This window comes from Quercus suber, unplaced genomic scaffold (assembly GCF_002906115.3).
Source record: "Quercus suber isolate HL8 unplaced genomic scaffold, Cork oak 2.0 scaffold_336, whole genome shotgun sequence".
Lineage (NCBI taxonomy): Eukaryota > Viridiplantae > Streptophyta > Magnoliopsida > Fagales > Fagaceae > Quercus > Quercus suber.
Window position 1 is genome coordinate 188,630 of NW_027069788.1, and position 136,570 is coordinate 325,199.

A 136,570-nucleotide genomic window follows, 5' to 3' on the forward strand; every position below is an offset into this window, starting at 1 on the left:
AAAAATATCCTAAGTGTTAGACAGAACCAAGGCCTTGCATGGTCCTCGGACTCAAGCCTGTGGGGAAACTAACTACTTCAAAAATATCCTAAGTGTTAGACAGAACCAAGGCCTTGCATGGTCCTCGGACTCAAGCCTGTGGGGAAATTAAGTACTTCAAAAATATCCTAAGTGTTAGACAAGAACCAAGACCTTGCATGGTCCTCGGACTCAAGCTTGTGGGGAAACTAACTATTTCAAAAATATCCTAAGTGTTAGACAGAACCAAGGCCTTGCATGGTCCTCGGACTCAAGCCTGTGGGGAAACTAACTACTTCAAAAATATCCTAAGTGTTAGACGGAACCAAGGCCTTGCATGGTCCTCGGACTCAAGCCTGTGGGGAAACTAACTACTTCAAAAATATCCCAAGTGTTAGACAAGAACCAAGGCCTTGCATGTTCCTCGGACTCAGGCCTATGGGGAAACTAACCACTGCAAAAAAAGGAAGGGGGTCCTAAGTGTCAGATATAACTGAGGCCTTGCATGGGGCTCGGACTAAAGCCCACGGAAGAACAACTACCCTGCGGGGGACCTATGTTAGGAAGGACCAAAACCCTACCTAGCCTTTGAGACATAAAGGGACTGCCCAAGCATACATTCCCTCCCATTATCATTGTAACTGATGTGATTGGCCAAGATACAATTCAGGTTAAAATTATGCAAGTAAAAAGAAAAGAGAGGAAATGGGTAGCATGCAAGTAAATAAACAGCCAGAATAGATAAAAAGGGAAATTAAACTCGCATTACAATAATAAGTCCATAGAAATTGCATGGTAAGGGCCACATTACATAAAAAAAAAAAAGGAGAGGAAAAGATAAAACAAATGGTAGAGGCAAATTGGACCGAAATGCCAAGGGATCTATTCCTTCTGCTCAGTCTCACCCCCGGTAGATGGCTGGATAGAGGCAACCTCAGGGTCCTCTAAGCTCTGGCTTAAGGGGATAGCCTGCAGAGGTACGGCAAGTATGGCTGCTTCCTCGGTGGCGGGGATCTGGGCATTAGAAGGGACATTCGCTACCTCTTGGGGCGCCTCCTCGCTCGGGTCTTCCCTTGGTTCAGCAGCTGAAGCCCTCTCACCCGGAGTAGCCCCTACCTCCTCAACAACCTCCCTAACCTTGGCGCCATCAGGGGCGGCCTCGCAGATAGCAGGGGGGTAGTATACGCTCTCTGCCTTCCACAGGTCAGACGAGGCCTCCACCCTGGCTTGTTTGAGGGCCTCAGCCTAGATCTGGGAGCAATAGCGCCTACATACGCCAGGAACTTGAGTTTTGTAAGCTACTTCTATCTCGGCCACCCCCTCAGCATAAGCTGCAGCCTCGGCTTCCTCTTTGGCAGCCAGGGCCTCCTCCCTGCCAAAATCCACCTCGGCCTTAGCTCGTAGGGCCTCATCTTTGGCCCACTCCACCTCTCTCTAGGCCCCCTCGGCAGCAGCCACCTTAGCTTTTAGATCTGCGATCAGCTCCTTCGCGATCCTCAGCTGCTCTTCCGCTTGGCTCAGATGCCTTGTTTGCTCCCTAGCCTGGTTCTGGGCACCAGCGAGACCCGACTCTGCGCTGTCCCGAGCCCTGGTCATCGCCTTCAACTCCTCCCTGGCCGTGGTGAGGTCAGCCTCGGAGGTCTTGAGGGTCTGGGTGGCCTGAAAGCGCCTCTCACGCTTTAGGTCGAGGGCCTTCCCCTAGTCGTTGGCTGCCGCTTCCAACCTATAGGTAGCTTGGATAGCCTGCCAGAGTAACTAATGCATTATAAGCCCAAACTTCCCCAAAAAAAAGGGGAAAAAGGGGAAGAGTTGAAATCAAGAAAATCACAAGTATTGGGATTCTTACCATCCCCAGATAGCGCTTGAGGTTGAGAAAGACCTGTTTGCTCCTCAAAGAATCCAGCTCGGCCATATCCGCCAGGAGCAACAGGCATCTCTCCAGTGCGTCGGCCACGTGCGCACCTTCGCCCTCATTAAAGTCTCTGAAGGAGGTGTTGTCCCTCAAAGGCTCCCCATGGAGCATTAAGGCAGGGAGCCAGGCTTGAGCCTTGGACGGGGTGGTGACGACCTGTCTATCCTGACTTTTGCCGCCTATCCTTATCTGCTTGGAAGGCCGCAGAGTGTTGTCCTCATCCTGCGAGGACACTGGCTTATCCTCCATAAGCCTCTTACCCTTGTCCTTCTTCTTCTTGGGGTCGGCGGGCACGGACCCATAAGGCAGGCTCATCTGAGGAGAAGGAGGAGGAGGAGGGGGAAGCTTCTGCTGGGCAGAAGTCGACCTAGTCTGAACAGACTGAGTCTTGGGAGGAGGAGGGGGAAGCTTTTGTTAGGACTTTTCTGGTTGGCCTTCGATCAGATCCAACAAGCTGGTGTAGGGTTTCCTCTTGTAACCCATCGTTGGCGGGGGAGAGGTTTCTGAAGCTAGAAAGTTTGCTTCGGTCAGACAAGGGTCGCCCAAGTCTCCGGGAGGATCCTTGGACTAATCGACCTGATCGAAGATGTCAAACTCTTCCTCGACGGGGCCAAAATCGGCTTCTTCCTCTTCCCGCTTTGGATCCTCCTCTGTAGCCTCAGCGAATCTGTGGGAGGAAGAGGGGACGGCCAAGGTGACAACTTCTGGATCAGAGGGCTCCTCGGGGAACAGAAACCCGTCCTTAGTCATAGTAATTTTCTGTAGCTGAGGGTCGTTCGCTCGGATCACGTGCTTCAGAACTGGGAATGATTTCTGAACAGGAGTGTACCCCAAGATTTTGTGGGCGGCTCTAACTTGATGGTCGTCCTCGTTTACAAAAATTGACGCCCTCAGTACTTTCTGCAAATCCTCCCTGTTGACCAGGTGGAAGTGGCGCTCAAAGGCGTGCGGGTCTGCAGGAAGAAAACACATTCACGTTAGTAATCAAACGTAGCAAAAAAAAAAAAAAAGAAAAAAAAAAAAGAAAAGAGAACTTGAACCCCCTCCTATTCCCACTGCCCCACTTGGTATTCCCTCCGTCGTTGGGCAGTGAAGGCCATCGTGCCATTCTCCGGACACAATGAGGAAATCCTCGTTCAGCCCCTTGCTAGACTCAGGGAGGCACTGGATGAGCCGTACTCTGTCATCCCTTGTCTTCAGGTAATACGACTTTCCCTTAAGGAGCTGAAGGTTGTAACACCAGTTCCCGTCGTGGTGGGTCAACCTCAGCCCCATCTTCTCATTCAGGACGTCCACACAGCGCAAAATCCTGAAAACATTTATTGCGCACTGGTAGCCCCTTATCACGGGCCCTATGGGGATCCTCATACCCCCTTCAAGGAAAGCGATAATGGGAATCACCACTTCGCCCTCCTCTCTTTGAAAGAGCCACTACCCATCCTCACAATACCTCAGGCCTACATTGCTAGGTATCCCATAGTCGGCGATGAATTTCTCCATCGCCTCCTCAGTGTAGACGTATTTCTTAAATCTACCCATCCCAAGTGATGCCTAAAGGAACTAAGAAAGAACAAATGAAAGAGAAGAATGGGTAAAGAGGAAGAGAGCTCAGAGAGGGATAGAGCGACTTTCTGGAAAGAGGAGGAGCTCCTCGGACAGGCTTTTTGTGTTAGAGATGTAAGTGAGAGTTTGGTTGAACTCAGGATAGATGCGCGAGAATTCTTGATTGCAAATAAGAAACAGGAAAAAGCAGTTCGAATGGGTATTTATACCCCAAATCAAAGAACCATGCGGGTTTTCCCGCCCATAAATGCGAAGCGAATCTCCACCGTTAGATTGGTAACGCCTCGTTGAACGTGGAGAGCACAGAGCCGCCTGAATTTAATGAAGGGCACGTTACGCACTCCGAAACGTCATCAACGCGCCTTGGGCAGATGAATAGACCCCAGTACTGACGGGGGATAAGGCTCGACTGGGCACGGAGCAGGCCCAAGGATGTCAAAATCCTTCTCCCCACCCGAGGATGCGTGCAACAAGATTTTGAGGGGCTATTGTGGGGCCAAAAAATCAAGCAGCCTCAACCCACCAAAACCAAACCTAGAGGCCCATGCCGAGGATGCATGTGGGGTCTGAGGATAAAAGTACGGCGCCCGGCCCCCAAGGAACATATTCGGGGACGACCCCGTCCTCGGACATCCGAGACCTTAGAAGTACACGAGCACCATTCCACCAAAGAGGGGTCTTCTTGAATATCCGAGGAGGAAAGGATAAGCGCCACGAGTCGGGGACAGGAGCACAGTGAAGGAGCAAGTCTAAGGCAAGTTGTCATCTCCACATTAAATGCCCTCAACTAACGTCATGGCCGCATTAATGAGGATAGGACTCCTGAACAGTGCTGTCTTGGTTGCTGCAACCCACAGGAGGAATGAGAATGCGGCTGATGGGATAGGCTCTCAAGTGGTGGCCTGGCTGATCAACGAATGTAGGGTTAGGATCAGTTGAGAGAGGTGTATATAATGTAAGGAGTCTCTCTTGAAAGAGGGACGAAAAATCTGAATGAAGAAGTACTGTAGCAACTTGTATTCTTTCAATCCTGGTAATCAATCTTCAAAGAAATAATAAGAACTCCAAGCTCTGGAAGGCAAGTCTGAGGAGCATTATTGTGCAGCCCAATTCCTGTCTAGGTTGTTAAACCCACATGCAACCATGCATGGCAGTTGCATTCCTTACTAGGGCCTAGTTCTTGAGCCCACTCTCTATAAATTCATTGAAGGGCAAGCTGGGCTTGGGTCCACTCTCTCAACCCGTAGAAGTGCTCAAACCCCGGTCCCTACAGTAAGGATCGAGGTTCAAGTTTTCAGAAGGGGGTTTTCACACACATATATACTTAGATTGGGTTAAAGTAGAATTTCTATCTTTATATATATATATATATATAAAGAAAAAAAAGAAAAAAAAGAAAAAAGAAAGGGCATTTCATTTGATATTCATAGTATTGTAGAGAAATACAAATGTTTTTATTATTATTGAAAAACAAAGGAAGAGCCTATGAACACTCCTTAAATTCAAAAGACTATACGTTTGCAAATTGTTCAAAAACGTTTAGCTTTTTTCTATTTGTCATATTATTATTATTATTATTATTATTATTATTGGCAAATAATCTAACTTTTTTTTTTAATATAAAAAACTAGCCTTTAATTTTTTTTTTAACACATTTAAAATAAAAATTTACCAAAAGTTATATCTCTTAATAAATGTTATGCAAATAAGTTACTGGAAATAAGTTATTTCAAAATGAACGGCACTCACTTACAATACATAAGGTAAGGGTTTTATAATGGGCATGAGCTGTATCATTTTTACCCCCCTTTTTTTTTAAGCTTCAATATTTATAAGTCAATGATGGAAAACCCCAACTCATGACTTTACCCTTGAACAATACCCATTTTATTTTTAGCGGATTAGACTACAGTACTGGGCCTAATTCTCTTTTAATGAGCTACCCACGAGCCTTTTTAATAGGCTTTTGATGACCTTATAAATTAAATAAAAAATATTTATAAAAATAATTTTATCATTTTATCATTTGTCTATCATTTACAATTCTCAATCCATCTGTAATTGCCACTGGGCCTTGTGGCCTAGTGGCACCCAGTTTCAGTGTTTATCTTTAGCTTCGGGGTTCTATTCCCTGCATTTACCCAACAAAAAAGAAAAAAAAAATCCATGTGTACTTTAGTATCAAATAATTTAATCATAAAACAATAAAATAACTTGTTACATAAATTTCGCAACTAATATTAATTGTTATCTTCAAAGTGGTGGACTGTTCGGTATCCTTTGTATTTGATACTTATATTTGTATAAATACAATTAACTAAAAATATAAAATTATTATTCTATAAATATTACTATAAGAAAGAGAAAAAAATAATGAGAGATAATATAAGTTTAGAGAGCTTGGGAATTGAGTTTGAATTTGAGAGATTTTTGGTGAGAGAAATGAAAGAAATATGGTGGTATTAATAGATTTTAGGATACTTAAAAAATAAAAAATAAAGGGCATGATTACTATTGGAACTCCAATCATAATGGCCAATTTGGATGGAGAGGGATGGAGAGAGAGTAAAATACAGTTCACCGGAATTTGAATTTTTTTTACCACTAGAGCTACCCCTAGCCAACGGTAATCATGCCCTTTCCTTTCTCTTTTCTTTTTGTTTTTAAAGGAAAGAATTTCTTAGAAAGAATCACATCATTTTTTTAACTTAATGGTCAAAGAGTTCAAAACCTATTTAAATTTTTACATTCAAAACTTATTTAATTTTTTATTAAGGTTTTGAATGGTTTTTTTTTTCTCTTCTATCTTAATAAAAAAAAGTTACTAGACTACTAGCAAAATATATATTTAGCATGCATGATTTAGTACAATCACTTAAGTATTCTAGTGGTTAGATGCATGTGTGGTATAAAGATTTACTCTCTCATGTCTCACATTCAACTCCTAACCTGCAACTAGGGGGCTACTAGGCTGCCATGGGGTATTTGGTGACCCATTACCTAAAAGTTTGGAGTCATTTTGATTTTTCCCTCCGAAGTTTCAAAATTTTGATTCACTCCCTTCATGTTAGGGGGTCATTATAAGTTTTTAACTAGCAACCCTACTACCCCCTCAAAAAAAAAAAAAAAAAAAAAAACTAGCAACCCCACTATCTATTTTCTGTTGATTTGTCTATTAAATGATAAAAAAAAAAAAAAAAAAAAAACTAGCAACCCCACTATCTATTTTCTGTTGATTTGTCTATTAAATGACACCTCAACTTGCCATGTATGATATATGCTGATTGATTCAATGAAATCATGACATGTGTTGTTCACGATTCCACCTCAAATAAATAGCATAAAGCACTTTAAAGAAATAAAATAAATTCTTTAAAATTCAAAATCGCATAAATCATAAACAAATTAAAATAAAGAAAACTATTTTTTTTATCTTCAACATTTACTGGGTATCCAAACAAAGAAGATTTTCTCAACATCAAATCCAGTCCAGCAACAATCAAAATTATCCTCACCTTCATATCCAAGTTAAGAACTACAGACTAGAGTTGTTCTTAGGACAGAATAAGAGAAACCCATAAACAACAAATTCTTCCAACTGTAACTAGACCCATGAAACATAAGTTTCTTAACAAAAATTTGTGTTTACGTAATTTTCATAATAAACTTAACAAAACGTATGAACAAACTTGAGCTTATTTAGGAAACTTAATGAAAGTATATTAACAGTTTTCAAGAGCTCTTTCTGGGGTTTTTGGACTCTCTTCATTTGGGTGGTCACTTAACTCAATAGCTAGTGCTAATTGAAATGCTTGACCATTTGGATTGGGATCACCAGATTCTCTAGTAGGCATTCCGGATTCTTCTGAAAAAGAAAAGTGGGAGTTCGTGTGGACTAAAAATCTTGATGAATTTTGTGGGCAGTTAGTGTTTGTTGAGGCTTCAGTTGTTCCAATAACGTGATCACTGTCTATGCCATTTTGAGGTGCGCTCTTCCTAAAAGCATGCGAGCTGAGGTCTCTTCTGTCAAAGATTCTTAAGGTATGATAAATTCTTCTCCATATTGAGCTTTCTGAATTAAAGCTAATCAAGATTTGTTGTCTCTTCTTGTAAAGGAACATAGAAACAGAGATGATGAGAGCAGCCAAGGAAGCGATCCCCGCAATGAGGAACAGGCCCGAAAAGCTCGCAAAACTGAGGCTACCAGAAGAATCTTGGGTGTTAGAATCTGGACAATTGGTTTGTTCCCCTAGCCAAGCTTTTTCAATCTCTTTCATCTTCTCTCCTTCAGTTACATTTAAGATTGCTCTTGAAACATCAGATACTAGAGGGGAACCTATTGGAAAGACCTATGACACATTAAAATAAAAGAAAACTACATGAGCAACTACACACCTAAACAAACACACACACACATATGAGAGAGAGAGAGAGAGCTCTTACAAAGCCAAACCCATCAGTTTTATATATTGATCCAACCATAGTATATTTGGAGCAATATTTTCGTTGAAAAAGCTTCATGCAAGGGGTGTTATCAAAAGCAGCAGCTATACCACCATTTGCACTTCCTTTTGATAAAAGTTCATCACATTCTTCTATAGATTTATATGCCTTCAGCTTATTTTCCTCAAAATTCATTTCTTTTAGGATTCCCGAAACAAAAGAAGCTTCATGGTAGCCGACATACGCCCCACTCTTAATAAATTGGTTGACATCAGTAACAGTTGGTTGAAGTTGTTGAACTGTTAAGAGTGACGCCAAACTTGCTGTGTAACTTTGAGTGAGAATAAGCACCACAAAAACCCATATGATCATCACAAACCTAGCAAAGTTGCTTACCAATGCCTCCCCTACAAATTATATTCAAATGGGTTTTGGAAAAGAACATAATTGCATCATATATATGAAAAGTTAATATGAGATTGAGATATTATCCAAGTATACCATTACTCTATGGGAAATGTAAACACTATTACCACTTTATTATAAAAATCTTACAAACTAATATGACATTAAATGTGATTATTGCCTCTTCAATAACATAATAAATAATTATTTGAATCGCTTTTATGATTAATAATTTATCAATTTGTAATATTTATATAGTAACATTTATACTATCACTAACATTCCTATTAGTATGACTTGTTTTTATGCATGATAAAAGAGAATTTAAGGAATCTTAGGAAATAATATTAGTTTCAAACAATTTTTTGGCATTGTAGGCGTGCAGGATGGACAAATAGTTTACTACTTGATTGTTTCTGAAGTATGGATATTCCTTACTTTCTGGTTTCTATGAAAGAAGTTTCTAAAGCTGTAATTAGCCTACAAGAGGTGAATATATGTAGTTGATGCATTTTGCATGGTCCTTCTCCCAAGTATTTCAACTATTCATTAGTATTATAATAAATTTGAAAATGGTGAAGGGAACTCACTCTGCGCAAAAACCATGGTTGAGAAGGAGTACCACAAGCTTGTTCCAATCTCATGCAATGGAGGCCCGCGGAATTCATCATTTACACGATGTTCAAGAACCCAAACTACAAAGCCAATGAAGACAAAGAAACACCCACTTGACATCCAAAGGTCCCAAGTTAAAGGCTTCAAGAACACCCATGCATTTTTCCTATTGTTGTCATTGATTGGCACTACCATTGTTAACCCAGATTCCGTGTATGGCAATGTGAAGTCGACATAGTTAGACCTGTTTGCAATAATAGTTGTATCTCCTACCACAGCATCAAAATTCTGTCAAAGTAAAATATCTATATCCGTCAATCTCAGTACTAATTAAGCACCATTGTTTAGATATAGTAAAGATTAAACATGATTTCTAGATATATTGGACATATCTTTCTAGAAATGTACTTAGTATTATTCATGTATGAAATTAATTATATTCATGTATAGCATTGGGAGTTATACATGTAAAAAATAATTGTTTATACCTATGCAATCTTCTCACTTGTTGTAAGAAAAAAATATATTGAGTTCTTAAGTGTTTCTAAAACATTTGGAGTAGTCTAGTGTTTCTCATATCCCCTTTACGTACTTGTGTGTGCCTTCTGATGTTACACAGAAAATCAGTAGGCTAAATGTTTTGAGCTTCGATGGGCTTGAGGTTACTTGGAAGGCCTGAAAAGAAAGAAACACAAGATCAAAGGTAACCGGGGTGAACCAGCTAAGAACCCTCCAATGCTTAAGTTAATTTTCTCTCTCTCGAACTCAGGAATTCCAACTCTATAAGTGGTGAAAACTTACCTTAATTTGATATGGTTGAGTCCTTTTATAGTGAGTTTTGGAGTGGTTACTTTTTTAGTAACTTCCTCAACATAGGTGGAAGTTAAAATTTCAGACTTAAATTCTACAATTGCTATTGGAAGTTAAGAACTTAGTGGGAAGTTAGAGCGATGAATAAAGATTTCGTTCCCACTTCAGAATAGTAGAACGTGGTTCGAATTATAAGTTTTTGGATAAAGATTTACTCTAAAAATTTCTAAGTATTGAGCGGTCGTCCAAGTGACTCCATGCTGGATGACTTTCTTGCACTAGGAGTACCTTTTTCGGAGGCACTCATAGGTTAGATCTCTATTGCAATTTTGAATATTTAACATATCAGGTGGATGACCTTTCTGGTCTTTGACAACACTATGGACAAATTGGAGACAGTCCAATAATTTTTGGTTCACTATCACCTTGAAATTCCAATAAATTGGTATCAGAGCACCATATTTCTGGAAAATATAGCAATGAATGGGATGCACTTTTGGCAATTTAATACTCGGATCACAAGATGTTTGGTAGATAGTTGAGAAAGGATATATGGAGCCTGGAAATTAATGAAGCCACTTTGAATCCAACTCAGAAGGATTAACAAGCCGTTACTCATTTATCCATTACTAGATGATGCCATATATGAGAAATTGGCAAATGCAATAAGTGTGGGAGATTCTCCAAACCTCTCACAAAGGCATCAATAAAGTGAAAAAGACTCACCTTCTAACACAAATAAGAGAGTTTGAAGCTCTTCACATGAAAGAGCCTGAGTCAGTTTCGAACTACTTCACAAGTCTTGGTACGTAGTTACAAATCAAATGAGGAGAAATAATGAAGATGTCTGAGATGTTTGTATCATTGAGAGGATTCTTACTCTTTGAAGCTAAAATTTGAACATGGTGTCGTGGCCATTGAAAAGTGAAAGAACTTGGACAATTTCGTTTGATGAACTCATGAGGTTATTGCAATCCCGTGAAGAACGGTTAACTAGAAGTACGATCGAGAGGAGCTATTGAGAAAGTTTTGTTAGTTTTCTCTAACTGACAAAAGGACATGCTCAACATCAAAGTCCAATAGTTCAAAGGGATCGTGATCTTGGTCGTGGTTTGTTGGGAAATTTCTGAATAACAATGGAAAGATGAATCAAGTAAATAAAGAACAAGACTTGGCACAAATAGTCGTTTTCCTTACTCAATATGTGTCCCCACACGACTGTTGCTAACGAGTTACTACAAATTCGTTCTCAAGATACAACCAAGCCTAGCACTTTTGAAAAAGACCCACACTAGTTCTATTGTTTCTAAGATAAATATGTGAAGTTTTTGTGTAAAATAAAAAATAAATATTATTAAAAAATTAGAAACAATTTCCTGTCATTAGAAACATTTACATATCAATTAGTACAACTTTTGGCTAAAAAACTGCGAAAAACCGCAATTTTTTCTGCATAATTTTGCCTCACACACTTCGCTCCTTCCAAGTGTCAAGCAAACTATGAAAATTTCAAGACAGAGGGCACATAGAGTTTGCCTTTTGATTTTGCCTCTCTCATGTGAGGCGAATTTTCACCTCTCTCTTCTATGGTACAAAAAATTTCATATCTCTCGGCAAATTTTCTACTTGTTTCACTCTACCTCACCTATAGAGGTAGTAACGCTTTTCCACTTACACAAAACAAGATTAGAAAGCAAAATCTAAATGAATATATATATATATATAATAAAGGTTCTCCTTGAATGTTTGGGCAATCAGTCTATTAGTGACAAATGCACCCACAAAATAAAATAAAATGAATTTCTATCATCATCAGTCCTTTTTTTTTATTTCTTGGCTAATTTCTTCAGCATGAGTATTTTCATTGTAGGAAATGGTTTAGCTCCAAACATATTTGAAGCCTTGAGCTCCAACTTCCAATAAGTTACTTGTGTTCTTTCACGTGCAATGCGCATAACATCACTTGATTGAATGGGTTAAGTGAGTCATGTGTATTATACATGATAAGGATTTAATGTCCTCTTCCTATTAGTGGTTGAAGCACAAGGCTCTAAATATGTTTGGAGCCAAACTTTTTCTTTTGTGGTATGTATGTACTCATGTTAGATATATTTCAAAATGTAGTAAGATGTAGTTTGTTACTAACCCCAAGATATACTTGATAGACCATATCATTATATGTACCAGCGCTGTCCCCATTAGGCTTTGCAAAGGGAATGAACTCGTAGCTAACAGCATATGGCAGTGTTTCCATTACAGCTTTGAAGATGTCTATGCTATAACCTGTGACATGTGTTGTGTTAGTGCTAGGATCATATGTCACCTTAACAAATTCAGTGCAAACATCCTTCACAGGAACTCCTATTCTCAACTTCTTCCCGTTTGGTGGAATTTCCCAACCTTTTGGGACACACCTTGAATCACCCGGCCATATAATGGGTCCTACATTTTTCTTGGAAGTAGAATACATGCTTTCGTTGGTAGAATTCAATTTCCTTATGAGTCCCTTTTTTGGAGTCCAAAATGCAATCACTCTTTCTCCATTACCATTCACATTAATTATCTGAAAATTTGATGATTGTAGTTGCCCGTTATGGAGACTAAACTCTCCAGCAAGGCCATTAAATCTTGTGCTCAATAATGCTTTGCTAAGTTTGGGACCATTTAGAGAGATTGCAAGATCAGTTGAGTTACTTGAAGTAGTTGTTTTTTCAAAGCCAAAATTTGTAGTCCAAGCCTTCTCAATTGCCCTTGCTAATGCTGAAGCAGCATCATATGCCCATAGACCTATAACATCTAATTCAACATTCAAAATGGTTGGGTTGTCTTGATGGAATTTCCTTTTCCATCGAATTGTAAAATTTTTAAGCTCAGATGTTTCTAAAATATCAGTCTTTACACCCAATACCCCTTGCATTGAGTCACGGAGTACTAAAGATTTTATCAGGTGAATGGAATTGGTGATAGCACTGGTCATGATCCAAACATAGCCTTCACTCATCATTCCTATCTCTTTTGCATTGGTGAAAAGCTGAGAACCAAGATTGGGAGGCATGTGCACTATGAAGACTCTAGTTTGCATTGTTGTCAACTTACTAAGTTCTTGTTCAATTTGTTCATCTGTGGCCATTGGAGGAATGACACTTCGATAGGAGATACGAGCATCAACATCTTGCAAGGCATCAATCAAGAAAGGTATCATACTTTGCCCATAGTCATTATCTATATAGATTGGCACAACTTCTCTCCAGCCAAAGGCTCGGATAATTGCACTTATAGCTTTTAGTTGAGATAAGTCATTTTGAGCAACTCTGAAAAAATATGGACTGCGAAGGGAAGTAAGAGAAGGACTTGTTGCTGAGAATGATATAATGGGCACTTGGGCTTTCTTCCCAAGATCAATAATGAAGTTGGCTTCCATAAAAATTTTGTGGCCCAATAATGGCTTGCACTTCCACAGTTTTAATCAGGTCTAGAGCTGTAACTCAAAAACAAAGAGAAATCCAATCAAAATCTAAGTGATTAGGAACTTAAGTTCAAAGATAAAATTTGGTAACTGTCCATTATACTTAACTAACTTATAACACCGTGCATATGCATGGTGCATTTTAAAATATGCAATTAGATGTATTTTATAATTCTTACATAAGCTAAACATAGTGATTATTATATATTGCTAACTCCTAATTCCTAAAAAAAGCCTTGTAAGAATATTCTTAGTAGAAAGTACAAATTGTTCATGCTTATGTATTTTAATTTAGAAAAACTATATTATTTTACTTCTTAACTTAATTTTTGTTATTGTGATGCAATAAATTTATTTCACGCGTTCATTTTTTAAATAAAAAATGAAAAATTAACTTCTAAAACATAATATAATTTTTAATTGAAATTTATATTTGAACTAGTAATAAGTTTTTGTAAGAAAATTTAGGTTTTAAATAAATTGGACGCAATTTCAAATGGAATCTAAATAGAATGAGTTAGAAATAGTTTTAGATTAAGTAATTTTAGATGGACTTGAAATAGTTTCATAGGTTAGAAGTATCATACATTCAAAATTGTATAAATGAGATGAAATGACCGTTAGCACAAATTGAAACCCATTTCAAAAATAGGGACATTTTGCCTCAAATTACTTGTCTATAGTACCATCGATATATCAGATTTGATATCACGTAACTTTGGCTTTAGCTATATGGTAGTAGTTTATTTGTATTAGTAAGTCTAATGAACCAAGCCATGCTTGCAAAGCAATTTTGGAGAATAAGCCATAACCCTCAGTCCCTTCTTGCCAAAACTTTCAAAGCCAAATATTTTCCTAGGTGCTCTATACATAATTGTCACCTAAACCTCACCACTCCGAGTTTGGAGGATATCATCAAACAGGACAACCCAAAACTTAGGGAAGGCAGATGGTGGATTGGAAAAGGTTCGGATATTCATCTTAACCACCCTGATTGGTTTCCATGTCATTCACAGAACCTGCAAAACCCAAGCCTAATCACAGGCACTGCAGCTGATCTAATTGATCATAGTTCTGGTGCTTGGAAATCTGACTTGGTTAGAGCTATTTATCCTTTCCCTCAATGCTCTAAAATTATGAGAATTCCCGTCTCTAAGACAGGTGCAGTTGCGGATAGACTTCTGTGGAAACATTCTAGCTCAGGGGATATTAAAGTCAAGAATGCCTACAATTTGCTGCTTAAGGAGTCTGCTCAACCTTCCCCCCAATTTAACACAGGCCAAACCAATTTCCTTCTGAGGTGTGGAATCTCATATGGAAGGTGAAAGTCCCCCAAAAAATTGGCAATTTTGTGTGGAAACTTATGCATGACAGCCTCCCTACCTTCCTTACATTAAGTAATAGAGGAATCCCAACTAACAGTACTTGTCCTCTGTGTAATGCAGAGGATGAATCTGCTTCCCATTTGTTCCTCTATTGCACCTTTGCTAGAGCCTGCTGGCATGGTTCTCCTTTAGCTGTCCACACATCTGAGTTAAGCAGTACATCGATTCAAGTCTGGATTGGTAACATCTTGATCAGATATAAGCAGTTGAATAAAGATATGATGGACTATCTTCAATCCATCTTCACCTACCTTTGGACTATGTGGAATCACAGAAACCTTGTGATTCATGAAGGTAAGACACCCAATCGTATGGAAGTAATACTAACTGCTCAAACTTGTGACAAGAATCAACATTAGGCAGCTTGTGAATCACTGTTCAGCAAATCAAAGAATTGGAGGGCCTCGGGATTTATTCGTCAAAATTTCTGAAGCTAGGAGAAAAAAAGCAAAAAGGAGTGCCTATGCTTTTGAAGCCACTAACCTTCAAGGAATGACCATGTTCACGGGGTGTACTAGTAGTGCAGCAGCAACAGGTTTTGATGCAGCTCAGGAAGCTCTTGTGGAGGCCGCCATTCGAGCTAGGAGCCTTGGGTTTAACAAGATTTTGGTTTTGAGTAGCAGTAGAAGAATAGTCCAAGTCTACAATATGTAATGTGTACCTAGTTGGCAAGAAAAGTCTATGGTTGCCGATGTCCTAGCTCTACAGCAGCATGGTCTTGTTTTTAAAGTTCTTTTTGTTTCCAGGACTACTCTTAGCAATGTTTACTCTTTAGCTGACTTGGCAACTAGAGTGCCTATCCACCACAGCTGGGTGCACCCAACAATTTTGCAAACTCTATGTTCCAATGCTTCCTTTGATTGGTATCCAAAAAAAAAAAAAAAAAAAAAAAGGTATTTCGTTTTATTTTGTCTTTTTTTTTTTTTTTTTTTTTTTTTTTTGTTTTGAAAATTGTGTGTGTGTGTGTGTGTGTGTGTTTTTTTTTTTTTTTGGTTTGTTTGTTTCTGGACTATTATAGTTTGGCTTTTGTTGTTGTATTATTTGGTTTTCTTTTATTATGTCTATGACTTTGATCTGTGTTATGTTTTAGAGTGAGTTTTCTAAACTATGGTTTTGATCATTATATTTTAATTCTTGATGGAGACGTTGGAAAAATAAAAAATAAGAGTTCTATTTTTCCTTTTAGATTATATTCTTGATTATATTCTTAATTTAAGTTTAAATTTTCCCTATATTATCAATTATGTTAATTATAATTATGATTTATGTTTTTTAATTATAGTTTTAGAAAGATTTCATTCTTGAATTATCTAACTCAATTCAAATTCAAAATAATGCTCTTTCTATCAAATCATAAGGGCCTTTTTTTAATTTAAAAAAATAAAATAAAATAAAGATTTGTCTAGTTGTCTAAATAAAAAGTTTAAAATTAAAATTTCTGTGGGGGTAGAAATTTGATGAAGTGGTGTTGCCATGTGTCATACCTAAAGCCGAGAAGGTCAATGCCATTCCGAGGAGATCACACCCTCGAATGGTAAGGCCACATCAGTGACACGTTGCTAGAGGAGGTCCTACCATTGAGAAAGAGCTACGAAAAGGGGGTTAGCCCTGACATGAGTGAGAGGATGGTAGCTGCCTCCACATTTAATGCATCCTACCAAATCTCCTAACTACATTTATGTGGAGAAGACCCCTGAACAGTACTGCCTTGGCTGCCGTAATTCACAAGGGGTTTGGGAAGGTGTTTAAGGGGACAAGCACTCAAGTAGTGGACTGGACGATCAACAAATAGAAGGCCAAGATCATTTAAAGGGAGCTATATAACGTAAGAGATCCTCAAGGAAGTGAGGACCGAAACATCTGTAAAGAAAAATTGTAGCAACAAGAACTAAAATTGTACTCAAGTTTAAGATTGATATATATAAGGACCACTCTCCTCGGATTTAGTTGAGGAAGGTTTTCTTAGTACAAAACTTGTTTTCCTTTACTTTCTTACTATCTTTGATTTACTGTGCATGTTGTTTGATCCATTAAAGTCTAGCTTTTAAACTCATTTTCTACAAATCCATTATATTGGGCTTTTTGGGCCTTAACCCATTCATCTTTTGGGCTTAGGAACCAAAGCCAGACCCTACAATTGGTGCCGTCTATGGGGAAGGCTTAAGCTTTAGTGAGTTCAACGTCCAACCATGGTAGGATCAAGGCAAGAATGGGAGGAGTCTATCGATTTCCAACGTCAAGATCAGTTCCTCAACCTTGAGCGGAAGAGGGACCGTGAGGTTAGTGTGCACACTACACATACTAGCAGGAGCCAGTCTTGAGGCAGGAGTCACATCTCTCATTAGAAGAATGCTAGAAGCTTGCAATTAGAGACTGACCGTCTTCGCAGGAGGCTATGCTACAAGCAACGAAAAAGGACTCCTTCAGATTTTGACCCTTCTTCTGATGACAAGGGAGATGGTAGCTATAGGCCTAGGTCTAAGACTCCTCCCAGTGAGTCTTTTTCGTATGATGAAGACCATAATTACAAACGGAGGAGTTAAAGTTCACCTCATAAAGGTCTGGGTAATGATGCTATGAGCAAGGCTTTTAACCAAATCTCTAAATCACCGTTTACGTGTAGGGTTGAAGGGGGAAAGCTTCCCCAGCATTTTACTCAGCCAACACTCACCATGTACAATGGAAGAACGGATTTCGTTGGGCATGTGAGTCATTTCAACCAAAGAATGGCTGTACATTCCAAGAGCGAGGCCATAATGTGCAAGGTGTTCCCATCCAGTTTAGGGCCTATGGCGATAAGGTAGTTTGTCGGCCTGAAAGAAGGCTCTATCAACTCCTTTATGGAGGTTACTCGGGCGTTTGGGGCCCATTTTGTGACTTGCAGCAGGGTTCCTCAGCCTTTGGACTCTTTGTTATCCATGGCAATGTGGGAGAAGAGACCCTAAAAACGTACTCAGACAAGTACTGGGAGATGTTCAACGAGATAGATAGGAATTTTGATGACGTAGCTATAAGGACTTTTAAGGTTGGCTTGCCCGCCAAGCACGACCTGAGAAAATCTTTGACTAGGAAACCAATCAGGAGTGTGTGTCGGCTCATGAACCGCATTGACGAGTATAAGTGGGTCAAGAAGGACCAATAACAGGGAAAGGGGAAAGCTAAGGTGGTCCTTCAAGATAGAAGGGATTTCAGGTCGGATTGGTACAATAACAACTGACCTTGGAGAGATTTTGCAGGGCATTCAGGATCTACGACTACTCAGGTAGTCGGTATTGTGTTCCAAGAGCTAGTACACCAAATCTTGGAGAAAATTAAGCATGAGCCATACTTTCAGTGGCCAAATAAGATGGGAGAAGATCCCACGAAACGCAACCAAGTCTCCATTGCCAATACCACCAGGAGCAGGGGCACACTACTGAAGATTGCAAGATGTTGTGGAGTCACTTGGAGCAGTTGGTAAAAATTAGAAAGTTGAAGCAATTCTTGTATTAGCCCAACGAGCAAGGTGGTCAAGCGGGGTCGGGAGCTCAGAGAGACGCTTCTATAAGACCACATTTGGGTATAATTAATGTCATTCTTACTGCTCCAGGAAGGATTGGTTCTCGGCCATCTAGGGTGCTATTTATAGCTCAGCTATCTATTAAAGACTCGCCCCCTCATTCGAAGAGGAGTAGAGTGGGGGTCCAACCAACTTTGAGCTTTTTTAATGAGGACAAAGTTAGGACCTGGCAGCCACATGATGATGCCCTGGTGGTCACCTTTAGGGTAGGTGGGTACGATGTGAAGAAAGTGTTAGTGGATTAGGGCAACGGCGTAGAGATCATGTACCCTAACCTATTTAAGGGGCTGAAGCTAAGGTTCGAGGACCTAACCTGCTATGATTCCCCTCTAATAGGGTTTGACGGGAAGGTTGTCTTTCCAAAAGGCCAGATCTGACTACTTGTTCAAACAGGGATAGTGGTCGTGGAGGTGAACTTCATCGTGGTAGATGTCTACTACCCTTACACGACTATTATGGCAAGGCCTTGGCTTCATGCCATGGGGTCCATGCCTTCCACCCTACACCTGAAAGTGAAGTATTTGTCTGTGAATCAAGTTGAGAAGCTGGTGGGGAGCCAATCTATGGCCAGACAATGCATGGTGGCCGCAATTAGACATTAGACCAGGGGTGAGTCCTTAGCTTCTACAGGGACAGACTTATAGAAATCAACGGTGTCAGTGCTGTCTATGGAGGTGGAGGAAAAGAGGGAGAAATGCGAGCAATTAGAAAGAGTTGTCATTGGCGACGTCGAGGAGAAATTCTTTCAAGTCGGAGTTCAGTTGCCTCCTCAAGAGAAGGAAGGGCTAATAGATTTTCTTAGAAAAAACTTCGATATATTTGCATGGAGTGCCTACGAAGCCCCTAGGGTGGATCTGGACTTCATTTTTCACCATTTAAATGTTAATCTGTCTGTCCTTTCCAAAAGGCAACCATCTCAGTGCTCATCCAAGGAACTTTCTGATGATGTCAAGGATGAAGTATTTAAACTTAAGTGGGCTGGTGCCATAAAGGAGGTATTTTACCCTGAGTGGTTGGCCAACATGGTGGTGGTGAAGAAGAAAAGTGAAAAATGGCGGGTGTGTGTGGACTTCACAGATTTAAATAAGGCTTGTCCAAGGAATTTTTTTTTTTTTTTTTTCCTCTCTCTCTCTCTCTCTCTCTCTCTCTCTCTCTCGCGGATAGACTGCACATGGCACCTAAACGCAAATTTACTCTGGCTCGGAACCCTTTTGGTTCCGGGTCTTCTACTTCTGATCCTTACATTCCTACTCTTTAGTTCGGTTCTGTGATGGGAAGGCCCAACAGGACTTCCTTGAGAACTTTCAGAAACGTGGCGTACATCCGAAGAGTCAAGTTGTCCTGTCGGACTTTTCCGACACTCCTCTACCCGATGTGATTCGGACTCGGGGATGGAGTTCTCTATGTGAGAAACCCTTGAGGTGTCCCATCGTGTTTATACAGGAATTTTATCCCAATATACACGGTATCGATACGTCTGTACCTCGGTTTGCTACGACATTTCGAGGTACACGTACCATAGTTGTTGAAACTAAAAAAATACTTATAAAAAGTGTCATAGGTACCTATGTTTACATGGCAACTGTGGACTAAACAATAGGATAGATGCAACGGTCATGCATGGTCATCTACAAAAAGTTGACCATCCTATTCTAAGAAAATAAAAATAAAATAAAAGCCACGTGAGTGGTCTGCTACCTAGTACCTATGAAAAGGAAAAGATAGACACAAATCAAGTAAAATAAAATAAAATAAAATAAAAAGCTGAAAAGTGAATGGGGAAGGGGCATCACTAGAAAGTAAGGAACACGATTTGATGAAATTGGGCCTCAAAAGTCGAAAAGTGGGGGTGTCACAAACTAAAAAGAAGGATCTTAAAAAGCAACAGAACAAACAAAAGAGAAAAAAGCTGAGAAGTGGGTGACAACTCAACATGAAATTAGGAGGGGTGGAGGAAAAACTGACGAAAACTATTCCATGATCTGATCAGTTGAGAGAAAAATAAGGGAACATCTTCTTTGGAATCTCTCTATAAATAGAGAGAGGCACGCAAAAGTAAAAAAAAAAAAAAAAAGGAGGCCGAAAACAGAAAAAGAGAGCAATTACACACACACAACAAAGACATAGAGAGAAGAGAAAAAAAGAGAGGCACGGACAGAGAGTAACATCAAGCAGAGGGTATAGGTTTGTATATGGGGTTTCATCAGTCCTTTTCTTCTCAAAATCTCTCTCCCTCATTCTCAAATTTGAATTGTTGCTTTGTAATGCAAATAGGATCGGCTTTCGTGGGGAGTTCCTAACTCCATGCATGAAGCTCTAAATACGAATCCTTGACTCATAACTCCTATTTGTACATTACCAAATAAAAATGATCTCAAGTTATGGTGTAATGTTCCTTTTAATTGGAGTCTTTAACTCTACCCCATCAATGGAGTTCTTGACTTTACCTCATCAACGGAATCCTTGACTCTATCAAATTAATTGGAGTCTTTGACTCTACCTCATCAATGAAGTCCTTGACTCTACCAAATTAATGGAGTCCTCAACTCCCTTGAATAAAATGAGAATTCTAATTCCTTCAAATTCCAATATGACTAATTCTTTGGAATTTGTAATCTCTTAATCAAGATTGGGATTAATAATTCTCAAAATAAAATGACCATAAAAAATTGATTTAAGGAAATTTTCTAATTCCCGATGTTCATAAAAGATAAAATTGCTTCAAAGGAGTTTTCTTTCCCTTAATTAAATTTGGAAACCTCAATCAAAATATTATTAAAATTCCTACAAAGAAGCAAATGAAAGAAAGGGAAAACTGCTTGGAAGTTTAACTTCTCAAAAAGAGAATCCTTGATTCAATTTCCATAAAAACATGGTCCTTGACTTATTCTTGATATTAAAACCAATTATCTCACCCAAAAGCAAAATTAAGTCGATGCTTAATTAAATACAAAGTAGTTGACTTAAATGTCCATCATTTAAATTAGGCAAAATCAATTTGAGGATTTTGAATCTAAAACCTCAAATTAAGAACTACGAAGTGGCTTGATCCCCGCCAAGGGTACATAGGCAACCTAAATAAATTATTAGGTACAGCCACAAATAAATAAAAACATATACCCCTTAAACATAAAAATAAATAAACTTATGTACAAAGACAACATGGTTGGAATCAAAGGGTCTTCCCTTGAAACAAGGGATTGTAATTAAGGGATACATTATCTTGCATGGGCACTACTCACATCAATAAAACTCATACGCCAAAAGGCCTATGATTGAAATTATGTTTGACGAATTTGACTAATTTTACAATGTTTGTTAAACATAATTTAACAATATTTGTTAAACATAATTTGACGACGTTTGTTAAACATAAGTTGAAAATTATTGTTAAATGACAATTATTGTTAAACATTGGTTAACAATTTTCGTCAACATAATTTTTGGCATGCCCAATGGGACCCATTCTCCTTTTCATCTCCAACTATGTTTCTTATACATCAATTTTTGTGTTGTACATAGTCTTTCTCACTATTAATATCGTCTTCTTCACCAACTAACAAGAATTTTTTTTTGTTTTTTTTTTTTTTGTTTTTTCCCCTAAGAAATTATTAGGCCCTCAACGGATAAGAATTCATTTCCACCTCTCATAGGGGTTGGCCAGGAAGGAAGACTCTTCCAAGAAGGCTCCGCAGTCAACTCAACCATTTACGTGAAAGAAATGGGAGAAATAAAAATCAGCAATTTTTTTTTTAATTTTTTGTTTTATATAATTTAATTATTAGGAGAGAAGGGATTTGAAATTGAACACTTCTCTCGAAAATATCAAGAAATATCAATTGATGAATTACAAAACTCTTAACAAAAATTATCAATCTTATAAATATAATTTTAATGAATTAATGAATTATCTCTGAAAAAAAAAAAAAAAAACCAACTTTAATGAATTAATTCTTCTATATTATAAATATAATTTTAATGAATTAATGAATTATCTCTGAAAAAAAAAAAAAAAAACCAACTTTAATGAATTAATTCTTCTATAAAAAAAAACTTTAATGAATTATTCAAGACTTAAAGAAGATAATTATTTATCACAAGTTTTACATGGACAAACATATTTAAAGCAATAAATAATCAACAGACCCACACAAACACAAGCAATAAATAGGTGCAATTCCTATCATGTTCATAATTAGTAGTGACCACTAGTTATGAGATAAGTTCGGAATCTATGGGTGCAAAGGGTTGGACCGAGGATTTCAATTGAGGGGACCAACGTATGAATTTTCTATTTTTAATGAAAATTCAAGTTTTTTGGATCATGCTAACGGGTGCCTTTAAGGCAATAGTTAACAATCTATTTGAAAAAAGTTTTGACACTACTTTTATGGGAAATGGAAAAAGATGTCAAAATATTAATTGTTTTTTTTTTTTTTCATTTCCCATAAAAATATTGTTTAAATGGATTGTTAACGATTTCCCTAAGGGCATTCGTTAGCATTTTCATTTTTTTAATAGTGAAAATCCAAGTTAGTACTCATTTAGTATTAACAAAATATTATCAAATGAAAAAAAAATACAAAATAAATGTTTGTTGATTCACTTGCAATGTAATTATCTATTAAAATGAGATTTGACTTTTTTTACCTGTCGAAAATCATCTATAATTGATTCCATATTAAATATCAGAGGAATTATTTTTAATATATTAACTTAAAAACAATTTGTTAAAAGATCATAATCTATAAGTCAATAAAAGTTATCCAAAATAAATAAATAAAAATCTTCTAAATAATTTAAGCTTTTTTGTGAAAAAGTTAAATATTGTAGTTAACTCACCTATAATCTAAAACTCAAATAAAAAGAGTAAATTATATGCAATAACTGGAACTACTTTCTAAGCCATAACCCCTAGCAAGCAATTAACAAATATAAAACTTAAAGAGTAAGGGAAGAGAGATGCAAACATAAGATAACACGGCAATGTGATTTTGTAGATGAAACCGAAGAACTCGGTGAAAAAACTCTCCGCGACCCTCCAAGTCAAAATTGATCCACTAGTGAATAAGTTGGAGTACATGAATATCAAAAAGACCCTCCAAGCCTAATCTACCCAATGTACTTGAGCCCTCCAAGCTCTAGCTACCAACAGACTTCTCTGAGTCTTGTCTTCACTAGTTATCCGGATCTCGCAATACTGCCTGATTGCATTCACCAAGCCTCATTGGCTTCTTTTGGCAAATCTTAAATGCTTCCCAAGTGCTAAAACACTCTCTACACTTTGAATAGGTGTGAGTTATGTTTGAGTACAAATCTCTTCTCTCAATGTATGACAATGGGAGAGGGAAGGAGAAGAAACTACAAAGGAATTCTCACTTAAGGATGTGTAGCTCTCTCTAAAATGGTGGGTGTGTTGTAGAAACCTCTATAGGGTTTTCTTTTGAATAGCCAACTTACACTTTTGTAGGTAATGAGGGTATATATAGTATGGGTGAAGGATATAAGAGTCATACTTAAAAAAATCTAGGCAAAGAATTTTGCGAGTCACTCGCAACTTGGCCTGAGTGTGAGAGACCGCGCTCCCAACCCGTTTTTTGGAGTTGGGCCAAACTCACGTGAAAGGGTGGAGTCGTGTTATTGCCTTTCAAAATGGAGATTCGGCTTATTGTATTTTCCCCTTTAGATTAAGGGTTTTACAGTGAAGTCGGCACTTATTTAATTATTGGAATAAATAAAAAAACCAATATTGAAAAATTCCTCATTTTATTGATTTGCAAATGAATTTACATTGATCATAAGAAATTACATGGCTTTGGTCCTACATACAATCTAAGATAAAGTACATGGCTTTGTTCCTAGTTATAATTTAGAAATTGAAAATTACAAGGATAAGTATTGATCTATCAACCCTTGATCTAAGCTCGGAAACTATGTTACAAGATAGGAAGGTATTAGGCACCCACCTTGCCCAGTGAAACCGGTCTTCTAGACTATGGTGGCCAACATTCATATCTTATCATCCAATATGTCAATTAATTTGTATCTTGAATTTAATGTGTGTGCATGTGATAAACACTAATTCAATTTATTAAGCATTGCATTTGGATTGGAAAATAAATTCTAGTGAATGTGTGTGGATGGTGACATCCTAGATTCAAGGATTTGAAAGAATTATGAAACAAACATTTTTTTCATATTTTTGATGTAGATTTAAGATCAAAACTAGTGTTATGCATGAATATATGATGAACAATCATGAACATGTGAAGAACATGTAAGAACATTTAAGAACAATCAAACATATTCAAGGAATTTAAAGAAACACTAGCATGCTCTAATCTTAAATTAACATTATAGTAACATGAAAACGAGTTAAGAATAGAGATTATACTTGCATGCAAAATACACAAGATGGAGGAGGAGGCTCTTGGTGGAAGTCCTATGAGTAGAGGAGAAAAGAAGAACTAGGAGAGAGAGAGAGAGTGAGTCTCACTCAATACCTTGAGTCTTAGGAAGACCAAGATATGACAAGATTACTCTACTTCACTAGAACTCAAGAGAGGAGAAGAGAGGGTTTTTTTTTTTGTGTGTGTTTTGGAATGGAGGAAAGGAGGTTTATATAGTAGTGGTGGAGAAAATATGAATGGAAAGTCATTTAATGAGTGTTGACGAAGGATAAAAAAGAATCATGAACCTAGACCTTAGTTTAGACTTTGGAGAAATTTGGTGCATTAAATGTAGAGATTGGTGGGAGTGAGGAGCAAGCAAAATTCGGTTTTCCCGTAGCTACCATAACACCCTGCAGAGTTAAATTCAAAAAATCACATCTTACTCAATTCTGATCGAAAGTGTCAGGTTCTTCTTATGCTCAAATTGAAGCCCTAGCTGTCTAGTTTCTAGGAAAATTAACCTCATTCACATATTCAAAATATTTTGAGAGATATCAACGAAATTCTGAGCAGGGGTCATTTGTTAGAAAATAATTTCAGCACAATTAACATTAATAGGCCCCAAATTAGTTTCCAATTAACATTAATAGGATCCAATCACTCCCATTTCAGACTTAAGTAGTTTCAAAATTTATCCTAATTAAAAAAATAATTGCACAAATTATTTATTGAATAATTAATGTTTGACTATCTAATTAATTAAGTGTGTGCAACCTTACCATAAAATGTAGTCTTAACCCATCAAATTATGACACGTCATTAATCTCAAATTGATTATAATTATAACCAATTAGAATCAATTGTTCATAATCACTTATAGTCAAACTCAATTTGTGATGGTGCATCTCGGGCATTAAAACTTGAATTGATGATAATTTTCAATCTGATGGTCAGATTAGAGCTTATGATCAGTCGATTTGATTGTTACAACATCAAGATCATTTTGGTGAAATGAGATTAAGGATCTAATGGCCAAAATTAAGATGCATATTTCCAAGGTGAAATTACCTTATTACCCTTCATGTGAGGTTAAATGCAGTTTGCAAAATAGGGTGTCAACACTGAGTCGCGAAGTAACTTGCAAAATGCAACCTAGCACTTGACTTTTTAGCTTTCAGTATGTGCTTCTCATGTAACTTTTGTGGGTTGCACCACTCGCAAGACAAGTCGCGAGATCAACTTCTTGAGCAATCTTCACCAACTTAATACTAAACTCATTACAATAAAATCTCACAAAATACAAGGAAATAAATTAATGCAATTACAAAAATTTTTGTCATGGAATAGGCCAATATAAATGTTATGTGAAAAACCATAACTTAACAATCTTCCCCTTTGGCTATTGCATGACAAAACACCCTATAACAGACTCTAGACTTAAATGTGAGTTTGGGAACAATGGCAAAACCCACTCACACCTAAATTTAAAACATGTTATGAACTTGGAACATATATACCTGTAACCTAAAATACTTGCACAAAACATATTAGACCCTCAAGGTAAAGCAAGTAATAAAAGGACAAATATAATGTGACAAGTAAAATGCGATCAAGTAAACAAGATGTGAAACATATGAGCAACTTGATCAAACACATGATAGTCATAAGGAAATGACCACAATGATCACTTAGCAAAGCAAATGATCATCCAAACATGCAATCAATAAAGCACAATAGCATAAGGATGTATGCAAGTCCAACATATAAACATGATGCGATGAGAACAACAAAATATAGATACTAAACATAACTCAAAGCACCATAAATACAAACAAGAAAACAAACATAGAGTAAAACAAAACAAAAGAAGGTTTGCTTGATACAACAATGTCTTGTCCCCCTTGGTATATGCATCTCCCCTAAGACTTTCTCCCCCTAAGAATGTGCACAAGAAATAGAATTTCTCCCCCTGAGAATGTGCACAAGAGTCATATAGAAATGACAATACTCTCCGGTATACTCTCTAGTATACTCTCCCCATTTTTTACACAAATAAACAAAAGGGCCAAGAAGAATGAGGAAAAGAAATGAAGAAATGAACAAGGATAGGGATGCATGAGGGGTGCAACATAAATGAGAAATGAAGCTAAAAAAAAGACAAAACAAAATGCTATAAAGCATAAAGTAAACATAACATGCTAAGGATGAGGAAACAAGATATAGACCAAGGCATGACAAGGGTAGCAAAGGTGTGTGCAAGAGGTAACTATGTGTAATGCATAAACAAGGCATAAGAAACACACATGTGGGGCAAGGTATGTAAAATACACAACCAATAAACTAAACATGATCCTAATGAGGAAACATGAACAACCCCAAAGTTTGGTACTCATCGGAGTTCAAACGAGTGAGAAAATGCCTAAGAGGCAATTCATCAAACACCTAGCACATACACTAACACCCTATATATAATGGAATGCATGAACATGGTGAAATCTACCCTTAAATACATGTTCAATGGGGCCAACACAGTCAACAACAAACAAAATGGGACTAAGCCCAACCAACAAAATTGAAAATTTTTGCATGAAATTAAGTTTTCCCAACCCAACACAAAAATAAACCCTAACCCTAGGTTTTAAGAAAACTAAGACAAAATCAAGGAATTGAAATATTAAAAGTGATGAGAAATACCTTGGAGAAGTCTTAGAGTAGAAATCCAAAAGGGTTTTAATGAGTTTTGGAAGAAAATTTGAGTTTTGGAGGGTGGGAGTCGCAGAGTGCAAAAAGACAAGTGTTTTTGAAAATTGAAATTTTGAGCCTTTGAAACTATGTTTTTCTACATTTTGTGAGTCAGTGACTCGCAAACCAGTTGCGAGGCTACTTGTGAAATGTGTAGATGCACAGGGCAGATTTTCGACGGTCAAGTCTGAGTCGCAAACCACTCGGGAGGGACTCGAAAAACTCTCTGCCTGAAATTTTTAAGACATTGGAATTTCTTAAGAATCTCGCGACTTGGGACCACTCGCAAAGGCAGTCGCGAAATGGCCAAACACAAAGTTTTTCAACACAAAGAATTTGACATTTTGAGAAAAACTTTCAACACTAAAGTGACAAAAATCACTTCTAGAAACAAATAAAATACTCAAAAATCTTTTTGGGTTTGATCATCAAGCAATTGAGCATACACACATCACATTTGAACATGTATAATCACACAAATGAAATAAATATTCATTGAACATTAGACTTGTGTGTTGTATGTGAGTATCAAGTATGAGTTAATCCCTAGTCTAGTATGAAGTTTCAATGATCAATTCAATCAAGTCATACACAAATAGCACGAAGTCAAGTGACCTATCACACTAGTAGAAATGAATATATAAGACTCCTCACCAAAGTGTTTACAATGATTGAAAGCTTTTCATTTGGCTTCCATTTTTCATACTTTTTTATTAATACAACTCAATTTTTTATCAACGATGCCATGAAATTTTTGATATTTTTTTGAAGAATAAGCCTTTGGCTTTGGCATCATTCATTTTGAATACATTTTTACTTCACCTTTTTCTAGTCTAACTAGTTTTTGAAGCAAGGTTTTTTTTAGCTCTTTCTTCTTTTATAGATTGACGTTTGAAGAGTTTTTTGACCCAAAAAAAAAAAATGTGAGGAGATATATAAGATCAAGTCTACGCATGTATCAAAATCAATCAAGACAGCTTTGAAGATCTATTTACAACAATCAAATATATATTTTGTTCGGACATATGTGTTTTCACTTGTTAAGAACATATATCATTTGTTTATATAAATTGGCTAATCTTTTGACAAAACGCACTCTACTTGTAATTAGGTAGTTCTAAGTGTTTTTAATACTTCAAGAAACAAGGTTTCAAGATCAAGTGTTGAAGTCATCAAGTCTGTCCAAGAAAAACAAGCTGAAGTGCAAATTCATTAAAGCTCGACACCTGCTCAATAGCTCCTCGACACCTTGCTATCTGTCGAGATTTATAAAATCAGATTTTCTGATCTGATTTCTTGGGATTCGTGAATGTGTCTTTGGAATTTCTTTTCTCCTAACCCTAGACATATAAAAGGATTATTTTAAGAGCCGTCAAATTGTACACAAGTTGCACAAGCATTGAGCAAACTCTGTTTAAGCAATTTGTGATCAAAGACAAAGTTCTTGACCTAGTTCATCTCTTCTGAAGAAGTTGCTGTGTATTTTACACCAAAGGGTTTTGTGACCAAGCATCTTTTTGATCTTCATCGTGTAGGATGAACTGAAGAACTTTGCAGCCAACCTCTCCTTCTAAGTTGGTGTTGAAGTCGCGTACTGGGATCCACGCATTGGTTAGTCACGTACTTGGGAGCCGTGCATCAAAGGTGGGAACTGTCACTACAGATCAAGTCCAATTGGGTATTGGGGTAAGGGTTCAACTGTAGGTTGGTAAGGTACTTGGGATTCCTTTACTTGTAACCGCTTGATTTGATAATAGTGGAGTTTCGGGAGTGGTGACCTAAAAATCACTCGGTGGGGTTTTTGCCGCAAGGGTTTTCTCCATTCGTAAACAAATCACCATGTTATTTAATTTTTGCTGCTTAATTAGTTTATTGGTGATTTGTTTGTGCTTCCACGTGTTTGCATGATAAATTGATTAATTAATAACTTGGCTAATTAATTAATTAATTAATTGCTTTTAAAAGCTAGCTCGACACCTCCTCGATTCCTTGTTATTTGTCGAGCTTCTCAAGCTTTTTTCTTATCGCAATCTCGACACCTCTTCGACACATGGTGGATCGATCGAGAAAGTTCCTACCTCCTCGATACCTTCTCAATACCTGGTGGATCGATCGAGATTCTGTCCCTTGAAAGTGATTCTTGTTCCTCGATACCTCTCAACACCTGCAGCTGTCGAAGGCCATTTTCTCGACACCTACCTCGGCAGATCACTCGACAACTCTCGACACCCCATCTGTCGAGAATTACTGATGCTCCTATATAAGCTTTTGTCGTGATCCGGATCTCATTTTCTTGATCTTTCTCGACGTATCCGTGGCTGTTCATCTCCCAAACTCCTTTTTCTCACTCAAAATCTTTAACCCACGTGATTTTCGACCCTTCTTTGCTTCAAATCACTTGGTATGATCTCTTTTTCCTTCATTCTTCATGCATTTCATGTTTAGAATCTTAGGTTTTGGGGTTTTTCAAAATTAATGAGTTTTTCTTGAAATTTTGGGATGGGTTTTCACTTAAATGTGTTCAAAATCTCATGCATTACATCACATGTGCATTAGAATCGTATTTTCATGCATTTAGATGTGTGTTCTATGCTTGTGTGCTAGTAGGATTGGATTGGGCTAAGCCCATGATGCTTTTTACTTTGCATGTCACATGTTCATGCATTCCTCATGCATACGTACTCTTTATTCAATATATTTGATATATTTGAATTGTTTTGGGACTTTTCTGATTGTCTCTTTCTCTCTCTCTTTCTCATTCTATTTACGTTAGTAGTGTCTATGGCACTTAAGCGTAAGTCCACTCCGGCTCAGAACCCTCAGTGTTTTGGAGCTTCTTCCTCTTCTGATTCTGCTTGTCTTAATCTTCGATTCCGTGATAAGGAAGCCCATAAGGCATTTTCGAAGAACTTTTCTTGACGAGGTGTTAATTCGGAACGTCAAGTCATTTTGCCAGACTTCGCCGACACTGACCTTCTCTCTGTCATTCACAGTAGGGGATGGGAGTCATTGTGTGACGTCCCGGTCACATGTCCTCTCGTGCTCATTCAGGAGTTTTACTCCAACATGCACGGGATTGATCGTTCAGTACCTCTCTTTTTCACTCGCGTTCGAGGTTCGCGCATCCCTATCACACCGCAGCTAGTTGCAGATGTGTTTCGGGTTTCTAGGATAGAGTTTCCTGCTTGTGAGCGTCTGAGGACTGTGTCTAAAGATGAGCTCATTTCTGCTTTTTGTGAGCGCCTTGCTGATTGGGGTGAACATCAGTATACATCATGTAGACCTTTTGCTAAAGGTCCTAGATTCTTAAACATGGTGATGACTTTTGTACTCCATCCACTCTCTCACTACAACTCCATCACAGAGCCTCGTGCTCGATTTTTCTTATCTCTTCTTGAGCATCTTACTATAGATTTTCCTTCTCATTTCATTCTTTCTATCATTGATGTTCATTTAAATTCGGCGTCCCGTGATAAGCTCATCTTTCCTTCCGTTATCACGAGGATCTTACGCCATTTTTCTGTCCCTTTTCTTGTGTCCGACCACTTCACACACATTTGTGCCATAGATGCCGCTACTGTAAAATGTAGTGAGGCTCAGTTTAGGTCGAGATAGCTGGATTCCACTCCTCCCTCCTGTTCAGCTCCATCCAAATCTGCTCCATCTATATCTTCTCCTTCTTCCTCTATGGGTGATGTATCTCTTAGAGACATCATGGCGCAGCTGCAGCGCATGGATGCTCGCCTCGGTACACTCTCCACTGATTGTATCAGGTGAATGTTCGTGTTGGTCGTATTGCACGATGGCAGGCGACCATGGGTGGTTTTGCTCCTGAGGTTATTCCTTCACCACCTCCTCCAGCAGCTTCTAATTCTGAGGATGATGATGACGAGGACGATGATGCTTCAGATGACAATGATGGAGATACTAGCTCTACTGATGAGATGTCTACTTGATACTCTACCCTTTGTCACTTGTGACAAAAAATGGGAGTAGTTTTGGGGATATGAGAGTAGTCATCTTAGGGGAAGAGTTAGTATAGGACATTTTTGATAGGGGGAGTGTTGTTACTTGAGGGATATAGTAAGGTTATGATGTATCTTTTTTTTTCTTTCTTTTTAGATACATTGTTCTTGTATATGAGGTCTTGTGACCAGTTTTTACATACATTGTATTTTTTTTATATGTGGATGTATGTTTCTTTCACCTATCTCTACATGTGTTGTTTCTTTTCTATCTTTATACACATAATTCTTATACTTGTATGCAATCTATTATTTTTGTTTCACACAAGATGCATTGATGAGTTTTGTTTAAAGTGTTTCTAAAATACAAGTTGTCAAAGTCTACTTGCCATAAACTTTTTTCTTGCAAAGTTTTTCAAGGGTTTGTGATAGTATAGATTTTATTGTATTCAACAAGTGAGTATGAGTTGAGTGATTTATGGCTTCTCTGATATGTTCATTTGTTTGTTGTGGTTTTGTCATGGATTGCCAAAGGGGGAGATTGTTAGGACATATGTGTTTTCACTTGTTAAGAACATATGTCATTTGTTTATGTAAATTGGCTAATCCTTTGACAAAACGCACTTTACTTGTAATTGGGTAGTTCTAGGTGTTTTTAATATATACTTCAAGAAATAAGGTTTCAAGATCAAGTGTTGAAGTAATCAAGTCTGTTCAAGAAAAACAAGTTGAAGTGCAAATTCATTAAAGCTCGACACCTGCTTGATAGCTCCTCGACACCTTGCTATCTGTCGAGATTTATAAAATCAAATTTTTTGATCTGATTTCTTGGGATCCGTGAATGTGTCTTTAGGATTTCTTTTCTCCTAACCCTAGACATATAAAAGAATTATTTTAAGAGCCATCAAATTGTACACAAGTTGCACAAGCATTGAGCAAACTCTGTTCAAGCAATTTGTGATCAAAGATGAAGTTCTTGACCTAGTTCATCTCTTTTGAAGAAGTTACTGTGTATTTTGCACCAAAGGGTTTTGTGACTAAGCATCTTCCTGATCTTCATCGTGTAGGATGAACTGAAAAACTTTGCAGCCAACCTCTCCTTCTAAGTTGGTGTTAAAGTCGCATACTAAGATCCGCGCATTGGTTAGTCACGTACTTGGGAGCCGTGCATCAAAGGTGGGAACTGTCACTATAGATCAAGTCCAATTAGGTATTGGGGTTAGGGTTCAACTGTAGGTTGGTAAGGTACTTGGGATTCCTTTATTTGTAACCGCTTGATTTGATAATAGTGGAGTTTCGAGAGTGGTGACCTGAAAATTACCCGGTGGGGTTTTTGCCGCAAGGGTTTCCCCATTCATAAACAAATCACCGTGTTATTTAATTTCCGCTGCTTAATTCGTTTATTGGTGATTTGTTTGTGCTTCCGCGCATTTGCATGATAAATTGATTAATTAATAACTTGGCTAATTAATTAATTAGTTTAATCGTAATGGGTCATTCAGTTTGTGGCCTATCAGATTTCTAGATTTCACTCACATTCAATATGTGCATACATAACAAGCTAAGCTCGTAAATATACTATGCCATTAGGATGAAGGTACTAGGCTAAACTCCCTTGAGATATGTGCTCAAGCAAAAATGATCAAACTCTTTGGATTTTTCACTTTTTATGCGGTTTTTGGATTTTTACACACAAAAACAAATGCATGAAAGTAAGAACAAAACCGAAAAACAATTCATACAATGAAATGCAAGATGCACAAACGCATGATAATGACAAAAGGAGCAAAAGCTCAACCATAGGAACCTTTTATCACCCAAACGGAACAAGAGTTTGAAATGAGTGTCTCATGAGAAGTGAGATGAGGGATGGAAGAATAAGAACTGGAGATGCACATAGACAAGGAGGTAAAAGCATTAAAAACTTTCTTCAACAGCTTACCATTTTCACTTAAATTCGGTTTTGCTTTCTTAGCACACCTTCCCAGAATCTTAAGTTTCTCTTTTCTTTTGATTCTTTTCAGAGCTTGAAATTTAGAGCAATGAGGTCTTAAATGACCAAAAGCACCATAATGGTGACAAATAATGTGTTTAGGCTAGGCTTTTAGTGGAGGGATCTAACAACATGGTTTGTTCTCTCTCCAACATGGAACATTGAAGTCTAATATGACCGATCACACCACAATGGTGGCAAGTAGAAACAAACTTAGATTCATTAAAATCCCTAGGTTTATATGATGTGCATGAAATATATACAATAAAATACTCACATATCTACATATTTAGCTTTACTTTTATGTTATTTTGTGACTAATTATGTAATATCTTTGTGTTGCAGGTAACAAGGGCTTTACATGCAAAGTGGGGCTAGGTCAATTGAATCAAGCCAACTTACATCCAGCCAGGCATGAATTCAAGAGAAGATCAACCAAATTAAATTTAAATCCAATTGGAGCAAGGAATCAAAGGAAATTTACACCAAATCCAAGTCTAATTCGGATTAGGATTCCAGCCTACATATCAGTTAGTATTTTCAGCATAACTTTCAGTTCAGATGTCCAATTAAGATTCTTCAAGTTGGGCTGAAACGTTAACTTAAAGGGCTACAACTTTGTAGTTTACCAGGAGCCCGAATTCTGACGTTAAATGGGCCAAAATAGTCGGTTAAGTGAAGCCTAAAAATCTGGGATTTTCTCCAAACGGAAATTCAACTTGTAATAGGATTCCTTGACTTATTTAAAGGCTTTTTACGGAAAAATTTAGGGGGGCTGAGGTAGTGGGCTGAGATGCAAAACAGAAAATTAGAGCAAGAGGCAGTGACGCATGTGGCTTCTCTGTAGCTTTTCTCCATGATAGCATTGTGACTATTTCTTTCTCTATTTTATTTGTCTAGTTTAATGTTTAGTATTTTATTCTTTTGTTTTATTTCAATTACCATCAGTAGCTAAATTTATAATTAGGGTTGAGGATGAAACCTTGTTAAAGATTATCAGTAATATTTATGTGATTTGATTTTTCCCACAATAGTTGTTCTTTAATGATTTAAATTGTTCTTGCTTCATATCAATTGACTAAGATGGGATTCTAAATATGAGTTCAATCATGTTTTTCTCATGATTTAGGATTTGTCTTAATTAATTGAATGCTTGGGTTATTAATTCTTGATTATAAAATTGGATATTGTTTGTGATTTATCTGTCAATGGATACAATTTATGATTTGATTTTAGAATTGGATATATCTTATCATTTGTTTGGCTGCGGATACAATTGATGATTTGGTTTTATACTTAAGAAGCGAAGAAGAACGTGCTTTAGATTTTTAAACGTAAGTTTTAATGATGATATTTTCCATGATAGCAAGATTGATTTCTAGATTATCATGCAGTGGTTGGGAAAAATTAATGATCATAAATATATGCTGATATGAATTACAAGGCGGATTCTAAAACCTTAATTCCTTTCCCTTGATTGTTTACATCTTTTTATTGCTTTATATCTTTTGCTTAGTTTAACTATTTGCTTAATTTTATTATTTGCTTAGTTTATTTAATTTCAAAACAACCAATTTTTATTAAACTAGATTAGGATTAATTTGGTTAAGGTTTAATTAATTTTCCTACGTTCATTCAAGTCCCTATGGGTTCAACCTCGTTCTTGTCAAACTATACTTCGGTACGGTTCGTACACTTGCGAGTATTTTAAAATTTCACAACAAGTTTTTGGCGCCGTTGCCGGGGACTTGGTTAGGAAAATAAATTAGGTCTTAATTGAATTTTTCTTTCTACTAGTTGTAGTTGAAATTTATTTATTTTTAAATTAAAAAAATCTCTTTGTGCTTGGTGTATGAGAAATTGGATTCATGATAAAGAAAATCTTCTTGTTAGTTTTGATTATTCACCCACAATGGGAGAAATAGGAGATAATTCAAAAACTCTTAGGGAGTTGTTCTCACCCATAACCACCAACCCTCCATCTTGCATAGTATTGCCTACAACCACTGCTGCACATTTTGAGTTAAAGCCACAAATAATCCACCTTCTTTCTACTTTTCATGGATTGGATAGAGAAGATCCTTATATGCATGTGAAGGATTTTCTTGAGATTTGTGCTCCTTGTAATTCCAAAATTTCCCTGATGACTCTGTTCGCTTGCGTTTATTCCCTTTTTCCTTGAAGGATAAGGTAAAAGCATGGCTTAATTCTTTGTCACCTGGATCTATCACTTCATGGGAACTGTTGGTCACAAAACTCCTCTCTAAATTTTTCCCAATGGCCAAGACCAATGCTTTGAGGAGAGAAATTGCAGATTTTTATCAGGATGAACAAGAGAAATTTTATGAGAGTTGAGAGAGATTTAAGGACTTGATCTTAAAGTATCCTCATCATGGTTTTGAAATATGGAGACAAGTACAATATTTTTATAATGGTTTGACTCAAACAAATCGTAACATGATTGAGTCCATGAATGGTGGTGGATTTTTGAGTCTTGTAGATGATGAGGCATACAAATTTCTTGAGAATTTTTTTGAAAGTTCACAACAATGGGATTTTTCCAATCGTAAAGAGAGATCTACCCCTGCAATTAAGAAAGGGGGATTGTATGAAGTCAGTGAAGATTTAGACATAAAAGCTAGGTTGGACAATCTTACTCATAAGGTTGAGGCTTTAGCTTTAGGTAGAGGGATGAATTCTGTCAATCAAGTTCAAAGTGAAACATGCTCTATTTGTGCAAGTCCTATGCATACAACACAAATGTGTCCTTCTGCAGCTGGGTACCCTAAATGTTATACTGACCAAGCAAATGCACTAAACAATTATGGAAAACCATTCAGAGACATATAATCCAAATTGGAGGAACCATCCTAATTTCTCATGGAGGAAAAATCAGCCTCCCACAAATGTAGGTGGACAACAAGTGCATCAACAAAGTCAATTTCGTCCACCTATTCAAGCATATCCTCCCATTCCTCAATCAACACCTCAGTTTGTAGCACCACTAAGACAACAACCATCTTTGGAGGAGTCTCTCAAAACTTTCATGCAATCAACTAGCCAAGCCATTCAAGAGATGACAAGTTCCACCCATTTGAATACTCAAGCTATTTCAAAGTTGGAAAATCAAGTTGGCCAATTAGCAACCCAAGTTGGAGAGAGGGAAAAATGAAAGTTTCCTAGTCAACCCATACCTAACCCAAAAGGACAGTATGCCATCAATGGTTCTTCTAGTTCTACTCATGGACAAGAACATGTTTAATCTATTACTATCCTTAGGTCTGGTAAGCAAGTTGATAATCAAGTGAAAATGCCAGAAGTGAAGGATGATGAAAATATTGTGTTAAAGGAAAAAGGAACTCATAGTTCACGTGATGATCATGGAGAAAAGAAGGACAACCCACCCGCCACTCCAATTTAGGATCTTTGCTCTCCCTTTGATAAGAGGTTTGTTCCTAAAGCTCCATTTCCTCAAAGGTTAATCAGTCCTTAGAAAAGTGCACAATTTGGAGACATTTTATAGGTTTTTAAGCAAGTGCAAATAAACATTCCATTTCTTGATGCAATTCAGCAAGTTCCTGCTTATGCCAAGTTTCTAAAAGATCTTGTGACAATGAAAAGAAAGAAAAATGTCCCTAAAAAGGCATTTTTGACAGAGCAAGTCAGTTCAATCATTCAGAATAAATATCCAGTGAAATGTAAGGACCTAGGATCCCCTACAATTTCATGCAAGATTGGGGATCATCTCATTGAGCGAGCTTTGCTAGATTTGGGGGCAAGTGTGAACCTAATGCCATATTCAGTTTATTTGCAGCTAGGTTTGGGGGAGTTGAAACCCACAACCATGACACTTTAATTAGCTGATAGGTCTGTGAAAATCCCTAGAGGTATTATTGAGGATGTGCTAATTAAGGTGGATGCATTCTATTTTCCTGTTGATTTTGTTGTGTTAGACACTGAGCCTGCTCTAAATGCCAGTACACAAATCCATGTCATTTTGGGTCGCTCTTTCTTAGCCACGTCCAATACTTTGATCAATTGTCGGAGTGGTGTGATAAAGATTTCTTTTGGGAATATGACTGTTGAGCTTAATATCTTTGACATAAGTAAGCAAGTACTAGACAATGAGGATATATGTGAGGTTAACATGATTGGGATCCTAGTCCATGATACTTTCCTACAATCAAGTTGTGAGGAGCCCCTAAAGGCTTGCTTAACCTGTGTTGATTGCAATTTGGATACTGAAAAATCAATTGACAAGGTCAATGCATTGTTGGATTCTATTCCTCTCTTAAGTATTGATAGTTGGCAGCCAAAAGTGGTCCATTTTCCACTTTCTTCATCCCCATTCCTATCTATTGTAGAACCACCACGGTTGGATGACTTTTGGGAACACCAATTGATAAGTATACTTCAAGAGCATAAGGAAGCTATAGGTTGGAAAATTGCTGATATTACGGGTATTAGTGCTTCTGTGGTTATGCAAAGAATTCACTTGGAAGACACTGCAAAAGTTTCTCAACATGTTTTTGACCCCGGTAAGTTACAATATCATTGGACTAGTCCATTCATAATATGCATTATTTATCTCCATGGTGTTGTTGGGGTTTGGATGGTCCTATTTATCAGGATTGATCTCCGGTCGTGTTAAATCTTTTGCAAAAAAAAAAAAAAAATCTTTTTCTTGTTTATTTTCTGCTTTTAGATTAATATTTGTGTTTATTTTCTTGTTTAATTTTATACTCTTTTGTTCTAGCTAATATTTGACAGAAATTAAAATTTATAACAATCAGCTTGATCAAGGTACGTCTCTTCCTTCTCCTTACCTTACTTGTTTCTACTTGGTTCTCATGTTGCATATTAATATTTTGCTCTCTTTTCATTCAAGACATATATTTGAGAGTATCATTTTTAACACTGAGGACAATGTTTGGTTTAGGTTTGGGGAGGATGTATATAGATTTCTATCTTTTTGTTTTGTTTTGTTTTGTTTAGTTGTATTAAATAAAATAAAATAAAAAATAAAAAATTCTTTTGCCTAGCTTGAGGTTTATGTTTTGAGTTCGTTATACTATTTTTGCTTAAAGAATTTCATTGCTTTCATGCTCAATTCATTGCACATGCATGTAGCCACTCAGACACAACTTGTTGAAGGATAAAAATGATTCGAAAATCTTGATGATAACAATGTGGAGACTGTAACCCCTGTGAGTTTGGAGCCAATCATTATTTTTTTTAGGGTTATTTATTGTTTCTAATCTTAAAGTTCATTTGGAAGTGCGTAACATATTTCCCTTGTTGTAGTCTCATTGTTCTTTCTTTTGGCCAAGAAAAAAAAATGATTTTATGCCACACTTGAATCCTTTGAAGTCATTGATGTTGAATGAACTATACTAGTGTTTGAGAGATGAGATTAGACCATTTTTGTCTACTTTGAGCCATATATGTGTATTTCTTTCTTGATACATTATCACTAGTCACCCCGTTGAGCCTTTTAATTAGCCTTTCTTTTTTAAAGCCCTTATCCATAGTGTTTCAAGATGGAATTTGATCAGTTGTTTCAATGTGGTGGTTTGTGCGAGAATTCAAAGAAGAAAGAAAAAAAGAATTGAAAAAGAAAAAAGAAGAAAAAAAGAAAAGAAAAAGAAAAGTGTCAAAAAGAAGAATATAAAAAGGGTTCTCATCAAATTTTGAGAAGTGAAATGGAAGGAAGGATTACTGCTTTGAAGAAGAAGAGTTGAAAAAAAAAATGTTGAATGGAAATTCCAAAAAGAGTTGACATTCCGACAGATCTTGAAAACACTTCTTATTATTTACCTTCACCCATATTTATTTCATTCCCTTTACTTTTACCCTACATTACGTCCAAATAAAGTCCTTATTTGATCTTGAAGATTGTATAGTTCAGATATTGATATGACTGAGAAGAAAAAGGTGTGGTATAAATTCTTTTTGGCATCCTTTCATGAGACTACTTGTTCTTTCTTGATTAAGCGTTTTTCATGTGATTTATATGTGAGATGTTTGATTTTGCTTACATTATTCCGCTCACATATATTGTTGAGAGTGTTACACCCCATTTCAGAGTGATTTCATTTGTTGAGTGATAACACCAGAAAGATTCGAGTTGAAGCATACTTTCAAATAGAGATTCGAGTCAAGTTTGTTCTAAAACTAAGAGTATGTTTGGGTTGGCTACCACTATTCACTCACATTGAGTTTTGATGGTATGAGAAATTTCTTTAGCATTTGAAGTGTTTTTGAACTTGAACTAATCCTCTTTGCAAAAGGCAATTGAAAAAAAAAAATTGTTTTTTTTTTTGTTTTGTTTATTTTAGTATTCATTCTCAGAATTTTGTAGGTATATTCCCTGCAAACCCTCACGAGACTACAACTCATCCACTAGTGTAAGCTAGGGGTTTAAAGGCTTATTGCATATACTAAATGCAATCAAAATTTCCAGCGAAAGTGGATTAGTTAGGATTTCCTTTTTCTTTGTTTTTAATTTCTTTGTTTTGTTTTACTTTTTATCTGTTTTGCTCGAGGACTAGCAAAATGTAGGTTTGGGTGTATTTGATGTGCATAAAATATATACAATAAAATACTCACATATCTACATATTTAATTTTACTTTTATGTTATTTTGTGACTGATTATGTAATATCTTTGTGTTACAGGTAACAAGGGCTTTACATGCAAAGTGGGGTTAGGCCAATTGAATCAAGCCAACTTACATCCAGCCAGGCATGAATTCAAGAGAAGATCAACCCAATTAAATTTAAATCCAATTGGAGCAAAGAATCAAAGGAAATTTGTACCAAATCTAAGTCTAATTCGGATTAGGATTCTAGCCTACACATCAGTTAGTAATTTTGGCATAACTTTCGGCTCAGATGTCCAATCGAGATGATTCAAGTTGGGATGGAAATTTAACCTAAAGGGCTACAACTTTGTAGTTTACTAGGAGCCCGAATTCTGACGTTAAATGGGCCAAAATATTCGGTTAAATGAACCCTAAAAATCTGGGATTTTCTCCAAACGGGAATTCAACTTGTAATAGGATTCCTTGACCTATTTAAAGGTTTTTTAGGGGAAAATTCAGGGGGGCTGAGGCTAGTGGGCTGAGATGCAAAACAGAAAATTGGAGCAAGAGGCAGTGACGCATATGGTTTCTCTGTAGCTTTTTTCCATGATAGTATTGTGACTATTTCTTTCTCTATTTTATTTGTCTAGTTTAATGTTTAGTATTTTATTCATTTGTTTTATTTCAATTACCATGAGTAGCTAAATTTATAATTAGGGTTGAGGATGAAACCTTGTTAAGGATTATCAGTAATATTTATGTGATTTGATTTTTCCCACAATAGTTGTTCTTTAATGATTTAAATTGTTCTTGCTTCATATCAATTGACTAAGATGGATTGTAGATATGAGTTCAATCATATTTTTCTCATGATTTAGGATTTGTCTTAATTAATTGAATGCTTGGGTTATTAATTCTTGATTATAAAATTGGATATTGTTTGTGATTTGTCTGTCAATGGATACAATTTATGATTTGATTTTAGAATTGGATATATCTTGTCATTTGTTTGTCTACGGATACAATTGATGATTTGGTTTTATACTTAAGAAGTGAAGAAGAACTTGCTTTAGATTTTTAAACATAAGTTTTAATGATGATATTGTCCATGATAGCAAGATTGATTTCTAGATTATCATGCAGTGGTTGGGAAAAATTAATGATCATAAATATATGCTGATATGACTTACAAAGCGGATTCCAAAACCTTAATTCATTTCCCTTAATTGTTTACATCTTTTTATTGCTTTATATCTTTTGCTTAGTTTAACTATTTGCTTAATTTTATTATTTTCTTAGTTTATTTAATTTCAAAACAACCAATTTTTATTAAACTAGATTAGGATTAATTTGGTTAAGGTTTAATTAATTTTCCTACGTTCATTCAAGTCCCTGTGGGTTCGACCTCGTTCTTGTCAAACTATACTTCGGTACGGTTCGTACACTTGCGAGTATTTTAAAATTTCACAACATGAGACGTAAACAAAGGTTTTGGCTTTAGAGCCTTTCACTCCACTTTTTTATTTCTTTTGTGTGGAGGAATGTACACCGATTTGTCTTTAGAGGTAGAATTCACAATAGGCACAAAATCGGGCTTCACAACATGATTGCAACAAATATTTTCTTCATTTTTAGCAATAGGTTTAGCAATCAAACACTTGGCATGCATCTTAAGAGATTCATTTTCACATTTAAGATCATCAACAGGTTTGTTAGACAAAACAAGTTTAGCATCCAAGTCCACATTCAAACTCCTTTACTTTTTCAAGAGAATGTTCAGCAAGTTTATTATATTTTTCAACCAATTTGTTGGATTCATAGAACTTAGCAATCAAATCATTGTTTTCACAAATGAACTTGCTCAAAATCTCATGAAACTTCTTAGACTTTTTCTTCAAAAGTTTGACATTTGGAATTTTAACAATGCCCAAAGAGTCATGTAACATGTCATCACAAGCATGAGGATAAACACTCATAGAGGCATTATCACAAACACATGGCATGTTACAATCAACATCATCCAAAACATGCAAAAAAGCACACAAAGTACTATCCATAGCAATAAACACAAGGGTCAAGGATCACACTTACGTAATTAAACCAAAACAAGTGTACCCGCTCTGATACCAATTGAAAGCTCAAATAGTGTGAAACACTATAGCTTGTTTACACCCCCAATTTTAAATTACGACTTAATTGCTTTTACTCTAAATTATCTAAGTGCGGAAAAAGAGTAAACGATATGCAATAACCAGAACTACTCTCTAAACCATAACTACAAGTAAGCAATTAACAAATATAAAGGTTAAAGAGTAAGGGAAGAGAGATGCAAACACAAGATAACACAATGATGTGTTATCCAAGAGAAAACTGAAGAACTCGGCAAAAAACCTCTTCGTGAACCTTCAAGTCGAAATCAATCCACTAGTAAATAAGTTAAAGTACACGAATATCAAAAAGACCCTTCAAGCCTAATCTACCCCATGTACTTTAGCCCTTTAAGCTCCAGCTACCAATGGACTTCTCGGAGTCTTGTCTTCACTAATTATCCGGATCCAACAATACTGCCTGATTGCATTTGCCAAGCCTCATCGGCTTCTTTTGGGAAATCCCAAATGCTTCCCAAGTTCCAAAACACTCTCTACACTCTGAACCGATGTGGGTTGTGTTTGGGTATAAATCTCCTCTCAAGGTATAACAATGGCAGAGGAAGGAGAAGAGACTACAAAGGAATTCCCACTTAAGGATGTGTAACTCTTTCTAAAATGGTAGGTGTGTTATAGAAATCTCTTTAGGGTTTTCTTTTGAATAGTCTATTTACACTTTTGTGGGTAATGAAGGTATATATAGTATGAGTGAAGGACATAAAAGTCACACTTAAAATCATCCAGGCAAAGAGTTTTACGAGTCACTCGCGACTTGGCCTGAGTTGCGAAGTGACTCGTGAAATGCAGTCTGGCACTTAACTCTTCAGCTTCCAGCATGTGCTTCTCATGTGACTCTCACGGGTTGCACCACTCACGAGACAAGTCGCACAATCAACTTCTTGAGCAATCTTTACCAACTTAATACTAAATCTATTACAATAAAATCCCACAAAATACAAGGAAATAAATTAATGCAATTTAAGGAAATAAATTAATGCAATTATAACACTTTTTGACATGGAATAAGCCAACATAAATGTTATGTGAAAAACCATAACTTAACAAATAGCTTTTTTTTGGCGGGGGCGAGGGCGGGGGCGGGGTGGCTAAGTATTGCTGTTGTTGTTTGCACAAATTTTTGTTGTTATTGTTTGGGCCTAAATTATTATTATTATTTAATGGGGCTTGGGATTATATTAAGAGGGCTAAGAAGAATTTTCTTGAATCTAAATGATAAAATCTCATAAAATTTATATACTGTATTTATAAAAAATAAATTCTAAGGGGCCCCAAGCAATGGAGTCATGGACCTCCTTGGTTGAACCGTCCATATTTTTAGATTAACGCACACAATTATTGTTGTTGAAAACTTGAAATACAAATGTGACATGTATTTGACCGTTTAGCTTGCTTGTCATATTTGATTCTAACTTTACAATATTCAGGCTTTATTATTGGGACTAGTGAACACAACAATTTTTTATTTATTTCAAGTGCAATAGACCTTTTTTGATTTTCATAGGAAGAAGTAAAAATATTTTCACCGAACAATACTATTGAATCACAATACTCTTGATTTAATTGTTCAAAAATTGTAATAGAAGTAAATAAGTAGTTCTAAATATATATCCCCTTTGTTCAGAATATATATATATATATATATATGGTTTTGTTGGAAGATTTTTAAGAGCAGGTGCAAGTAATAAATTAACATACCATGGTCATTATTAACAGCTAGGGCCTGTTTGGATGGAGGAGTAGAAGAGAGTATAGTAGAATTGGCTAAAAATAGACAAATTTTTTGTCAAATCTACTCTATTCTACTCTACTCTCACTCCATCCTCCTCAATCCAAACAAACCATTAGTTCTTGTGTGAAAAGTGTAAACCATTGACAATTGTCTACTCTTTCTCGCTATTAATATCGTCTTCTTCACCAACCAATAAGATTTTTTTTCTTCTTGAGAAATTATAAGGCCCTCGGCGGATAAGAATTCATCTCCCCCTCTCAGAGGAGTTGGTCAGGAAGGAAGCCTCTTCCAAGAAGACTCCGCAGTCAACTCAACCACATACGTGTAACAAATAGGAGAAATAAAAATCTGCAAAAAATATAAAAAAATATCAATTAATCAACTACAAAACTCAACAAAAATTAGCAATCTTATAAACATAATTTTAAGAGCGTGCGGAGGTGCAGAAGCAGCTGAAAGTAATAAATTAGAGTAAGACCTGTCATCATGATCTCAATTGGGGAGTAATATGAACCATTCACGCTTAATTGGTCAATCCTCAAGTCTTCCTATGTTTGTCTTTTTTACCAACCAATAAAATATGAGTGGAAAGGGATGGAGCTAGGATTTTAAGGAAAGGCGCCAACGTATAAATTTTATATTTTAATGAAAATTCAAATTAATATTTATTTAATATTAACAAAATATCATAAAATTAAAAGATACAAAACAATTTTTTTTTTTTTTTAATATACAAAATATTTAGTTACTATTAGATATCAGATTTGCAACAATATATACGTATATCTCTGAATTAATGAATTAATTCTTCTCATAAAAAAAAAAAACTTTAATGAATTAATGAATTATTCAAGACTTAAAGCAGATAATTATTTATCACAAGTTTTACATGGACAAACATATTTAAAGCAATAAATAATCAACAGACCCACACAGTCACAAGCAATAAATAAGTGCAACTCCTATCATGCTCATTATCAGTAGTGACCGCAAGTTATGAGATAAGCTCGGAATCTTTGGGTGCAAAGGGCTGGACGGAGGAGTCTAAATCTTTTGTCCCACTCTTTTTGTTACATTATATACTTTACAAATAAAAATATATTATATGTCTATCTATTTTATTTTAATGTTAAATTTATGTCTTCTATTATTTCAACTAGATGATATCCCGCGCGATGCGCGGAGTACTTTACAATTTCATTTGAAATCATTTTTATGTATATTAAAATCTACATATAAATAGTTTGAAACTTGAATTTTTTAATTCATAATTTATTTTAAAAAATTGTACAACACTGTAAGATTATAATATATTATAATATTTACCGTTAAAAATAGATTTTATTTTTCAAACTGATTAAATGATTTTAAAATCTACAAATAAGAATTCAAAATATAAAATACTTTTATATCCTAAAATTACATAAATTTAAGCAACCTACCAAATACTTTCTTAATCACTCTATTCTCACAACCAAATATGGAGACCTTGATCATAAACACCCAATTAATTATCTCAATGGAATTAAGAAAATCATTTGTAAGTATCAACATAAAGAGAACGTGATTAAACAAAGAGAAATTTGCTAAAAACACATTCATTTATCAAAATTCAGTTGACTTTAGTTGGGCTTCTGTATCATTAAAAAAAAAAGCGAAAAATACTTTTAAGTCACCGTCGATTTTTGTTTTTACCACTATGGCTACATACAAAGAAACCTACAAATTATGAATTCTAACACAAAATTTAAACAAAAAAAAAAGAAAAAAGAAAAAAGAAAAAAAGAAGAAGAAGCTAACTTCATAAATAATCAATTGAAATGTTTCTTTTTCTTTTTCTTTAGGTCTAAAATAAAATACATTTATAACTTTCCCAAATCAAAATCTCAAACACCCAAAGACTCCAAGCGAATCATAACCTTCACAAAATCTGCAATGTCTGGCTTCACATCAAAACTGTAAGCTACTGTCATTGAATAAAAAAACGCAAGCCCCCTTCCTTGGTCATAGCCTACTCATACGGGTTACAATCAAATGATACTGCAACGTTGGAGTTGTGTAGGTGTCATTGAAAGGTTGAAACTAAATGACATCATTTTTTTCTAAGTGTATTTGAGATAGGATGATATGAAAGGCTATGAACATGTGTATATAAAGGAGTAAAAGTGAAAATGAAAATGATGAATGAAAGTGCAAAGAGTTTTTTGTGTGTGTGAGAGATGGAAGGTCTTAAAACATTGAACCAAATGAAATAAATAGTAGTCTTAAAACATTGAATACAAAATGTAACAAAAATTAGTCTTGAAATATTGAACCAAAGGAAATAAAGAGTCTCCACTTTTAAATTTGTTCTTATCTCTGATATAGTTTAAGGGCATCTCAATTCTCTTCATAGAGTGCGCCACATGGCAGAACTTCATTCTCTCTCGCATGAGGTCTTTGATTATATATATATATATATATCTATACATATATATATATATATATATCTATATAACCTCATATTCTCTCGAATGAGATCTCTGATTATATATATATATATATATATTTATATTTATATTGATGTGTACAACATTATACACATTTTGTGTGTCTATAATATAAGTCTACATTATTAACACAATGTAAACTAAGAATTTTTCATTTCAAAAATAAGTGCTATATTTCCTTTTAACTACTATTAATCTCCATGTCTACATAACTAATGAAGCAATGACATGACAACCTTTTAAATGATGTGACAATTCTTTGTTATTAAGAATTAAACTCTTACTGGTCTAATGAGAAACCAATATAATATTCTCTAAACCAAATACAATTAAATTAGTTATGCTATTTTGTTCTAATTCTCAATTTTATTTTTTTATTTATTAATATTCATTAATAAACTATGGATCATATATAAAATAATTTTAATGACCATTGAAAATACTGAGTAAGCCTACAGAATTCACAAAATGTTTAACAAAATATTGTGTAGCTTGCCATTTTACACATATGTACCCCTAAAATATGACATCTAATTCAAGTCATGGTCTAATACTAAGACATATCAAACTTTTTGAAAATTATTGTTTAACAAATTGGACAAGATCCCCTCTCATTGAATCCTGCAATTCTCTTTAAGTATTATTTAGATGTAAGACATGTGATATTTAAAAAATTAAATGAACGTGTCGCATATTTGGCTAATTGGAGAGAACTATCATGATAGTTACCTCTATTTTGTATTTTATTTTTGTTTCTGAGAGAGAGAAAGAGAGTAAAAATTCCCAAATGACTTGTAGTTTTTCAAACTACAAATTGAAATGGCCTTTAACAGCCATCTCATTAATGGGCATATACAAAAGAGCTTGAATCCCGATGCTACATAATGGTAACTTATGGGTCCATGAGAAATTGTGACTTTAACCCATTTGTTTCATTGGACCGAACTCACATGAATGGATAAAATTGTGTTATTGCCTTCCAAAGTGGTGCTTCAACTGATGATATTGCCCTAAATTGAGGATTTTTATTTGGAATTACAACTTATTTTAATTTGAGCTTAAAGAAAAAAAAAACCATATAATAAAAGAATTCATCATTTTATTAATTGAAATTTTGAATTTATATTTGATAGGAAAAAAATACATTGCATTAGTCTTAGATACAATCTAAGAAAGTATATGGATTTGATTCCTAATTACATTCTAAAAGAATTAAAATTATATGATAAAGCTTAATGTACAAATCATTAATCTAAAATTGAAGATTAAGTTACAGAGTGAGAAGAGGTTCAACACCCACCATGCCCAGTCTTCTAGAAGCATTTGGTAATAGAATTTTAGTTAGACTAACATTTTAAATTTCATAAAACTTGGACAATAAAGTTTCATCTAAACTTGGACAGTATACTATCCTAGTAATTAATTAGTCACACAATATTTTGGTTAATAGAGTTTCATCTAAATAAATTATTATCATAATAACAAAAAACCACACAATCAAAACTGTAGGCATGATAGGCCTAGTAATATATATCTATATATATGTTAGGTTGGGGGCCCAATCTAAGGACATCTAGTAGTCCAAGGATGGGTAAACACTGTCATAGAAGTCCGCATTAGTGAATGAAGAAATGGGGTCTGGTCATGAGGGTCTAAGAAAGTGGTCCAAGGAGGAATGCCTCCTCAACTGAGTAAAGCAGAGGTCAGAAGATGCGGTCTGCCATCCAGAGCAACGTTCCGAAAGATTCTATTGATAAGGATACACATCATGAAAGCACAGGACAAAGGGGAACTATGAAATATCTAAGAAAAAGCTGCTATCACCGCATTGAATGCTCTGTAGCTAACTTTCTAACTGCATTAATGTGGAAGTGATACTTGAACAATAATTTTTAACCTTACAATTACTCCCAAAGACTTCAGGAAGGTGCTGATGAGATAGGGATCAACACCAGAACCTGGTCTACATGTGGAGGGTGGAGATGAAAGAAGGAATACAGTATAAAACAGAGAGAATACACTGAGGAGGGGATATCGGAAAAAAAAACACTGTAACAACAAGAACAAGACTTGTAATCAAATTCAAAAGAGATATATATAAGAACGCATCTCCTTGGATTATGCTAATGACGATTTTCTTTAGATAAAACCTGTTTATCTTTGCTTTCAGGTCATCTTGACCCATCATAATTGTTGTCCAATTTATTAGAACCTAATTTTTTGACCCACTCTCTACAAATTTATTGTATTGGGCTCTTTGAGCCAAGATCCTTTTGACTATTGGGCTTGGGGCTCAAATTGGGTCTTTACAATCGGCGCTGTCTGTAAGGATTTCTTATATTGTAGTGAGTTTAACATTCAGTTATAGTGGGTTCAGGTCCGAATCAAGAGGAATCTATAGGGTCCCAACGTCAAGATCATTTTCTCAATCTTGAGCGAAGAAGGGACCGAGAAGTTAGTGTACATACCACCCATACTAGCAGGAGCCAGTCTCAAAATGGGAGCCACGTCTCTCATAAGGAGAATACCAGAACCATGCAACTGGAGATTGATCTTCTAAGAAGGAGGTTGCGTTGCGAATAATGAAGATGAACTCCTTGCAATTTTGACTCCTCTTCTGACGATGATAGAGATGGCAATTACAGGCCTAGGTTAAGGACTCCCTCCAGTGAGTCTTTCTTGTGTGATAAGGACAGCCACCATGAACGCAAAAATAAGAGCTCATCTTGCAAAGGCCTGGGAAATGACGCTATGAGCAAAGCGTTAAATCAAATTTCCAGATCGCCTTTTACACGCAGAATTGAAGGAGGAAAACTCCCTCGAAGGTTTACTCAACCAACATTCACCATGTACAATGGTCGAATAGACCCTGTAGAACATGTAAGCCACTTCAACCAGAGGATGGCTGTTCACTCCAAGAATGAGGCCTTGATGTGCAAGATGTTCCTATCTAGTTTAGGGCCTATGGCAATGAGATGGTTTGATGGCCTGGGAGGAAGTTCTATTGATTCCTTTAAGGAACTCACTCGGGCATTTGGATCTCATTTTGTTACTTGCTGCAGAGTTCCTCGGCCTTTGGACTCTTTGTTGTGCATGACTATGCGAGAGGGGGAGACCCTAAAAACATACTCCGACAAGTACTGGGCAATATTCAATGAGATTGATGGGAATTTTGATGACATAGCTATAAGGACTTTCAAGGTTGGCCTGCCTGTGGAGCATGATTTGAGGAAGTCATTGACTAGGAAGCCTGCTAGGAGTGTACGTCAGCTCATAGACCGTATTGATGAGTATAAGCGGGTCGAGGAATACCAACAATAAGCGAAAGAAAATTCTAAGATTATCCCTCAAGATATGAGGGATTTTAGGTCGAACAGATACAACAATAATAGGCCCTGAAGAGACTTTGCTGGGCAGTCAAGGTTTATTATTACTCAGGTGGTTGGCATAGTGTTCAGGGAACTAGTGCATCAAGTCTTGGAAAAGATTAAGAATGAGTCATACTTTAAATGGCCAAATAAGATGGGAGGAGACCCTATGAAGCGCAATCAAAGTCTTTATTGCCAATACCACTAGGAGTAAGGACACACCACAGAAGATTGCAAAACTTTGTGGAATCATCTGGAACAGCTAGTCAGAGATGCAAAGTTAAAGCAATTTCTACATCAGCCCAGTGGTCAAAGTAGCCAAATGGGATCCAGATCTCAAAGAGATACTTCTTTAAGGCCACCTTTAGGTACAATTAATGTCATCCTTGCTGCTCCAGGAAGGACTGGTTCTCATCCCTCCAGGGTAATGTCTATAACTCGGCCACTTGCCGAGGTCTCCAATCTTAAGCCAAAGAGGACTAAGATAGAGGTCTGACCAGCGTTGAGTTTTTCGAATGAGGACAAGGTTGGAACCCTACAGCCATACGATGATGCCCTAGTGGTCACCTTTAGGATTTAAGGGTATGATGTGAAGAGGGTGTTGGTAGATCACAGAAGCGAAGCAGAAATCATGTATCCTGATTTGTATAATGGGCTAAACTTGAAACTTGAGGCTTTGAAAGGTTATGATTCACCCTTGTTAGGCTTCGATGGGAAATTTGTTGTTTCGAATGGTCAGATTAGACTACTGGTGCAAGTAGGTTCAGAAGTGGTAGAGGTAGACTTCATTGTAATGGATGCTTACTCCCCCTACACTACCATTGTGGCAAGACCCTGGCTTCATGCCCTAGGGGTTGTTTCTTTCATCCTGTACTTGAAAGTGAAATATCTGTCCAAGGACCAAATTGAGGAGCTGGTCGAGAGCTGGTCCTTGGCTAGGCAATGCATGATAGCTGTAATTATGCATCAGCCTAAAGCTGGAATCTTGGCCTCTACTAATAAGGGCTTATAGCAATCAAGGATTCCAGTGTTATCCATGGATGCAGTATCGGGAGGGGAAAAGTGTGAGGAATTAGAGAAGATTGTTATAAATGATGATTCGGAAAAGTTTTTTCAGGTCAGAGCTCAACTGCCTCTTTGAGAGAAGGAAGAGTTGATAGTGTTTCTCAAGAAGAATATTGATGTGTTTGCATGGAGTGCTTATGAAGCTCTTGGGGTGGACTTAAACTTCATTTACCATCATTTAAATATCAACCCGGCTGTCATCCCTAAAAAGCAACCACCTCAGCGTTTATCTAAAAAGCATTTTGTTGCTGTTAAGGACAAAGTGATCAAACTTAAGCAGGCCCGGGCTATTAAAGTGGTGTTTTACCCTGAGTGGCTAGCCAATACGATAATGGTGAAAAAGAAGAATGGAAAGTTGTGAGTATGTGTGGACTTCACAGATTTGAACAAGGCTTATCCAAAAGATTATTTCCCTATGCCTCGGATAGACCAGCTAGTGGATGCAACTGTATTATTGGCCTCTACTAATAAGGGCTTATAGCAATCAAGGATTCCAGTGTTATCCATGGATGCAGTATCGGGAGGGGAAAAGTGTGAGGAATTAGAGAAGATTGTTATAAATGATGATTCGGAAAAGTTTTTTCAGGTCAGAGCTCAACTGCTCTTTGAGAGAAGGAAGAGTTGATAGTGTTTCTCAAGAAGAATATTGATGTGTTTGCATGGAGTGCTTACGAAGCTTCTGGGGTGGACTTAAACTTCATTTGCCATCATTTAAATATCAACCCGGTTGTCATCCCTAAAAAGCAACCACCTCAGCGTTTATCTAAAGAGCATTTTGTTGCTGTTAAGGACAAAGTGATCAAACTTAAGCAGGCCCGGGCTATTAAAGTGGTGTTTTACCCTGAGTGGCTAGCCAATACGATAATGGTGAAAAAGAAGAGTGGAAAGTGGTGAGTATGTGTGGACTTCACATATTTGAACAAGGCTTATCCAAAAGATTATTTCCCTATGCCTCGGATAGACCAGCTAGTGGATGCAACTGTAGGCCATCCTCAGATGAGCTTTTTGGATGCCTTTCAGGGATACCATCAAATACCAGTGGCTATGGGTGATTAAAAGAAGACGGCTTTTGTTACTTCTACTGGAAATTACCACTACAAGGTGATACCCTTTGGATTGAAGGATGCAGGGTCTACCTATCAGAGGATGATGACCAGGATGTTTAAGCCACAATTAAGCAAAAATATTGAGATTTATATAGATGATATGGTGGTGAAAAGTAAGGTAGTGTTCAAGCACGTGGGAGACCTTGGGAATATTTTTGAAATATTAAGAAGATACAAACTGTGCCTCAATGCTTCCAAGTGCTCCTTTGGCATGGGAGCAAGTAAATTTATTAAAATCAACCCTAATCAGATTAAGACAATTAACAGTTTACAACCATCTCGAAATCCCAAAGAAGTCCAGAGATTAACAGGAATGACTGTTGCGTTGAACCGATTTAACTTTTGGTCAGCAGACAAGTGCATACCTTTCTTCCAGTTATTGAATAAGTGGAAAGGATTTGAATGGACCAAGGAGTGCATCTTGGCCTTCCAGCAGCTCAAGAAATACCTTTCTCAGCCACCTATTATGTCCAGGCCCGAGGTGGATGAAGTTTTGTTTGCTTACATTATTGTGGCTTCCCATGCCGTGAGCTTAGTGTTGATACGAGTTGATAGTGGTATGTAGAGGCCAGTTTACTATATGAGCAAGTCGTTGCAAGGAGCAGAAGTTCATTATTTACCACTGGAGAAGGCCATTTTGGCAGTGATACATGTTACACGTAAATTCCCTCACTACTTCCAAGTTCACACAATTGTAGTTCTAACCCAACTCCCACTTCAGTTAATACTTCAAAAGGTTGACTACACAAGAAGGATTGCCAAATGGGATACAATCTTAGGGACTTTTAATATCAAGTATATGCCTCGCATCTCTATCAAAGGCCAAATCCTTACTGACTTGGTGGCCGAGTTTGGTGAATCCCCAATGGAAGAGGGGGGAGACAAGCAGAACATAGATAGAAAATCAGTTGGTGTGGTCTCTTAGCAAAGGCCTTTATCCTGGAGGGTATATGTTGATGGTGCAGCTAATCAAAAAGGATCTGAAGTGGGGCTAGTTTTAATATCTCCTGGAAAGATCACTATTGAGAAATCCTTAAGATTGGGTTTCTCAGCCACAAACAATAAGGCTGAGTATGAGGCTCTATTGGTTGGAATGACTATGGTTCAAAAACAGTGGAGGTATTTTCATATTCGAGGCTGGTTGTAGGCCAAGTGAAGGGAGAGTTGGAGGCTAGGGATATGAGAATGCAAGAATATTTAAGTCAGGTTAGGAACTTGCAATCAAGTTTTGAGTCTTTTAACTTACTGCAAATCCCTAGAAGCGGAAACACATATGCTGACTCTCTGGCAACTCTCGCAACCTCTTGTTGAAGACTTGTGCAAATCTATTAAGATTAAAGGGAGATGGTCCATATTCATCAAATAAGGGTGGGACCTAACTGGAAAGATTCTATTGTGCTATTCCTTAAGGAAGATATCTTGCCCGAGGGAAAGTCCGAAACTAACAAAATACGGAGAAAGGCTCCTTGTTTTTGGCTGTCTAGAGACCAAAAGTTGTACTAGCGCTCTTTTTCTGGACCATATTTGCTATGCATACACCTTGAGGCAGTAAAGTTACTCCTAGGAAAGTTACATGAAGGGATTTGTGAAAACCACACAGGAGGTAGATCCTTGTCTCATAGAGCCCTCACTCAGAAATATTGGTGGTCAAATATACAAAAAGAAGTACAAGAGTACGTAAAGAAGTGTGACCAATGCTAGAGATTTGCCCTAAACATTCATCAACCAGAGGGTGTCCTCAATCCTTTGTCTAGCCTTTGGCCTTTTGCTCAATGGGGCTGGATATTGTAGGGCCTTTCCCTAAGGCAGCAAAGAATAAAAGATGGCTACTGGTCGGCACAGATTACTTCACTAAGTGGGTTGAAGCTGAACCATTGGCAAATATTAGGGATGTGGATGCCAAGAGATTTTTTTGGAAAAATATTGTCACTCAGTTTGGGATCCCTTATACCCTTATCTTGGACAATGATCTTCAGTTTAATAACAAAGCCTTCAGGAGGTACTTTTGTGACCTGGGTATTATGAATAGGTATTCCACCCCGGCTTATCCACAGGGGAATAAACAGGTCGAGGCTGTCAATAAAGTCATAGTGAATAGACTCAAGAAGAGGCTGAATGATGCAAAAAGAAAATGGGTAGAAGAGCTGTCACACATCCTTTGGATATATTGGACTACACCTCATAAATCAACAGGGGAGACACCATTTTCAATGACTTATGGAGCCGAAGCTATAATCCTTCTAGAGACCGGATTCCCAACACTAAGGACGAGCTCTTTCACTCCAAGCAACAATGATGGGCTATTAGAGAAGAGTTTAGATTTAATTGAAGAACGAAGAGAAAATACCATGGTTCAGTTGGCGTATTATCAACACAAGTTCAAGCAAGGGTACGACGCCAATGTGAGATTAAGGCCGTTAGCACCTGGAGACTTGGTACTAAGAAATATTTTGGGTATTACAAAAAACCCAACATGGGGAAAGTTAAGGCCTAACTAGGAAGGACCATATTGTATCACCTTGGTGGCTGGAATAGGGGCGTACTACCTGGAAGATCTAAATGAAAAGATTGTACCACACCCCTGAAATATAAATAACCTGTGAAAGTATTATTATTAATGAAAGTCATTCCTGCCATATTTTCTGTTCATAACATTGTGCATTACTTTTTATAATTGGTTTAAGTATTAAACAGAACCTTAGTCATGCTTAACTCTTCGGACCACATACTTTAGATAAATTAATACTTCATGTCATTTTTCTAAGTGTTAAACAGAACCTTAGTCATGCCTAGTTCTTCGAACCACATACCTTGAGTAAATTAATACTCTTCATAATTAGTTTAAGTATTAAATAGAACTATAGTCATGTCTGGCTTTTCGAACCACATATCTTGGGTAAATTAATACTTCATGTCATTTTTCTAAGTATTAAACAGAACTTTGGTCATGCATGACTCCTCGGACCACATACCTTGAGTAAATTAATACTCTTCATAATTGGTTTAAGTATTAAACAGAACTTTAGCCATGTCTGACTCTTCGAACCACATACTTTAGGTAAATTAATACTTCATGTCATTTTTCTAAGTGTTAAACAAAACCTTGGTCATGTCTGACTCCTCGAACCATATACATTGGGTAAACTAATACTCTTCATAATTGGTTTAAATATTAAACAGAACCTTGGTCATGTCTGACTCCTCGAACCACATACTTTGGGTAAATTAATACTTCATTTCATTTTTCTAGGTGTCAAACAAAACTGTGGTCATATTTGGTTCCTCAGACCACATACTTTGGATAAATTTACACTTTTTATTATTTGTCTAAGTGTTAAACAGAACCTTGGTCATGTCTAGTTCCTCAGATCACGTGCCTTTGAGTAAATTAATACTTTCTATTATTTATTTAAGTATCAAATAGAACTAGCCATGCTAAATGACAGAGATCTTCATTATAGTGACTTGATCAAATGGGCACACATGAGAATCACTTAAAGCATTTGTAAGATATCTATGATCTGTTTGAGAATTGATTATCACCTCCAGTTTCTTAGACTTATTGATAAATGAAGGGTTAGGTGGAACCCGACATGGATGGATGCTCTATTATTGTGTATGTTTTTGAAGTTAAGGGTATGCTTTGTTGAGATGGTAGACTAAGTAGGTTTAGTCTGTCATGTTGCTGATCGTGTGGGATGTAGTAACTGTGCTACTACTTATGCAGATAACTAAATGGAGCTATATCTCATTGTCACATTGGTTAAGTGTTAAATGAAACTAAAACTATGTTAGGATTCATGTAAACACCACAAGTATGAGAGAAAATTTTATCAGTATCATTAAGCTGAGCCTCAGAAAAAGGTAAATTGATTACAAAAGGGTAAATTGATTACAAATCTTGGAAACAAAAACAACAGTTCAAAAAACAAAAACAAAAACAAAAAAAAAAAACAAAAAAAACTCATGGCTTCATTTTTAATACAAGCTTGTCTTTTGAAGTCTTAGCGGGCTGGGCAGTTGCTGCTGCTGAGGATGCTGGGTCATTACCCTTGGGTTCTTCCTTGGCAGGAATGGGGAAAGTTGCCAAAACCAACTTATGGCTTTAGGAAACCACCCCTCCCTCGGAAGAAACCTTGGATGCAGCTGAGGGCTTTGTAATCTTAGGAGTGACCTCCTTGGGTTTTCTTTCTCCTTCTCAATTGCACCAGTTTGCTCTACCCTTTTTGGAGGACTGTTGGAAAGAGGAAGGTCCTTGGTCGAAACCTCTTCAATAGGGCTTGTACCTTTAGGGGCTACATCATCCTGGGAGGCTGAGGAACCTAGTGCCCGGATTATACATTCTCTGCTCTCCTAAATGCCAAGGAGACCTCAACCCCAGCTAGGTTGAGGGCCTCATTCCATACCTGGAGGCAGTTTGCTCTACATACCCTCGAGACCTCAACCCTGAGGGCCTTCTCGGTCTTAACTACCCCCACGTCGTAGCCATCTTATTCGGCCTGGTCCCTAGCCTTTTTAGCATCGTCCAACTTCTTCTTCAGCAATTTGATTTGCTCCTTGGCTACAGCAAGCTCATCCTTGGCCTAACGGAATTGCTTGCGCTAAGTCTCGGCCTACCTCTCCACCCCTTCCAAGGCCGCCCAGCACTTTTCTTCTCCCTCTCGGCCTTGTTGAGCTTGGCATTCAGCTCCTTGACCCTCTTCTTTGCCACGTTAAAGGCCTTAATGGCAACAATCCACCTGGCCTCCTCGTCCTTTATTTGTCGATGAGTGATATTCACCAACTCCTTAACCCTAAAAGTGGCTTGAACAGCCTACAAAAGAAATGCAGCAGTGAGCAAAGACAAAAGTAAAAAAAATACATATAAAATAAATAATAGAACAGCAAAAAGAAAGGGAGCTTAGCTTGAAATACTTACCATAGCGAGGTCTCTCTTCAAACCCAGAAACACCTCATATCTCTTCATAGTCCTTAGATCGGCTATGTCGTCAGGTAGTAGCACGGCCTCTTCTTCGGTGTCTGCTACGTACCCAACCTTCCCCTATTAGAAGTCCCTTATTGAGGAGTTCGCAGGGAGAGAGGATCTTTCTAACACCAGGGGGGATTCCAGTTTGGAACCTTGGTGCGAAGATCACGCCCCCTATCTCCAAGTGCCCCTTCGCTCGAGGACCTCGTTTGGGTAGTCTTGGCTATCTTGGCCCCTTTTTGAGGCTTATTCTTTTTGGGAGGGACACCTCGGCCCTCTTCCATCACGTCTTTCCCCTTCTGCTCTTGTTTCCTTTTTTTGTCTACAAGTTCTGGCTAAGGGTTATGAAGAGTGGGGAGAGAGGGGTGTTTAGTTTGACTGACTACCTCGGGTGCCTTGCCCCCAGCATGAGACTTCATGATCTCTAGAAGACTAGCCGCGAGCTTGCACTATATCCCCATAACTTCTAGAACAAGGGAATCTCCTTATGTCTGGCTTACTTGTGCTGAAGGTAGATAACTGAAATCACTGGTGGGAGCCTCTAGGGATTGAGGTCAGTTGAAGACCTCGAAATCATCCTTGGAATCAAGCACTTCAACTACTTCTTCTTCCTCTTTGGTGGCTGGCTGTAAAGGAGTCGCTTCGTCCTCGGCCTTGTATTGAAGGAGTGGCTCTACCTTTAGTACACCTGTGGTCCTGGACCTGGGTTGAGAAAGCCAGGCACAACAACGTTGATCAAGTGCAAGCACGGGTCCTTTGCCATTATCATGCACTTCGGCACCTGGAAACTCAACGAAAGAAGGTTGTAGCCGAGGATAAGGTGGGCCACTCGTAACTGACAGTTACTATGAACAAAAACCTCAACTTTAAGTATCTTGTCTAGATTTGGCTGGTTAACAAGATTGAAATTCAGAATGGCAGCATGCTTATCTACAAAACCATTTGGAAATTTTTTTTTTTTTTTTTTTAACCTTCAAAAAGAAAAATGGCACAAATCAGAGGAAAGTTCAATTAAAACACAAACGGAGAAAAATGGGTACAAAATATGTCAAAGGTAAAAAAATGGTGACTTTGAAGTAATAAACCTAGACCTAAAAACCCCACCTGGTATCCCCTCTCTCGTCAGGCAGTAAAGATCATCGTGCCACTCACCTGAAACGATTAGAAAGTCTTTGTTCGTGCCTTTGCTGGATTCAGGGAGGCATGAGATGAGCCTAACCTCAAGGTACCTAGTTTTTAAGTAATATCCTTGCACTTTTAAGTGGTGAAGATTATAGACCTAGTTGACATCGTGATAGGTAAGGTTTAAACCCATTTTCTCATTAAGGGCGTTTACGCTACCTAAAATCCTAAACATATTTGGGGCACATTGGGTGATGGCTAATCTATGAACCCTTAGATAATCCCTAGTGATTGTGCCTATGGGGATTCTCATCCCTCCCTCTATAAAGGTAGTCATCAGGATTACCACTTCTCCCTCCTACCTCTGAGTGTGTCAGTCCCCTTCCATACAGTATCTAATGGAAACCCCTAACAGGATTCTATATTGAGCTTTAAAGCTTTCTATACTCTCCGCGGAGTCTACCAAGTAAGCAAATCTACCCATATGTGAAAGAGGGTTGAAGGTATTAAGATGGTAAAGGGAAATTAAGAGGGCCGAGGAGAAAAGGGCTTTGTGTAAAGAAAAATAGAAGAGAAAGTAAATGAAAATGTTTAAAAAGACTTATGCAAAGAAAGAAACTCTCCTCGAATTGGCTTTTGATATTTATGAGTGCAAAAGTGAAGTGAATGAAGTGCTCAAGCAATATTTGTATCAGAGAAAGAGAGACAAGCGGGAGAATTCCCACCCAAGTTCCAATAAAATCCTCAGCTGTTGGATTTGCATCGCCTCGTAGAACATGCAGAACATAGAGCCGCAGAAATTTCATGAAGGCGCATCTCGAATGCCGAAGTATCAAGAGCGTGCATTGGGCAGTTAAAAAGGTACTTGTGCAGACAGAGATGATGTATGATAAAAGCAGGGTAATTGTAGTGATATCAAAATCCTCATTTCTTCCCGAGGAGCAAGAGAGGAGAATTTCAAGGGGCTATTGTAAGTATGATAGGCCCAGTAGTATAAATCTATATATGTTGGGCCAAGGACCCAATCCAAGGACATCTAGTAGCCCAAGGACGGGTAAACGTTGTCATGGAAGTCCGCATTAGTGAATGAAGAAATAGGGTCTGGTCATGAGGGTCCAGGAAGGTGGTCTGAGAAGGAATGCCTCCTCAGCTGAGCAAAGCAGAGGTCAAAAGGTGTGGTCTGCCATCCAGAGCAACATTCTGGGAGATTTTATTGATAAGGATACACATCATGAAAGTACAGGACAAATGGGAACTATGAAATATTTAAGAGAAAGCTACTATCACCACATTAAATGCTATGTAACTAACTTTCTAGCCGCATTAATGTGAAAGTGATACCTGAACAGTAATTTTCAGCCTTACAACTACTCCCAAAGACCTCAAGAATGTGCTAATGGGACAAGAATCAACACCAGAAACCTGGTCTACACGTGGAGGGTGGAGATGAAAGAAGGAAGATAGTATTAAAGAGAAAAAATACACTGAGGGGGGGGGGGATCAAAAAAAAAACATTGTAACAATAGGAATGAGACTTGTAATCAAATTCAAAAGAGATATATATAAAAACACGTCTCCTAAGATTATGCTAAAAACGATTTTCTTTGGATAAAACCTATTTATCTTTGCTTTCAGGTCTTCTAGATCCACATTAATTGTTGTCTAATTCATTAAAGCCTAGTTTTCTGACTCACTCTCTACAAATTCATTGTATTGAGCTCTTTAAGACAAGATCCTTTCGACTCTTGAGCTTGGGACTCAAATTGGGTCCTTACAAAAACCTTTTGTATGTCACCACCTGGCATGAACACTTTCTTTTGTGGATAATTCGATAGTTAAGTCCTGATAATTTGAATCTTAGATATCTCTTTTAGAAATACTAAAAATTGCCAATTGAGCATCAAGGGTCACCACAACTTCTAAGTCCCAATTTTTATTTTATAATATAACATATAATATGATATATGATATTTTCCTGTTATGCAAATCTCTTTCTTTTTTTTTTTTTAGTTAAAAAATCAAAATAATAAAGAATCTGGGAAGGTTTTTGAAATAAAGGATTTAGGATGACGCATTGCAGAATTACCATCACAGTGATAAACACTTCCCTAGACTGGTTTGGTCGACCCTACACGAAACCCTTTTAAGTTGGTCGCTAAGCAAAAATAAGGCAGTGAATTTTCTGTTCACTTGTTCTTGTTCATTTTGGCTGCAAATTGCGAATAGTCATAGAATGCACCAAATAGCATAAGATAAATTTGCTCCACACATGGTAGAATATTATGGGTTTAGACTTTAGACAACACTTGCCCTATATGAGTAATAACATCATGAAATTTGGTACTTCTAGACAACACTTGCCCCATAGAGTCATGCAAATTGCCAAAGCCAGAAATTTTACATAGGGTAATTTACTAATTTGCTGCTTCTTTTTGATCTTTTTGGCAAGATATGGTTACAGAACACGCAAAATAGCAGAATATAATCTTGCTCCCAACATGTGTAATGCGATATGTTTAACCAACTTTGCTTCATGCAGTAACATCAAGAAATATAGTACCCCACTTGAGAAGACATGTATCGGTAACCACAGTTACATTCAAATTGCAGAGCCAACAATTTTGCAGAGGGGCTAGAGTTTTAAGAACTAAGAACACCATTTGTGTGTAGCTTATGAAGCTTAAAAACCAACAACTCTAGATCAGCATGCATGGAGCAGTGTCAACATTATCACAAACTAAACATCAAAAATGATATTGTAGTATTAACTATTAAGGCATCACACCTCTGAAAATAAAAAAATAAAAAATAAAAAATAATTTTAAGTATTAAATCCACAAATAATTTTCATCGCTGAAATTGAAATCATTGCAATTTTGTCACCAAAGAATTTAGAGAGTACTAATCAATTTTTTCTATCCATTCATCTGCCAGTAAATATACTTCAGTTCACTTTTGTGTTTCAATGGACCATGTTAATACCCTGCTTGCCATCTATCTTCAAATTTTCAGCCTTTTTTTTTTTTTTTATAAATAAATTTTCAGAACTGAGACTATCACATACAAAAATCAAACTTCAGACCAAATTTCAAGGACGAAAAATGTGGTAGTGTAAATTAGGCTAAAATTAATGCACGGAGTGAAGTTGCAATCAAACCTCACTCCCTATATTAAAGCACAAAAAATGATCTTTAATCACTCATTATTATTTCCTGTATGCATTGATTGGAAACTAACATAAAGTTGATGATATGATGAAAACTCAGCTACAATACATTACAAAAAGAATCACTAAACAGATTCAAAAATGCAGAAAGTAAAATGTCCTATCTAAAAACATATAAAAAGCAGAAACTATGTCTATCTTTTGACTCTAAACAAGAATATGGGCCAATAAATAAGTTCTACAATGAGTTCATGACATGTCCTGAGAAGGGTTTATACCAGCAATCTTCCGGGCTTAAGGTGGGCAGTGTTTTTCAAAGCTGCATTCTCCTTGCTTTAGACATTACCGTAAATTTTATTGATGGATCATTACCTCTGTGTCATGATTGAGATCGCTGCTCATTCTTCCAAGAATTTTTAGCAGCTTCTGCAGATGAATCAACAGAATCCCCATTGCCATCCTTTGGTTTTGAGAAAAAAGGATCCCATTCATGAGGTCCCACCTCGCGCTGTCCCTCTTCCAACAAAGCATATTTCCAACTGTTTTCCTCAATAAAGTTATCGTCTGTATGACCTTCAATGATGTCCCTCCTCAACTTGGTAACTTTGTCAATAACTGCTTGTACAGAAACATCAAACGCATCTTTGAGAGTCTCCAGTTTAGAGCGAGGATCTGCATACACCAACCTCGGAATAAGACTTATAACCTCCTCCCTCATGATTTTCACCTGCTCGGGAGAAATTTGAAGCAGCCTTTCCTCTATGCTAATATTCCTCTTTCGGATGTCATCCTCAGGAATGAACACAGAATACTTTGTATAATCCTTTGGAAGATGCCAAGTATATTGTGTGTATGCTGACCCGGGATGGAAAAAGACAGGTATGCAACCAGCTAACATAGAGTCAAAAGCTGATCTTCTGGTGTATGAATCGCCCTGAGGTTGAAGGCAGAAAAGAGAGCTCTGGAACATCTGCATTATACTGCTTGGAGAATGACACTTGCTCTCCCCAAAATCGCATTCCAACAGCTTGCCACGCTTTGAGCTCTTGCATTGATTAATAAGCTGTCCTCTAATTGACTTAGGATTGCCAGGACGTGGGGCACCAGCAAAAGAGAAGAGCCACTTCCTTTCTAAATTCCTCATCCGCTCCTGCCAATTGAACACATCAGCATCCCTTGCTGGATGGAAGTACGTGGGATATGGAATACCAAAATCATTAGCATTCCATGGACTCGATTCAACCACAAGCATTGACATATTCTTTGCAGCAGGCAGGAACAGAAGCTTGTTACCCCAATCATTCTCTTCATCCGATAACCTCCTAAAATCCCATGTGATCCTCCCTGCAACTAGAAAATGGTCTTTCCCACCCATAATTCCCCATTCCGGCCTCTTCATAAGCCAATCGACCAGATCAAGCGAAGCTGCATCCCTCCTCGAGATATTGTGCCCCCAAAGATACCGTGCAATATCAAACCCTGCATAAAAGGGTACAAAAATAGCCGCGGCAAGAGATGAATCACGCGTCAAGCACTCATACTGTTTCATCCGATTACTAAATATCACATCAACTGCAAACTGATTTGTTGCATACCAACCAGTATCCGAAAACACCCCTTCAACATTCTCAAGCGGCGGACCAAGCCCTGCATTCGTTGTAAACTTACACATATTCGTCCAAAGACTCAAAGACCTACACTCCCTAAGCATATCCTCATTGAACCTCGGAGGAAGATCATGAACATAGATATACCTCCCACCACACGGATCACTCTTGTTCTCTACCGTCCTCAACGCCCTCATAAACGAAGGATACTCCTTCTCCTTACTCTCCTTCTTAGTTTCCTTCTTGGTCTCACCACTCCCACCCTGCCTAGATTTGGGATAATTCCCGGGTTTCTTGGGTTCACGGGCCGGAATATTTTTCAAATGGGTGTCAGATTCAGGGTAATTCTCGGGTTCGCGAACCCGGGCAGTTTCAAATTGGGTGTCAGATTGAATTTGATGGGGATCGGGCAAATGGGTATTGATTGAATCGGTGTTGACATTACTGGGTTGTAATTTAAGAGAATCACCAGTGGCATTACTATCACTAGTTCCAAGCACAACGAAATGGACATACAACAACAAAATCCAAAAGAAAGCTGACAAAGATGCCAAGAAACAAAGCCTAGTGTTGTGATTCTTTCCGGTTCCCTTCTCCATTTGCTCAATGGGAAGACTCGACGCCGTACGGCGTCGCATCACCCTCTTGAAATCAATCCCAAAATTATCTAACTGTAACAATCAAAACAAAGAAAATCCCCATTTCACACACATCCCCAATAAACTATTTTCTCAACAGAACAAATTTACAAAGTGTTTGTTGAATCAGTTGTCGGATCTTCAGGAGAGCTAGAAATGAAGATTTTCACAAACAGAAATTAACAGAACAAAGAGAATTGAAAGAAAGAGAGAGAGAGACTTACTGGGTTTTGATTTTCTGAGCAAGATCGACAATTTTTTTTTTTTTTTTATAAATAATTTTTTGATAGATTTAATGAGAAAAGAGAAAAAAGGGAGAGTTTTATTTTATATGACTGAGAGTCACTGAGGTTTGGGGTGGCGCAAGCGCACGTTAGCGACGTGCGCTGAGGTTTGTCTTGATGTCGGTAGCCGGTGTGATTTCGACGCGTGGACTTTAGTGGGGTAAACGTGTCGGTGTGCTGAAACCGATGGGGTGGGGGGGGCTTCCTGAAATTACGTTTGCAATTTGCATGAATTCTTGAGTCATGATGTTATAAAAGGAAAATGGTGGTTTTGTTTTTGTGAGAAATGTCAATTTTTAAGGTTATTCCATTTCCATTATTTATTATAGGAAGTCCAACGAAAATTCTAGGAGGTGGCGGTACTAGATGTTACACATTGGCTATTACACGTGTAGGACATGTGGTGAAACTAAGTGGGTCCCACTTGCGTCGGGATAATTCGGGTTTAATTACAGCTTTCTAAAAATAAAACTCAACAAAATTTGGTAACACAATTTTTGTATTATGTTCACTAATTATAAGTAATAAATTCATATGGAAGTGATAAGTAGTTAATTATAATTTACTATATTAGCATTGTAGTATAAAAATTGTGGTTCTCGAATAATTCCATCAACTACTACTAGTAGATTTGATGTTTACTATCATGGTACATCTAATTGTGTATTATTCTCTTTTTTTCTTTTTCTTTTTTTGATAGAAACGGGATGTCTTATTTATTTAATATAGAGTTCATACAACAACATTATAATCTAGTCGTCGGGTACACAGTCTATTACTCCCAAGGTCAGCCAAATCCCTTACAAAATAATGGTATACAAAACTGGGACAGGTACTATAAAAAGATAAAAGATGTTGTTGGTGGGTTCTAAGCTTCGCTAGTGCATCCATGCATCCATTTGTTTCACGATACATATGACACGCCTACACCTCCCATTCCTGCTCCATAAGGCTCTTGCAATCATATATTAAAGACAATCATATATTAAAGACATCATATCAGGAGGGAAAGTAGCATTTCTATTAGTTATCCGTGATAATACTGTAATAGAATCAATCTCAATCTGGATAAACTTAAAGTCCAAATCTCGTGCTAGTAAAAGTCCATGTCAGACTGTTGCCCGTTCGGCCATATTATTGGTTACTATGCCCAAATTTAACGAAAATCCTGAAAGCCACCAGCCAGAGCTGTCATGCAATATACCCGCTATGCCAGCCAACTCTGGATTGCCGATGGCACTACCATCCGTGTTTACTTTTATATAGGGGTCCATCGAATAAGATTGTGTATTATTCTTGGCTTCTCAAAAAATTTGTCTATTATTCATGATGTAAAAATTAGGGAAAGCAATCAAGTTGTCTAAAGTTTGATTCTTCACGTCCATTCATGGTATATGGTGAGGCTCTAGGAACAGTTTATTTTTTTATGTTTGACAATTCAACAATCTGATCTGTCCTTTAGAAGGAACCTCAAAAGGTGTGAATTCATGAGTTATTCACTTTACACAACTTGTGTCATTGTCCTTCACTCCTTTGTTAATATCCCGGAGTGTTTTTTTATACCTTTTTTTTTTTAATATACTTAGTTAGCACAGCTTTGATTAAGAAAATGATGTTGTTGACATAATAAAATCAAAAGACGGCAAAAACAAATACATGCTACAGTAAATTAATTTAACAAAAGTGAAAATAGTTGATCCGGTCACTTTCATCACTTATTGAAATGCAAGGACCAACATGCATGGTCTGTTTCCAATTTTGCTTGCCTTCGCAATCAAACAATAACATAAAAAATATATGTTTTTCACAATAAATGTTGATGTTAAAATGTTTTTCACAACAACGTTACTTTTTTATGGAACCATTATTAATACTATTTTTTATTTTTGATAATTCAAATAAAAAGATAAAAGATGTTGTTGGTGGGTTCTAAGCTTCGCTAGTGCATCCATGCATCCATTTGTTTCACGATACATATGACACGCCTACACCTCCCATTCCTGCTCCATAAGGCTCTTGCAATCATATATTAAAGACAATCATATATTAAAGACATCATATCAGGAGGGAAAGTAGCATTTCTATTAGTTATCCGTGATAATACTGTAATAGAATCAATCTCAATCTGGATAAACTTAAAGTCCAAATCTCGTGCTAGTAAAAGTCCATGTCAGACTGTTGCCCGTTCGGCCATATTATTGGTTACTATGCCCAAATTTAACGAAAATCCTGAAAGCCACCAGCCAGAGCTGTCATGCAATATACCCGCTATGCCAGCCAACTCTGGATTGCCGATGGCACTACCATCCGTGTTTACTTTTATATAGGGGTCCATCGAATAAGATTGTGTATTATTCTTGGCTTCTCAAAAAATTTGTCTATTATTCATGATGTAAAAATTAGGGAAAGCAATCAAGTTGTCTAAAGTTTGATTCTTCACGTCCATTCATGGTATATGGTGAGGCTCTAGGAACAGTTTATTTTTTTATGTTTGACAATTCAACAATCTGATCTGTCCTTTAGAAGGAACCTCAAAAGGTGTGAATTCATGAGTTATTCACTTTACACAACTTGTGTCATTGTCCTTCACTCCTTTGTTAATATCCCGGAGTGTTTTTTTATACCTTTTTTTTTTTAATATACTTAGTTAGCACAGCTTTGATTAAGAAAATGATGTTGTTGACATAATAAAATCAAAAGACGGCAAAAACAAATACATGCTACAGTAAATTAATTTAACAAAAGTGAAAATAGTTGATCCGGTCACTTTCATCACTTATTGAAATGCAAGGACCAACATGCATGGTCTGTTTCCAATTTTGCTTGCCTTCGCAATCAAACAATAACATAAAAAATATATGTTTTTCACAATAAATGTTGATGTTAAAATGTTTTTCACAACAACGTTACTTTTTTATGGAACCATTATTAATACTATTTTTTATTTTTGATAATTCAAATAATTTAATAATTACAATAGGGATGGAGGAATTTAAACATTAGGTGTTTTCATTGGAAATAACAATAACTATCAATTGATTTACAAGACTGAGCAACTGACACAATTTTTATTAGATTCTAAAAGAGAATCATTTTAATTACACTGTTAGAAGTTTAGCCGTGTTTGGGAAAAAAAAAATTCCCATTAGTGGTAAAATCTATTAGACAAGTTGACCTCTTTATCAAACACCAATCATTACAGCATTTGTGGGGGAGAAAATATTGTTTTCTTTTCTTTTCTTTTTTTGCTAGGTAATTGTTTATGCGGGTGTGGGGGCTCGAACATCCGAGCTAACGGTTTCATGGTAATCCGGGTACCTCTTGGGCTACAAGGCCCGGTGGTGAGAAAACATTGTTTTTAGACATTGATGATGTGTCCACTTGTATTATTCAAAGACCAATGAAAAATATTTAAAGTGTCAATGAATAAAAATTACAAAAGATGTTCAAGAGCCAATCATGCGTCAACATATGTTGATATTTAATTTAAAGTAACATGAGTAATCTAATTAAAAGCTATCATGCGGTACTTTATATTAGAACAATTTGACTAATCGAATAATGTCATATGTTTCTTCTCAAAACAAAAATAAATAAATAAAATAATGTCGTGTGTCCCTCGAAAAACAAGACATAAAATTTCTCCATTTGAATCATGACACATGTCACCAATTAAAGCTAATCATGTGCCGTCAAATCTCCTCAAGACTCCTATAAATAAAGACTCGCCTCAGTCTTATGGAGGAGATTCAAGCACATTCAAAAGTTTCGAAACTATGCCAAAATCAAGCTCTAAAGCCTTCCAAGAATTCCAAGAATTTCAACCTTCAAATACAAAAAATATTCAAGGAGAAATCATTTAAATTATCCTCCTAGATCTCAAAGTTCATTGGAATCAACTTCAAAAGCCTCTACAAGCTCTAAAAGACTACAAATTAGTGAAGACTTACAAATTTAAGCCTTAGAAGCCCCGAAGAACTTCCACCACAAATCTTCAAGTATGAAGAACATTCATCCAAACCATCCTTCCAAGTCTCAAAGTTCTATTGGAATCAAGTTTCATAGCCTCCAGAAACTTCAAAAACTCTAATCAACCAAAGCTTCATTGGATTTAAGCTTTAAAGCCCCAAGGAACTTTCACTACAAATCTTTGAAGATCAACAGCATTTGAACAACACACAAGGAACATGAAAAACGCAAAGAACACAAAATTTCTAACAAAGCACATAGCCATAGATTCATTGCAATTTTATTCCAAAGATCTTTCAATCCACTTTCCAATCAAAGCAAGGACAATTTGTGTTTGAATTAAGACAATTCTTGAATTGAAGATTTTTCCAAGGAGATTAAATCAGATGATTATTCTATTGTTATTCTATTATAATAGAATCAAAATATAGAGAATTGTCCTCACACATTCATCAATACAAATTTAAATTTGTTAAACTATTTCAATTGTTTGATTTCCAAACTTGAGATTTTGTGTTTACAGACACAATAAGAAGGGAAAAAATTAAATACAAAAAATAAATAAATAACTAAAAATAAAAAACCCAAAACTTCACACCTAATTTTTATTTATGTTTGTGGATTCCAATTAGCTTAACTAATAAAGTCTCTTATTGTCGAATAAGAGATCTGTAGTTCAATCTCCACCTACACCCAAAACTAATTGGTGTCTTGATCGGATGATAAAAAACAATCATCAAGAGCAGACGTCATAGGTTAACATTATCTCTAAAATAAAATTATCTATGTTTCTATCAAGTATTAATAACATTAAAAAAATAAAAAATAAAAACCTTTCTCAAAAAAAAAAAAAGTATTAATAACATAATTAAAGGAGTAGGTGCATAATGTGGATCTCTCACTTTGCTTTTTACATTCATTTTACACTCGAATTATCCATATAATTTTGTGTGTTTGTTCCCCCTCATTTTCATTAACTCTGTTGACCCTTCAATAATTATTCAATATAGTAATATGAAACTCCATTTTCTTACATAATAGTGGATTATATTAATTAAATTTATAGTAGAATCCATCATTCATGTGAAATGATGAAAACAATATCTCCTTTAAAAATACATAATAATTTTCCGTAAGCACCTATAGAACTAAAATCAGCAAAGAGGGGTTTCAGAATAATGTTTTGCAATGCGAATCATGTTAATTATTGATAGGAACTGTCAAAATATTGTTGCATGAAACCAACTTTGGTAGCTTATCTTGTTATGTGTCATATAATAATGCAATTGCATAACCAAATTTTAAATTTTTATTAAATTCATTTTGTTGGATGACATCAAACTAACATTCTGTCGCTTTTTTTNGGTGATAGGGATCGAACCGAGGGTCAGGTTTCTGTCCTTAGAACAAAAAGGTTTAGGTTTCCACCTGCTCGGTGATAGGGATCGAACCGAGGGTTAGGTTTCTGTCCTTAGAACAAAAAGGTTTAGGTTTCCACCTGCTCGGTGATAGGGATCGAACCGAGGGTCAGGTTTCTGTCCTTAGAACAAAAAGGTTTAGGTTTCCACCTGCTCGGTGATAGGGATCGAACCGAGGGTCAGGTTTATGTCCTTAGAACAAAAAGGTTTAGGTTTCCACCTGCTCAGTGATAGGGATCGAACCGAGGGTCAGGTTTCTGTCCTTAGAACAAAAAGGCTAAAGTTTCAACCTGCTCGGTGATTGGGATCGAACCGAGGGTCAGTCATAATGATGCGGGTCGTCTTAAAAGACATTGCTAGTATATCCACAAAACATATACAATAGGTTGCGGTTAGCTTTATGCCCGGCGTATCGCCCGTCAATGATAGTACTTCTTGAGATTATGGACGTTCCACGGTCGGGGCAGCTGTCTCTCGTCTAGGTCTTCCAAAAAGTTAGCCCCGGTGCCGGCCACGGCTGTGACTCTGTAGGGTCCCTCCCATGTCTGTGCCAATTTCCCGGCACTAGTGTCCCGCATGTTGCCTACGGCTCTTCTGAGGACCAAGTCCCCGGTGACAAACTCCCTCGTTCTTACACCTCGGTTGTATCTTTGGGCGAGCTTCTGCTGATATTTCGCGAGCCGTATCGTCACCGTTTCGCGGTACTCTTCCACCTTGTCCAAGTATCCTACCAACATTTCGTCGTTTTTGGCATGATCGAACCCCGCTACTCGCGCACTGCATAGATTCACCTCGGCAGGGATCACGGCTTCCGCTCCGTACGTGAGAGAGAAAGGTGTCTCCCCAGTGGACCGTCTAGGAGTGGTTCGGTATGCCCACAAGACTTTTGGAAGTTCCTCTGCCCAGTTTCCCTTTGTGCCCTCCAGCCTTTTCTTCAGCCCACTCACAATCACCTTATTCACGGCCTCTGCCTGACCGTTGCCCTGTGGAAAAGAAGGAGTTGAGTACCTGTTTTTGATACCGAGACCACCGCAAAAGTCTCGGAACGCCCGGCTGTCAAATTGTAGCCCGTTGTCCGATATGATAGTGTTCGGCACCCCGAACCTGGTGATGATATTTTTCCATACGAATTTCTTTACTTCCACATCTCATATGTTGGCCAAAGCTTCCGCCTTCGCCCACTTGGTAAAATAGTCGATGGCCACCAAAACGAACTTTCGGCCGCCCGTCGCCCGAGGGAACGGGCCGATGATGTCCAGCCCCCACTGTGCAAAAGGCCAGGGACTGCTAATCGGGTTCAAGTGGCCCGCGGGCTGATGGATCAAAAGGGCATGCTTTTGACACCGCTCACACCTAAGCACATACTCGGCAGCGTCTTTCTGCATCTGAGGCCACCAAAACCCCTGAGTCATTGCTCGGTGCGCCAATGAACGTCCCTCGACATGGCCGCCGCACACCCCAGAGTGGAGCTCCGCCAAGAGCTCGCCCACCTTCTCCGGGCGTAAGCACAAGAGGTACGGCCCTCCGAAGGACCTTCGATACAAAGTCCGGTCTTCCGCCAACCAATACCTAGGAGCCATCCCACGGACCCTAATGCCATCTTTTTCGTCACTCAGCAGTCGGTCGTCAGCCAGAAAGTCAATTATGGGGTTGATCCAGCACGGGGCAGGGGCCGCAATTGCGGTGGTATTGACCCCTGTAGTTCCCGAGTCGCTGATTACCCTAACGCTCGGCTCCGGGATAAGCTCGACTTTGATTTGCCGTGGTATCTCTTCGGTTACTGACGACGCCAGCGTGGCTAGGGAGTCTGCATGTCTGTTCTGTGTTCGGGCTATGTGGAAAACCTTCACCGTGTTGAAGCGGGCCATAACTAGCCTTGCCTGTTCTAGGTACGCTTTCATCCGGGGATCTCGGGCTTCAAAACTGCCCTGCACCTGATTAACCACCAGACGCGAATCTGAATATAGTTCAATCTCCCGAGCCCCCAGGCTGGAAGCTGCCCTCAATCCGGCCAGAAAAGCTTCATATTCTGCCTCGTTGTTGGACGCCCTGAAACCCAATCTAAACGAGTGTTCTAGTCGTATTCCTTCGGGGGTGATCATAACAACTCCTGAACCACACCCGTGGAGCTCGACGCGCCGTCTACAAATACCTTCCACGGTCGAGCCTCCAGTTGGCAAACCATCACTCCCTTCTCTCTGGGCGAAAACTCAGCAATAAAATCCGCGAGGACTTGGCCCTTCACCGAGCTTCGAGGTCTGTACCATATGTCGAAGGAACCGAGTCGAGTCCCCCATTTGGCTATACGGCCTGTGAAATCAGACCTCTTCAATAACGACTGTAATAGGTACTCGGTCAAGACGTGTACAGTGTGAGCTTGGAAATAGTGCGGCAATTTCCTAGTGGCGTGTATCAGGGCTAATACGAGTTTCACCATGGGCAAGTATCTCGTCTCGGCGTCGACAAGAGTTTTGCTGATGTAGTACACGGGTTGCTGGACCCCTTTGTCCCTTAGTAGCACAGCGCTCGCGGCGTGCTCGGATACCGCCAGATACATGAACAAGTCCTCACCTGGCTCTGGTGCCGTAAGCATGGGCGCCTGCGCCAAATAAGCCTTCAGATCCACAAAGGCCTCTTCGCACTCCTTGCTCCACCGAAATCCAGTCCATTTCTTCAGCAATTGGTAGAACGGTCGGCAGCGATCTGCGAATTTTGAGATGAACCGGTTAAGGGCTGCTAGCATCCCGATTAGTATTTGCACTTCCTTCGGGTTGCTCGGTGGATTCAGTCTTCTCACAGCTTCTATCTGGTCGGGGTTGACCTCAATTCCCCGTGTACTGATCAGGTACCCTAGGAACTTCCCGGCCCCGACACCAAATGTGCACTTTTCCGCATTAAGGCATAATTTGTGTCGTCGGAGAACCTCGAAAACCGCCTGGAGGTCTCCCATATGCAGGGCTTCCTGTTTGCTTTTAACCACCATGTCGTCGATGTATACCTCGACCGTGCGCCCTATCTTGTCTCGGAACATTCTTGTCATCATTCGCTGGTAGGTGGCCCCAGCGTTCTTCAATCCGAAGGGCATCCTCGTGTAGTGGTAATTTGCCTCCGGGGAGATGAACGCCGTTTTTTCTTGATCCTCGGGTGCCAGGGCGATTTGGTGATACCCTTGGAAAGCGTCCAGAAAACTCATCCTCGGGTGCCCACACATGGCGTCCACCAGCTGATCAATCTTGGGCACGGGAAAAGGGTCCTTTGGGCAGGCCCTGTTTAGATCGGTGAAATCGACGTAAACCCTCCACTTGTCGTTCTTCTTCTTCACTACCACGGTGTTCGCCAACCAATCCGGGAAGAAGATCTCCCGAATTACTCCTGCCTGCTTCAATCTCTGAACTTCCGCTTTTACTGCCTCGGAGTGCTCCCAGGCTGATCTCCTCGGCCTCTGCTTTTTAGGGGCGAATGAGGGGTCAACTCCAAGTCTATGCACGATGAATTCGGGGTCCACCCCGAGAACCTCGTATGGACTCCATGCAAATACGTCCACGTTCTGTATTAGGAGTAACAACATATCTACTTTCTCCCGGTCCTCCATGCTTTCTCCTATTTGGAAGTACTTGTTCGTATCCGGCAACACCTTTACCTTGAGCATGCTCTCGGCGCGCGGGACTTCCTTCTCGGGCGGGCTCTGTGATTGCTATAAAGGCGTCCCCAACAATGAACATTTGGGGTCGGCCCGATCCTTCTGGTCTGCCTGCTCCTGCTCCCAATTGATCATAGCGATCAAACATCGCCTGGCCGCCTGCTGACTTCCTTGTATCACCATGACACCATAATCAGTATGAAACTTGACCCTCATGTGCAGGGTGGACGGGACAGCCCCCATTGCATGTATCCATGGCCTCCCAAAAATCGCCGTATAGGGGGAGTATGAGGCCACTACGAAGAAGCTTACCATTACCTCCTTGCCCCCCATGTTCACGGGCAGAGAGATTTGCCCCTCGGGAGCCACCATTTTCCCGTCGAACCCAACCAGGGGAGTGTTGTACTTTGACAGATTCTCAGCCCTCAACCCAAGCCCCCTGAATAGGTCCGGGTACATAACATCCGCTCCGCTTCCCTGGTCTATCATTATTCTCTTCACAACGAAGCCGCCAACCCTCGCCGTGACTACCAACGCGTCGTCGTGCGGCTGAATGGTTCCTTCCAAATCATTGTCGCCGAAAGTGATTGGCTCTCGGGTCGGTCTGATCTTCTTCGCGGGAGGCGGCACGCCCGTACTCCCCTCTACCGATACCATCGTTAACACCTCCTTCCCCTTTGCCGTGGAAATGCCACTCGGGGTGACGTGAATTACATCAATTACCCTAAGAGGGGGCGGAAGGGGGTTTCCTCCGTGTGGGGCGCCATGCCTTGTTCCTCGATCCCCGACATCTGTCACAAAGTCCTTGAGGTGTCTCGCCTTAGCCAACTGCCCGAGATGATCCTTTAGCACTCGGCACTGCTCGGTAGTATGCCCCCGGTCTTTGTGGTAGGTGCAGTATAGGTTCTGATTCCTCCTAGAGGGGTCGCCAGCCATCCGGTTGGGCCACCTGAAGTATGGCTCGTGCTTGATCTTGTCCACAATTTTATGCACGGGCTCCTTGAACGTCACGTTCACCTCCCCTACTGGTGCTACCGGCTCCTGAATCCTCAAATTTCCTCGTGCCCTCTGTTGAACACCGCTCTGCCGAGGACGATCCGTCACCTGCGCCTTGCCCTTGCTTTGTATTCTATCATCTTCCAACCGCTTGTACTCCTCAATGCGCCTCATCAGCTGCCTCATATCCTCGGGAGGCTTCTTAGTTAATGATTCCCTCAACCCCGACTCGTCAGGCAATCCCATTCTAAAAGTGCTGGCAGCAATCTTCTCGTTCCCTCCGCCAATCTCGTTGTAGAGCTCCCAGTATCGGCTAGCATAATCACGGAGGGTTTCCCCTGCTCTCATCTTTATAGATAGCAGCGCGTCCACTGGTTGCTGTTCCCGGCTGCACGTCACGAAACGGGAACCGAACTCCTGTATTAGCTCGGCGAAACTGTGAATAGAGCCCTTGTGCAACCCGTTGAACCACCTCAAGGCCGTGGGACCAAGGCTAGAGGGAAAAACCTTGCACATCAGAGCGTCATTACGGGTATGCAGAGACATCATCTGGATATAGTGGCTGACATGCTCCACGGGGTTCGTCTTCCCACCATAAGAATTGAACGGCGGTCGTGTAAATCTGTCCAGCATTGGTGCTCGCTCAATGTTCGCTGAAAATGGGGACTGAGCCGCCCTGCGCAACGTACGGCTCATTGCATCCATGGCCGCATTCCTCAGCCGTCCCTCTGGAGAGCCCGAGCCCCGGTTCCCGTATTCCCGCGACCGAGAGCGATTTCGCCGTCGGTGAGATTCCGCTTACATGGAGTGATTTCGATGGCGACGGGACTCCCTCGAGTGCGAGCGATCCCTGTGGAGGCGGGATCCTGATTGATTCGACCCCACCCCGCGTCTCTCCTCCTCGGCGTCAGGCCTTCTCTCTCGGTCGTCTTGACCGGCTCGGCGGCGCTCGTTTTGTGCTTCCAACTCCAGGTCTCGTACTACCCTCCGCAGTCGCTCAAGCTCTTCGTCCCTGGCGTCGGGCTGCCTGTGCCGGGAAGCATGGGATGTCGTTCCCTCCGTTTGATACGACCCTTCTCCAAGACCGGATCGCTCTTCCAATTGCTCGTAAACCGGATCCTCGCGTTTCTTCTGCCTCTGTTCCCGCCAGGTGGAGCCCCGGGAAGACCCTGCCGAGCCGCTCTCGGCATGACTTCCAGACATCTTCCTGTGAACGAGTCTCGACGGAACCACTGCTTAGTAGGATTTTCCCACAGACGGCGCTAATTGTGCGGGTCGCAAATGAGGCCTATGGGCTCAGCCCCACTTGGGCTCACAACTTATTTGTTTGGTGGGCCGAATTTCCTATTATGGGTAGTTCTCCAACTAAGAACTCAATGAGATCACTTTTCTCTCTCTCGGCAACACACTACTTCCTCTTCCTCCCTTCGACTGTTCTCTGTTTCACTTTTCTGTTGCCACTCTTCTCCCCCCTTTTTTTCCAACCCCTCTCTTCTCAAAACTTCCTGTATTTATAGTCCATAGTTTAGTGGAGAGGTCATAATTACTTGCCAACGAGTGCGACCGGCGGTCCACTATTATCGATCGTAAGTGGGTGGTCAGGTAGGAGTGGGAAACGGTGAGGGTGGCGTTGGAACTTGGTTCCCACCTCTACGATAGTTCTCGGCAGCGGTGGCTCTCCGAGGCACGGCCGGGTAGGTACAGCGCGGGGCGTCCCGAGAGTCAAATATCTATCACTGCCTAGGAAGGTGTTGCCGAGAAACGATGAAGAGGCAAGGCTCGGGCTTGCAGTATGCGTGGCCCGGGGGTGGGCCGCCGGGTAGAAGGGGATTGGCCTCATGGGCCATATACCCAGGCCAGGGTCCAAGGCCCAATATAGGATACGACGCGGGGGCCGTACAACACTGTTAGAAGTTTAGCCGTGTTTGGAAAAAAAAAATTCCCATTAGTGGTAAAATCTATTAGACAAGTTGACCTCTTTATCAAACACCAATCATTACAGCATTTGTGGGGGAGAAAATATTGTTTTCTTTTCTTCCTTTTTTTGGCTAGGTAATTGTTTATGCGGGTGTGGGGGCTCGAACACCCGAGCTAACGGTTTCATGGTAATCCGGGTACCTCTTGGGCTACAAGGCCCAGTGGTGAGAAAACATTGTTTTTAGACATTGATGATGCGTCCACTTGTATTATTCAAAGACCAATGAAAAATATTTAAAGTGTCAATGAATAAAAATTACAAAAGATGTTCAAGAGCCAATCATGCGTCAACATATGTTGATATTTAATTTAAAGTAACATAAGTAATCTAATTAAAAGCTATCATGCGGTACTTTATATTAGAACAATTTGACTAATCCAATAATGTCATATGTTTCTTCTCAAAACAAAAATAAATAAATAAAATAATGTCGTGTGTCCCTCAAAAAACAAGACATAAAATTTCTCCATTTAAATCATGACACATGTCACCAATTAAAGCTAATCACGTGCCGTCAAATCTCCTCAAGACTCCTATAAATAAAGACTCGCCTCAGTCTTATGGAGGAGATTCAAGCACATTCAAAAGTTTCGAAACTATGCCAAAATCAAGCTCTAAAGCCTTCCAAGAATTCCAAGAATTTCAACCTTCAAATACAAAAAATATTCAAGGAGAAATCATTTAAATTATCCTCCTAGATCTCAAAGTTCACTGGAATCAACTTCAAAAGCCTCTACAAGCTCTAAAAGACTACAAATTAGTGAAGACTTACAAATTTAAGCCTTCGAAGCCCCGAAGAACTTCCACCACAAATCTTCAAGTATGAAGAACATTCATCCAAACCATCCTTCCAAGTCTCAAAGTTCTATTGGAATCAAGTTTCATAGCCTCCAGAAACTTCAAAAACTCTAATCAACCAAAGCTTCATTGGATTTAAGCTTTAAAGCCCCAAGGAACTTTCACTACAAATCTTTGAAGATCAACAGCATTCGAACAACACACAAGGAACATGAAAAACGCAAAGAACACAAAATTTCTAACAAAGCACATAGCCATAGATTCATTGCAATTTTATTCCAAAGATCTTTCAATCCACTTTCCAATCAAAGCAAGGACAATTTGTGTTTGAATTAAGACAATTCTTGAATTGAAGATTTTTCCAAGGAGATTAAATCAGATGATTATTCTATTGTTATTCTATTATAATAGAATCAAAATATAGAGAATTGTCCTCACACATTCATCAATACAAATTTAAATTTGTTAAACTATTTCAATTGTTTGATTTCCAAACTTGAGATTTTGTGTTTACAGACACAATAAGAAGGGAAAAAATTAAATACAAAAAATAAATAAATAACTAAAAATAAAAAACCCAAAACTTCACACCTAATTTTTATTTATGTTTGTGGATTCCAATTAGCTTAACTAATAAAGTCTCTTATTGTCGAATAAGAGATCTGTAGTTCAATCTCCACCTACACCCAAAACTAATTGGTGTCTTGATCGGATGATAAAAAACAATCATCAAGAGCAGACGTCATAGGTTAACATTATCTCTAAAATAAAATTATCTATGTTTCTATCAAGTATTAATAACATTAAAAAAATAAAAAATAAAAACCTTTCTCAAAAAAAAAAAAAGTATTAATAACATAATTAAAGGAGTAGGTGCATAATGTGGATCTCTCACTTTGCTTTTTACATTCATTTTACACTCGAATTATCCATATAATTTTGTGTGTTTGTTCCCCCTCATTTTCATTAACTCTGTTGACCCTTCAATAATTATTCAATATAGTAATATGAAACTCCATTTTCTTACATAATAGTGGATTATATTAATTAAATTTATAGTAGAATCCATCATTCATGTGAAATGATGAAAACAATATCTCCTTTAAAAAAACATAATAATTTTCCGTAAGCACCTATAGAACTAAAATCAGCAAAGAGGGGTTTCAGAATAATGTTTTGCAATGCGAATCATGTTAATTATTGATAGGAACTGTCAAAATTTTGTTGCATGAAACCAACTTTGGTAGCTTATCTTGTTATGTGTCATATAATAATGCAATTGCATAACCAAATTTTAAATTTTTATTAAATTCATTTTGTTGGATGACATCAAACTAACATTCTGTCGCTTTTTTTTCTGTAGACAAAAAGTTTTATTACCAAACCCATCAACATCCTAAGAATGCTTTGAAATATCATATGAATAAGTTTCAATAATTAATAATAAATCAAATTATGTTACATTAGATAAATGAAGATCATCGATCCACACACGAAGAATGAGGCTGCAGGGAACATGCATGTTTTACCAGCTCCATTTCCAATGAAAGGAGTTAAAAGGCTTTGGGCGGAAATAGTGGGGGACTTGAGGTTTGACTGTTCTAAACGCATGTGAGGAGCATGATCCAATTAGGGTGCGGATTGCGAACGCAGTTACACCATAACCTTTTACTTCATATGAATACACAGTAGGATAGCTCCACATGTAGGAAATGAAAATATTATAATCTCTCTTTTTTTATAGTTCTATAGTTAATTACAATGGGAGGGAAGATTTAAATCTGAATGTTATGAAAACACTAGGAGATATCTACCCAAATAATGTAATATGGATGGAGAATGTTCTACCATCAGTTTTCTCTTTTGTTTAGGCTGATTTAGCCACCGTTTTGGAATAAAATAACTCAGTGTCTTCCTTCTAAAAAAAAAAAAAAAAAAGATGAGATATCAACTAGTTGAACTACAAACCTCTTGATATAATTATAATTTTTCTTATTACTTTGTACAAGTGGTTTTTTTTTTTTTTTTTTCTTCGGGTTTAATAGTCTTCTGTTAAAATATGTTAAACAAAACTTAGGAATAGTTAAATGCAGTCCATGATCTAAGACTAGAGTGGACACCAACTACCAAGTAAAAGCAAACTGTCCATATAAGATTAAAATCAAAATCGGACCTTTACATGGTAGTATTATCCACCAACTAGAGTAAACAATGATTAAGTGTAATTTTAATATTATTGTTATTTTCACTTTTTTTCTCACTTTTTTGAATAGTCAAGTTAAACCCCTTTATATATATACAAATCCGAGATTCCTAAAGTTCCGGGACATGATGCTCTAGTTATGAATGCCTTTTGCCTCATTATTAAGGCCATATGTATGGTATGCTCTTTCCACCATCAAAAGCGCAATCAGCACTATTATAGTCAAATTTTTGCCCTTACTTAAGAGAGTGATAGGCTCGTAATCAAACCAATCATGTTGGTGAATCCAATCATGCTATAAATTCTCCAATTAATTAAACACCAAGAAGTTTCTCTAATCTAGATGCAAACAGAGCAGTCCAGTTTGCTAAGGAAGACAGTACTGTGGTGATAAAGTTTCTCCAACTTTCGAACAGCTAATAAAAATTTAATGAAGAAAGAGGTATTAAAAGGACCCAATGTGGCAATGTGTAAAATGTGTGGTGATAAGGTTGAAGATGGTCCCTAACTCCCTATGCTTTGTGGAATTTTGAATATATACTATAAGTGTGGGACGAAACTACGATATTCTCAAAAGTCACAAGAGCTGGTGAAACAAATATGGCTAATTTCATTGATCTAGTATTAAAGCCATCCAAATCACTAGAAGCAACACTATTTGCTAGGGTTAAATAGTCGATCTAGCAGCCAAGAAACAAAATAGGCACACACAGTAGGTTGATCTTGGATTGGATTAGATTGAATTAGATTAAGCTAAGTGTTTATTGTGAAAGCGTGTGCCAAGTTTTATATCAGGTGCTATTAAATTATGAGGAGCTCCAATTATAACTTGACTAGTTTTCCTGGGATATAAGCGTAGATGTTACTAATATTTTTTTTTTTTCAAATCATTACACATACATAGGATAGCCATTAAAAATATTAGAGATTAGAGAAAATAAAAAATTAGGGGAGAGATGGGGAGAATCAAGGGACACTTGACAACAAAATAATTACTGTGGTGAGTGATGAATGTATATTATTATATAATTATCACTATATATTACATATACATACTATATGTGCTTTTTCATTAAAAAATTGAAGAATGAGAATTAATCTCAACTCCTATATACCCATTTGAGAAGCTTCCCTACCTGCCTACAACTCTGCTTGTTGTGAAGCTTTCTGCCTAGAGGTTGGGCATCACACATTTGATGGGTAGAAAGAGTGGGCAACCACTAAACTATTATTTGAGTCGAAATGGACAATGTGACATAGCAATGTTGACGATGTAACTTGTGATGATAGTTTATTAAGGGATTAAAGAAACAAAAATAAAATAAGAACTCTTGGACTTGGTGATGCATAGATCTGTGTGGACTTGGAAGTCTGTGGATTTGTATTTTTATCACGTAGGACCTGGTTGTTTGCCATGTGTATGTATCACAGGACTTCGCGGTTAGCATTAGATTCCCCATCATTTCGGTGATATATAATATAATTACAACACACTTGAAAGAAAATGAAAACTTCAATCATTTAAACAATCAAAGGAAATGCAAGATTGGTCCACTTTTTAAATATTAAATCTTGAATCCAAGAAATTATTGGAGTGTAAATTAAATCAAGAAATAATTGTAAATTTGCTAAGTTTTTGACTTGGCCTACTATTGAACCAGTCTTTCAATACAAGCAAAGTTTTTTATATCAATGATAGCAACAATAATAGTATGATAATCACAGATAAAAACTTTAAACAAAACCCAAGTCCAATCCCAAACGTATCATTGTACATTATTTTGTTGATAGTTTGAGATCTTCTACTCAACTTGACATCCCCAAAACTCAAGCTAACTCCTGGGTCTCTCATTCTGAGCGCACTCCCGTACAAAGTGGAATTGTTTGCACCTTGAACATTGTTGTTTACATAAATGTTAATGCAACAAGAATCATGGGACTCACCTCTAGGTCGCATGAACATTGCTGCCCCAACGTTCCTTCCTTCCAAGCTGGGGTATTCAAAGACGTAGTCTTGGGCCTCTGGGCTGGCTTCTGGGTCCATGAGATTTTGATTGTTTCTGTTGGTGGTTCGAGATTTCTATTTTTTTTCTTCATGTTTGAAGTGCATGAACATTTTAGTGGTTGATTTTTTCTCTCTCTCTCTCTTTATGATTCCTAACTTGTTTAATGAGTAAGGTTGTTTGCCTCTCCTACAAGGTAAGCCAAACCTATTGGAATATGGCTTAAGTCACTTTCCAACACAAAGAATCTAGTATTGCTTAATATCCTTATTACCAATTGGCTTCTTTGGTATTGCTTTTTCTTTCTCTTCATTATCTTTTCTGTGACAATCTCAAACTCACCAGCACTTAGCACTAACAAAATCCAATGAACCAAAAATTATTGAGGACAGAAAGGGTGCAATCACATTTTTGGGCAAGAATGTCGACTAAAGAGTTAAAAAATAGTCAATAGAACTCTCACAAAAGTAGCTAGTCTACCAAATGCTAAAAGGAATTTAATTTGTACTACATCTGACGTATTGTATATTTTACCCATACTCTAAAAATCTTAGATACTTGTAGTTTATTAAACTTGGTTGGTAAAGATAAATGGAAATTTCTACTAACATTTCAAAAACAGAAATATAGTTTGTCAAAGAAGCAATGTGAAATTATTTAAAAGATCAAACAAGATGCATCCTTTTTTAATCCTCTCTCTCTCTCTCTCTCTCTCTCTCTCTCTCTCAATGTTTCTTGATAAGTAATCCTAATCTCACTCTTTCAAAACTGTTGCAATAATTATTAGTTAGGAAATGAAGATAATTTTCAATCCTAATCCCAAAGTAAATTTTTACATAAGACTTCAACACAGACACCACCGTATTGAACTGTTCAATACTACTGAGACTCTTAGACACCTCTTGCACCCATTATGAGTGACAATAGCTTTAAATAACTATAAATTATTTGGGACAATTTTCCGACAATCGATAGGTACTTCTAGACATATGATATATCACCATTTCAAAATGACATGTTAGTACAGAAGAAAAAAAAAAAAAAAAATCATATAATAGTTGGTCTAGAAATTAGAAAAAATTTATTGGCCACAAGTAAAAATAGAACAAGTGAGACATACTAGTAATTAATTAAGTGGACACTTTTATTTTTGTTCCCCTGAACTCTGAGTTGATTACTCGATTGAGGCCACAATGTTGCGACATGAGGACAATATATTATTGCAACTATGGTTAACATAACTATTATTCATTACATGCCACAACTCATGTTAATGGAAGTCACAATTGTTGCCGATCAATGGACAACATGTGTCACGATAAAATATTGTTGAGAACTGGGAAAAAAAATTGATGGCTTCTGAAACTTGAGGTGATAAATGACTGATAACAAAGAACCTTTGAGTGAAAATTTAGACTCTTCGATTAATTATAGTTTCTAGAATCCTGACTTATAGTCAGATTTACTAAGATTATCAAATATATATATATATATACCAAATATCTTTGATCCTTGATTAAACATAAACATCTTTTTGAGAAATAAAATATCCAATAAATTGTAATTGTTCATTAAGCTTCTTATAGTTGTTTAACATATGAGCTTTTCCTGTTTTATTCTCACTATGGTTTCTTACCATGAAAGTGGGACTAGAGTGAAGATTTTTTGTTTTTTCTATCATTTTTTTTTATAAAGTTTCTAAATTTGAAGTTCAAAGTCATATCTTGTCTACTGTATATTATGGGTTTGAATATAATAATGACACTGGGATCTTTTAAATTACAAAATAGAGAGTTTCTTGACTGTAGTCTCTAAGAATTTTCACTGAAATTTTATTCAAGAACGATATAGATACAATGAGATGAATCTAAAACATTAGTTGGATGAGACTCACCATGCTTTGTTGGTGCAAAGTCTTAAGTGCATCTATACTTGTGTTGTTCAGGTAATTGAATAATAACAAACTCCTATTTTAGTGTTAATTGCCATTTGCCATATATTTCTAATGAATTTGCATCAAGTACAAAATTATTTAGGAAAGTATTGCATCATAAAAACTCTTCCAGCGTATTGGAAGACAGTATTTTTGCTAGGATAAATTTGTTCTTGTTCAACCAAATCAAAATATTCTTACCTATAGTTTATACTTTTGTTTCTCTACCATTAATTTCTTTGGACGGCAATAGAATTCTTCATAAGCATTCATTTTTCGGAAGAGCATTCCACCTAAGCAAGTAAAAGGTAGCGGCATTCTTTATTTTTTAATGCTATTTTGAACTTGAATGCAACAATAAATTTCAATCACCAGGAATATTAACTATTATGTTCAACAGGCTTCACCAACATTTACCCCACGTAAACTTTTGCAGTGAATAGTGATTGCCATTAGATATGAACAAGTATCCCAGCTTTTATTAATCATTGTTATTGAACATCATTGTGAATTCTACATATGAATGAAAAAGATACAATAGTCATGCACTCAAAAATCTTTTTACCATTTGCTAAAAGAAATGGAGGCCTTACACGCCTGTTTCAAAGTCTTCAACTGGGTGAACTAAAAAACATTTGGGACCAAAAAATCCACAGAACCTCAAGCATAATCATCAGTAGAGACTTTTTCACTTACAGTAGAACCAAATTGGGGACCACCCTTACGAAATGCGATAAGAAACTCAATAGGGTATCCTTTCAGCTTATGAGGCACAAGCCCAAGATCATTGAAAGTCAAAGCTGCAAATTCCACCACCAAAATCAAGAGAAATGATAGAATAATATGAGTGAAATGGAAGACTTATAGTTTACCAAAGCAAAGAAAAAGAAAGGAAAACTTCAGACAACAAACATGCAAAAAGAATAACAGGCCAAAGCTAAACTCACCATTTTCTGAAACGACTGTGTCTTTAGTTAATGCAAGGATCTGATCAAGGTTGAACATGAAGGGAACGGGTAATGGAAAGGGAACTTTATTAAGTAAAAATTCTCGTGGCATTGCAATAGCCTGAAAGCATTTACAACCATTTGTAATTAGGATTCACATAAAAAATAATAAAATAAAATAAACACATACACAATCATATAGTAATCCAATTGTTCAGCGTCTACCAGCTAACAAAGCAAGATACAATCATATACAGCAACATACATTTCAACCACTTAAAAAGACATGATAGCCAAAAGGTAAGTCACAACACATATGAGAGCCTCATTAAGAAACAACTGTCAGGCACATATAAACACGCACAATGTGTGATGATTATTGGAACATGTGACATCCTTCTATATTTTCAGAATTAGGGCTACAAAAAGAAATGTCTTATAAGGAAAGCAGTCTCATTTGACATGCAAGAACGCAGAATATGAGTTCCAGTATACATGTCTGATTGAGTTTTTGTTACGGCATCATTCATTAGTACATTTGAAGCAGACTTTACCCTGCTAGTCAATAATCAAATATATTTTTGGCTTCCAGAAAACAATAAGAAGTTATACAAAACCTGAGAGTTACACAGGAAGTGCCATTTGAGCCAGAAGTCATTGGCAAAAATTCAGATTTTAGAGGAGGTATTTCAATGAAATTAAAATCAAGAAGCCTCCCCATATATCATGATCTATTAAGATGTGTGACACAAATTTCAGATGTCTGATAAATATTCACTTATAGATACTTCAAATAAGGTTTTCCTAAGGCAAATAAACCCAACCATCTAAAGTAACAGAAGCTAAAATGAGCTTATCAGTGGCACTAAAAACAGAAGATTCAAAAAGATTCGTTTCCATTGGCCCTAAAATATTGACAGTTTATCTATTTACCTTTGCAATAGGGAAAGGAACTTTGACATAGCGAGGCCATTCCCGGATCACATCGTACATAATTTCTGCCTGGAGTTTGCAAAGATCTCAGTTAATATCAGATCATATCAACAGGAAAACAGGAAAGATTAGAAAGAGAATTACCAATTCATGTATGGTATAGATATCTGGCCCACCAAGTTCATAAATTTTTCCCATGCTGGTGCCATCATCTTTCAAGGCCGCAACAATTGCACCAGCAACATCAACAACATATACTGGTTGGATTCTGCATATAAGCATTTATCAGAAAAATGTCCATAAAAATGGATGCTGTCATTTCTGCAGCATAATTTGTTGATTCTGCACCCTCATTAATGAGGGTGATATTAAGGTAAAAATATCAATTATATTACTGAAAATTCCCCAGACTAAAAACCCCTTCCTGACATTGCTCAGCTTTACAAAAAAATATCTCTTGGGCTTAAATTGGCAAGTGCTCGTTAGTGAGCCCACAAGAAAGTTACACCTCCACGACTGGTGTGCGTTTAGGAATTGTTGAAAAAAGTTTAGCCTTTTGCTTTTTGTTAGCTTTTTTGCAAATAATCTAGCTTTTAGCTTTTTGTAACACATTTAACATAAAAGTCCAAAAACTATATATTTTAATAAACACTATGCAAATAAGCTAACAAAAATAAGTCATTCCCAAACGAACACTTGGTATTTTGTCGTCAAGAAATTGTGGTTTGTTGTGGAGAGCCAAAGGAAGATTGGGGGACAATGAGGTTGACCACCAGTGTTGGGTAAAGTCGGATCTCCAAGATGCCTGCGATCGAGTGGCACCAAACAAGGGGCATTAGTTTTTTTCATTTGTTCTCAATGTCACAATGGCTGTGGCTTCAAATATGCATCCTCTAATCTTACTATTTTATAGAAGATAGGACCAATGCACCAACCTCACATGAACCTATGGTCCCCACATCACCAATAACACAAATATATAAGATACACACCCCAAAAGATAACCCCCACTCCAGCAAGCTAGGGTTTTCTTTCCCTTTCCAATTAGGGTTTCCCACCACACTCCCAACCATCCAATTCCTCTCTCTCCCTCTTTCTGCACAATTGGATCAGATTTTGATGATAAATAGGTGAAGCCAGGAAAACACATGAAGGACATTGCAGCAATAACATACCAGTCAGGTCTTTCCTCAAGCAAAGTCAATCTAACCATCTCTTTGAACAAAACCCAAATTGAATGTGCCACCAAGTTTTTGATCTTTACCCGCAAGTAGTAGCCAATTTAAACCCAAGAGATTATTTTTTAGGACCAAGCACTGTCAGGAAGGAGCTTATAGTCACAGATTATTATGGTAATATAACAGCTATTTTGACAAAAAGCTGCTGCTCTCATCAATGAGGGTGGAGAAGCAGCAAATAATGGTTCACAATAACAGCACCCCCAAAAAATTAAAACTTAAAGAACTGCCATGAGTTACAATGAAAATTTTTAAAATTTAACCATTACATAATTTTATTACCAAACTGCAAATGATAGATTCAAGACATACTTGGTAGATCCACCACCAATGAGTGGAAGGAAGCCATAGTTTTTTGCAGAACGTGCCCAAGTATTCATAATCCTATCCTCCGTTCCAACCATTACAGCAGGTCTCATAATTGTGGCCTGCACAAGGAACTGCATGTCAGAAATTCTGCTCACAAAAGCAGTGTGGTCAGATTTAAAATTAAGAAAGCACATAATACAGACTTTTTTGCATCATCCAGCCTCATATCAACAAGAAATATCAAATTTTAATGCATGAGTCCATAGCCGACTACATAATTAAACCACAAATACATTAACATTTAGCTTGAAGTTGATTTCATTTCATTTTAAAAAATTACCTAGTGTTTGTCAAAATTTTCCTAAATGGTCATAAGCTATGCTGTCCATTAAAGCTAAAATCATAAAGTCTCTTCTTTCCTTTTCTTTTTCATTTATCCTTGATAAGTTACAATAATCATGTAATTTTTTTTTTTTTGGAAGCAAAAGAGAGAGAATGAGGGACCAAAAAAATTCATAAGTTTTACAAAGACTTTCACATCCTCCATCACAAAGATAGCCGGAGCATGTAAGAACTTTATAAAAGGCTAGCATATTACAAGACAAATGAGATTATAATTCCACAAAAATGCCATATGTACAGTACATTTGTTAGGGTGGGAAAGTAAAAGTATATAAGAGGGTATAACGAAAATGGAAGAAGGTTGATATTCTCTCGTTTGTAGAGTAGAAGAGTTCTATTTGAACCCATCATTTTTAATCTTCCTAAACTAAGGGAAAATATGAGAAATAGTCTTACATAGGTGATTTGACAATATGATCCTTCTAGTTTATTAAAAGGAGTCATACAAGGACATGATACAAAAATGCTTTGTTTTATTTTTAAGTAGAAAGTGTTCCATTTGTCCTTGTATAGCTTCTTTCAAAAGGGCTTCCGCTTCCACTTTTCTATTCCTTCAAACAAAGACTAATCATCAATCAATATATATATATATATAAAAGCAGAAACCTCATGTGGGAGAGCATAAGGTTCTGCTATATAGTGTGCACTCTTTGAAAAGAAAATTGAATTACTCTTAAGCCACATCAGAGATAAGAACAAATTTAAAAATAGGGACTCTTTATTTTCTTTGATTCAATTTTTCAAAACTACTATTGGTTTCCTTTGATTCAATGTTTCAAGACTATTATTGACTTCCTTTGGTTCAATACTTCAAGACTTTTCCTCTCTCACATACACAAAACTCTTTGCATTTCCATTCACCCTTTTTCACCCCTTGCACTTCTACTCCTTTATATACACATGCCCACAACCCTTCATGCCATCCCATCTCAAACACACACAAACCAAGAACAATGTCATTTACCTTCAACCTTTCAATGACATCTATATAACTCCAACATTGTCGTACCATTTGATCGTAACTCATATGTATAGGCTGTGACCAACGAAGGGGGTTTGCATTTTTTATTCAATGACAATAGCTTCCGGTTTTGACGTTGAAGTCGGACGTTGTGGATTTTGTGTTGATTTTGTGAAGACTGTGATTGGCTTTTAAGTCTTTAGGTGTTTGAGATTTTGGTGTGAAAAAGTCATAAATGTATTTTATTTTAGAACTAAATAGAAAGAAAAAGAAACCTTCTAATTGTGATTATTTATGAATTTAGCTATTTTTTATTTTGTTTTGAACACATAATTCCTATATTTTTCACTGCTATTTTGTGCAGTATGAGCCATAGTGATAAAATAAAAATCAGTGATGAACTCAAAAGAGTTTTTTGTGTTTTTAGCCAGTTTCTCTTTGTTTAATCACATTCTCTTTATGCTAATACTTATAAATGATTTCCTTAATTTCATTGAGATAATGAATTGGATGTTTGAGATTGGGATCTCCATATTTGGTTGTGAGAATAGAGAGGTCGAGGAATTGTTTAGGTTAGGGACGGAGCCACTCTTGGACAATGGGGCCACCACTTACATCACTTTTTTACATAACAATAACCATTTAACACATTAGCAAGTCATAAAAACGTATTTAACTCTAGCATTTTCCTCATTTTAAAGGCTATAAAAAATTTATAGATCTAAAATCCAAAACAAAAAATAAAATATACAAGCCCAAAAAAAGTAGCCCAGCAACAAAAATTACCAATAACAAACATATTTTAAAAAATTAAGCTCAATCAACCAATTTTATCCAAAACAAACAACATGGCCCTTTGAAAAATTTTAAACAAAATAATTTTGTCCTTACCCAGCAGTACACATCAAAGACACTAAAAAAAAAAATTCACAGTAGAGCTAGAGGCCAGAACCACCACACCAGCAGCAAAGCTGCCCCCAAGTTCCAAGTCCCAGCTCCGTCTCTGGTTCATGTGGTTCATTAAATTTATGTAATTTTAGGATATAAAAGTATTTTATGCTTTAAATTCTTATTTATAGATTTTAAAATCATTTAATCAGTTTAAAAAATAAAGTATTTTAATAGAATTTTTTTTTTTGATAAGTTCTTTTAATAGAAAATATTATAATATGTTATAGTCTTATAGTGTTATACAATTTTTTTTAAATAAAATATGAACTAAGATAATCAAGTTTCAAAGCATTCAACAATATTGTAGGCAAACATAAATAATATACAACAAAATAAGTATTATATGTAGGTCTTAATATACATAAAAATTATTTTAAATGAAATTGTAAAGTATGATATCAAAAGTTGCACCCAACATCCAAAGCTCCCACTTTTACAGGATCTAGAAGAGGTGGTTAGTAGCCAACCTTATAGTTAGTTTTGGAGGCCAACCTGCTTGCATTTTCTTTTCTTACTTTCTATCCTCCCTACCAAACAAAGCTTAAGTGCCTTTTTAGTACAATGAAGAACACAATGACGAACACTGACATAATAAGACACGAGACATGGCGACATGGCAATTAATTAATTAATATTTTTATGTAAATTAATATTTATTAATATATTAATATTAATCAATATCTTATGTAAAATTTATATTTTTAAACATGCTATATATTAGAATTTTTTTAATGAGTTTTCCTAGAGCATAAGTTAATGTGCATTTAATACTCCATTAAATTTTATTTTTATACAATTTTGGAAAGATAAAGTCAAACTATACACAAAAATTTAGAAAATAACAAACAACCACAATAAATTTTCGCCTACAAGTTAATAAATTATTAAGGCACTAGTGATAATAAGCAAAATATTGTAACTTGACTTGGTAATAATAATTAATGAGAACAATGAAATGCAAATATACTTTTAAAAAAATAGTATAATGCAAATATTCCATAATAACGGCAAAAATTCCCTATTTGCCACTGAATCAGACTCTCAAACCATCAAACTAAAGAGGAAAAAAAAACACTTAAAGAACATATGACAGCAGCTAACGGCAAGAACATTGACGCGAGGAGAGCAGTGTTGTATCAATTAGTATCAATAAGAGCGGTGCCGATGGGCTGAGGCGAGTGCCAATGACTTCGCCGGAGGACGACAGCAACCAAATTAAGAGAGAGACAGAGACAGAGAAAAAGAGAGCAATGGGCTGAGACCAGCGCCGTCTAGGTGGAAAATCCCACTTCTTTTTTCTTTTTCAATTTTTTTTTTATACCTATGGCACAACTGTGTCCCAGAGGTGTCCAAAATAAATAAATAAGTTTTCATCGCTGGACATCGGAGCCATGTCCGACATGGACACTGAGCTTTTTGCCATGTCCCTGCTTCCTAGGTTTGGTACAAGCTATTTTTGTAGGGTTTTTTAAATTGTTCTTTTGCAAAGGTTGTATCTAGAAAAAAGAAAGTGGGCTATTAAAAAGTTGTGATTCTAAAAGGTGCATTTTAAACCATCCTCCCAACAACAATATCGACCAAACATTAGCCACAAAATTTTGGGGTTGGTTATGGAATATGGATCCTCAATTCATTAGTCAAAGTTGACCCCATGTATTCTTTTCTGCCATTCTATTTTATCTGAAGTCATATTATATATTACATTTTTAATTGACATGTCCTTTTTACTACTATCAATGTTATTTTTGGTCCTCCTAACCTTTTCTGATCCCTCAACTTAAATCAAGTCACTTTGTTTCACTGGTGCATTAACCGCTCTCCTTTGAACATAAACTATCTCAAGTGACTCTCTCTCATCTTTTCATCAACAAGGGTCACTACTATCTTTAAACCACCCTCCCAAATGGATCTTAAATGTATTAGGTATTATTCTTTGGCTCTGCCATTGATTTAAACTAAGCACTTGGATCCTAGGTCCATTATCTCCTTTGTGCCCAAGACTGCAAATCAACCTTAGAGTAAAGGTGCAATATAAATTTGTTTTTTTTTTAATGACATGGAACCTCTCCAAGGCAGTACCCTTTAGACTCACCCCTGAGAATTAAACCATGGATAAACAACCTCACTGACCAAAACTGTGTATAGGTAATTTTAGGGAACTTCTAGTGGGGATCAAACCCAAGATGTCTTGGATCTACAGCTCATCCCAAGCCTCCAACCACTAGGCTGCACCCTAACAGGTGGTGCAATATTAAGATAATAGACCATCCTATGTTTAGCTAGACTAGCACATAGCTTTATTAGTTAAGATTGCTCTGGCTTGATTGATACTGTTTCAATCTTTTCTTTTATATACAAAAATGGGGATATAGCTAGCATTAAACCTGCAAGCATATTGGGTTAAGGTCACTAACAACATTCCTAGCAGTAATGTATGTAAAACTCACAAGAAGTGTCATTATCAGCTTAGGCTAAAGGAAAGAAAAGAGTTTACTTCAGGTATCTCTCTCAAAACAGCTTCCTCTGCAGCAGCTTTAGCTCTTAGCAGTCTGGACGGAGATGATGGAGATGCCCCCAAACAAGAAACTTGAATGAATCTTGCGATACCACCATGTTCTTTGGCAATCTGCACAAGTTAAAGACTAAAGAGTGAAATGACTACGGAGGAAAAGAACACTACAAACTAAGTCTCCTGGAAAAACATATCATGAAACACCAATTCAGCAAATTCTTTTGGTTATGTTGGTAAGAAAATTAAGTTACCTCTAGCTGGAATTCATTAAATGTGGTATACCAGATAGTTCAGTTCCCACAGTGCTACTCTAAAGTAAATCACACTCAACTTACTTGCATTTAGTACTGAATTACTTGAGATGAGGTATCACCATGATATAAAGCATCACAAAGAGTTTATAGAGTAACATCCCCACCCCCCACCCCCACAAATTAATAAATAAACAGAAGGAAAAAATAAATTTTTTTTTTTTTTTTTAATGACATGGAACCTCACCAAGGCAGTACCCTTTAGACTCACCCCTGAGAATTAAACCATGGATACACAACCTCACTGACCAAAACTGTGTATAGGTAAGTTTAGGGAACTTCTAGTGGGGATCAAACCCAAGATGTCTGGATCTACAGCTCATCCCAAGCCTCCAACCACTAGGGTGCACCCTAACGGGTGGTGCAATATAAAGAGAATAGTTCATCCTATGTTTAGCTAAACTAGTACATAGCTTTATTAGTTAAGATTGCTCTGGCTTGATTGATACTGTTTCAATCTTTTCTTTTATATACAAAAATGAGGATATAGCTAGCATTAAACCTGCAAGCATATTGGGTTAAGGTCACTAACCATATTCCTAGCAGTAATGTATGTAAAACTCACAAGAAGTGTCATTATCAGCTTAGGCTAAAGGAAAGAAAAGAGTTTACTTCAGGTATCTCTCTCAAAACAGCTTCCTCTGCAGCAGCTTTAGCTCTTAGCAGTCTGGATGGAGATGATGGAGATGCCCCCAAACAAGAAACTTGAATGAATCTTGCGATACCACCATGTTCTTTGGCAATCTGCACAAGTTAAAGACTAAAGAGTGAAATGACTACGGAGTAAAAGAAAACTACAAACTAAGTCTCTTGGAAAAACATATCATGAAACACCGATTCAGCAAAGTCTTTTGGTTATGTTGGTAAGAAAATTAAGTTACCTCTAGCTGGAATTCATTAAATGTGGTATACCAGATAGTTCAGTTGCCAAAGTGCTACTCTAAAGTAAATCACACTCAACTTACTTGCATTTAGTACTGAATTACTTGAGATGAGGTATCACCATGATATAAAGCATCACAAAGAGTTTATAGAGTAATATCCCCGCCCCCCAAATAAATAAATAAACAGGAAAAAAAAAAGTGACAATCTTCTTAATTTATATACATAAGGTAAGATTAAAATCCATAATAAAAGGTATTCCTCAACCCTATTTATCCCAAATTATATATTTTTCATGATATGAGTGATGAAATCATAGACATACAGTGAATAAGTTTGCATTTCTCTTACTTGTTATTGATGATGCTTCTTCAAGCCAATACAGAAGAGAAGAAGAGCAGCAATAGTTTTGGGAGCATACAGGAACTACAAAATAAAGACAATGTACACATAGGAACCTACCATAGCAAGTTGTTCAGCCATGGAATAGTTCACTTCCTCAAAGCTATAGTTCCTTGTCTCATACTCCCTTCCTGTCAATGAGGGTAGTTACTCAGGTAAGTACATTCACAACCTCCAAGACTGAGAAAACAACAAGTGAAGAAAGTCTACCAATTAGATTGAGAACAACGTTAGCCTTCGCCATAACAGCCTTAATCGAATTTTCATCTCTTGGGTCGTATTTCATTGGTACGATCTGAGCAATTGAACAATAAGACAAACAAGCAATGCAGTAGACTAAATAAATGAATGGTCAAAACAACCACAAATTGTATTTTCAAGCATATGAAAATATTACAAAATAATTTACCTGTCCCAAATCTCCCATCAACTTGAGATGGCGAGGATTATCTTCAGAACCTCGGAAAGGAACTAACACTTGAGTTCCTATTTTAGCTGTGGAAGAAAAGTAAAGTATCAGGCTATCAGCACAAATCACCATAAGAACTAACACTTGAGTTCCCATTTCATTGATTGCACTCAAGTTAATAACGGTTACATTCACCAACTGACCTAGCTGTTGAACCACATAACGACCAAGGAACCCTGTAGCTCCAAACACTGTAGCAACTATACCACTGCAAAACACAGCATTATCCTTTTCAAATTTATATAAGCAATCACATTATGAACTCAACCATTTTCTGCAGAATCTAATCTGTTAATGTTATATTCAACCAGAAACAAAGACGTGCCAAATTTCTCCCAGAAAAAAAAAAAAAAAAGCATAATCTTTGTTTGGTTGCTGAGAAAATGATTTTTTTTTAATTTATTGAAATTTTCTTCCTTAGGTCCATAGATTACCAAAAAACAATAACAAAAAGAGATGAAAAAACAAATCATTTGCTAGAAATCTCAGAATGACAACTTTTTCCTACATTTTCAGGGCAACCAAACACAGCATTCTTCGTTTCGAATTTATATAAACAATCACATTACTAACTCAACAATTTACTAATTCAACCAAAAACAAAAAAACAAGACCAAAATTTCCCACAAGCTGCATTCCGAGGAGGGGAAAAAAAAGATAAATAAGTTTAATCCTTGTTTGGTTACTGATAAATGAAAGGAAAAAGAGTAAAAATTATTGAATTTTGCTTCCTAAGGTCCCAAAAAAAAAATGTTCATTAGGTAGAAATCTCAGAGTGACAAACACGACTTCTCTCAATGCTCCTACATTTTCCGAGCAGCCAAACACATTATAAAAATCGAAAAAGCAAACCTAACGGAAGATCTTCCACCGGTGCCTTTGCGAACGAGGTGGCCGACGCCTTTGGTGGCCAAAGTAGATCCGTACCGTGGATGATCAGCTCCATAACCTTCAAGCAAGAAAAAAAAAAAATTTGATAATGTCCAATTTGACCTTGTGAATGAGAGCAGAAATTACAATCGGAAAAGGGTAGAGAGGGAATGGGAAATTACGGTGATCGGAGCTGGAGACGGAGTAGAGGGACTTGAGGGATGAGATTGAAGCCGAAGATGACTTCAGAGATTGCTGCTGCACTATACGCCTCGAAATGGCTTGCATCTTTGCTACACCTCAGTGACGCAGAGAGAGTGTATGAATTGGGAAGAAGAAGTTTTGGAAAGTGCTAACTTGCGCATTTTGTGTGAAGTTCGGATTTCGGTCCATCGGTCTTGGGTGAAGACGGGCTGGGATTCTATCATTGGGCTTTGCTCTAAACCTTTTGGGATTTTGGGCTGACCCAATGAGAGTTTGTATAAAATTATAAAAATGATAATATATCTCATGAAGGTTTTTGTAAATGCAATAATTAAATCAATGTCTTCCATCTTTTAATGAAGTATTCAATTTATATATATTTCTACATAAATCATCGACAAAATAACCCTTTTTTTTTTTTGAGTTTGTATAAGAGACACTCTCACTTTAAGTTTCTACGAATGAGTAAAAATCTAACATTGTGAAATTGAATAGATTTATTTGTTTGAGTTAATAGAAACCCTAATGGAAAGTACAATTTATATAAATGAATAGGAAATGTCATTTCAATAAATCTTAATGAAAGTTGGTGTAATTTACCTGCACTGAAGATAGGATAAATTACATAATTTTAATTAATTTTTAGATTTACAAACAAAATGTAATGGTGAATCTTATAAGTTGTAATTATAATTTATAACCTACGTATACACCCAAAAAAAAAAAAAAGCCTCCATGACGCATAAAGAAAAAAGACTACAAAAAAATTTAAATTTTTTTAAAATTTTTAGAAGCAAATCTAAATAGATAAATATAGATTAATGAAGTTATGATCAGTTTGAGTGTTTTTTTTTTTTTTTTTGGTTAATAAAATACCACTTGTTGTTTATGTAACAGGTCTTTTAGTGCCATGATAGACCTTATATGCAATTTACTTGATTTTGTGTAATAGCTTTTAATTAATAATGAATTTCTGTTAGATGATGATTTAAATCTGTGCTTGGAAATTTGGAGGAAGAAGATAGGAGAGATTAAAAGCAAGATGTAAAGGAGAATAGAAGATTAGAAAAATGGGGAGTAGATAACTCTGTCTTTAGTTGAATGCTTTTAAAATTAGAAGGGAGGAGAGGATAATAAGATGTTTCTTCACTTGTTTAGTTATCGGATAGGAGTAATGTATTTAAAAAAATTAACAATTATATATTTAATTTATTAAACTCTATACTTTCTTTTCTTTTTCTTTTTCTTTTTTTTTTCTTTTTTCTTTTTTCTTTTTTCTTTTTTTTTTTTGATAAGATATTAAACTCTATACTTAAGAAAATATAAAGGGCAAATAGTAAGTACATGAAGATTCATTAAACTTAAATCTCTCCTGTTCCAAATTCTCACTGTAAGGACGCAATTTGAGTCCTAAGCCCAAAAGGTAAAAAGATTTCGATCCAAAGAGCCAAGTACAATAAATTTGTAGAGAGTGGGTTGAAAAACTAAGCTCTAACGAGTTGGGTAACAATTAGCGGGGATTTGAATGACAATAAAGTAAAAATAGAATGGTTTTATCTAAAGAAAATCGTCTTTGGCACAATCCAAGGAGATCAGTTCTTGTATATATTTCTTGAATTTGATTACAAATACAATTCTTAGTGCTACAGTATTCTTCACTCAATTCTCCAATCCCCTTTCCTTAGTGTCTTCTTCCTATTTTATGCTATCTTTATTCTTTCATCTCTACCCTCCACGTGTAGATTAGATTGTTGGTGTTGATCCTTGTCCCATTAGCACCTTCTTGAAGTCTTTAGAGAGTAATTATAAGACTGAAAATTACTGTTCGAGTATCACTTCCTCATTAATGAAGCCAGAGAGTTAGCTACAAAGTATTCAATGCGGTGGTAGCAACTTTCTCTTAGATATTATATAGCTTCCCTCTATCCTGTGCCTCTAGGATGTTTGTCCTTATCAACAGAACCTCCTGGAATGTTGCCCTAGATGGCAAACCACACCATCGATCCTCGACTTTGCTCAGCCGATGAGGCATTCATCCTCAGACCACCCTCTTAGACTCTTATGACCAAACCCCACCTCTTCATTCGCTAACACAAACTCCTATAATAGTAATTTATGCATCCTCGAATTATTAATGTCCTTGGATTAAGCCCCCGGCCTAATATATACATAGACACATACTATTGGGCCTATCACCCCCACACTCACAAATTGAAAATGAAAAATAAAAGGGATTTGGATTTGGAAGGTTACCTCAAATTTTTTCTCATCCTCTTTTCAAAAACCATCTACATAATGAGAATTAAATCCATATCTCCTCCCCAATATTCTCCTCTCTTTTGTCCCAAATATAGGATACTACAAAATTTATTACTCCTATATATATCTTGCAAATTATTACATAAATATTTAAATACAATACAAAAAATAATTATACAGTAAGTATTTATTATGTTGCTGACGTGACAATAATCATATTCACTGCTTTTTATTATTATTAAGAATTCATTCATTGCTATGTTTGATTGTAAGCATTTTATAGTAAAATTGACAATAATTTTAACATTTTTTTTAATAAAATGCTAAAGCCTACTATAAATTTTACAACAAAAGGGTCTACAAACTTATATGGCAATAAATATGATTGATATGTCTTCAGCAACATAATAAAAAATAAATGTTTTAAATACCTTTTTATGACTAGTGATACATTTGTAAGACTTTCCCTTTTTTTTTTATTTGATAATGTCCAATTTGACCTTGTGAATGAGAGCAGAAATTACAATCGGAAAAGGGTAGAGAGGGAATGGGAAATTACGGTGATCGGAGCTGGAGACGGAGTAGAGGGACTTGAGGGATGAGATTGAAGCCGAAGATGACTTCAGAGATTGCTGCTGCACTATACGCCTCGAAATGGCTTGCATCTTTGCTACACCTCAGTGACGCAGAGAGAGTGTATGAATTGGGAAGAAGAAGTTTTGGAAAGTGCTAACTTGCGCATTTTGTGTGAAGTTCGGATTTCGGTCCATCGGTCTTGGGTGAAGACGGGCTGGGATTCTATCATTGGGCTTTGCTCTAAACCTTTTGGGATTTTGGGCTGACCCAATGAGAGTTTGTATAAAATTATAAAAATGATAATATATCTCATGAAGGTTTTTGTAAATGCAATAATTAAATCAATGTCTTCTATCTTTTAATGAAGTATTCAATTTATATATATTTCTACATAAACCATGGACAAAATAACCCTTTTTTTTTCTTGAGTTTGTATAAGGGACAGTCTCACTTTAGGTCTCTACGAATGAGTAAAAATCTAACATTATGAAATTGAATAGATTTATTTGTTTGAGTTAATAGAAACCCTAATGGAAAAGTACAATTTATATAAATGAATAGGAAATGTCATTTCAATAAATCTTAATGAAAGTTGGTGTAATTTACCTGCAGTTGAAGATAGGATAAATTACATAATTTTAATTAATTTTTAGATTTACAAACAAAATGTAATGGTGAATCTTATAAGTTGTAATTATAATTTATAACCTACGTATACACCCAAAAAAAAAAAAGCCTCCATGACGCATAAAGAAAAAAGACTACAAAACAAATTTAAAATTTTTTTTAAAATTTTTTAGAAGCAAATCTAAATAGATAAATATAGATTAATGAAGTTATGATCAGTTTGAGTGTTTTTTTTTTTTTTTGGTTAATAAAATACCACTTGTTGTTTATGTAACAAGTCTTTTAGTGCCATGATAGACCTTATATGCAATTTACTTGATTTTGTGTAATAGCTTTTAATTAATAATGAATTTCTGTTAGACGATGATTTAAATCTATGCTTGGAAATTTGGAGGAAGAAGATAGGAGAGATTAAAAGCGAGATGTAGAGGAGACTAGAAGATTAGAAAAATGGGGAGTAGATAACTCTGTCTTTAGTTGAATGCTTTTAAAATTAGAAGGGAGGAGAAGACAGTAAGACGTTTCTTCACTTGTTTGGTTATCGGATAGGAGTAATGTATTTAAAAAAATTAACAATTATATATTTAATTTATTAAACTCTATACTTTCTTTTCTTTTTCTTTTTCTTTTTTTTTTTCTTTTTTTTTTTTTTTGATAAGATATTAAACTCTATACTTAAGAAAATATAAAGGGCAAATAGTAAGTACATGAAGATTCATTAAACTTAAATCTCTCATGTTCCAAATTCTCACTGTAAGGACGCAATTTAAGTCCTAAGCCCAAAAGGTAAAAAGATTTCGACCCAAAGAGCCAAGTACAATAAATTTGTAGAGAGTGAGTTGAAAAACTAAGCTCTAACGAGTTGGGTAACAATTAGCGGGGATTTGAATGACAATAAAGTAAAAATAGAATGGTTTTATCTAAAGAAAATCGTCTTTGGCACAATCCAAGGAGATCAGTTCTTGTATATATTTCTTGAATTTGATTACAAATACAATTCTTAGTGCTACAGTATTCTTCACTCAATTCTCCAATCCCCTTTCCTTAGTGTCTTCTTCCTATTTTATGCTATCTTTATTCTTTCATCTCTACCCTCCACGTGTAGATTAGATTGTTGGTGTTGATCCGTGTCCCATTAGCACCTTCTTGAAGTCTTTAGAGAGTAATTATAAGACTAAAAATTACTGTTCGAGTATCACTTCCTCATTAATGAAGCCAGAGAGTTAGCTACAAAGTATTCAATGCAATGATAGCAACTTTCTCTTAGATATTATATAGCTTCCCTCTATCCTGTGCCTCTAGGATGTTTGTCCTTATCAACAGAACCTCCTGGAACGTTGCCCTAGATGGCAAACCACACCATCGATCCTCGACTTTGCTCAGCCGATGAGGCATTCATCCTCAGACCACCCTCTTAAACTCTTATGACCAAACCCCACCTCTTCATTCGCTAACACAAACTCCTATAATAGTAATTTATGCATCCTCGAATTATTAATGTCCTCGGATTAAGCCCCCGGCCTAATATATACATAGACACATACTATTGGGCCTATCACCCCCACACTCACAAATTGAAAATGAAAAATAAAAGGGATTTGGATTTGGAAGGTTACCTCAAATTTTTTCTCATCCTCTTTTCAAAAACCATCTACATAATGAGAATTAAATCCATATCTCCTCCCCAATACTCTCCTCTCTTTTGTCCCAAATATAGGATACTACAAAATTTATTACTCCTATATATATCTTGCAAATTATTACATAAATATTTAAATACAATACAAAAAATAATTATACAATAAGTATTTATTATGTTACTGACGTGACAATAATCATATTCACTGCTTTTTATTATTATTAAGAATTCATTCATTGCTATGTTTGATTGTAAGCATTTTATAGTAAAATTGACAATAATTTTAACATTTTTTTTAATAAAATGCTAAAGCCTACTATAAATTTTACAACAAAAGGGTCTACAAACTTATATGGCAATAAATATGATTGATATGTCTTCAGCAACATAATAAAAAATAAATGTTTTAAATACCTTTTTATGACTAGTGATACATTTGTAAGACTTTCCCTTTTTTTTTTTCTTTTTTTTTTCTTTTTTTTGAAGGAAAAGACTACTTAGTTTATTCTGTTGAAAGTTGGCTAAATCAACCTAGAAAACAGAAAAAACTTGTGGTGGAACATCTGCTATCCATACAACAAAATCTGAGATATGTAAAACATATTGAGCTAGATTGTGAGCTACCTTATTACCTTCTCTCTTTGTATGAGAGTAACATAATTCTGTAAAAAGCCTAGAACAAAGACATTTATTATCAACTAATAACCCATTAGAAGTCAGGATTTCCTTTTTGTGTTATAATGCCGAAATCAATGCTTGAGAGTTGCCTACCAAAACAGCGTTAGAGAAACCAAGTTCCAGGGCTAACGTTGCTCCTCTATATGCAGCTAAAGCTTCGGTCACTTCTAGACTAAAAGCTTGTTGTAGTCACTGGGTATGGGAGGCCAACACCAAATCATCATTGTTGCGAATTACCACCCCAAGACTTACATTATTTTCCTTAGAAAACACTGCCCTGTCGAAATTGATTTTAACAAAAGCAAGTGGAGGAGGTTTCCATCATGTCCAAGGAATCTAGAGGTTTATGGGAAGGTTGAAATGACCAAAATTCCTACAATTGATCCTTGGCTAATTAAGCAAGTAGATGGAGAGAAAAATTGGGTTTATAAAGCCAAACCTGATTACATTGATTCCAAACGGACCACATAATCAAGGCAAAGAGTTCTAGAGATTTTTGTTGTTGAATGATCCATGCCATGAGTGATTTGAATTCCATGAATTGGACTATTTCTCGAAAATTCCGCAATTCAAAGCTCGGCCAGACTATATCAATTTCCAGACAAGACCATAAAGCATGAATCACTGATTTTGAGGAAGCATGACAACAATCACACGTGGATCCTTGATGATTGTTCTTCACATCAGATTCGACTTTTAGGTAGTGAGTTTCGACAAGCTCTCCACATAAGGTTCTTCACCTTATTCGATACATTCAATGACCAAATACCCTTCCATAATCCTTTATCTTGACTCACCTCGTCAACTAGAATCAAAATCGCAACTTCTTCTCTTAAAAAATGATATTTGACTTACAAGCGTAGCTCTCATCTTGTGTCAAAGGCCAAAAAAGTGAATCATTTGACTCCATCTTTGCCAATGGATTTTTTTTTTATCAGTTTTGCCTCCTCTAGAGCGAAAATGCCATCAATTATTTCATAGTTCTATTGCCTGGCAAATTCATTAATCAGTGCATCAATTGTTGCTTCTTCCATTGATTCAATCATTAGAAATGACACCAACGACAGATACTTCCTAGGAAGCCAGTGAGTTTGCCATATTTTTACAGATTTTCCATTCCAAATTCGCCACCTAGAACCTCTTTGAATAACATCCCTTCCCTTTAAAATACTTTGCCAAGCATATGAAGTGGAGCTTGAATCTTTTGCCTCCATGACGGAACAATTTGGAAAAAACCTTGTTTTGAAGACTTTGTAGAAGAGAGATTCTATATTATGCAGCAATCTCCAAGATTGTTTTGCCAATAGAGAATCATTTAACAAGGCCAAGTCTTTGAATCCCATTCCTCCCACCAATTTTAATTTAATCATCTCATCCCATTTGAGCCAATGTATCTTCTTAGAATTCACTCGTTAGCACCATTAGAAATTTTTTATCAATATCTCAATATCATTACAAAGATTAAGAGATCATTTGAAACAACCCATAGTGAACGTTGGGATAGCTTGGATGACAAACTTTATCAAGACTTCACCACCAGCCTGAGATTATAGTTTCCCTTCCCAACCTTGCAATTCATTCCACTCTTTCTTTGATGTAGTTGAAGCTTTCCTTTTTTCCCCCCTACAATCAAAGAGGGAAGGCCAAGGTATTTTTCATATTGTGTTATTTCTTGCAAACCCAAATTTTTTTGATTGCCTAACGGGTTTTCTTCGACGTGGATTTGCTAAAAAAACAAAGTTGTCTCTTGTTAACCTTTTGCCCTGATGTCATCTCATTTGCTTCCAATATATTCAACACTTTTGCATATTTATCAATAGTCATCTTGCAAAACAAAAGACTATTATCTACAAATAAAAGATGGGTTAGTTTTAGGTTTCTTCTATATAAGGAGAAGGCTTTAATTTCCCCGGAGTTGGCTGCATTGTTAATGAGGCCAAGTAGCCCTTCTATACACAACAAAAGGAGGAATGGGAATAGGGGTCCCCTTGTTGAATCCCTCTGGAGGGGTGAATCATTCCTTTTGGTCTTCCATTAACTGGAATAGAATATGTGATAGATTTAACACATATTATAATAAGCTCAATCTACCTCTAATTAAAACTCATTTTTCGCATGAGATTTTCCAAAAAGTCTCATTCCACCCGATCGTAAGTTTGCTCATCTCTAGTTTAAAAGCCATACAACCGGTGTCACCCGAATTATGTGATTTCATACAATGAAGAGTTTCAAAAGCAATCAAAATGTTTTCAAAAAAAATTTCAATCTATTTGCAAAGACTTTTGAAAAAAACTTTATAGAGGACATTACACAAATTGATTAGGAAAAAATCTTGGGCATATTCGGGATTTTTTTATTTTTGGGATAAGTGTGATGAAAGTATGATTGAGTGGATGGAGAAGAGTGCCTGAATTAAGCCAAGAAAGAACAGAATTAGTCATATCATGATTCACCACCTGCCAAAATTGTTGGTAGAAGAGTGGGGGCATTCTATCAAGACTAAGGGGCTTTAAGCGATGCCATTTGCTTAAGAGCTAGGATCATTTCACTTTCTAAAAAATCACCAGTTAGCATAAAATTCATATCTTCAGTAATCACATGATGAACATGGGTCAAAGTAGCATTTGATGAAACCAGATTTGCTGTAAAAAAGAGCTTATGGTAATAACTCAAGAAGGCAGTAGCTATATCCTCGAGTTAGTCCCTCCAAGTGTTTATATTATCTTTAATCCCCCAGATTAAATTTTTTCGAAGTCGTTTAGTAGCACAACTATGAAAAAATTTGGTGTTACTATCCCCATCCTAAGCCAAAGCATGCAAGATCTTTGGCTCCACATTCGAGCCTCCTTATCTAAAAGAACATTGATTTTGACCTTTAAATTCCTAATCATCATATTTACTCTACTGATCATTGCTTCATTCTCGGCTTGTATAAGCGTCCTCTTTTTTATCTCTAGCTCCTTTCAAACACTGCCAAAGACATTCTAGCTCCACCAAGTTAATTCTTTTCCACACTTCACTTTTTTTTAGGATAGCATCATCACCCATTTGATTCAAACCCGATTCCTATGATGCTACAACAGTTTCTGCACAATTGGAATCTGATAGCCACATCTCTTCTAATTTGAAAATCTTCTTTCTTGGCAAAGGATCAAGACTCGATAGATTAATAAGGAGCAGATAATGGTCTGAAGAGTCACAATGCAAATGGTAAACTCTTGTACCTGGAAACTTTAGAAACCAATTATTATTAGCCAGCCCTTGTCAAGTCTTTCCCAAATAGAATGACCATCTTCAAAATGTTTGCTCTAAGTAAATCGCGATATATTGAAACCTAAATCCAAAAAACATCTCTAAATAATTGCATCTGATGGTGGTTGCGAAGTGCTCCCTCTAATTTCTCTTCTTGTATGAAAATTTCATTAAAGTCCTCTGCACACATCCATGCAAAGTCTAAGTGATGATTCAACCTCCTAAGAATATCCCTCGCCTTAACCTATCTGCATGTTTCTGGTTCTCCATAAGACTCGATGAAGCACTAGGCATTCTTAGTATTCTTATCAATGTATGTATAATATAGTATTTGGATGAATCCTTAATCGTAAAATTAACTAAGGATTTCCAAAAGAGTGCAAGTCCACCACCTCTACCTTCCCTAGGAACCACCTACTTGTGGTCAAAGTCAATACTCCATAGTAAATTGTCGAGCCTATCTTCATTTGCCAATGTTTTGGCTATAAACACAATAGAGGGATCTTTTACCCAAATTATATCTCCACACTCACGACAATTCCACACTAAGGAAGTATTTGGATTTTTAGTTTCCATAACTCATAACTCTGTTTACATAACTCATAACTCAAAAATGATGGGACCCATAGCAAGAAGTTCATTTGGGAAGGAGATAACTCTGTTTTCATCACTCAATTCTCTGATTTTTGAGTTATGAGTTATAGAAACTGAAAACACATTTTGGCTGTTTTCAATTTCCATATCTCATAACTCAATGACATTTTTGTAATTAAACACACGTAATGGGACCTATTACATTGTTTTGTCAACTCAATTCCTGCCACTATCTCCTTCTTTTTCTCTTTCTTTCTTCCCCTAGGTTTGGTCACCATTGTTGTTCCTTTTTTTTTTTCCTTCTTCTTTCACTGGGTTCGGTCTCCATTGTTCTTCCTTTTTTCTTTTTTTTTTCCTTCTTCTTTCACTAGGTTTGGTCTCCATTTTTCTTCCTTCTTTTTTTTTTTTCTTTCTTCTTTCACTGGGTTCGGTCTCCATTGTTCTTCCTTTTTTTTTCCTTATTCTTTCACTGGGTTCGGTCTCCATTATTCTTTTTTTTTCCTTCTTCTTTCACTGGGTTCGGTCTCCATTTTGTTGTTGTTGTTGTTGTTGTTGCTGCTGCTGCTGTTGATGTTGTTGCTGTTGTTACTGTTTTTGTTATTGTGGTTGAAGTTGGGCTCAGGTTTGTGTTTTAAGAGGGTAACAGGGGTGAAAAGAAAATGGTGGGGCCCACAAAATAATTTTGCTCTAACCAAGTGACAGGCATGGGGCCCACAAATAGTGAGGAAAATATTGAGTGTTAAGAAGTGAGTGATGGTGCCAAACAGGGTGTGGTGTTTTAAGTGATTAGTGATAAGTGATGAGTAATGAGTGATGAGTGATTAGTGATTATTGATGAGTGATGAGTAATAGAAATTGAGTGAGGAGTGATAAGTGATGAAAAAATAAAATCCAAACAAGGCCTAAGTAATTCATAATTCTTAGCAGAGCTGATCTTCAACCACCACCAATGGACAGGATGTAATGGGAGCACGCCTATAAACTTGTTGTTTCTTGCTTGGTAAATCAAAGTGCTTACTGGTCTGAACAATTTTTCTCTTTTCCCCGCTTTGAATTGTATCATTTTTCTAGGCAACCTCACAATTTTCTAGACGGGCCACATGGGTCTACTTTGTTATTTTCTTCTGTTAATTGGGGTGGGGACTAATTTCAACTTCCTCATGAATTTCACATGACCCACTTGCTACAACTTTAGGAAACAATATGCTGTCATAAACCGAAATAGGTGGAGTAATAGCTGTGATGGTGGGATCTAGAATTAAATCAAATTTCATTAACTTCTTATCAATATCATTAATATAGATTCAAACACTAAGGAAGTGGAAACCGCTCTTTGATTCAATGGGATTGTGGAGGTGGAACTGTTAAGAGAAACAGAGTTATGAGCAAGTAACGTATCCCACATATCATGGGAAATAAATGTGTTTTCCATAAAAAAGTCCTCTTTCCTATTGTGGATAGTGTCTGTTGGCCTTCCTTCTTCTGCACACTTTGCTGCCTCTAGAATCGCCTTGGGTATGTTCAACTCCTATTCCATGGAATGGGATTTACCCTTGTTGTTGTCATCGGGCTTCGATGAGCACTTTTCTTTGGTTTCAAAAGAATTTGGTTCTGTAAGCACATTCTTTCATGATAGTATGAAAGGAGAGGCATGAAGGCTGGGGCCGAACTGCTTTTTATCATCTGTGAGGCTTTCTCCACTCTCCATACAAAGCTCATAATCTTTATCATTCTGATCAAAACGCCCACACCAGTAACATATATTCGGTAGATGTTCGTATCTGAAAGTAATTCACTTTTTGACCTTTTTTTAGAGAAATTACTTGGCATCAACAAAGAGGAAGAGAAATTGTCACCATCAGTTTCAGCTGAGTCAATAGAGTGGATTACGTTCCCAAGGACATCAAAAATCTTCTCCACTGCTTTGATATTCATATATCTGAACAGCAACCTGTGAACTTACACCCGAAAAGTTGTTCTATCAATCTTGAGGGAATCCAGTGGAGTATTATTTTCGTAACGTTGCATGACCACAAGATACTTATCGAAACTCCATGGTTCACTATGGAGAATCTTATCCACATCAAACTTGTTAGAAAAAACAAAAACAAAAAAATTGTGTTCACCTAAATTTCGAACTTTGAAGCCATTTAGTGATCGCCGGAGTGGAGTAAAATTTTTGGCAATGGCATCTGTATTTAGAGCTCATTTGGTCAAAAAATTTGCCCCTATAACAAAATCTTGAGTGCTGAGATTGTTTTCTAAACAACAAGGTCCCTTTCTATCAAAAAGAGTAAGACAAGTCCTATCATTTGTCAACTCATCCATCATGTTTCAACAAAGAAAAGGTATAGAAAGAATGCAATGAGTAGAAAAAATTAGAGGGCATTTGGTCATAGAGTTTAAAACATAGTGTTCAATGTTTAAACACTGAACACTAGTGTCCAGAAATAAAAAAATTACGTTTGGTGGATCATTCCTGTTCAGCTAATGTTTGAATAACGTTGTTCAAAAGCCCATGTTTAAAATGATGATTTTGAAACATACTTCAGCCTGTTTTTAAACAACAAACACTATGGTCAGTGGCACTTCGATAATAAACTTGAAAACTATTATGGGCCCACCTGGTCAGCCTTTTTTCAATTACTGTCTCCTCTCTTCCTCTAATCTCATCACGCCAAATCCACACCTGGTACCAAGAGATCTCCATCTCACCCACACAATCAGAGCAAACCCAGCAAAATTTATCTCGCCCACCTCCATAACTCCTTTCACCGACCCAGTGCCGTTAATCATCACCGACCCATCATAAACGCATCTTCTCTACACACTCAGCTTACACCACATCACCAACCATTTCAGTCAATCACATTAACCCCTTGCTCAGACCATCATAATTCCATGCCCAACTGCCCCTATTCAGAGGAAGAGATCCCACCGTCCATCACAAAGCTTGGGTGCTAACCAAAAGCCAAACAGTGTGAAGGGCTTGGTCAGGTAAATCCTCGTAGAGATCCCACCCTCACCTACAAAGCTTTGGTGCTGACCAAAAGCCAAACTCACATAATGCGAAGGGCTTGGTCAGGTAAATATTTGTAATTATCTTAAGTACTCGTTGCAGCTTTCTTTCACATCCCAATCTAACTCAAATCAGTTCACATTAATCCAACTTAGAGCTTATTTAGTCCCACATCTTCATTCAGATGGAAGCCTCATCCTCATCCTCCTCCACCTCTCTCGTGCTATATAGAGCATCTACTTCTTCCAACAGATCTTACCGTGTTCCCTTACTGGTATGTCTGCCTAAATGTGGTTTGTTATAATTTCGTCGGTAGTGAATCATTTGTTTGCTTGTATTATTGTAATAATTTTGTACCTAGGTCATGCATTGTGGATGGGAAAGTCCGTTTATTTTCAAAACTAAAGAATTCCTTTTATGTAGTCAAAAGAGGTTCTCCTTTTATTACACTAATAATACACTAAACTATCTGTAAGTTGAAACTGTGGAGTGAATAATCTTAGCTTTTGTTTACTATAAGATTAAATAACATGAGTCCTACCAAGGAATTATAATAACGATTGTTGTTAATATGAGTTACTGAGAAATTATTGTTGTTGATATATAATTTATGTCTGTACTACTCCATTATAATTACTAGACTTTTTATATGTTCTTCAAATTCACCATACTTGTTAATCCAATTTGTTAGCAACCTTGCAGCCACTTAAATTATTGGGTTTTGCTATCATATATGATCATTTATGGTTCTTGGCTTTGCTAATATTAAAATTCAGAAAATCTATCTTAAAATTTTCAGATTTAGACCTTAGGTTCTATTATATGCCTACTGCTTGGTACTTTTAGTGAGTAGGTAAATGTTTTTTAATCCGTATCATAAAATTTCAAATGACAAGTCTATGTAAGTATACCAACATTTATTTAGATGGATGAGAGAATAGCTGATACTGAGGATAGAAAGTTGTGGCCTACTACAGTTGAGAGGCATTTCATTGAAGTATTGTTAGAAGAGGACGCAAACGGGAATATGCTCCAAGGCCAGTTCAAGACTAGAACTTGGACAACCGTTATGAATGAGTTTAACAAACGCATAAATAGAGACTACAACAAGACATAACTTACACAAAAATATCAACGAATGAAAGGTCAACACCGCACATTCTCCAAGCTTGTCGCTCGTACAAGAATGGGATGGGACCCCATTTCAAATACTGTGACGGCCAGTGAGAAAACATGGGCTGCTGCATTTGCGGTAAGTCCTTTAACATACTCCAAACAAAATTTATTACAATTAGCTATATGCATGGTTTATGATTGTAAATAAAATGATGCTGAAATCTACATTGTGTTCATTATAGCATGGTCCATCTTTTAAACACTGAATGTATTTACAACTAAAAAAGATAAGTACTTCAAAAACAAAGATGTTTACCAGCACTATGTTGTAAGTGTATAATTATTGTAGTTTTGTGAATTATTCTCAGTAGCAGACACCAAAACCTCAGCTTCATGATATAGTCAAAAATAACAAAGGCATAAGTAGGATCTTAATGAAGGATCTATGGGACTCACACGGTGAAGAAGTAGGGATTTATTCTCTCACCTCCGCTTTTGGTCGAGCAAGCACATATAGTATGAAATACATGCTACGGTGGAGTTCTCTTAAGTAAAAGCGTATGTCTTAACTCAATACACCATACAAATCTTAGTCTAGTCGCTACTCAAGCACCTAACTCGAGTCCTTTATTCGCTTGCCACCTTAGGCATCAAATAAGATCTCGCATCTAGCTAACCACAGGCTACATGGATCATGGGCTATCCATGTACGGTCTAATTAAGATAAATATATTATAGACCTCATCTTAGTTCCAACTAAGGTGACATCTGTTTGTGTTAACCATCTGTATATGCTACATAAGCATTGAATGACACAATGTCTCATCTCTGCTCACTACTCAAGCACCAGAGGTGATCGCTCGTGTGAATGAATCGACCTAAGCCTGCCGACATATCTTTCATACCACAGAACTCATCATATGGTATATGTGTGTAAACATACATATTATTAAATGAATAACATCATATGCATTTAAAACAAAATATCCCAAAAGAGTACAATAAATGGTAACTAAAAAAAAAAACATATCATCATATTCTACATAGCCCTAAACTCCTAACAGAAGTCTGAAAGGCATCCCTTCCTATAGGCTTTGTTAGTGGATCAGCAATCATGAGACTTGTAGAAATGTGTTTTAGAACCACTTCATTGTGAGTAATCATGTCCCGAATGTAGTGATATCGTATATCAATATGTTTGGTTCTACCATGATACTTAGAGTCTTTAGCATAGGCAAGTATTGCCATGCTATCACAATGTACCGTAACGGGATCCGAGGCATCCTTGACAACCTCAAGATTTTGAATGACCTCCTCAACCAAACTGCTTCCTGAACAGCTGTTAAACATGCTACATACTCAATTTCCATAGTTGATAATGCTATACATGGTTGTTTCTTGCTACTCCAAGTGATGGCGCCGTTATTTAGCAAGAAACTATATCCAAATGTAGATTTACATTCATCTAGGTCACTACCCCAATCAGCATTACTATAGCCAATCATACGCAAATCTAAACCCTGATAACAAAGGATGTAGTCCGCTGCCCTTTTAGGTACCTTAATATCCTCTTGACAGCTTTCCAATGAGCAAGTCCTGCATTAGACTAAAATCTACTGACTAATCCAACAGCATAACATATATCAGGCCTAGTACACATCATTGCATATATCAAGCTTCCAACTGCATTTGCATAAGGAACACGAGCCATCTTTTCTTTTTCATCTTGAGTCTTAGGGCACATATCGAGGCTTAAGCTCTCATTTTTTGCAATTGGAATATCTATGGGTTTGCAATTATGCATTTGGAAACGCTCAAGAACTTTCTTAATGTAGATTTGTTGTGATAAACCTAAAAGTTTCTTTAAGCGATCCCTAAGGATTTAACTTCTAGAATATAATTTGCCTCACCCACGTCCTTCATCTCAAAGTTAGAGGACAACCACTCTTTTGTGACGATAATCATCTCCATGTCATTACCGGCCAATAATATGTCATCGACATACAATGACAAAATAATGAAACTTCCTTTGGATCGTTTTATGTAGATACAGTGATTTTCTTCGATCATTGTAAACCCATTCGATAAAATGCCTTGATGAAATCTCAGATACCACTTTCTAGATGACTGCTTTAAACCATATATGAATTGCTTAAGTTTGCAGACTTTGTGCTCTTAACCTTTGGTCACAAAGGCAATAGGTTAATCCATACATATTTTTTCATCTAGTTCTCCATTGAGAAAAGCTATCTTAACGTCCATTAGGTATAGTTCCAAATTCAAGTTTGGAACAATGGCCAGAATGAGTCGAACAGAGGCAAACCTCACAACCGGAGAAAAGGTTTCCTCGTAGTCAACACCTTCCTTTTGAGTGTATCCTTTTGCCAATAATCGAGCTTTATACCTTTTTATTGACCCACCCATCTTGCATTTGATTTTAAGAACCTATTTGTTCCCAATTGCTTTACGCCCTGTCGGTAGATCTACCAGATCCCAGACCTGATTAGTCCTCATAGACTTTATTTCATCATTTATTGCTTTCATCCACTCATCATTAATAGAAGATGAGAAAGCCTCTTGCACAGTTTTTGGCTCATTATCATCTTGTGAAGCAATCATGTTGTGGATCAACTTCCAGTGTTGTGCTCCCACTAGGTTGTGAGTCGCTCCCACTGTCTCTAAGAGTTTCAGGAATTTCTTCATTGTCCTCTACTAGTCTACTTGGGGCACCTTCTTCTTGATCCATCATTTCATAAAGAGTCAAGTTCTTTTCAACCTCACCTATGTTGGGGAATTCACTTTTAATGAAATCAACATCACGTGACTCCAATTCAATCACACTTCCATCAGGTTGTTCACCTATCAACACATAGCCTTTGGATTGCTCAAAATATCTTATAAAGATACACTTCTTTCCTCTAGACCCTAATTTCTCATATCTATGAGAAGTATTGTGAACATAACCTATTGAACCACATGGCTGCAAGCTATTCAAGTCAGGTTTCTTGCCAGTCCATAGTTCATATGGTGTGGAAGATACTGATTTAGAGGGCACTCGCTTAAGTATATAGGCTGCAGTCAAAAGTGCATCCCCCCAATACGAAATCGGTAAGTTTGCTTGTGCCATCATTAACCTAACCATTTCTAGCAGTGTTCAATTTCTCATTTCCACCACACCATTTTGTTGCAGTATATGAGGCATCGTTAACTGCCTTTCAATTACCTTTTATCACAGAGCTCCTTAAATTGCTCAGATAGATACTCACGCCCACGATCAGTTCTAAGAGCCTTAATGCTCTTGTCTAATTGATTCTCAACCAATCTCATGTATCGTCTCTAAAGCAATCTAAAGCCTTAGACTTATGAGAAATCAAATAGACATGACCGTAACATGTATAGTCATCTATAAATGTGATGAAGTAGAAACCTCCATGCCTTGCCCTCACATTCATCAGACCACATATATTAAAGTGGATTAGTTGCAATGGAAAAGATGCCCTTATGGCTTTTCCAAACGGCTTTTTTTTTTTTACTTTCCCACAAGACAATGTTCACATGTGGACAAAGTGACCTTAGCGAGATTGCCCATAAGGCCTTCTCTAGCTAACCTAGTCATCCTCTCTTGCCCTCTATGGCCAAGCCTAGCATGCCATATAATTGAATTATCGAAGCATTATCAGATGGAGTAAAAAAAAATTGAACTATCATTATTATAATATTCAATATCCAAAATTAAAAAACCATTTGAAATAAAACTATGGCCATAATAAATTGTTCCCAAATGCAATAAAACATAATTATTCTCAAAAATAAACCGAAAACCGAGTATTAACAAAGTAACTATGGAAAGTAAGTTCCTCCGGATCTCTAGAGCATACAATACATCATGGAGTAACAAAGTGCGACCACCTCACAACTCTAGCTTGTAGGTACCAATTCCAAGTTCCTCTATGCTAGCTCCGTTTCCCACCTTGATGTCTCTACTCTTAACAGGAATCTGGTGGTACTCCACAAATCCCACTCTATCTCTTACTACATGTTCTGTTGCTGCTAAGTCTATAGTCCACATAGGAGCAGAATTAACGACAAGGATATGACTAGTTACAAAAACATGGTGAGATGTAGAATTAGGTGTTACCTTTTTTGGCTTAGTGCAATCTTGAGCAAAATGTTCTTTCTTTCTGCAATTATAACAAGTCAACTTAGACTTGTGCTTCTTTGCGCGCTTTCCTCTAGTACTATGCTTGACAAACTTAGTCTTCTTAGGCGATGGCCCATTAGGTCTCTCTTGTCTAGGAGCGTAATTAGGTTGCTTGCATTTAAACCTAGATGCCTTATTCGAGCTAGTCTTAGCCATGTGCATAGAACTAATCGGCTTGGTTGCTACAAGGCGCTCAGCTTCATTGTGGAGGACATTGCCCTAAAATGCTGCTTCATCGTATGTTCAGAGAGCATCTTATATGAATCAAATTTCATTGTTAAGCCACATAGTCTAGTGGCTAATGTCCCTCCATATCTTAGCTTTAGAGCTTTCCACATGTCTTGTGCAATTGTATACTACTCAAATTCACCAATCAAGCCATTGTGCATATTGCTCAATATTGTAAAGTGCGCACACAAATCTTTCTTGTGCCAACTTTCATAGGCGGCAAGATCACGTTGGTGTTGCTCAGTGCTTCCCTCATCGAGTTTACTCAACAAATGAGTTAGAGTCTTTAGGACTTCTTGCTTATTTAGCACATACTAGATTTTGCGGTGCCAAATATTGTAATTTTCACCATCTAGTTTCTCTCCTTTATTGAGATCAGCAACTATACCTTTGGAAGCCATTTCACTACAAAATTTCACAAATGGGACATTACACACACATTTCAAAAATTTTGACGTTCAATCTAAAATAAACTTAAATAATCAACACACGTCGCAAGATCGAAAATTTGCTAAGCTTCTTAATCATCTCTTGCACCACTAGTGTTTATTACTAAGCTTAATTTTAATCTATTTGTGCAAAATTATGTATGGGAGATAATGCAACTCAACCATACTCCCACTATTCTATATTTCATATTTACAAAAATATATGTATTAAAAACAATTCACCAATTTTATCAATTAACTATTAAGCTAAACATGCTATAACAATTTAAACTCATGAGAACAATTCATATAAGCATCTCATTATTTTACTAAGAAATAATTATTTCTTTGTCACGTTAAATATAGTATTTAACATTATGTAAATATACCATATTTCACTAAGAAATAATAATGGAATTAAATAATTTACAAAATTAAATCAATTCCATATCATTGAAGCATATACCTTTTATGTTTCATGAGAAATAAATGCTAGGCTTGTATAGTATACGTTTCAATGAAATAATTGTATGAATTAAATACAATTTTAATCCAAATAAGTTATTGCAAATATATCACTAACCATGATATAGAGTTTGGTCATGTACTTACGTTTTTTATTTTATTTTTTAAATAATGGTGAAACATATGCAATAGGCTTTAATAGGCATAAAAAAAAAAAAAAATCACAGGAAATAAGGATCCCAAATGTGGCACATGGACCCATTGTACAGTATATGCTAAAAGTAACTAAGTAAATACAAACACTATTTAGGTAATAAACTATTGTGGGACCCTTTTTTGTTTTTATTTTATTTGCTACCACTCTAGCTCTTTCGGCAAGAGAAAGACACGTGATGTGCAACAGTGCAGGTTATCTTCAACCTTCGTCCTTTCAATTTCTTTCAGCTAAAAAACACAAGTTTCAAACATGAAATTCAAAGTTTTATATCTTCTTCATTTCAAGTCCATTTTTAACATACCATATACTAATTTAAAGCTTATAACATATAGATTCATAATATGAAATCATATTTTGCAAATAAAAATCATATAAGAGCAGTTTTGTCCTTAAAGTTTCAGTGTTCTAAGTTTTGTTAAACTATATCTCATGGCACACTTAGAGATTTGTTATGAAACTTACGTAGATATTAATACATGTAATATAAACAACATATTTTAATTTCAAGGCCCGAAATGCTCAAAATCAAAACTTCCCTTTGAAGGCCACATAAGGTGCATAAAAATTCATAACATATCTCAAAAGCATAAAACGCATTAAGAACTAATCATATATGCCTATGACATCGAGAACAACCTATAAATACTTTGATACCAATGTAAGAAATAGAAACTTGCAGCGGGATATAAATAATCAGTTTTTAGGCATACCTATCTTGGCCTAAACCGATGATCACATAGGAGCTTTAAGATTGTTCTACGCTGTCTAAAGCCAGCCTCCACGTAGACCAATTATTCAAACATGTTCTAAATTCCAGTTTGTATAATCTATAAACCAAAAACGTTTCTCCAACAGTGTTACACACTACTAGAGTGATGCAAACATAACCCACAACCTAAGAGCCTCACAACACTCTGTAAACACTATGAGAAATGTAGAATTCGTTCACTGTTTAATGGTTACCATTCTTGGTGATTATATACACACTACTCCATTAATATTGAGTGGGATAGTGGACTTAATGGGGTTGAGTAACGATCCAAACCATTACTCCATAACTCCTGGATGTTACAATCATTCTGAGGAAAATAGAGGGACATGCTCACTTTGAGTGTCTGTCCATATTCTTTTCAGTTTCTAACAAAAACCAACATCATAAGAAACAAAAGCTAAGGGCGCACTTGGTAATATTGTTCTAGTAACGTTGTTTAAGTACTGTGGAAATATATGTGGGTGAAAAAGTATTGTGAAAATACGTGTTATGTTGTTTAAACAACGAAAACTGTTGTTTAAACGACACAACCAAACAGGCCCTACAACTTCGAACTAATCTTTCAACCTCTTCATTAGGATCCACATCATCAAGAATTTGCACCTAGTGCTTGGTTACAATTCTAACTAATTGGACTCTAACTATCTGTTATAGCAGACACTTCCAACCTCCCATGCTCCCTCCAATTGCTTGCAATTGACTTGGAAATTGCTTGGAAACTTAATTAACCCTTCAACAGAACCTGGGATAGTTGAAGAACCTACAAAAAAAAAAAAAAAAATTAAAAAATGGAATAAACTTCATCAAATTATAACTAGCAAATATAAAAATACAATTTTTCAAGATGAAATAATACACAGAAATCCTAATATTTTTCAAGATGAAATAATAAAAAAACTATAAAATGCCAAATAATATCAAACAAATATACAATAATTTTAGATTTCTCATTTTCCCTTTTAAAATCACAAACACAAACACAAAAATCCTAATTCTTTTTCAAGATGAAATAATAAATAAAAAAACATAAAACACTAAAACAAGAAATTTAACACAATTAATGCATGAAGCCACCAAAAATTTAACACAATCCACGTGAATATATGTTCAAGACTTTTATCAAAGCTAGTTATTTGTGTTCAAAATCATCAGATATGGAAATGAAACCAGAAAATAAAAAAGGTGGAGAACAAACCTATGAGATAGAGGGGTAGATGGCGTCAATGCAAGGAGGAGGGAGGGCTTGTGGGGGTGGGCAGCTGAGAGAGTGAGAGTGAGGCCGTGAGGGTAGGTTGCATTGGTGTCTTGGTGAGAGTGAGAGCTTGAGGGGAGGGGGCGGCTAAAATGATTTAAGAAGTGAGAACGTGAGACTAAGGTTTGAGAATAGTTAGTTAGTGATATAAGACACACACACACACACACACACACTCTCTCAGGGTAGTTTAGTAATTTTAATATATACGAGTCGAGTTTGCATAATACTCACACCCGACCCGAACCCGCTACGTGTTGGTTTATTAAAACCCAAACTCGCCCTTAATGTTTCACGGGTTGAGTAAAACCCACCCCATTAGGGTCAAGTACCCGTGGATTAGGTAAATATTGCCATCCCCAACCCTACCATCCATTTCTGTTAATAATTATTATCATTGTCTATTCCTAAACTTTAATGGAGGATGACATTAATCTGATTCTCAATAGTTATATGATTTGTTGATATCATATTTTGTCCTACACAAAATTTTGATAGAGGTTTTAACCCTAAATTAAAGGATTTCATGGTTTTAATGGTTAAATCTCATTCTTTTTATTGGTTTTCATAAATTTTCATGCAATTGGCTAAATTTAATTGAGTTTTAATTGAAATCTAACTATGATTGGATTAATTATTTACTTTCAATTTTATATTTAAGCCCATAAAATTCTGTGTAATTTGATTGCTCATGGGTGAATATCAAATTTGAATTAGGTGAGATATCTCTTAATTAAACACACACACACACACACACACACACACACACACACACACACACACACTCTCAGTGTAGTTTAGTAATTTTAATATATACGAGTCGAGTTTGCATAATACTCACACCCGACCCGAACCCGCTACGTGTTGGTTTATTAAAACCCAAACTCGCCCTTAATGTTTCACGGGTCGAGTAAAACCCACCCCATTAGGGTCAAGTACCCGTGGATTAGGTAAATATTGCCATCCCCAACCCTACCATCCATTTCTGTCAATAATTATTATCATTGTCTATTCCTAAACTTTAATGGAGGATGACATTAATCTGATTCTTAATAGTTATATGATTTGTTGATATCATATTTTGTCCTACACAAAATTTTGATAGAGGTTTTAACCCTAAATTAAAGGATTTCATGGTTTTAATGGTTAAATCTCATTCTTTTTATTGGTTTTCATAAATTTTCATGCAATTGGCTAAATTTAATTGAGTTTTAATTGAAATCTAACTATGATTGGATTAATTATTTACTTTCAATTTTATATTTAAGCCCATAAAATTCTGTGTAATTTGATTGCTCATGGGTGAATATCAAATTTGAATTAGGTGAGATATCTCTTAATTAAAGAAATTACTCACTTTGCATTTTAACTATGAAAAAAGTATATAATTTTCTATGTAATGCGTGCTAAATTTATAGTACGATTTTCATGGAAAACTGTTACCATTTTGGGACTTTTTAATCAAGCATGCTATTGAGGCTTGAGCATCTATTTGATTAAGGATTTTAATTGATTTTTGCAAATTATGTGTCAAGTTTTTATCCTGGTCTAATTACTTTGTCATATTTGGTCCTTTATTTTTATCAAGTCATACATGTGATTTTTTCTATAGAAAAAAGGTTATACATGTGAATTATTTAGAAGTCAAGTTAATTTCTATTAATTAATGGGCATGATATAGTTCCTTAAGTGCATTGTAGTCCAAGTTTTAATCTATGCACAGGTAAATTGTAGGAACACAAATAAATTCACAACTTTTATCATAACTTGTCACGTAGCAAGTTGTAACAAAAATTGTGCATTTATTTGCGTTTCTATCATTTTCTGAAGCAAAAACCTCCTCTGCTTCATTACCCGAAAATCCCAGCCCTCTGGCAGTGATTTGATTTCCTGTGAACAACCTCACTGCAAACTCCCAAAATTTGCTACTTCAATCCCTCCAAAAGCTTCTTCGGCCCAACCTGAAACAATTAAACCTAAGCCCAACCCCAAGCCACAAGCACAAATTTTTAAAATTACAAATCAACCTCAAAACTTTCCAAAATCATAGGGTTGTGTTTTGCAATTTATCCAAATTATAAAGCTAAAACTTTAAAACGAAAAAGAACATTCACGAAGAGTTTTGGGCGGAACAGATTTGAGCAAAAGAAGAGAAGAAAAAAACCACCGCCGGACGCCGGAGCTCGTCTCAGTCGCCGAAAAAACCTATCGGTGGGCCTCTCTCTTTCTGATTTTGCAAGTTATTTTTTCTTAACATGTTTTCAGATATGTTTCTAAGGCTTTTGATAATTGTTTGTATTTACTTTCTACATCAAAAAATTAATATATATATCATGATGTATTCACAAATATTTTGTTGTCAATTTAGTTAAATTAATCTGCGTATTTCCAATAGTTGATGAATTATTCGTATAGATAGCATTCTTGTAGATATGGAAGTTTTATATTTTTTGTGTCGTGTATTACTGATACTGTTGTTGGGGTTCTTCAATGATAGGGCTAGCCACTATGATCAAGATTGTTTATTTGAAGTGTATTAATCTTAAATTTTTATTTATATTTATGAAGGAATGATAAAGTTTAATAATAATAAAAAAAAAAACTTGAAAATACTGATCATATTGGGTAGTGGGTACCATTTCCTTATAAACACAAAAGCCCCATAATGTAGTATTTTTTGTTGTTGTTGTTGTTGTGAAGTATGGAAAATAGAGGCTAGGATGCACGGATACTCCGTTTTTGCTCAAATACCTGTATCTGATAACTTTTCATACCTTGATAGTGAGAGAGAGCCGAAACTTGTAAGAGTTTTTATTTAAATTTACCTTGATAGTGAGAGAGAGCCGAAACTTGTAAGAGTTTTTATTTAAATTTTTTATATATTGGTTTCAATATTGAACACTTATCTAATTATCTTTTATTTATCCTTTTGGATCTTAGTTTATATTCTAAACATCATTTAATGGCCATGAAGTCGCTTTATTATCCATTATTGCTATTAAATTGATATATGCTTAACAATATATGAAAAATAAATGCTTAACAATGTGTAAAAAATATAATTAAAATATTTAATAAGTAATTAATACACATATCTCCGCCGTATCGTATCCTAGTTTTTCAGGAATTGTCGTATCGTATTATACCCATAAACATACCTGTACTTGTGCATCTTAGAATAGAGCTTGGGCCTTGGTTCGATAGCAAGTGCCTTGTATCCAAAATGACGGGGATTTCGAGTCTTTGGAATGACCTTTGTAAAAAATAATTGGAGGTAGATTGCCTACTAATCACCTCTCTTTAAACCCTATAAAAGTAGTTTTGTGCATTGGGTACAATCTTTTTTTATTGAGAAGTATGGATTAACAGTGTAATGCAAGATTTCTGTGATGTTTTCTTATTGAAATGAGTATATGAATAGGGTGGCTTGATGTGGTTGCAGTTTAGTTTAGGGTGATGGATGGTTATTAAGCAAAGTTGCTTGTTTGTTTCATCTTTTTAAACTCTTAAACTAAATTCTGTGTGTTAATCCGGAGTAACTTCACTTTGGTGTCAGGTATAATATTGAGGATGGAAACACAGAAAAGTCCAGCTGAAAAGCAGACTTCACCTTCTGCCACATCCCCACCACCTATCACTTCATGTCGAAAGAAGAAGAATGAGCAAGCCACATTCCTGGAGGATGTGAAGGACCACATCGATGAGTTCATCAATGCATCTATGGATGAACACAAATCTTGCTTTAAGAAGACTATCCAAAAGGTCTTTTTATTTTTACCCCTTTCAACTGCATCCTCCTTGCGTTACCCGTCTTTGCTTGTTACTTATTGTTTAGTTGAAATTCAATTTCAACTGTTTGTGTTTGTTGCTGATCATGTAGTTGAAATTCAATTTCAGATGTTTGGAATGTCAAAGATTGTTGCAGAGAGAAGTTCTGAAACTAAGGAAGTTGTAAGCACTCTGCCCCTTCAAACAACAGTCTCAGATTAGAATCTCTCCCCTCTGTTGATAGCTTGCTGCTTGGTTTTAGAAATAAGATTTTGGTAAAGGATAACAAGTTGTGCCATATGTGACTGTTAAAATCTTAATCTGAATATCATTCTTGGATATTATGTAGAAGTTCCATAAACAACAGACACTGTTCATGAGCATTATGCGGTTTTGCTACTCAGGTCTTGTTTAGTGACTGCTCCTACTAATTGTTGAATCTAGTGGGGAATCAGTTTGTTGTTGAAGCTATTATAACCTCTCTGAAGCATATTTGCCTAATCTCTCTAGGAAATGTTAGTGATGGTTTTCATCTCATGGGAGATCATCTAAAAGCTCTTGTACTTCTAAAATATGTTGACTTCTCCACGTCTATGATGATGGCCTAGTTGTGCCGAAAGGGCCTCTGAAAGGCACTTCCATACACATTAATTGGAAAGACTAGTATGAAATTGTGAAAGATCTCGCAAACCCTTCCACGTCTATTATAGTTTTATACAAAGAATAAAGCTTGGCTCTAAACATGTTTGAAACCTTAGACTCCAACTACTAATAGAAAGATGACACGTCTTCTTATCATATGAAATGCACATAACCACCTCGGCTGGCAGCTGATCATGCTTTTTCTTTTTTTTTTTTTTTTTTTTTTTTTTTTTAATCATGTAGTTGAAATTCAATTTCAGATGTTTGGAATGTCAAAGATTGTTGCAGAGAGAAGTTCTGAAACTAAGGAAGTTGTAAGCACTCTGCCCCTTCAAACAACAGTCTCAGATTAGAATCTCTCCCCTCTGTTGATAGCTTGCTGCTTGGTTTTAGAAATAAGATTTTGGTAAAGGATAACAAGTTGTGCCATATGTGACTGATAAAATCTTAATCTGAATATCATTCTTGGATATTATGTAGAAGTTCCATAAACAACAGACACTGTTCATGAGCGTTATGCGGTTTTGCTACTCAGGTCTTGTTTAGTGACTGCTCCTACTAATTGTTGAATCTAGTGGGGAATCAGTTTGTTGTTGAAGCTATTATAACCTCTCTGAAGCATATTTGCCTAATCTCTCAAGGAAATGTTAGTGATGGTTTTCATCTCATGGGAGATCATCTAAAAGCTCTTGTACTTCTAAAATATGTTGACTTCTCCACGTCTACGACGATGGCCTAGTTGTGCCGAAAGGGCCTCTGAAAGGCACTTCCATACACATTAATTGGAAAGACTAGTATGAAATTGTGAAAGATCTCACAAACCCTTCCACGTCTATTATAGTTTTATACAAACAATAAAGCTTGGCTCTAAACATGTTTGAAACCTTGGACTCCAACTACTAATAGAAAGATGACACGTCTCTTATCATATGAAATGCACATAACTCACTTAATTCAACAAACCCAATGAGTCATGTACATTGCATATGACAAGACAGTCTTTATTAATTTACTTGATTAAATTAGCTTACATTATTAATTTAGTGCGCCTAAAATTGAACCCTACATTATTGAACATTTTGATTTGACAGTCTTTGTAATTTGTAGTGTTTTATTATCCTCTATTTTTCTTCTTTGGATTTACTATATATTAATCATGTTAGCGCAATTTAATTTATTAGTATTTCTATAGCAATTAGCAACTCTATTAATGAGAATGAAATTGTGCTATATTAAAGACATTCACTTGAAAAATATTCATAAATGCTTTATCTTTATAATTTTTGCTATTTTTTTTTCATATTTGATCTATTTATTTATATTTAATTAATTATAAAATTATTTATAATGAAACTATAGGTCCAATCTTTGGTAAATCTTCCAGAATCTTGAATCTCTCTTTTGATGAATCTTTCTTTTCCAATTCTCTTAATGATCCGATATTTGACCCATACATAACTTGTCATTGGCAAAAAAATTATTTACTTTATTACAAATGAATTCACTATAGAGACACATATACGTTAATGTCCCTTATTACATGTAGTTGATCTAGATTCTTGACTATTCTTTTAAGATCTCAGCCAAAAAAAAAAGAAAAAAAAAAGACGATTCTTTAAGAAATTATATCCAATCATAAAATTTTGGAATTAAAGCTATGTTTGATTTGACTGAAATTAATTTCTGAAAAATATTTTCTGCTTTTACGAGTGTTTGGGGCGATTGAAATTGTATAATTTCTAGTTGACTGTAAAATAAAGGCATTTCTAGCAGAAAATGATTCACACTTTTATTTATCATAAAACATTTTTCGTCTCATCAAAAATTCATCAACCAAACCTCCTTCCTCCACCAATGTCCCCTGTATCCGTTTGCAAACCACCTCGGCTGGCAGCTGATCATGCTTTTTCTTTTTCTTTTTCTTTTTTAAATCTAAAATTCTCCTTTTATATATATATATACATATAGGAGATGAGAAAATGCAGAAAAATGGTAGAAAAAATGTTTTCCATAACTTTTTAGAAACACAACTAAACACTAGAAAATATTTTTTGACAGTGTTTTTAGGAATGAAACTAAACACAAACCAAGTTTAATTGTTGTTATATTATATATACATGAGTTGTCAACTGCCGACTGTGCTGATACCAGCAGCGACGGTGGTTTGTGTCCAGATGATTACCGACAACTTTCACATATTAAGCCAACATGAAAGTGACTGTATATCAATGAAAATTTGGATTTGAGAAAGAAACGTGTTTATTTTTTCCTCTCTCTCTCTTAAAACGTCATGAGTTTGAAGAAGACAATGACTGTTCGGTCATGAAATTTTTGGAGGGTAGGTTGGATGTGTGTCAATCGCTGCTATACATATTTGTTGTTAGTAAAGAAGAGTAGGCTCCGCTCTACAAATGGCATAGTCTTGTCCATCCCAACCCAAACCAAGTACGGTTTGAATGAAAGGTGAAACAGCCAAGTTTATTAAACAGATATGCATGCATCTCCATCCAAGTAAAGCTTCCATATCAGCCACTATTTTTTTTTTTTCTTTTAAATTTCATATCCAAAGAAAAGTAGACGTTGAAATTCTAGTACTAGGCCCTTATATAAGATGGTAGGTACAACTAGAACCTCTCCCTCTCCCTCAATTGCAATGTAAAAAATGATTTGCTAGTGTGGTCATTTTTCTTGCACCACTTATAATTGTGTTATCACGTGGGCCGTGGGGTCACCTGGGCAGGCTTGCCACTGTTCAAACCTGCAACTCCCTTATTTTTTACAACTAGAACCTCAAGTTCTTCTATGCATCAGAATATAGTACTTGTCCCTAAAAACATCAAACTGGAAAATATTCACTTTCATAGCTCACACATATGTACCCATAAACTGGGCCTTTTGGGTGTGTGTGAGTCGGAAAATTTACCTATTCCAAATGCAAATCTAAAATTTTTATATACTTTCCATATTCTGAGAAAAGAAAAGATAAGAAAGAAACCAGGAAAATATAAATAAGATTTAACAAAATATGAAAAAGGAGGGGCATCCGGAGGTACAATCCTTTATTAAAAGAGGAATCAGTTCTGCAATGAGATTCAAAGATGGCACGTAAACATTGTTCAAAGCTGTTCCTTGTGGGATGGGATTGGAAGTTAGAAGGAACATCCAAGAAAAATAGTCAACCTATTGCAGATGCATATTTAAAAACATTCTCTATTTTTCCATATATTTGAGAAAATATAAAGAGAATAAAAGAAGCTATGGGGAAGAGTAAGAGTATGCTCCACCACATGAACAATGAAGGGATCACTCTATTTAACATAAACACAACGAATATCATCCCTCTCGTACTGTGAAGGCAATTTGTAGTTGGATTAAGGGGGATTCAGTGTAACCAAGTTATTACATTTTTTTTTCTTTTCTGTGGAAAAAAAGAAAGAAAAAAAGAAAAAAAAAAAAGGCTTCTACATTTACCAGACTTGAATATGAAAACAAGAGACAATGAACATGATAGAAAAAATTAATTGAATTCTGAGTCTAACATCTTGATCTAAATTGCATTTTCACTAGAAATTGTGGGATTGACATTGACTAGTTCAGCTCTACAAATTCCCTAACTAAATAACAGCCTCCTGCTTCAGTCTAAACACTACATTATTGAACACTAATTTCTTGCCCATTTTCTCTTTCGTGTAATTATTATTACCTCTACCAACCCCACTTATTTTTTGTGTTACAAAGCATGCCAACCATGCATGCATTCCCTAGTTATGCTTAAGGGATGAATTAACTCAAAATCACCAGGAGAAGCCCCAGCGATTATTGAGGACTCTCGACCTCCATCCTCATGGCCTGAGAATGGAACAATTGAAATGAATGACTTAAAGGTTTGCAGTTCAGTTTGACCTTGACATGCTTGTGCTTTTTCAAAATTGAGATAAAGGTTTCTTGGCATTTGAACTTTGTTGCTGATGTTTTCCCTTTTTTATTCCTTCCTCTCTCTCCCTCTCTCCCCCCCCCCCCTTTTCCCTATGTAGGTTCGTTATAAGGAGAATCTGCCTGTGGTTCTTCATGATGTAACCTGTAAATTTCCTGGTGGAAAGAAGATTGGAATTGTTGGCGTACTGGAAGTGGTAAATCTACTTTGATCCAGGCTTTGTTTCGATTAATTGAACCAGAAGGTGGGAGGATCATTATAGACAACATTGATATTTCAAAAATTGGCCTCCATGAACTTCGTAGTCGTCTGAGTATCATACCTCAGGATCCTACCTTATTTGAAGGTACCATTAGGAACAATCTTGATCCCCTTGAAGAGCATTCAGATCATGAAATTTGGCAGGTTAGTATCGACTTTAATTCACATTCCTTTTTTTTTTCCTTTTTCTTTTTTTCACCCTCTGAATTTCAGAAAGGTTCTAAGAAGTTTGATAATCAAGAAAATTCCGTTGTGCTTTTTTTTTTTTTTTTTTTTTTTTGAAGTTTATATTGTTTCATTCATCTGTGAAGCACAGCTTATTCAAGAATCATATGTAAACAAAAGAAAATATTTCAAAATAAAGGTCGTACTCAGTGCACAAAGCTCCCATTTTTGCGGGGTCTGGGAAAGGTGATTGATAAGCAGCCTTACCCCCAATTTTATTTTGGGAGAGGCTGATTCCTGGACTCAAACCCGCAAATGCACATCGTGTAAGACCAAGTTTATATAAGAAAACCAAAAATTATAATAGATTATAAAATAATTTAAAATAAATAGTGATTATGTATGATAATATGCCCCTGACTAATTGGTGTATTTTGATTTGGCACAGGCACTTGATAAGTCTCAACTTGGAGAGATAATCCGTGCTAAGGAGCAAAAGCTTGATGCACCGGGTATGTGGCAAGATATCACCTACTATAATTATGTTGTAAATTTCTCTCTTTCACTAAGCCTTTGGAGTTATGTGTGATTGATCGGCTGTACTTTGTTTTGCAGTGCTTGAAAATGGAGATAACTGGAGCGTGGGTCAGCGGCAACTTGTGTCCTTGGGTCGGGCTTTGCTTAAGCAGGCAAGGATACTGGTGCTTGATGAAGCAACAGCATCAGTTGATTCAGCCACTGACAATCTCATCCAGAAGATTCTTCGAACTGAGTTTAAGAATTGTACTGTATGCACAATTGCACACCGTATTCCAACTGTTATTGACAGTGATCTAGTTCTGGTACTCAGTGATGGTATGTAAAGTTTAACTCTGAACTTATTAATTCATTGCAACATATAGGTCTAGCCTCAGTGTGACATTTGTGATTAGTACTAATGAACTCAAGTGGTATTTCATATAGGTTAGGTTATATATCTAAATGTTCAGTTTTCATCGTGGTTTTTATACATTCCATTGGTAGATGTATCTGTTAAGGAAGGGTTAAGAATGTTATATGGAAAATGTGGCTGGAAAAGGGTGCATACTTGGAAGTGTTACAAGATCATTAAAAACTGTATCCATTACATTTGTTTCATTTTATACTACGATCTTCCAATTTGGTTGTAAGAGGGTTTTCCTATAGAAATTTTTTTGAACTATCCATACATATGAATGTAAAGCAAAATTTAGGCATATTGCTGTAGATTATGCCCCCACCAAGTCCACCACGCCCAGATTGTGATAGCCTTATTGGTGGTCTGGTTCACTTTATTCAATCATAATCCATGCATAAGAGATTTTATTCAGATAACTAAAAGTAACTTCAATAATATGAGTTTTGACGGGAGATTAATTTCAGAAAGTTTTTCATGTGCTTATGGCCTTCCAATGATTTGACTGTCCTTTTTTGCACTGGATGCAGCTATTATTGCTCCTATTACTGTAGATACATGATCAATTGTTTATTTCCCAAATTGACACAGGAAACTAAAAGTAAATCTGAACTCCTTGAAACCCTTTGGAATTGGGTCTGACAGGGCATGATTCTGAATTATCTTAATATTAATTTCCACTACCTGATTTTTCTGTGGCTTCTGTTTTCTGTTTCTGGTTGGCATTTAAGGTTGGGGGAATGCACACACGTTCTTTGCTCATGAAACTTGTTTTGATAATTTTGCAGGCCGAGTTGCAGAGTTTGATACTCCAATGCGACTATTAGAGGATAAATCATCAATGTTTTTCAAATTGGTAGCTGAGTATTCATCACGGTCAAGTGGCATACCAGATTTTTAAAATGGATGCCATGCATGCCTGAGAACCAAGTCAAAGCAGCAAGGACAGAAGACTACCCAAAACCGAACCAGCTGAGTCTGCTCCACTTATTGCTGCTCCATCCAACACATTGATACACAAACACATGGAATGAAGGTGCGTGTTGTGTGTTATCAAACCAGCAGGACCCCAAGGGAAAAAAATAAGTTATTAGTTCAAAGAATTTGGCTGTACTGATAAATCCTTTCTATGGAAATAATTTTGTTTTCAAGCTTGCAAAAGCTAAGTATCCATCGCGATAGGCGTGCATTCAAATTAAGGCCATATGTCACAGCAAGTCCTGCCATGCCTACAGAGAAGAAGCAACCATGCTTAGCAAAAGTATATTATCAAAAATTAAGGCATTTGATCAGGTACCTACTTTGGAACTTCCATCTCACATTTTACTCTTCCATTATTATTTTCAAAAATCAAGTAATTTTTCATCAGTTGCCTCCCCAAGACCAAAGTTAAATATGACGAACACAAATCAGTAATCTTAAGCTACCATACATGTGCACAAAGAACATTTTGTGACTTAAAAAGCATTGAAGTGGCATGCCGAAAACACAAGTCAACACAAACTGAATAAATTAGAAAAGGAAAAGGAAAAGGAAATATCATGTGCAAAGTTAGTTTTTGACAATTGAGGGCTCTCAATAGGTTGGCGGTGTAAAGTCCGAATGGTAAAAAATACCACATTGCGGAAATTAATAGTCCCATTACGCCAACTACCAGCAGGTTTTTTCTGTCTGGAGTGTATGCTTTAAATGCAGGAAATGGCACATCAAAACATTTTCACCTTATTATTTCACTGGACATGTCACTCCACACTCATACAGAATTTTTCTCATAAGAATAGTCAGAGGAATTCGAGGATGGGAGAGGCAATATACTTACTTGGATCAATACTCCCATGTGGAAAGCTCACAAGTAAAACCATGCAGAAAGCAAATACAAAAGTTGAGAGTAACTCCATTCGTAGGCAAAGCCATTCAATAGCTGCGAGACTGCAGAAGAATGGGCGAGCAAAACTATCAAGAAGGAAAAGGTTCCTCTTCATGAACCTTTTTTCTTGTCCAAAGCCTCTTATTGTTGCTGCTCCAGCAATAGATTCACCAAAAAGATTGATAATTGGAGATTTCTGGATGCTGACAATGCGAACCAATTCCCTTGATGAAGCCATGTAGTATTTCTGCCATGCCAGAGATATGCTAATATAAGTTACGTACTCCTTTTGGTAAATGGCATTAAATAAGATTCAGAATTTTCAAATCACCACTTCCAAGTCTGAAGTAATTAGTGAGAGGGTTCATATTTGCTTCAAATTAAATCAAAGAAGTGCTTCCCTAACAATTAAGTGGAATATTAACTTTCACAAGACTGGCGGAATGGACCATTAACATGGTAAGTATTGTGTATACAAGCAGAAAAAGGAAAAGGAAAAAAAAAAAGAGGAAGAAGAAATAAGGTGTAAGGTGAATTGATCAAAAGATGCATAATATTTGAGATTTTTAATAGCATAAGATGTTCAATGCACATTGATGCAGACCATCTTTGGAATTAAAATTATGTGTTTAAAAATTTGAAAACTGAACTATATACACACTGGTTATTGGAAATAATGAGAATGGAAAAGTGCTTGAGAAGGAAGCTAACAATTTAGCAATTTCTTTCCCTTTCATTTGAAACAAAAAGAAAAAGGAGCCTGATATTACAAAAATGGGAGCAAAAAGAGAAAAATTCACCTGCATCCACAAGCAGGCAATGGCCATAGGAACAACAAGAAGCAAAATTTGCCAGGTAACCGTTGTCATAACACCAACAATGCCAATAAGCTGAATTGTCGTTGAAGCAAACCCACCAAGTCTAAAAGGAATATCAAGATCCACGACACTTTGATCAACTGACACCTGCAATGTCATGAATAATCTGTGACATTAGATAATGTGAACAAAGGGAAGATCAAAGAAAAATAGAAATAAATATTATATAGAGAGATAGACAGATACATAAGAGAAAAAAATTTCAAGTTGCATATGTTTTTCAAGTGAAATCAAGCAACTTACACGATTCAAGATCCGTCCAGCTGGAGTAGAGTCAAAGAAAGACATTGGTGCTCGAAACACACTTCTAAGCATATTCAGAAACAATTTCTGTGCAGCTGCCAGACCAAACGTAGCTACCAGAACAGCTCTAACAAATACAAACCAAGAGCTTCCAAAAGCAAAGGCCATATAAACAACTAATAGGACCATAGGACTAACTTTAGGTTGATCTCCTTCTGTTTGGGGATTAGCCCAAGCCATCCACCAATTACTAGCAATTTGAAGGAACTGAAACAGTGCTTGTGCAACAATTATGAGTGGAATCAATAAGCCCTTATATGCTGCAGCCATATATGAGAAGTACACACTCATGCTGACCCTTCCTCTTACCCTTTCCTCTTCCTGAACAAGCTGCTTTTTCCTTAAGCGTTTTGCTTTCTTTTTCTCTTTTATTGCTATCTGGTCCGAGGGCGACACACCTTCTTGCACTTCCTTTGACAAACTGCCAATAACATTTCCAGCTGTAACACATGTTTTACCAAGTACAAGGGACTCAGACACAGACGGGCTTTCATCTGAATCTTCTGAGTGACAAGGAATATCCATCGCTTCGATTGCTTCATGGTGAGCTGAGACCAAAGTATTAAAATCAGTTCCAGCTTGTAAAAGGTCATCATATTTTCCTGCTTGTATAATGCGGCCTGCTTTAAGAACCTACAAATATAGAGAATTGTTTGTTAGCTTTTTTCAGGACTGTACCATCACATCACAGTCTCTGGTGGATGTTTAAGCTAAAGCATACAAAACCTCATTCGTGTTAATTTATAAACCCACAACAGAAAAAAAAAAAAAAAAATAATAAAAAAAAAAAAAAAATTTCAGTAATAAAGTCAAGCAACCACAAAGGCTTAGTGACTCAAAAGAGTAAACTACTAAAATGCCAACAATTATTTAACTCTTGGATTTTGACCATGCTCCAATATTTTTACCAAAATACTAAATATCAAAGGTTATTTGAGGGCTAGAGCTTTTAGTCAAAGAATCAAAATAAGCGGAGAACACTTGAATTTCTATTGAATAATTGTTGGAATAGCCTTTTTTTTTACCATGATAAACTAACTTCCATTTTAGTAAAATCATTATACAAAAAAAAAAAAAAAGAATCACACTAATAGAATTATATGCTCATTCACATAATCATTCAACTCCAACTTCACATTGGATCAATACACAAGCAGAAACAGTCCCATTTTTATTTAAAAAATAATGCTAAAAACAATATATAAATGCAATTTTATCACATATATCTAGTCAGTCATCTTCTGGCAAATTTGTGCCAGCTTTGCAATATGGTCCTGTCATTAATTTCTTCTATACTTTAGTTCAAAGTGTATTATTATTCTCTGCCAAGTCTCCTTCACTTGACCTTTTCTTTGAACAATAATATATTTGATCAGACAACCAATAACATCAGCTAAAGAAAACTTGAGCTACTTACTTTAATGAATTTCTTAGGTTTTTTTTTTAATAAATTATAGGTTAAAAATTAAATACATCTCATAAACCTCAAAACATAGGGTTTTACAAAATAGAAACAAGAAAACTAAAACAAGGGGGAAGAGATTAAATAAACTGAGGATTTTGCAATTAGCAACAGAAGCTACATGGACATGCAGCCTCAAAACTAACAAATTGATGTACTACCAGTCTGGGTAGACACTCATGAGGAGCTTCCAAGATTAATTTCACAAGATGCCACCTTGCACGCTCGGACACAAAACAGATGCCAGCACAGAACTCTATATGCGTAAGGAACATATAAAAATGAAGTGTGAAGGCAATTTCATACCAGTATAAGATCTGCTGCAGGCAGAAATTCAACTTGATGGGTCACAAAAATCACAGTTTTGGTTGCTAGAGCTGTCAATATGTAATCCTGCAGTTCCATATGATATATTTAGCCACAGTTCAATTATTATTATTATTTTTATTCTAGGCATAGTCCATTCATATGAACTGCAATACTAATGACAATGACAAAATTTATGTCTAACCTTAAATAATTCAGAACCAGTATGTGCATCAACCGCACTAAAAGGATCATCAAGTAAATAAATGTCAGCATCTTGATACAGTGCTCTAGCAAGCTGCACTCGTTGCTTCTGGCCCCCACTTAAATTTATACCTCTATCACCAATAATGGTCTGATCTCCATGCGAAAAAAGTTCCAAATCCTTTTTCAGTGAACAAGCATGTAAAACACTCTTGTACTTTGCTTTATCCATTGGGCTTCCAAAAAGAACGTTTTCTTCTATATTTCCAGACTGTATCCATGCTGACTGGGATACATAGGCAGCAGTACCACATACTCTTACCTGAAAAGAACATCAAAGTAACAAGTACTATGAATATTCAACTGCTATTAATAACAGGATTTACAAAACAGCAGCCAAGAAAAACTGAGACAGAAAACAGAATTAGAAATTTGATAAACAAACGTACTTCACCAGAGATTTTTGGTATCTCCCCAAGGATGCAAGAGAGAAAGCTTGATTTCCCAGAACCAACCATACCACAAACAGCAACTCGCATTCCTCTCTCAACTTTCATTTGTATTCCTGATAATGTTGAGGTAGGAGATGAAGGGTCCCAGCAGAACACACCATCTTTAATTTCTATGGACACATTAGTACTGCCTCGCGGCATGACGATGGTGGCATCTTCCTGCAACTCTTCCTCCAGCAGGAAACTGGAAATTCGATCAAGAGAAACTTTTGTCTGAGCCATCATAGACACCAAATCAGGAAAATTCCTGAGTGGTTCTTGGAGGATCCTGAAAGTGGCCAGAGCAGAAAGAACACTACCTGCAGTGAGCTGACCACCCAACAATATGCAAGTTCCAAAAGTGACAGCTGAAACAAATATGGGGGAGCTCCAGAAAATAAATGTAATAAAAGCTTGAGAATATAGGGCTTTCCGTAGCCACTTGAACTCTACATCCCGCATTTCCTCCAACATAACCCGATACCTGTCTTCCCAAGCTTGCAACTTCAGAATCCTCATGTTCCTTAGACACTCAGAGGTTTTCCTCATTCTTTCATCCTTAGCAGTCATTAACTTTTCTTGATAATCCTCCTGTATCTTTGCCACAGGAACAGTAACAACAATGGAGATGATGGTGGCAATCAATGTCGCGACAGAAGCAATTCCAACATTCTTATACAAAATTGCAAGGGCAAGAATGATTTGCAAAGGAAGCATCCATATATCATGGAGATACCAAGAGTAGTCCCCCACTCTCTGGACATCGACTGCCATGTAGTTTACAATTTCTCCACTGGTGTGACTTTGTTTTGCCAAGCCTGAGAGCCTGAGCCCCTTTCGATACACCATCGCTGTTAAAGCTGATCTCACATGCATACCCAAAATGTCTACCCCAAGGTACCACTGCCGGGTTGTTAAGGTCTCCACAAGCTTTGCTGAAAAGAATATTCCGGCAAGAATATACCCCTCATGGGGGAAGGTATTTTTCCCCCCTAAGTAATCGACAAAGTAGCTAATCATGTACGGCCCAACATATGAAACGAGAGTATTTAGACCGGCAAAAACAGCATTACAAGCCGCCTCTTTCCAAAATGACTTGAGAATTGCCCAAGCTAAAGAAGGCTGCTTGGAAGAGTTTTCAGCCTTCAATTTCTCCCAATTTGACTTCAAAATCTTATAATTGGTCTTGGATCTATCTTTTGGTGCAAGAAGGGGAATGTCCTTAAGCTCAAGCGGTCTCTTTGCGCCAATTGAAAGAAGTGGGTTCAACCAAGAAAGTGTGGCCAAGGAAAAAATTCCGGCATCAGTATAAGGAGTAACCTTAAGACAACCCTGTTCTTCTTCAAGAAGCAAAGGTTCTTGAAGATCAGAGTTCCTAGAAACTTGAATACCAGTAACACCCCTAATTGCAACAACACAAAGGAAAGCAAGAACTGGAGTCACAGCAAAATTTGCCACAACATGAGAACACAAGTGCTTTGAACCTTCTACTAAGAATTGTCTTCCATCAATATATAGAGTGCACAGACAAATCAAAAAGGAAAAAAACCACCACACCCTCAACAGCAATGGGAATTTCTCAGACACCTTGAATTTACAATGCAGAGCCGAAAAGCTCAACACAAACCAAGCTAAACTTTGTGCAGCTGGCAACAACAGACCAAACCAATCCACAACCTTCCCATTAACACTCTCTCTTACTAAAGCAACCCCATCAAACCCCAAAACGAAAACTTGAACAAACAACACATAGAAACAACAAAGCACTGTAGCTTTAAACCCAGTACCAATACTAACATCGCGGATTTCTCCGTCTACACTACTACGCCTAATTGGGCTGGCATTTGCAGCAGCCGAATCATCCTTAACAAATTGAATCCTACCGACACACACAAATATCTGCCTAGCGGAGACAATGAAGAGGAACACAAGAAAGAGCGTCAAATTGATACATATTGAAGAAAGTTCCAATAGTGGAACACCTTGAATATCACTCAAAAGGGCATTCAGCGATGGTGCTTCTGGTGATGAATAAGATAAAGCTGGGATTTTGTTAAGCAAAAGAGAGATACCCATTATTGAAAATGGCGTATAGGTGAAGGAGGCGATTGAGAACAGTGAGTCGGTGTTGCTTTTGTGGTTGAGCTAAGCGAGAGAGATCAAATCCTATTGTGAAGAAGGGCATTTCACCATCTGGGTTGTGAGAGACAGCAGCAAATGCGTGTTTGGAGACAGAAATCTGCGGACACATTGCACATCAAAACAAACGGATTTTTATTTTTTACCAGCACGGAAAACAAAGTAAGAGAAAATGAGAAATGCTTCAACTTTGCTTCTCTATCTCTCTGTGTCTGTCTGTGAACGCGCGTGTGTGTGTGTGTGTTTTGTGTGTATTATATGATATCTGGAGATGAATAGAAATGGACAAAGACAAAAGGAGAAATCTAAATCTAAACGAAACCCATTAAAGGAAATAACAAAAAACAGGACTAACCTTGTTGTGTCTTGTGTATTCGTTTGGTGAGCCGGTGCAGATTGCCGTGGCAAGTCTGTGAATGTTGTTGTTGTTAAACAGAGACAGAGAGAGAGAGAGAACAAGTTTTACACAGCAAGCTTCTCTGACTCTTTTTAAGAGAGAGTTAAGCAATCCCAAAAAAACGATAACGATGAATGAAGTAAGCTATATAAACGTCGAGAAATTGAGAGAGACAGAGAGAGAGTCTGTGTGCGTGTCCTCTCTCACCTCTTCTTTCTCTAAAATATTAAAAAGGGTTTTTCTTTGTTTCTTTTTTTGGTTTTTGTATAAACTATATATCTCTATCTATCTATCTGCTGCGACCTTTGTAATTGTTGTTTGCTGGCAACACGCACTGGGACTGTGTGACTGCCGTGTGAGAGAGGAAGAGAAAGAGAAACGAGTGTTGAATGCTGATGACAAAGCAAAAACCAAAAAAAAAAAAAAAAAAAAAAACCAAAATTGGTTAGTTTTTGAGAAGGGAAGGTAAAAACAAACACCGAATGGGAGGTGGTGTCCTTTCGTGGCTTTAATATTTTTCCCCAGATTTTGGTCTTTGTTTTGTTCAATTGCTTCATTTACTATTATATATAGACAACTGTATAAGAGAGAGAGAGAGAGAGAGAGAGAGAGAGGAATGTGTACGATTTTTTTATTTTTTTTGAGAAGAATATGAATATTAGTATTTGGTAATTAAAGATAGAATATTGTTTACATGCGTTGGTGGTGTGACTATTGATGAGACCATGATGATAGGGATCTCAGAATGTTTTTTTTATAAAGAAATATTTGATTATGAATGAACTTTCCATTATTTATGTTTTGAGAGAGAGAGAGAGAGATGAGATTTTGTTTTTTTACACTTTACAGTGTGTAAACACAGTAATGGGGATGGTGGTGGAGTTGAAATGAAAGTATGAGTGAGATGCCATAATGATAAGCTTTTTGGGGTTGAGTATTATATTAGCTGATGATTCATGATTTGAGCACTCAGTTGTAAAATTGCACCAACCATAGGTTAAACAAGAATGGGTGGAAAAAATAAAACACAGTACTGCTCCTTTTGTTACAGAAAAGAGAAAAGTGGCAGGATATAGTGTTACTGTCATCTGTTCAAACAAAGCTAATAGGGACCCAAGCTGTAAAAATTCATGGACTGCCTATGTCATTTGAATTTGTTGTTTTGTTGGGAATGTATCAGCTACCCCACTTATCAAACTCGTTTTTGGCTGCTACCGAAAAGGTAAAAATGATGACCAAATCACCTAACTTTACGGTGTATGGAGGACCGATGGTGATCCAAATGGAGTAATTTTAGGACCATTCTCTTTCCCACGCCATTTTTTTTTTTAATAACTATCATTTGTGACAGACGCATCTTGATGCATTTGCAAGTTTTAAGTGAAAACACCAACGGTGTCTTGGTCTAGTGGTGCCAGGGGCTAGACTTGGAAGGGAGAACTACGGTTCGATCCCCCGCAAGCCCGTTGGGAGGAGTTTAAAACCTTAAACCCGGGACCCGCTCCGAAACCGGATTAGTCGGCCCTGTGGGCTCGGATACCGGTTGGGAAACCAAAAAAAAAAAAAAAAGTTTTAAGTGAAAACTGATTTGAGATTTTTTATATATTTAAATGTGACTTTTTTTGATAAATAAAAAAAATTATATTACTTGAATTCTATTAATTTGTTGTAGATGAAAACTTACTAATTAACCATGTAGATTTTTTTTTTTATATAGAAAATCTATAGACAAAAAAAAAAAATTTGACAAAACTTTTCACAGTTGTTGATGTGACAAATTGGTAATCGTAAGTAAAAATGTAATGTTAGTGGCAGACTTAGATAAAAATTAGAAAAATTTATCAATTCAACTATTGTGAAAAATGTTATGAAATTCTTTGTGTATTGCTCTTTCTTTTTTTTTCTTTTTTTCTTTTTTTGGGTGAAAAGTGATATATTCACAACAATTTCTAATTATTAAGTTGTTACTGGTTCTAATTTGAATCCATCACTGAAATTACTTTTTCTTTTCCCACCAATAACAAGCAGTAACAACCTACCACTTAGAAATTATTGTGAAAAATATTATGGACACAACATTTTTCTTGTTTTTCATTTGATAAAAATATATAATTTTATTTATTGGCTAATATTCGGGCTTAATGAATACTTTTAGAATAAAAAAAAAATCACTCTATTGGATAAAATTTAGGGGCCTTTTTCTATTTGGAGGCCTTAGGCAACCGCCTTACTTGCTTTTATACTACAGCCGGCCATGGTGGCAGATTATGATTAATTACCTAGCAATTTCACATAGGCTCACCCATTTTTCTCTGCCACTCATTAGTTTGCTGCATCCAATGGCAGCTTAACCATTAAGTATTTAGGCAATTCCAATGGCCTAAAGCCTCTAAAATATATTATATTATATCTGTAGGGACTCAGTTTGGATCGACCCTGAGTTTGGATGAGTTTTCAGCCCAACAAGCCCAAACAATAAATTTATAGAGAGTGGGTTAAAGGTTTAGGCGCTGGCCGTCGTTCATCAAGCATGAACTCTCATTTATAAAAAGATACTTAGAGTTTCTTTACAACTGGGAGGATGCTCCTCGGCCCATGGCCGAGGAAGCCTTTTTCTTTTCTTTTTTCCTCCCCCATTTTTACTTTACTTGCTTTCCTTATATAGTCTTCATCTTCCTATCTCCTTATTCCATCTGTTGATCATTTATTTGCCTCTCTTCTGGCCGTCCGTCCCATCAGAGGCCTTAATAGTACTCGAGTGGTTCACTCTGATCAACGTTGCCCTGCTAAGGGGTTATATCCCCATTAATGCGGCCAGGGGGGTTAGATGAATGCATTAAATGCGAGGGTGACAGCTTACTTTGGGTCTGGTCTTTCCGGAAAATCACCATTGTCAGGCCGAGGATGAGGAGATCCTCGGCGTGGATTGGGAAAAGAAGCTTTCCTGAATTTAGCCTTGAATAGTCAGTGTTTATCGACATGGGCCTTGGGCCTGCTATCCGATGGGCCGAGGCCATCAGGCCCACGGGCCCCACAATAGCCCCTCAAAACCCTGCTGCACGTTCCCTCGGACGAGGAGGAGGGTTTTGATACCTGCGGGCCCTCTAGACGAGTCATCCCACTTCGGTTCGTGTTAATGCTGGCGGCTTTTTGACTGCCCGATGCGCGTTTTTAGCGTTTCAAGACTTAATGGGTGCCCACATTAAATTTTGGCGGTACCACGTTTCCCACTTTCAACGGTATGATCTCTTACTTTTATGAATAAGCGGTTACATTTGGGGAACCTAAGGGGGAGTATAAGTACCTGTTTGAACCGCCTGGTTTCATCATTTTCGCGCTTACAACCATTGATGCGTATGACTTAAGTCTAGTTCAACTTGCACTCTTCCTGAAGAGAATCGCCATACTTCTGTAAGTCTTCTTTTTCTAGCGACCCCAAATTTCCTTGATTTTACTCCTCCTTTTCTTCTTTTAGAACTTTTAGTCATCTTTGGGGAATGGGTAAGTTTAAGAAGTTGGTTGAGTCCGACGAGATGATGAACAAATTCATTGTCGACTATGGAATACCCAATAATGTGAGTTTGAAGTACTGTGAAGAAGGGGAGTGG

The 136,570-nt window shown here is 36.7% G+C and overlaps 7 protein-coding genes, 1 non-coding gene and 2 pseudogenes across 8 annotated transcripts; 4 read left to right on the forward strand and 6 right to left on the reverse strand.

The window, feature by feature from the left end:
• Positions 1 to 7,215: 7,215 nt before the first annotated feature.
• Positions 7,216 to 13,366, reverse strand: LOC112037049 (glutamate receptor 2.9-like; annotated as a pseudogene).
• Positions 13,367 to 35,558: 22,192 nt separating this feature from the next.
• On the reverse strand, positions 35,559 to 35,667 carry LOC111986647 (small nucleolar RNA R71). The gene has a single exon (XR_002880202.1). It is a non-coding gene; the product is annotated as a small nucleolar RNA R71 (small nucleolar RNA).
• A 13,321-nt stretch (positions 35,668 to 48,988) lies between these two features.
• On the forward strand, positions 48,989 to 49,558 carry LOC112037050 (uncharacterized). Its single transcript, XM_024069867.2, has one exon. The coding sequence runs from the start codon at positions 48,989 to 48,991 to the stop codon at positions 49,556 to 49,558; it is 570 nt and encodes a 189-aa protein (XP_023925635.2).
• A 678-nt stretch (positions 49,559 to 50,236) lies between these two features.
• Positions 50,237 to 51,031, forward strand: LOC136061621 (uncharacterized). The gene is made up of 2 exons (XM_065759621.1): positions 50,237 to 50,560; positions 50,753 to 51,031. Exons 1-2 carry the CDS (start codon positions 50,237 to 50,239, stop codon positions 51,029 to 51,031), a joined length of 603 nt encoding a protein of 200 aa, XP_065615693.1.
• Positions 51,032 to 61,049: 10,018 nt separating this feature from the next.
• LOC112005701 (xyloglucan galactosyltransferase MUR3) lies at positions 61,050 to 63,579 on the reverse strand. Its single transcript, XM_024037999.2, has one exon. It carries the CDS (start codon positions 63,273 to 63,275, stop codon positions 61,410 to 61,412), a length of 1,866 nt encoding a protein of 621 aa, XP_023893767.2. The 5' UTR covers positions 63,276 to 63,579; the 3' UTR covers positions 61,050 to 61,409.
• A 9,061-nt stretch (positions 63,580 to 72,640) lies between these two features.
• LOC112005703 (uncharacterized) lies at positions 72,641 to 74,287 on the reverse strand. The gene has a single exon (XM_024038000.1). It carries the CDS (start codon positions 74,285 to 74,287, stop codon positions 72,641 to 72,643), a length of 1,647 nt encoding a protein of 548 aa, XP_023893768.1.
• An 8,669-nt stretch (positions 74,288 to 82,956) lies between these two features.
• LOC112037046 (NADH dehydrogenase [ubiquinone] 1 alpha subcomplex subunit 9, mitochondrial) lies at positions 82,957 to 94,047 on the reverse strand. The gene is made up of 12 exons (XM_065759637.1): positions 93,867 to 94,047; positions 93,667 to 93,763; positions 92,958 to 93,022; positions 92,755 to 92,840; positions 92,556 to 92,640; positions 92,406 to 92,476; positions 91,674 to 91,805; positions 85,928 to 86,043; positions 84,522 to 84,645; positions 84,378 to 84,446; positions 83,445 to 83,565; positions 82,957 to 83,297 (listed from the first exon to the last, which is right to left on the reverse strand). The coding sequence occupies exons 1-12, from the start codon at positions 93,970 to 93,972 to the stop codon at positions 83,158 to 83,160; spliced, it is 1,212 nt and encodes a 403-aa protein (XP_065615709.1). The 5' UTR covers positions 93,973 to 94,047; the 3' UTR covers positions 82,957 to 83,157.
• A 23,026-nt stretch (positions 94,048 to 117,073) lies between these two features.
• LOC136061631 (uncharacterized) lies at positions 117,074 to 119,450 on the forward strand. Its single transcript, XM_065759638.1, has 3 exons — positions 117,074 to 117,422; positions 118,768 to 118,973; positions 119,109 to 119,450. The coding sequence occupies exons 2-3, from the start codon at positions 118,782 to 118,784 to the stop codon at positions 119,199 to 119,201; spliced, it is 285 nt and encodes a 94-aa protein (XP_065615710.1). The 5' UTR covers positions 117,074 to 117,422; positions 118,768 to 118,781; the 3' UTR covers positions 119,202 to 119,450.
• Positions 119,451 to 122,878: 3,428 nt separating this feature from the next.
• LOC136061622 (ABC transporter C family member 5-like) lies at positions 122,879 to 126,015 on the forward strand (annotated as a pseudogene).
• LOC136061632 (ABC transporter C family member 5) lies at positions 126,011 to 133,499 on the reverse strand. The gene is made up of 8 exons (XM_065759639.1): positions 132,921 to 133,499; positions 130,385 to 132,665; positions 129,937 to 130,257; positions 129,732 to 129,818; positions 127,904 to 128,596; positions 127,583 to 127,747; positions 126,735 to 127,029; positions 126,011 to 126,144 (listed from the first exon to the last, which is right to left on the reverse strand). Exons 2-8 carry the CDS (start codon positions 132,500 to 132,502, stop codon positions 126,011 to 126,013), a joined length of 3,813 nt encoding a protein of 1,270 aa, XP_065615711.1. The 5' UTR covers positions 132,503 to 132,665; positions 132,921 to 133,499.
• Between the last annotated feature and the right edge of the window lie 3,071 nt (positions 133,500 to 136,570).

Excerpts from the sequence above, each read along its gene's own strand:
- LOC112037050 (XM_024069867.2), top strand. The coding sequence starts at position 48,989 with ATGAGCAAAGCGTTAAATCAAATTTCCAGATCGCCTTTTACACGCAGA.
- LOC136061621 (XM_065759621.1), top strand. The coding sequence starts at position 50,237 with ATGTATCCTGATTTGTATAATGGGCTAAACTTGAAACTTGAGGCTTTG. Across the intron at positions 50,561-50,752 it reads CTAGGCAATGCATGATAGCT|GAAGAGTTGATAGTGTTTCT; the intron begins GTAATTATGCAT and ends CTTTGAGAGAAG.
- LOC112005701 (XM_024037999.2), bottom strand. The coding sequence starts at position 63,275 with ATGCGACGCCGTACGGCGTCGAGTCTTCCCATTGAGCAAATGGAGAAG.
- LOC112005703 (XM_024038000.1), bottom strand. The coding sequence starts at position 74,287 with ATGGATGCAATGAGCCGTACGTTGCGCAGGGCGGCTCAGTCCCCATTT.
- LOC112037046 (XM_065759637.1), bottom strand. The coding sequence starts at position 93,972 with ATGCAAGCCATTTCGAGGCGTATAGTGCAGCAGCAATCTCTGAAGTCA. Across the intron at positions 92,641-92,754 it reads TGATGGGAGATTTGGGACAG|ATCGTACCAATGAAATACGA; the intron begins GTAAATTATTTT and ends TCAATTGCTCAG. Across the intron at positions 84,646-85,927 it reads ATTGGTGGTGGATCTACCAA|AATCCAACCAGTATATGTTG; the intron begins GTATGTCTTGAA and ends GCTTATATGCAG.
- LOC136061631 (XM_065759638.1), top strand. The coding sequence starts at position 118,782 with ATGGAAACACAGAAAAGTCCAGCTGAAAAGCAGACTTCACCTTCTGCC. Across the intron at positions 118,974-119,108 it reads TTAAGAAGACTATCCAAAAG|ATGTTTGGAATGTCAAAGAT; the intron begins GTCTTTTTATTT and ends ATTCAATTTCAG.
- LOC136061632 (XM_065759639.1), bottom strand. The coding sequence starts at position 132,502 with ATGGGTATCTCTCTTTTGCTTAACAAAATCCCAGCTTTATCTTATTCA. Across the intron at positions 127,748-127,903 it reads CTGGACGGATCTTGAATCGT|GTGTCAGTTGATCAAAGTGT; the intron begins GTAAGTTGCTTG and ends ATGACATTGCAG. Across the intron at positions 127,030-127,582 it reads TTGCCTGCTTGTGGATGCAG|AAATACTACATGGCTTCATC; the intron begins GTGAATTTTTCT and ends CTGGCATGGCAG.